Source organism: Phocoena sinus, chromosome 21 (assembly GCF_008692025.1).
Source record: "Phocoena sinus isolate mPhoSin1 chromosome 21, mPhoSin1.pri, whole genome shotgun sequence".
NCBI classification, from domain to species: Eukaryota; Metazoa; Chordata; class Mammalia; order Artiodactyla; family Phocoenidae; genus Phocoena; species Phocoena sinus.
Genome location: NC_045783.1, coordinates 13,184,628 through 13,297,887, shown reverse-complemented (window position 1 = coordinate 13,297,887; position 113,260 = coordinate 13,184,628). Strand labels below are relative to the sequence as shown.

Here is a 113,260-nt window from a genome sequence, read left to right as displayed (position 1 = left end):
TCCGGGTGGTGAGCTATGCTGCGCTCTTAACTTCTCAGAGGGGTTACATGGTGTGATGGTTAGCATTCTGGACTCTGACTTATGTTCTCATTTAATGCTCACAAAACCCCTGTGAGGCGGGTGACCCACCCAGACTTCTGCGTCTAACATCAGCTAAGTGCCAGACACAGTTCTGTGCTATGGGGACGCAGCCATGAGCACAGCAGACAAGATCCTTGCCCTGGGGCAGCTGACTCTCTAGCCGAGAGAGATGGACAGTAAACAGGAAAGCAAATGAACAACTTCAGATTGCAATGGGTGCCTTGAAAACAACGCGTAGAGTCTTGGCGAGGGGCCACAAGGGCCTATTTTAAGTGTTGGGGTCAGAGAAGGTCTCTTTGAGGAGGTGACACTTGAGGTGATCACCTGAAGAATGAGGAGGAACCAGCCTTGCAAAGCTTTGGAGAAAGGTTTCAAATAGCAGAAGCAGTGAGTGCAAAGGCCCTGAGGCGAGAAAGAGCTCACGCTAGTCCAGGCCCTGAAAGGAAGCCAGCGTGGCTGCTGCGGCATCGCAAGCACAGGAAAGAGTGGAACCGAAAGCAGTTAGAGAAGGAGGGCCGGTTACCAGGCCTTGCAGCCCAGAATGGAACCTGGATTTTTCTCAGGAGGAAACCAGTGAAGGGTTTTGAGACAAGGAGTTCACTCCCTGAATGAACCCCTCCTGGTGGCTGCAGAGGGATCAGAGGAGAAGCACGGAAACCTAGTCAGGACAGGCTTAGTGTAAGGCAGCCTGAACCAGGTTGGTGGCAGTGGAGATAGAAGACAGTCGAAAGCAGCTGGAGGTGGGACCCGTCACGTGGGGAATCAGGAAAAGGGAGGGTTCGGGGGTGAGCACGGTTGGGTGGATGGTGGAGCCCTACCTACCGAGACGGGAAGACCCCGGGGCGTTGGTTTTGGGAAGGGAATCAAGAGGTTGGGTTTGGGCAATTTCCATCTGAGGTTCCTGCTGGACAACCACGTAAAGATAGATACGAGTCTGCACCTCGGAATAGGGGTCCCCAAGCCCCGGCACCAGTCCGCAGCCTGTTAGGGGCGGGGCCGCACAGCAGGAGGTGAGCGGCGGGTGGGGGGGAGGGCGGAGCTCCATCTGCCACGCCCCATCGCTCGCGTTACAGCCTGAACAATCCCCCTCCCCTCCCCCCGTCCATGGAAAAATCGGCTTCCAGGACACCGGTCCCTGGTGCCAAAAAGGTTGGGGGCCACTGCCTCAGAAGACGAGTCAGGAGACAACAGATTGCAAAGTCTGCAGCACAGGAAAGATATTTCAGGCTGAGGGGCTTTATCAGGCAACCTGGGGACCGGGAAACCTGGATAGGAAATCGAGGCGGCCCCACACGGAGCCCTGGGGACCTCCACAGTGGGGCGTTGATGAAAGAGCCAGCAACGGGGGTTGAGAGTCACCTGCCATGAGGAAGGTAGGAACCAAGCGCGTGGCATCCCTGAAGCCCAGAGGGCGAAGTGTTTCAGAAAGGGAGGGAGGGGCGGGCCAATTACGTGGTGTGCTGCTGTAGCAGGGAATGGCATCCACCTTGGCAATGAGTGTCCAGCAGAGTGGGGAAGCCAGCAGCCTGCTGGAGTGGGCTGAGGCCTGAACTCCTAGGGAGCCAGGAAGAAGGATGGACAGCTCTGTCCTGAAGTTTTGCCGTGAAGGAAGTCAGATGAGTGGATGGATGGTAACTGGAGAAGAAGGGGAGGTGGAGAGGTTGGCTCTTCTTTGCTGGTGGTGGTGGTTTTGAAGATGAGAGATACAGAGCGTTATGATGTGATGTGATGATGATGACCTATCATCCCAGAAAATGATGCAGAAACTAGGGGAGAACAAGGCTGTCCCGAGAGCGGGAGGGGTTACAGCCCACAGTCAAGTGCTGAGATCGGTGGGATATTTCAATAGGATGATTCTTGCATTGCAACAGGAAGGGGGCTAGGGAATGCGGGGGTAGATACAGGTAGATCCAAGGTGATTGACGCAGAACAATTAGGGAGCTCCTATCTGAATATTTCCTCTTCTTTTTTTTTTTTTCATTGAAGTATCACCTCCTTGTTATGCGTGAGAAAACTGAGGCTTGGAGAGATCCGCTGACTTGTCCTAGTAAGTGGCTGAACCGGATTTTCTGACTCCAGGGCCTCTCTGTGTCTAGGCCACCTCCCTCCTGACCCTCCCCCTGCATGGCGTGATGCCCACTGCCCTGAGCGTCTCAGGGGCCCAGTCGTCATGTTGGATGAGTTTTCTTAATTAGCGCCTCGGGTGCAGTTACAGTCTCCAGTGCACTTTGAGTCCGAATATGAGGAGGGGCAGGGTGAATGCCAGGGACTCTGGACCTTCCTTTTTGTGTTTCATCCATATTCCCAGTGATTGTTGCTTTTCACGGCAGCAGAAGAGAAGCTGCCCGTCTGTCCCCAACTGCTGGGCAGAGCAGGTGGACAGAGGGCAGAAGGCTCTGGCAGCACCGTGACAGGTGAGGGATGGATCTGTTAGCCAGTCAGGCCCCGAGCATCCCTCCCATCCTCCAGCCTCCACCCCCTCCGCGGTTATTTCGGATGGTGGCCACGGCTGTGTGTGTGACTGAAGGGGACTCTCCTGTGGCTCACAGCACTGAGGATGAGCTTCTGTGTCCTCTCTGAGCAGAGCGAGCCCACCTCCACCCACCCCCTTGCCCAGCCGCCTTTCACTCCTGTATCCCACAGTGGGTGCTCAGACCTGTGTTCATCTTGATCTCACCCCTTCACCCAGCAAGAGGAATTGGAAGACTGACCCACCTTCCTTATTATCCATACATTTGGCATAAAAAGAAATCTAGAATTTTCCTTTTGACTTTTAACTCCTTTGCTGTTGATTTGCTCGAATGGTCGCAGTCTTGCTGGGTGAATTCTGCTTCTTGGCACCATTCTTCAGGTACAGAGAGATTCTGCTCTTGCCTTGGAAGCAGGGTTTTTTTCCACAAATGTATTTTGCATGTAAGTTCTTAGCCACTTTCTTTTGCTGAGATTTTTAGGGAGGGGACTGTTTGGGCTGTCACATTTCTCTAACACAAATCGTCCTTGCTAAATACGAAGGCTGCTGGATTTTCCCCCAAGAACCCTGAGCAGGCTTCCTGCTTTGCACGGGGCTTGCTGAGCTGGAGGGTGAATCACGGGCGCGACAGCAGTGCTGCCCAGGGGCGCTGGAGTCCCTGCTCGGCTGTGACATTCCTGGCACGGGTGCGGAACCAGTTAGCTCACGTGCTGCGTCGGGCCACGTGCGCAGACACAGAGGGACTCTTGTTTTCGAGTCTATTGCTTCCCCGCACCCACGACACTGCTGCCCCTACCCCGTGGGCTCCTGCCGGCTGCCCGGCCCTGCCTGGGCGGAGCTGTCACCAGGCCCTGCGTTTGGGAGAAACTCCAGGGCAGCCCCAGGCAGCTCGGCCACTGCCCCTGCTGCTGCGTCCCCAGCTGTGCATCAGATCCACCCAGTTCCCTGCATCCCTTAGTCCTCCCACCCAAGCAGGGCGGCCGCCGTCTCCTGCCAGGACAACGGCGCCAGCCTCTTACTCCGCCTCCTTGCCTTCGATTTTGGCCTCCACTTTCCCTCCACTTCGCAGCAAGAATGATTTCTCTAAGTCATGTGTCTTAATCATGTGATTCACCTGCTTAATCATGTCGATGTTGCCATTGCTCTCAAGCCTGAACTGCTGAATGTACTTAGAGGAAGGCTTGGCAAATGTGATGGCGCATCAGATCCCCTGGGGGAGAGTAAATCTAGAATCGGGCCTGAACTTCTGCATTTCTAATAAGCTCCCGGCTGAAGCCAGCGCTGCTGGCCTGTGCATTGCACTTTGAGGGGCAAGGAACTGGAGGGCCCCTGCCTCATCTCTGGCCACCTCCTTGACTCGTTCAACCATATGGGGCTCATTCTAGCTCCCAGAATGCATGATGCTCTCACTCGCCCCTGGGCCTTTGCACATGTACCCTGCCTCGAGCACTCTCTTACTCCCCCCCGTGGCTGGCTCCTGTCCTTTATTTCAGTGAGATTATAGGTGTCACTTCCTCTAGGAAGCCTTCTCCGATTCTCCAAGCCCAAGAAACAAGTTGTCGAGCATGTTTGTGGCTGGCAGTGGTGTGAGGTGGAGGGGTAGGGTGATAACGATCTTTTTATGCCAGGGCACAAGGTCAACGGGGTGAGTGAGCTAGATCATGAGGTACAGGGTGGCAGCCAGAGGGCGGGGGGAGCCGTTTCCTCCTACAGAAGGCTCTAGGAAGAAGATTTTTGTGTCACCTGGGGTTAGAGGGAAGCCTGTCTGACCTGAGCTTGTCTGAAGTGTCCCTGGCTCTTCCACTGCCCCCTCCTCCCTGCTCGCTGAGCAGAAAGGATCCCTGAGGAAAGGACCCTGCTTGCCGGGAACGTTCTGAACAAGGTCAGCCTCACAACTGTGTGTGTCCTCAGGCCACCCGAAAGTCATGTCCGAGTGAGCAAGGTCATCACAAGGATGAAAACTTTTTCCAGAAAGTTCTTTTCTGACCAGAGGTTGAAAGTGAATCATGGAGACAAGTTTCTACTGTAGAAATTTTATGTCCCTTTTTTCCTTAAGAAAATCTTTTTCTTTGAGGTGTTCTTCCATTTTCTTTTCTCTTTCTCCGCTTATGTGCTCCTTTGATCCTTGTACAAGTTATAAACTTATTCCCTTCACAGATTGGAAGTCGGGTTTTTTTTAGCTAGTGAAATCCTGGATTTTGCTAGAATGTTTTTGCCAGGGTTCCTGCACCAGACCCCCTGAGTCCTGCAGGGAGCTGGGAACGGAATCTGAAACATGAGACACAGCATCGTCAGGATGTAGTGATCCGACCTACTTAGCCATGTGATCTCAACTTGGGTAGGAGAAGTGCCAATTAGGTCTGGAAAAAGTAGAACATTAGTTACAGAGCAAACAAGTTTACTAGCCGGGTATCAGAGCCAGGGCAGTGTTGGAAAGCACATGACCTGGGGAGGGAGCTAATGTCATTGCAGTTTGCTCCGATGGAAAAATCTTTCTGCCCTCCAACTTAAAAGACACCGAATAGTACTTCCTTTCTGAATTTTTATTTCCCCTTTTTCTTAAAAGGGGGCATCCAAGGGAAGGTCTCTTTCCTCCTGGCCCCCCCGGCTCGCCCTCCTGGGATGTTTCAAGTTTGTTTTGCAGTGTTGTAGTTGTAGATGTCAAGCCATTGGTCTGTTTGAAACAGATAACGACTTTAGTTTCTTCCCAATGAGAACTGCCAAGTTTAGTGGGTTATAACTGTGTACCCAGTAATTCGCAGGTGCTGTAAGAAGTTACAAAAGAAAGTCGGAAAATTGAAGAAATAAATGATTTTCTTTCCCACGATAGAAAATTACACTCTTTGCCTTAAGGGAAACTTACAGGAATGGATTTGATAAATTATGGAAGAAGATTCTGCACATGAAGGGGAAAATGAGTTGAGCAAAGGCAGTTAAGATGTCTAGTCCTATTAATCTTGAACCCACTTTGAACTGACGGTAAACATTATTGACAATGTCTGAACATGGGTAAGTAGCTCTGGTCTCTGGTTACGTTTTCCAATCTCCAGCCCATTCTTCCTCTGCCCCCTAGTGGACACAGCGCTGAACAGAACATGTAACAGAAAGAGCTCGCTAGAAAAAAAAGCAAAGAGGCACAGAAAGAAATGATAAGCCCTTCTATCTGTCTAGGAACCTCCAGATTCTTTATCTCTTTTTTTTTTTTTTTTTTTTTTTTGCGGTACGCGGGCCTCTCACTGTTGTGGCCTCTTCCGTTGCGGAGCACAGGCTCCAGATGCACAGGCCCAGTGGACATGGCTCACGGGCCCAGCCACTCCGCGGCATGTGGGATCTTCCCGGACCAGGGCACGAACCCGTGTCCCCTGCATCGGCAGGCGGACTCTCAACCACTGTGCCATCAGGGAAGCCCCAGATTCTTTATCTCTTATCTTCATGGTAATCCTATAAGATAAATAATAATATTCTCATTTATATTTTCATTAAACATCAAGCTAATAATTCCAAAATATAGAACTAATATATAGATCAACCTACTCCACAGGGAAGATATATTTCCGCAGGGAAGTGTCCATACCTAACCATTCAGTTTACCCCAAGGATCCAGGATGTCTTGTAGTTCTTTATTTTCTATATTTGTATTATAAAAGCAGTAGTTTTTTTTTTTTTTTTTCATTTCCCAAACATGAAACTTAACGACCCGCCTTGTAGGTCCTGCAGTCTCTCTGAGCTTCCCCGTGCCGCTCCGGGTTCCCCCGAGGCTCCAGACCCGCTGGCTCCACTCCTGTGTTTTCTGCCCCAATCCGCCCCGTCCTGAGCACTGTCCCTACTTCTTCACAACCCCAGTGGCACGTCCTATTAGTTCTAGCTCTCTGGGACCCTGACAAATACAGGTAGGCATGTCACGAAAGCTGGTCCAGTTAGAGTAAATCTCAGGCCTTTTCCTGGAGAAGGAGTGCTGGGACATAGCTGCTTTCTTTCTCTGAAGGGTGGAATTCCGATGGGAGACTTGGAAGAGCGCCAGGTGCAGGCTCTGGGCCAGAATCCTCAGATCTTGTGCAGCCACAGTCACTTACCTCCTGTGGGGCTGCTCCTTAGTTTCCCCATATGCACAGTGGGATTCTGGCGCCTACCACAGAGGGTTATTGAGAGGGTTAAATGGCTTCATTATACTAAACACTTGGAACGATGCCTGGATCATGGTAAATGCTCAGTAAGTCCAGGCAATGATGATGGGGATGGGGATGATGATGGCAGGACCCAGGCTGAGGAAAAAGCTGAGGTCCAAGAAGAGCAGGGAAATGGATTCAGAGCCCTGATGGCTTCTCCAGCCTCTAGATCCAATTGAGCTGGACAGCCATCCTACCGCTGGACTTTTCAAGGACACGAGCTCATAAATTCCTTTATCATTTAAACTACTTGGGCTGAGATTTTACTTCCATCCAGGGTGCTGAACCTCTTCTTGTCTTAACAGAAAGACAAGAAGTACAAGCACAAAAGGTTTGACTGTAACCCCTTTCCTGGGAAATGGAGCTATATTTCCACACTCTTACCGGTGACAACTTTCAGTGATTCCAGGAACCCTATTTCTATGCATCAGAGGGGAACTACCTTCAAATCCTCACAGGTGATTTACTCTTCCGTGGCAATTGCCCAAATGATTCCTGGATGGGGTGAACAGGTATTTCACTGAAGAGGAATCAGGAAGGACCTATAAACAAGGAAGAGATGATCAACTTAAGGGAAATGCAAATCAAAAACACAATAGGATACCATTTCAACTTGCTAGTCAGGGGAAAATATTTAAGTCTTGAAAATTCTAAGTATTGACAAGTGTGTGGAGCCAATAGGGCTTTTATACACTGCTGATGGGGCTGTAAATTGTACAGTCTGTAAAACGGTGCGTAGAACTTGGCATTCTCACATAAAGCTGAAAATGTCTTTATCCCATGAGGCAGGAACAGTACTACTGAGTCTATCCTTGTCTCTTAGATATGTGCCCTGCAAGACACTTACAGGAATGTTTAGCATGGCATTGCTGGTGACAAACAGCAAAATGACTGAAAACAACTGATGTTTCCATACACGGGAGAATGGATTAATAAAATGTGGTGTATTTACTTAATGCCTTCCAAAGACAGTGAAAATGAATAAATGACAGCTACACGCATCAATGTGGATAAAACCTAAAAATCATGAGGAAGAAACAGCACTTCCAAAATACATACCAAATATCATTTATATAAAGTTTGAAAACATACAGTAAGGCTTCCCTGGTGGTGCAGTGGTTGAGAGTCCGCCTGCCGATGCAGGGGACACAGGTTCGTGCCCCGGTGCGGGAAGATCCCACATGCCGCGGGGCTTGCGCATCCGGAGCCTGTGCTCTGCCACGGGAGAGGCCACAACAGTGAGAGGCCCATGTACCGCAAAAAAACAAAACAAAACATACAATAATTAATACATCATTTAGGGATATATCAAGGTAGAAAAACATGGGAATGAGAAACACAAAATCAGAAGAGTGGTTATCTGTGGAAGGAATGACCGTTATTACTTTCCTAACCCAGTGGTGAGCACATAGGTGCTCCTTTTTATCTTTACGTTATATATGTTATATTCTTTAGTACGCATGAAATATAATAATTTTTATTGTGGTAACTGTACATGACATAAAGTTCAGCATTTTAACCATTTTTAACTGTACAACTTAGTGTAGTTACTTATGTAATTCACACTGCTTTGCAACCATCCACCATTAACCACCTAGAACTTTTTCATCATCCCAAACTGTGCTTTTGGCTGTCACATCCAAGAAATCATTGCCAAGTCCAATGTCGTGAAGCTTTTGCCCTATGTTTTCTTCTAAGAGTTTTAGCTCTTACAATTAGGTCTTTGATCCATTTTAAGTTCATTTTTATTTATGGTGTGATAAAGGTCCAACATCATTCTTTTGCAGGATAGTACATTTTTAAACACAAAGAATCAGAGAATATTAAAAGGGGCCCTCCCCATTTACGAATGAAGAAACTGGGGTAGAAATAATAAGCCAAGCTCACACCACTGCTTCAGGGCAGCAGCAGGGTAAAAGTCAAAGCCTATTTCCAATGCATTACACTAGACAACTGCGCAGGCTCCTAAGCACCCAGCGCGCCCCGCCCTGGCTTTGGATCTACCCCTCGCGGGAGAGCGCCCTCCGACTTTCCGGCACTCGCTCCTCCCCTTCCTCGCCCCCTGGGGCGTTCTGGCGGCTCAGGAGCGCGGAAAACGTGCGCGGCGGACGTGGGGTGAGGGAAAACCCGGGAAACCTTTGGCGTCTCGTGGACCCGTCAGGAACTGCTTGTAAGGCGTAAACTCCAGCTCCGCTTTCGCGCTGTGCCAGGCCGAGTTTTCTCTCGCGCTCTAGGACGGGGAGGAGCCCTGGCCCTGTAGGAAGCAAGCTCGGGAGGGGGCGTGCCCGCCTGCTCTGCCCGGATTGGCCGCTGGAAGCAGCGCGGGGTTTGGCGGGAACTTCGGGAGCTGCGCCCGCGCAGTGAACGGTAGGCTGAGATGGCCGCGCCGCGGCAAGGGCGGCGCTCGGGGTAAGTGCTGTGGCGTCTCGGGGCGCCGGGCTGGGGGTTAGGCCTCTCGGAGCTGTTCGTGCTCCCTGGCTCTGCCACTGTGCAACTTGTCCTAGTGACTAACCTCTCAGGGCCTTGGTTTCCCCGTCGGTAAAATGGGAATAATAATATTCCCACCTTGGAAGGATTACGGTGAGGTTTAAAGGAGTCAGTTTAAAATCGTGGCCGGCGGGGAGGAGAGAACGTTGGCTAGTGTCAGCATTACTTTGTGTGGGTGAGTGTAGCCTAAAGTAGACTCCAAATATTTTGAAACTAACAAATAATGAGTGTTTACTACTTGCCAGACATTACGTTCTAGTGACGCTTACACTCTGGCTGGTAGTCAGTATTCTTATTTTCAAGACCCTGCTTGTTTTTGTAACACAAACCACAGACTGTAAAGCTGAACTAAATCTCCCGCCGCGGGGGCCCCAGCTGCCGCTTGTTTTTCTTAAAGAGGGCGTCCAGCCGGGATGAGTCAAGCTTTTTTTTTTTTTTTTAATCAAAAAGGGCTTGCATTTTAAAATAGGTTACAAAACTGCTCTCTAAAATGTTATTCTTTATGGACTCATGGGCACGTGTCTCGCTGGCGGCGTCTGGTGTGCATCCAAGGCCCTGTGTTGTCCTGGTTGGAGAGGCCTCGGCGTGCTTCGCGCTCCGGCTGGTACTCAAGGCCTTAGGAGTTCCACCTGGGCCGTGGGAAGGCGGTCTGGAGAAGGTGCATTTGTAGATGCGGGTGAGGGTGTAGGCAGCCAAACAGCGTAGGGGCCAGGCTGGAGCAGGACAGTTAAGTAAACGAGACTAGGCTCCCGTGGCCAGTGGGGAGGAGGGTTGGGAAAGAATAAGGGGCCTGAAACTCAGCAGACGAGTGAAACTTTATCTGATAGGCCAGTGGGGTTTTTTCTCTTTCTCTCTCCCTCCCTCCCTCCCTCCTCCCCCCACACACGTATACACGTACATATTAACATTTTTGCCTTTGAGACTCCTAAAATCTGTTTATCCCTCCCCCTGAAACGCACTAATGCGCATACACCAAAATATTTTACGTGTGTTATCACCGAGGTTTCCATCTTTTGGGAGCCTCATCTTGCTCCTAGCCTAAGGTGAGGAGGGAACTTGACCGCTTTTTTGAGCACAGACAAGGCAAGAAAGGGTGGAAAGAATGGGTTAAGAAGTTGTATGATCTGGTTTCTCGTCCTATCACTTGGCTGTGTGACCACTGATGTCACTTAACTTTTCTGAACCCCAGAATCGTAAAGACCGTAAAACTAGTATCTGCTCTACCTTGTTTTTTGGGTCTGAGAATCAAATAGAGCCGTGGTTTTCAAATGTGGTTCCACTGGGAACTTGTTGGACATGCCGACTCCCAGTGGCCACCCCAGGTTTCCTGAATCAGCAGCTCTGGAGGTGGGGCCAAGTAGTCTTGTTTTTACCAGCCCTCCAGGTGATTCTATACCTGAGGATTGAGAACCACTGCTCTAACAGTTTTCCAACTTTTTTTTTTTTTTTTACTGTAATTCACAGTAATGATGTTTTACATCACAATGGGTACACAGACGTGCATGTACGCACACACATAATAAAACCAAAGGTTTAAGAAATTGTATGTTTTATATTGTATTTATTTTTTTTAAATGCTGGGGAAAACCTTAAAGGACATGATGGGGCAGTTGATGAAACTTGGATATGGACTGTAGATTAGATAATGATGTCAGTGTTAAATTTCCTGATTCGGAAGTTGTACTGTGACTACACAAGGTAACACCCTCTTAGGAAAGACACACTGCAGTGTCCCCAGTTTACCATACACAGACACACAGGAAGCAGGTGAGACAAAATGTAAACAGTTGGTGAAGCAGGTAAAGGGTATACAGAAGTTTCTTAGAGTAGTCTCAGTTTTTCTCTAAGTTTGGAATTATATCAAATAAATACTTGTTCCACAAAGAAATACTCGTTCAGACACTAAACGGACTTTGCTCTCCGCTAACGGGTGTCTGCAGAGCACTTTTGAAAGTCAGGGCCTGTGCGTGGTGGTGTAGGGCATCCCCCCAGCCCTGGCACCATGCCTGGACCACAGAGGATACTCAAAGCATAGTTCCTGGCGGGATTATTTCCTGCCTTTCATATTTCCACTTTTTCTTCTGGTCACTATTGTCATATCTTGTTTACTTTAAGCTCCGTTGAAGGTACGCAACTTTATCCTTTTATCCCAATGCCCACTGGAGGGAGCCTGAAGGGCGGAAAGAGGGCAGCTCTGGGTTTGAACTGATGCAGATGCTAACGCAGGCTTCCCTCCTTCCTGGCGGCGTGTGGCTTTGGGCAAATACACATCTGGAACGTGGGATTCACTTCTACCTTGAGGACTGTTTCAGAGCTAAATGAGAAAATGTGTGTAAGAGAGCCAGGCACGGATGGAACGGGGGTCCGGTGCCTGAGAGAGAGCTCTCTTGCTCGTTGCTGCAGAACACCAGCCATTGTTGTTGACTGCGACTTGAGGGACAAGGATGACGACAGCGTTAGTTTTCTGTGTCCCTGAGGGCAGAGCTATGCTATTTATACGTAGGTGTTATGAGTCGCCCTATAAAAAGTTTAACTCAGTGTGAGACACGGGTTCTACTTTCTAAAAGGATTTTGTTGCCATTACCTGAATTTCATCATGCGCACGTCGTTAGTGCAGCTAACGAGGAATGTGATTTGGAAAGAAAATGCTTGGATGAGGTGTAATTCTGGTGTTTCCCCAAGTTATTTTTAAGTATTTCCTAACTCTTGTGTGTGTGTTTGCTGTTTCCTAGTACGAGATATTCAAAGAACACTGTAGGAAGAACACATTCCACGAAAGATGTAAGTTATCTTTTTTATATTTTAATATAATTTTTCTCGTAATTGACAATACAAAATAACGTTTTATAGGAGACTCAGAGTTTCGTAGACTTGGTAAGCTCAGTGTTTTCTTGTGAAAAAGCATATTCCTTTTCCTCCTACTCTTTCCAGTATAATGGAGAAAATGGCCATTGCTAACATTTTGAATCTTTTTCTGGGCCTAGGCTGGTTTCATTTTCATTTGGATAATGGACATCGTTGAACAATTGTACAATGTTCTGTGTTTTGCTTTTGTCACTTGTAGCCATTTCTCCATGTTGTTACAGTTTTCCACAGTTTGATTTCATAATATTCCATTTAGTTTCACATTCGCATGGTATTTTTACTTCAGGGTGGAGTCTAAGAGTAAATGTCTGTGGAAGGCAGGTGCATTTGTTTAACCCTCTGGCTAGCTCACTTCAGAGTATTTTCCAGTGGCTTGTCCAACTGGCCTTGGAAATTCACATGAACGACCTCTGATAGTGCCTGCTTGGGGCTGCCCGGGCGTCGGGAGCTCTCCCTGCTCTGTGCACTTCCCCTGGTTTTCTCTTTTGCACGGTCTCTCCCCTCTGCTCCCCTAACTCCCTCCCCGTTTGGAGGGGGCCCTTTTCCTCTCTGGAAGGGTTTCTTCAGCTTTCCGGTCCTCTTCCCTCCTCGGGAAGGCAGCTGCCTTACACGGGCCCATCTGCTTGGGGAGGATGGAGGGTGTCACCTCCTCTTTGGCCTTCGTTCTACCCACACACACTCCGGGAAACATTTTTCCCTGAGGGTCTGTGAGTGGTAGTGTCTGTTTTATTCCATCTCCTGTATATCTTCCAGGATTTCTGTGAGTATTTCCCTGTCTGTTAATCGCAGCCCTCCACATTTTCCAGAGCTACTGTGGATGTTTCTCCATTTTCTGTATGTTGTCTTTCATTGGGATTTGAGGGGCAGTCTTTCTGGGGCTTATTAGTATATTGCCCTGTAAGCCCTCGTCTCTCTCCTGCAATCAGGAGTTTTTAACCTCTGTGTTTAGGAACTTTCATGGGCATGTGTCTGGGGCGAGGCCCACACGGGCTCAGGAGTTGGCAGGCTGTGGCCTGTGGGCCGGATCTAGCCTGCCTGCTGGTTTTGTAAAGCCCTGCGAGCTAAGGGTGGTTTTTATATTTTTTAAATGACTGAAGCAAAGTCAAGAGTGTCTCATGCCATGTGAAAATATGAAAGTCAAATTTCAGTATCCACACACAAAGCTGGATTGCAGCCCAGCCGTGCTGCTGCTTTCTGTGTTGCCACTGTCTGCTTTCACAGTGCGACGGCTGCGCTGTGTAGTGGCACCAGTCCCCACGGCCCGTAAAGTCTAATATACAGGTGACCCTTGAACTGGGAGGGTCCACTTCTACCCGGATTATTTTCAGTAGTAGGTGCTATACCATCTGCAGTTGAAACGGCAGGTGTGGAACCCGTATCGGGAGGGCTGACTGCAAAGTCACACGGGGGTTTTCGGCTGCGCGGAGGGTGGGCGCCGCTGCGCCCTGCGTTGTTCGGTGGTCAGCTGTGCTTACCCCCTGGTCCTTCATAGAAAAGCTTCCCAACCCCTGCCTCAGATGATCAGAAGAGCCTCTGCCCCGCAAGAGCGTGAAGGCTCACTTCTTAGGCAGCGGTGATAGCGGGAGGATCCTTGCCACGTAAATCAGCTTTGTAGTGTTCATTTTGGGAGGGCCAATTCAATGACTTTGAACTTTATTCATTTTTAGGAAGCTGGCCAAAAGCACAAGCCTACCGATGTATTTGATTTTCCTGATAATTCTGGGATCTCAAGCATCGGCAGGCTGGGAGAAAATGAGAAAGATGAAGAACCCTATGAAACCTTTGGTTAGTATTTTAAATCTTTATCCTAAAATCTTTAAAGTGGTTCAAGCAACAGCGTTTAGGCTAGTTACTAATAAAAGTATACAAATGCCTTCAAATACAAAAGCGAGGTTGTCTGCACATGAATACAATGTTCTGGGGAGTATTTGGTAATTTGAATTAATTTTTCTCACTTCTAGGTACATTGGAACTAAGAACTCTGTTAAGTGTTGTCAAAGTGGAGCTCTCCTAGTAGCATTTGTCAACAAGTCAGCCACATTAGGACACCTGTTGTAGACCTTTATAACAAGAGGAATATAAAATATATTTCTCACTTCATAGCTCCAGCAGTCATTCGGTAAGGGGCTTTAATTTAGGAAGGAGCAGAGGGTGCTTCAGGAGAGCTTCACCTGTGTTCCTTGGAGTGTTAGGAAGACAGGACTGGTACCTGCTGACCAGGGGTGTGTGAGTTGTCCAGACAGGACAGCTTCTGTCAGTGTGTCACTGGCCACTCTAGAGGCCAGAAATGATACAGGATGTGCCATGTGCGCCCACATCTAAAACAGCAGTAATCAGACATTTTTTGCCAGAATAAGTTTTAAGGGAATTTTCAAAACATACAACTTCTCACGTATTTTTAATTTGGCATCTAATATTTCTAGTCTAATTTTTGTTAATAAAAGAAAATATTGTACATTTTGTAGGGTGAAAAGTAATCATTACCAGAATACCCCTTTTATTATGACTTGATAAAAATGTTTTAACTACTCATCTAAAAGAAATCATAATTTAAAAAATTGAGATGTAATTCACTTGCCATAAAATTCACCCTTTTAAAGTGTACAATTCAATTCACTTTTAGTATAGTCACAAAATTGTACAACCATCACCATTTTCTATTCCAGAACGTTTTAATCACCCCAGAAAGAAACTCCATGCCCAGGAGTAATCACTCCCTATTCTTCTTCTCAGACCTTGGCAACCGTAAATCTACTTCCTGTCTGTATGGATCTGCCTATCCTGGACATTTCATTTAAATAGAATCATACACTACGTATGTGGTCATATGTGACTTGCTTCTTTCATTTAGTGTAGTATTTGCAAGGTTCATCTATGTGGTAGTATCAGTACTTCATTCCTAAACGTTTTTATAGTTCAATAATCCATTGTGTGGATAGACCTCATCTTTTTATCCATTCATCAGTTGATGTACATTTGCACTGTTTTCACTTTGTGGCCATTATGAATTATCCTGCTGTGAACATTCATGTACCAGTTTTTTGTATGGACATGTGTTTCTATTTCTCTTGAGAATGTAGTCATCCCTCAGTATCCGTGTGAGATTGGTTCCAGGACCCCCCATGGATACCATAGTCCAAGGATGCTAAAGTTCCTTATATAAAATGGCATAGTGGGGACTTGCCTGGTGGTCCAGTGGTTAAGACTCCACACTGCCGATGCAGGAGGTGCGGGTTTAATCCCTCTTCAGGGAACTAAGATCCCACATGGTGCGTGGTGTGCCCAGGAAAAAAAACAAAAAACAAACGGAAGATGGCATAGTGTTTGCATATAACCTATGCACATCCTCCTGTTCACTATCAGTCATCTCTGGGTTACTTATAATACCTAATACGATAGAAATGCTATGTAAGTAGTTGCCTGTGTGCAGCAAATTCAAGTTTTGCCTTTTGGAGCTCTCTGGAATTTTTTTTCCCCAAATATTTTCAATCCCTGCTTGGTTGAATCTGTGGATGCAGAGCCCATGGATATGGAGGGCCAACTGTACACCTCAGTCATGTGATCCTGCTTCCGCGTTTTGAGGAAATGTTTACACGGCAGCTGTACCACTTTGCATTCCCCCCAGCTATGTATGAGGGTTCCAGTTTCTCCACAACCTCATCAACTCTTGTTATTATCTGACTTTTTGATTCTAGCCATCCTAATAATGGGTATGAAATGGTATCTCATTGTGTTTGTGTGGTAAAATATACATAACAAAATTAACCATTTTAATCATTTTGGTGTCTGGCTCTGTGGCGTTAAGTGTGTACGTCGTCGTGCAGCCATCACCCCATCCGTCCTCAGGACTTTGTCCTTTCCTTCCCCTGAAGGAAACTCTCTGCCCAATAGCCGACGGCACCGCGCTCCCCTCCCCCTCTTCTAGCTTTCTGTTTCTATGAATTTGACCACTCGTGAGAGGAATCATACAATATTTGTACTTTTGTATCCTTTTTCTCATGTAGCATTATGTCTTTAAAGTTCATCCATGTTGTAGCATGTGTCAGAAGTTCCTTTTTTTTTTTTTTTTTTTTTTTTTTTTGCGGTACACGGGCCTCTCAGTGCTGTGGCCTCTCCCGTTGCGGAGCACAGGCTCTGGACGCGCAGGCTCAGCGGCCATGGCTCACGGGCCCAGCCGCTCCGCGGCATGTGGGATTTTCCCAGACTGGGTCACGAACCCGTGTCCCCTGCATCGGCAGGCGGACTCTCAACCACTGCGCCACCAGGGAAGCCCTCTCTGTTTTTTTCAATAATACCTATTCACATGGATGTGCAGTAGTATCTCAATGTGGTCTTGAGTTGGATTCCCCTAATGACTAATGTTGAGCATCTTTTCAGTGCGCTTATTGGCCATTTGTATGCAGGCACACCTTGGGAGATACTGCGGGTTCGGTTCCAGACCACTGCAATAAAGCAAATATTGCAATAAAGTGAGTCACGAATTCTTTGGTTTCCAGTGTGTATAAAACTTATGTTTACACTACACTGTAATCTGTTAGGTGTGCAATAGCATTATGTGTAAAAAAACAATACACATTCCTTAATTAAAAAGTACTTTATTGCTAATCATCATCTGAATGCAGGGTTGCCACAAGCCTTCAATTTGTAAAAAACACAGTGTCTGCAAAGTGCAGTAAAACGAGGTACGCCTGTATCTTCTTCGAAGAAGTGTCTGTTCACATCCTTTACTTGGGTTGAAATCAGGTTATTTATCTTTTTATTGTTGAGTAGTAAAAGTACAGCTTGTGTGACTGGTTACATATGGAGATTAAAAATTGGTCTGGTTTTCTTTTTTTCCCTTGTTATTCCCAGTAGTAAAGTAAATAAAGCCCTTTGCCTAGTTGAGGCCAATACAAAGTATATTACTAACTTTAAAATTGTGCAGTTGCTGTGTTCATTATATAAGCAGCTGAAACGTTTAAATCTGAGAACGTTTAAATGTGTGCAGCCAGCAAGATCCTTTCTGACCCACCTCCTAGAGTAATGGAAATAAAAACAAAAATAAACAAATGGGACCTAATGAAACTTCAAAGCTTTTGCACAGCAAAGGAAACCATAACCAAGACCAAAAGACAACCCTCAGAATGGGAGAAAACATTTGCAAATGAAGCAACTGACAAAGGATTAATCTCCAAAATTTACAAGCAGCTCATGCAGCTCAATAACAAAAAAACAAACAACCCCATCCAAAAATGGGCAGAAGACCTAAATAGACATTTCTTCAAAGAAGATATACAGAATGCCAACAAACACATGAAAGAATGCTCAACATCATTAATCATTAGAGAAATGCAAATCAAAACTACAATGAGATATCATCTCACACCAGTCAGAATGGCCATCATCAAAAAATCTAGAAACAATAAATGCTGGAGAGGGTGTGGAGAAAAGGGGACACTCTTGCACTGCTGGTGGGAATGTGAATTGGTTCAGCCACTGTGGAGAACAGTATGGAGGTTCCTTAAAAAACTACAAATAGAATTACCATATGACCCAGCAATCCCACTACTTGGCATATACCCTGAGAAAACCAAAATTCAAAAAGAGTCATGTACCAAAATGTTCATTGCAGCTCTATTTACAATAGCCAGGACATGGAAACAACCTAAGCGCCCATCATCGGATGAATGGATAAAGAAGATGTGGCACATATACACAATGGAATATTACTCAGCCTTAAAAAGAAATGAAATTGAGCTATTTGTAATGAGATGGATAGACCTAGAGTCTGTCATACAGAGTGAAGTAAGTCAGAAAGAAAAAGACAAATACCGTATGCTAACACATATATATGGAATTTAAGGGAAAAAAAATGTCATGAAGAACCTAGGGGTAAGATAGGAATAAAGACGCAGACCTACTGGAGAACGGACTTGAGGGTATGGGGAGGGGGAGGGGTGAGTTTTGACAGGGCGAGAGAGAGTCATGGACATATACACACTAACAAACGTAGTAAGGTAGATAGCTGGGGGGAAGCAGCCGCAGGGCACAGGGATATTAGCTCGGTGCTTTGTGACAGCCTGGAAGGGTGGGATGGGGAGAGTGGGAGGGAGGGAGACGCAAGAGGGAAGACATATGGGAACATATGTATATGTATAGCTGATTCACTTTGTTATAAAGCAGAAACTAACACACCATTGTAAAGCAATTATACCCCAATAAAGATGTTTAAAAAAAAATAAAAAATAAAAAAAAAAAATAAATGTGTGCAGCACGCTAAAGCCGGAGCGTGAAGAGATGGGTGCTTGGCCGTTACCAGGCGCCCCTGCAGCCATTCACTTCACGCTGGTGGCCTCCTCCTTCCCCCGCCACAAGCCCAGGCCAGGGTGCCGAGGCCTCTCCTGTGACCCCCCTCTTCCTCAGCAGGTAGGAGCATCCTCCCACCAAGGCCATGTGGTCTCCTCTCCTTTATCTCCGTTTCTCCATTATCTTCATTATCTCATTATCTCCTTTATCTTCATTCCAGTTAACTTTTTTTTTTTTTAGTTTTGGCTGCGTTGGGTCTTCGTTGCTGCACAGACTTTCTCTAGTTGGGGCTACGCTTTGTTGCGGTGCGCGGGCTTCTCACTGCGGTGGCTTCTCGTTGCGGAGCACGGGCTCTAGGTGCACGGGCTTCAGTAGTTGTGGCTTGCGGGCTCTAGAGTGCAGGCTCAGTGGTTGTGGCACACGGGCTTAGTTGCTCCACGGCATGTGAGATCTTCCAGGACCAAGGCTCGAACCCGTGTCCCCTGCATCAGCAGGCGGATTCTTAACCACTGTGCCACCAGGCAAGTCCCCATTCCAGTTAACTTTTTACGCTTAGCTCAAGGCTCTAGAGTAAAGGAGAGAGGAGGGGAAGTGCGGACGGACTGGGGTCCCTCCCCAAAGGGCTAGTCGTCCACAGATGTCGAGTGCCCACCCTGTGCCAGGCACTCGGTGGGGTAATGGAGTTGCAGGAGTGGGGCAAGCACGCCAGACCTGAGTTTATTGTTCATGCTGTGTCTCCCAGGTAGATGTGTGATGCTCCATCAGGTGAGGAAAGAATGTCAGACCTCCTGTTTATCTTTTAGCTCATTTAAAAGTTTCCATATAATATATAAGGACAGTAAGGTTATAGCTTAACTATCCATGTGTTTATTGGTGAAGTGGTTTACATTTTTTCTTGTTGAGGTGTGAGATCATAAGTAGCATATGTAATTGGTTTTGATTTTGTTAGCCATTTAAACACAGCTTGCTTTATACTCCAGTGTAAAGGAACAAACTTGAATACTGCTCAGACAGCCAGACTTCTGAATGCCCTTTTTAAAAAAATCTTTTGTAGACCCTCCTTTACACAGCACTGCTATATATGCTGATGAGGAAGAATTCTCCAAGCACTGCGGGTCATCTCTCCCCTCAACTCCTCAAGGAAAAGAAGCAAAAAGAAGGTACGGGTGGATCTCAAGCAACTGTTTACTCATGGTTAATGGGATTTCTGAGACGGTTCTTTAAGACAGAAGCTTATAAAACCAAAACTGTTTAAAGATCTTTTGAGCCAACTTACGTTTTCCCTCAAGAAGACTGGGACATGAAAGGGCAGTTTTTCAGTAATTGACATTACTTATAATAACTGTAACTGACACCTGATTATCCTAGAAAACATACCAGTGAAGGTGGTTTAGCTTTGAGGTAAAACAAAGAAGGAGGGGAAAGGTTTCAGGAGCATAGAATTTTAGATGATTTTGAGAGGTCCCTTTAATTTACAAATATGCTTAATTGTCACAAAAGATATGTTTTCTAGTTCAGGGTGGGAATAGGGAAGAGAAGCTGATAATCCCAAAGGACACGCAGTCTGTTGTAAATTTCAGCTGCGTGGTCCCTAAGCTGCATTGATTTGAGTTTTCAGATTTATGTGGAGGCCTGAGTCAGGAAAATCTGTAAAAATGACACCACAGAGGCAATTCGAGAGCACATACAATGAAGAAGTCTTCAGTAGCTGCAGTACTAACTAAAAATTATTAGCTAGAGCAAATCCTTGACTTAAGGACCTCTGTTAGGTAATAGGTCAGTTCTAGTTACTATATTTTGAAAGTAACAAAACTGTATTTTTAAGACAAATATCCCACTTGGGCAGAAATCTAGATGAGGACATCTTTCTGAGGTTCTCTGCACGGGGGAAACCTTATGGTACTTGGTTATTCGGGAGACTCCAGTTTTTCTATGAGCTGTTATTGGAAATTGGTAACAAAAGCCAAATATTTGGAAAACCGCACAGTTCATTTTAAATGGTGGTGAATGTAATTTTTCAAGAAGAATTTTTGAATAGGTGACACATTCACATGGTTTAAAAATATTAAAAGGTTAATAATAGTCTTTACGTCCTCTCCACCATCACCCAGCTCCTGCATCCACTTCTTCCTTCTCCGCCACTATTAATTTCTTATATGTCTTTTCACAGTTTCTTTGTGCACATCAAAGTAAGAATACAGAGTTTTAACCTTTTTCGAAAAGGCAAGATACCTTGCTACCTGGCTTTTTCCGCTCTCTGTATCTTGGAGATCTTTCCGTATCAGTGCATATGGAGCTTCCTCATTCTTCTGCTCACAGTCGCAGGTTTTCCACAGCCTGGATCTTGCATAGTTTGTTTCCCCAGTCCTGGATCGACAGGCAGTTGGGTTGTTTCCAGTCTTCTGCTGTCACCAGCAGTGCTGTAGTCAGTAACCTGGCACATATGCCGTTTCACACACGTGCCTGTATTTTTCACATATGTGCCTATATTTCTGTGGGATGTGTTCATAAGGGAAATCCTCAGTCAAATGAAATATGTTAGCAGTTTTCATAGTTACTGCCACGTTCCCACCAGCGTGGTATCAGACTTGGAGTTTTGCCAGTGTGATATGCTGTCTCAGTCTAGTTCTAGTTTGTGTTTTTCTCATGACTGAGTTAAATAGCATCTCTTACATGTTTCACAGGTCCTTGAATTTCTGCACGCTCTTTTTATCCTTTTTCCATTTTCCTAGTGTTGGTCATTTTCTTCTTGACTTCTGTGACTTCATCTGAACACGGGTGAAATTAGTCCTATTTGTCATGGACAACAACTGGCTTCCTGTCGTGTAAGTGGATTGAGATTGTGCCATCGAGTAGGATAGGGCTACCTAGGAGCTTGAGTACTCCTGTCATCGTGAGGCGGTCATGAACTTGGTGTGGAGATGTTAGAGACACTGCTGTGTACTTGGGTCTGGTGTTCCCAGGAGGGGCTGAGCTGGAGTTCAGACTGAAGTGGTTTGGTACAGGAGGTGTAGGCACGGGTGAGCGCTCCCAGGGAGAGACGGTGGGCCGAGAGGAGGCGGGGACCTGGGACCACCCTGCAAGAAAGCCTGGCATCTGTCCACGTGGAGAAGGAGCTTGCAAAGCAGAGAGAGGACCAGTGGCCAGAGGGGGAAGGAGGAAGCCAGGAGAGGGTTTGTGCTCGGGAGAGGCAGGGCGGGTGGTGAGTAAGTGTGTGTCCTCAGGAGGACCAAACGCCAGTCGGGGAAAGGCTGAACACATGGGTCGGTTTAACTGTGGATGTCCTTGGTAATCTTGGTTTTGGTGGTGTGATACGTCCAGACAAAAAAACTTTATTTGGGTAGGTTAGACCAGGCTTATATATGGATACAGAAGGAAGTCTGGGCAGAAGGGGTACACGGGGAGGGGCGCGGGTGGGGAGAGAGGGAGCGCACGTCAGCGTTCCCCAGGACTCACGCGGCATCAGCAGCCAGGCCCCCGGGCCTGTCCAGGGCCGTCGGGTTCTTTGTTCCCAGATCTCCTCTCCTCTTTCTGTGTCCGCGAGTCTGCTCTCACCCTCTCCTCTCCACCCTCCCCCATATTCCTCTCGTGGCTTTAACGACCCATAAGCCGCTGACCCCAGGTCTCCCTCTTGCCCAGCCTCTCCCGAGGCCCCAGCTGTCCTGCACCGTGGCCACGTTTCCCTAGATGCCTATAGGCACCTCGGGCTCAACAAAGCCGAAACCAAGCTCCATTGTTCCTCCCTCATCTGGTGTCGACAAGCTCCTTTGGCGTCCTCTAGCCTGATGGTCCTGCTGCCACCCAGTCACCCCACAAAGCTGTCTGGGAACCGTTCCTGGTACCTTCTGTTCTCTGACCGGCCTCCTTTGTTCTGGCCTGTGACTCCCTGAGAATCTGTTTTTCTTCTCTCTGTACACCCTCCGCCTCCCTGTGGCCACGGCTCAGGCACCTGCAGCTGGTCCCTTCGTCTGTGCGACCACCACCACCCCCGCCCCCGCTTCCAGTGCGTGTGTCTAGCATGGAGGCCTTAGCTCCCTCACCCCCAACCTGTAGGCGTGGTACGGGGGCCCCCTGTGTCTGTCTGGCTCCTCGGGTAAGTAGACCCTGAGGCAGAGTGAGAATTGAAGAGATTTATTAGCAACATCAGGGAAAGTTACAGGTGGAAGAATCCGGATTGAGCAGAGATGGCCCCAGACTGCAGCACAGCTCTCACAGCTCTGGCCGACCCCAGGTGGTGGGCAGCTCTGAAGGGAAGGCCGGGCAGCAGTGGCCGCCACGCGAGGGTCGCCCTGGCGCGGCAGCCGAGCACAGGCAAGTCTGAGCAGGACGCCTCTGGCCACCTCGGAGCCTCCCCGGCCCTGGCCTTGGGCTTCTTCCATAGTGTTAGCTTCTCTTTAGCAAGACACTCGCTCTGTACTCTGCTTCCCATACGTCGAACGGGCCAGGCTGTTTTACACCCCTGTGCTTTTATGTTTACTTTTCCTTCTTCCTTAAATCCCCTTCCCTTTGTTTCTTGGCCTGGAAAAGTGTTCTCAAAAGTCATCTCAAGTCTCATAACCGTGATGGGTTTCCTGATTCCCCAGCCATTTCTCCACATCTCCTCTGCACTCACTGCCTTTGGCCTTCCTACTGGTCAGTGAACCCATTAAAGGAAGGCTTCTCACTTTTCAAGTAATTTTATTCCTTGTACTTGCATTTTGAGGTTGGTGTTAAATAAATGTTTGTTGAATTGAATGAAAAAAATGAACTCTCACCAGAAGTTGAGGGTTATTTTTTCCTTTTCAAAGGATGAAAGAAGGTATTCCCTTTTCTATCCCCTGAGCACGGGCCTAGTGTCTGTGGATTAGTACAGATGGTGGCCCGTGCACCTGGGAGTGGTGACGGGGAGAAAAGAGCGGTTCTCAGACAGGACCATGAGGTACTGCAGTTACGGGACACTTACTTGCCTGCCAGCACTAAACTGATGTGGCCTGGGTGTGGGAAGGTGTGGGAGATGACCAGTAAATCTGGGAAGGTGGCAGGCCCACCCGTGACAGGTGGGAAATCTTATAAATTGAGCTTGTTTTTGTGTTGGAGGAGCAGCTTTTAGAAGACATAGGTCAATAAAAATGAAATGTGTGCAAGATATTGATGGTTTGTTCTTTGGTACAGTTCGGACACGTCTGACGTTGAAGCAAGTGAAAATGAGTCTGTAAAAATTAGTGCAAAAAAGGTATGTAGGCGTGTTCTCCTATCTTAAATTGTAAGATATTTCATATCCAGTTAAGTTGGATGCAAATAGAGAAAATGTTCTGTAGCAACATTTTTCATAAAGAGTATATAATGTTTTAGAAGATTTTTTAATAAAAATGAAATATTTTTATATCTGAAGTGTTTTTCATTACAGAGATCTCAAATCTCTGTGTACCTTGTCAGTTTTCATAGTGTTCGTGTAATGTGTTTAGATGGTGGTTTACAAAGGCAGAGTGATTTGTTGGGAGCGTCTGCTTGGAGCCCTTTAGTCAAGGTTTCTCGTCCTATCCGCTCATCGTGTTGCCATCTTCCTGTTGCATTCAGTCTTGAAGTTTAGAGATAAGAAATGTGGACTTTATGGTTATCTAATACAATAGGAATGATAAGCATCTGTACTTTCAAAACAGTAATGCTGTTTTCTTGACATAGCCAAGAAGAAAACTCAAGCCCATTAGTGATGAATCTGAAAGCACTGAAGAAAGTGATGTAAGAAGAAGAGTTAAACCAGCAGAGAACTTAAGTACACAACGTGAAGCTGTTTCAGCTACAGCATCTTCAGAACCTTCAGAGAAACCAGCTGAATCGGTCACGCTTAAAAAGGTGGGACCCCTTGGTGCCAAGCCCTCTGTTGAAAAAGAGACCCTGGAAACCAAAAGTCAACTGGTAGGAGAGTGTCTGCTATCCCCTTGGAAAGAAAAAAAGTTGATAGAAAATGTCTAGGAGGAAAACAAAGCATTTTCTCTTTTTCCTTCACTTCTTTTAAAAGATAAGTTTTACACTTTTCTTATTATAAAAATAAGTTTATTTTAGAAAATTTGGAAGGTATGGACAGGCAGATAAAATCACCTATAATTCCATCACCCCAAAAATAAAATAACCACCACATTTTTTGGTCTATACTCTTCAATTCTTTATTGAGCTTTTCTCACCCTAAGTGGAACCATATCCTTGTCATTAAGTATTCTACATACCATTTTAATAAATGCATGACATTTCATTCATGAACGTGCCATAGTTTAATCTCTTACTAATGAGCAATTGTAATTTTTAAAATGTAAGTGCTTTGATGATTTTCTTTTCTAGCTAAATCTTCGTGTACATCCTTGATCATTTCCTTAGAAGAAATAGCTATGATAAGATTTCTGGGTCATATGTATTCTACTTTAAGATTCTTTTTTTTTCCTTTTTTAAAAAATTTTATTTATTTATTTACTGGCTGCATTGGGTCTTCGTTGCTGCGCGCGGGCTTTCTCCAGTTGTGGTGAGCGGGGGCTACTCTTCATTGCAGTACTCGGGCTTCTCACTGTGGTGGCCTCTCCCGTTGCAGAGCACGGGCTCCAGGCACGCGGGCCTCAATAGTTATGGAGCGCAGGCACAGCAGTTGTGGCTCGTGGGCTCCAGAGCGCAGGCCCAGCAGTCGTGGTGCACGGGCTCAGCTGCTCCGCGGCACGTGGGACCCTCCCAGACCAGGGCTCGAATCTGTGTCCCCTGCACTGGCAGGCGGACCCTCAACCGCTGCGCCACCAGGGAAGCCCCTATTTTAAGATTCTTGACATATCAATATATAATATCTTTTAATCAAGCTTTTAATATGTCATAATATGCCGGCACCTTCATTTTGGCCCATTGAAATGGATTTCAGGCTTCTGAACTCCAGAACTGTGGGAAAAGAAATTTCTGTTGTTTTAAGCCACAAAGCTGTGGTCGTTTATTATAGCAGCCACAGGAAATAAAACATCACCCAGTGACTTTCCCTTTTCAGTAGCATGCTTTTGGGTTCTAGAATTTCCAGAATTTCCTTTTTTTTTTCCCCATAGTTTCTACTTCTTGGCTGAGATTCCCTATCTGCATAATCATTAAGACCATTATTTCCTTCTTTGGACATGTTTATAACAGCTGCTTTAAGGTCTTTGTTTTCTAAGTCAGGTAGAGTCAGTCCTCTGTATCTGCAGGTTCCACATCCATAGATTCAACCAACCGCTGATTGGAAATATTTGACAAAAAACTCCATCAAGTTCCAGAAAAGCAAAAGTTGGATTTGCCAGGCACCAGCAACTCTTTTCATAGTATTTCCATCATGTTAGGTATTATAAGTAATCTAGAGATGCTGTAAAGTTTATAGGAGGATGTATATAGGTTACATGCAAATACTACACCATTTTAGAAAAGGGACTTTGAACATCGGCGGATCCCCATGGGGGATCCGGGAACCATCTTCCTTGGATATTGAGGGATGACTGTATCTGGGCTGTCTCAGGGTCAGCTTCTTTTGAGTACTTTTCCTATCTTGACTATAGGTTACATCTTTTGTGTCATTTTTAATCTGACACTTTTTGTGTATTGCACATTGTTGGTAGGTTGTTGAGGTTTTGAGTTGTGTCTTCTGAATGCTGACTTTCATTCTAATAGGTATCTTAATTATTGGCTGATCATCTTGAACTGCTGTAGTGTGGTTTATCCTTCATTAGGGCCAATCTGTGGAAAGCCTAAGGTGTCTTCCAAGCCTCTCTAACTCAGTGGGACTCAACCTCTGTAATAGTTCTCAGTAGCTGCATAACAAAATACCACAAATTTTGTGACTTCAGACAACATACATTTATACCTCACAGTTTCTATAGGTCAGAAGTCCAGGCTCACCTTAGCTGGATTCCCTGCTCGGGGTCTCAGAGGCTGGAGTCAAGGTGCCAGCCAGGACTGAAATCTCATCTGAGGCCCAGGGTCCCCATCTAAGATCATGCAAGCTATTGGTAGAATTCTGATCCTTGCCGTTGTAGGCCTGAGGTTCTTGTTTTCTCTCTGATTAAAGCAGGGTCACTCTCTGCCCTTAGGTCCTGGTCACGTGGCCCTCTCACAACATGGCAGCTGACATCTTCAGAGCTAGCCAGAGAATCTTTCCAGTCTGCTGCAGTGGCCTTTTATGAAACAGAACCTAATCGAGGGAGTGACCATCCCATCATATTCACAGGAGCCACCCACACTCAAGGGGAGGGACTTGTCCAAGTCATTGGGGATCTTACTTACCACACCTCCCATCTGTCTCCCTGGTGAACCTGGCCAGAGACTGGTTTTAGGCTTTGTTAGGGTGAGTCTAGGGTAGGCCTTACTCTAGAGCAGTGCTTCTCAACCCTCTTCCATTGTCCTCCCTAAGAAGCCTTTTTAGACATTTTTCCTAACCATCCCCCGCAGTTAAATTTTAATATCATAAATATACTGTGTATCTGTGTATATACTAGGTACTGCGGAGGGTCACAAACCATTGTACTATCTGAGAGTTTCTGGCCTGCCCCCTTGGGAACAGTTTCACCGTTCGATATTGCATGATCTAGGGTACCGTTCTTACCCCTAAGTTGTGGTCTCTCCCCAAGCTCAGCTGGATAGACAGCTGTTAACTTGTTGTTAACTAGTTGTTAATGAGGTCTCTGCATTTTCTCCATCTGATCTCCCCCAGAATTTCTTGTCTGTTACTACCTGTTATGTTCTTAATCCCACGATAGCCACGTCCCAGTATACTCTCTGTAGCCTCACGCGCATGTGGAGTAGGCGGTCAGGGGCTGTCGGGGACCCGCACCCAGACCTGTGCCCTTCTCCCTGAGCAGCTTACTGCAGGTCTCTGCCTCCCGCGGACAAGGGTTACCACTCTCTGCTGGGACTGGGCCTGCTGTGCTGCTGTCTCAGCTGTCCCCAGGCGTGCGGGAAGGCCGGCAGCCAGAGTCCACCTTCTGAGTCTCTCAGGCTTGTTTTGCCTGTTGTCCAATGCCTGAATGAAGGTGCCACCCCTCTCCCCACTTTATGGCTGTTTATGGCAAGAGGGCTAGTTCAGAAGCTGTTACTTCCTCTTAGCTTGGAGTAGAAACTGAGCTGATTCTACACATTATTATCTTAAATAATAAAAGTTCAGTTTCCTCCAAGGCACCCACTGTTACAAGCCAACTGAAAGTTTTAATTACTTTTTATCTTGAGGTGGTTTAATTTTTTTCAGCATTTCCTTATATTAATTTAGATAATTTATATAATTAACTATTAACTTAGAACAAAATGAGAATTGTAGCTAAAATATTGACAATGTCTGGTAATACTGTCTTAATTCTGGTTTTAAGAGAAACTCCTCTTAAAATAAAAATCTTTGCTGTGGTTTTTTTTGTTTTTTTAAGAAAACTCAGAAAAAGAAGATGTTTCGTGGCAAAAGGAAGAAACCAAGAAGTGAAGCCACAGACTTGGGTATACAATAGTGTTTTATACATAGTCAATCATTCAAGAATTTTTTAAAAATATATTTCTTAATTTGATAAAGTAGTAAATTTAAGTATATAAAATTGTTATTTTAAAAAGTTAAAAATATGTGACTTTGGAATAACTGATTTTCCCAACATCATGAAAATTTTCAACATACAACAAAGGACAAAGAATTTTACAATATATATTCATAAACCCACTACCTAGATTTTACTGTCAAAATTTATTATACTTGCTTTAGCACCTATTCATTAATCTATTTTAATTTTTCATAGCATAGTATATACTCTTTTCATATAACATAGTATGTACTCTTTTATAGAAAGCTTCTTTCACTCAGCATAACTTTGAGATTCATCCATGTTATTTTACATCATTTTTTATTGACACAGTTTATTGAAAAATGGGAGGAAAATAAAGCATTTTCTCTTTTCAATTCTTTTAAAAGATAAGTTTTATATTTTTATTATAAAAATGCTTCTTTTAGAAAATTTCAAAGGTATGGAAAGGAAGATAAAATCGCCTACAATTCCATCACCACAAAGTAACTACCATGTGTTTTGGTCTTTACTCTTCAATTCTTTTACTGAGCTTTTCTCACACTAAGTGGGCTCAAGTCCTTGTCATTAAATATTCTACAATACCATTTTAATGAATGTATAATATTTTGTTCACAAATGTACCATAGTTTAGTTAATCTCTTATTATATTCCTACAGCTATCTGAATCAATAGACTCAGTAACCTTTATGTGTCCTAGAAGTGGCCTATCGGGTAGATTAAAACTATGAAAATACAGTTAGCAAAGATCTCAATCACGAGTAGTGTTAGATAAGAGCAGACTGTTAAGTAAAGACGCAGCAAGGTAATGAAAAGGCAGCAGTGCTTTAGGCTGCTTCAGCAGAAATGGAAGAACCGAGCAGATGGCAGTTAGAGGGTGAGGTACAGACAGGGGTTTGTGAGACTGACTGGGAGAGGAAGAAGTGAGCATGTCTCCTCCCATGTGCTGCTTCAAAAGTTCTCGCTATTTTTAGCAATTTGGTGGAACTACTTTTGTTGTAGGCTTTTAGAACCCTGGACCTAGAGCTAAACTGTTGATAATTAGTATATTAACTTGACTTATCCTAATGTTGTAGATACTTCCGACTGTGTACCTATTTGGTGTTTAAAAGAAAAGAAAACCAGTGACATCATGGAGTTAGATGTCGTTTTGTCTGCATTTGAGAACATCCTCCTAGAGTATAAGTAAGTCTTTTGATATTGTGATATATGTACCTAATAAATTTCCCTGGAAATAGCACTTCTACTCACTCCACAGCTTCTGGTATGTAGAATTTTCATTATCACTGTTTTGCATATTTTTAAACTTCCATTATGATTTTTTTCTTTAAGCCTGTGAGTTATTAAGTAGTATGTTTTTGTATGTCCAAATATGTGACTTTTTAATTTATATTTTTGTATTAACCTTCCATCTTAAATAGTTACAGTCAAATTTCATGGGCTGGTGATACCTATTTTTGAAATATTGAGGCTTCCTTTATGGCCTGGCACATAATCTGTGGGAAAGCTCTAATTAGTGGTTCTGTGTAGAATCTCTAATTATTGTATCTATGTAGAATCAGTATAACTCAGTTTTTCCTGGTACTTCTATCAATTTATGCTATTTATATAGAGAGATTATTTTATTAAGACATCATGTTTAAAATTGCTCTTTTATTTATTATTTTATTTTTGGCTGTATTGGGTCTTTGTTGCTGCGTGTGGGCTTCCTCTGGTTGCGGCGAGTGGGGGCTACTCTTCGTTGCGGTGCGTGGGCTCTAGGCACGCAGGCTTCAGTAGTTGTGGCACATGGGCTCAGTAGTTGTGGCTCGCGGGCTATAGAGCGCAGGCTCAGTAGTTGTGGTGCACGGGCTTAGTTGCTCCGTGGCATGTGGGATCTTCCTGGACCAGGGCTCAAACCCGTGTCCCCTGCATTGGCAGGCGGATTCTTAACCACTGCGCCACCAGGGAAGCCCTAAAATTGCTCTTTTAGATTGAACATTTTATCCTTATGTAGTGACCCCTTCCATTCCTAAAAATGCTTTTTGTCTTAAAATCTATTTTATCTGATACTGATATGTCACTAGATTTCTTTTGCTAATATTTGCCAGATTTTATATTCTTTTAACTTTTATTTCCAACCTTTGTCTCACCTTAAACTATTATTTCTTATAAAATCTTTTTTAAATCCAGTGTCCACCTTTGAATTCCACCTGTTGGCTTTAGTCCATTTACATTTATTTTAATTATCCATATATTTAGAAGAATGTACTGATCCACTGTTTTTAAAAAAATTTTTTTTTACTTTTTGATGTTTTTAAATCCTGTATAACATTTTTTTAAAAAAAATAGAATTTACAACTCCCCACCAATAAGGTTAGAATTTTGGCAAGCTCTCATGTCTTAGTCTTCTCACCCTTACCCCACCCCAAAACCCATCATGTTTATAATACTTAGAGACTTTAATTCTGGGAGAAGGGCTATCACAGTTGATGTGAAATGGCTTCTCTTACCTGTTTCAACATGGGTTCTTGACTTTGAACTTGCCAGGGTACTGCAACTTCTCAACTGGTTTCTGGAGTTCTCACAAAGGCTTTTCGGGCCGTAGGTTTGGTTTCCCTGTGGGGTTTCCTATTCCACCGTCTTCTGATATCACTAGAAATACTCCATTTTTTTTAATGAAAACTTCTTCAAAAATCTGTATTCAGATGTGTAGGCCTTCTCTAATGTTATGCTTAGCTTCTGAAGAATTAGGCCATGGGTTTAGCCCCCTTATGCTGCGTGACTTTTCCTCATGGATTTGCCCCAAGAAAAAAATAACTGTAAGATAAACTGTCACACAAGAGATTTATTTTCGATTAAAAGCACAGTTCATAGTGGCGCACTGTGCCGAGGCAGAGTAGGGCTGGCTGCCGCCCTGGCAGTGTGTGCACTGCTCCTGCACAGTCACTGTGGGTCTGTGTCCAGCCAGAGTGAGCCAGATGGGAGACTGGGCTCTTTTGTCCCTGATGACAGGGACCTGAGCCAGTTTTGGGTCAGCTTTATAGTTTTTGCAGAACTGAATGGCTGGCTTCTGGCTACTTACTCATTGGTTAGTCCAGATGTGTTATACAATTATTTCTCCAGTTATAGCAGGGAGGGAGGAAGGAAGGGGCTAAAGTCTGCTGGTCACTGGATCAGGCAGCAGAAAAAGACAGGGATTGGCTGAAAACATTGCTTTCTACATGGCTTAGTGTCACCTGCGGATGTGGCCAGTGTCAGGGAGTGCTGACTACATACATGAGGGTTTGGGGGAAATATTTCCTGTTCTTTTTCTTCTGTTTGTTGAGATGTTTCCAGTATTTTTTTAAATCTGAGAAAGGGCTGCAAGCTGACCATGCCATCTTAGATATTCAAAAGGGCACATACCAAACTGTGTGTGTGTCTATGGGTGTGCTAAACAAATGCAACACACCTTTCAAAATCCTTTATGTAATACCTAAGTTTAACTTTCTTTATTCTGCTATAGACAAAAAACAGACTCTAGAATTTGTAAGGAAGCCATCAACAAATTTCATTCTAATTTGAAAGAAGAACTCATCAAAATGGTAAGTTCACTGACATAAATCTGTTGGTCTAGATATTTTTTACTAATCCTGAGCAGCATACTGTTATCTTAGAAAAGCTTGCATTTGCTGGCAACGTGGTAAAGAACTCATTGGAACTATACGCATTTCACATGCTGTTTTTAAACTAGATGTGGTTGTATCGTAAACTGATAAACAGTTAACTGTGGAAAATGCAGGCGAGTATTTATTTTTTGTTTTGTGTAGCTTAAAGAAGTCCAGATGTTGAAAACTCTGAAAAGGAAGAACACTAAGGTAACTCACTTATGTGATTAGAAACACAGTCCTGTAGAACGTGCACATATGTAGAGTTAAGACAAGACCTGACTCTGGGTTTTACGACCTTGAGGGTTTGTATAAGATCTTTTATCTTTTTAGTCAGGCTCTTCTTTGGTTGATCTGGTGACTGATCAGATGAGTATCCTGCAAGCTGAGGGACTGGGGATCCTCATTAGCCTAAAAATGGCTCTCAAGCCCAAAATGGCCACTTACGTGGATAAGTAGTACATAATGTACATTTATGGCCACTTACGTGGATAAGTAGTACATAATGTACATTTATCACTGCTGTGTATGTCAAAAACCGTTTAGACTAAAGAACTGTCTTACGTCTCAGGTAAAAGGGCAGCCTGGTTTCTTGTCCTGGTTCTGCCCCTTCAATGCACTGTGTGCCACTAGGTTTGCAAGGAAACACGAGGCCCTCCTTGCCCGTCTGTTTATAGTTGGACCACTTGACATCCCATGTTCTAGCTCCAAACTTGCATGAACCTACGTGTAGAAGCACAGCTCCCCCTCTACACTTACAACAGAAATGGATTTGAAATGTATACATTTTCCTTCTGGTGATTATAAGCCTTTGTTGTTTTTCAGTTTTAGTCTCCTGTTGGTCAATTCTGCATTTCTTATAAGCAAGCAGGAGTAGTCTGAATGTCCAGCAGTGGAATATGAGGTAGTCACTAAAAGTGATAGTTGAGATAATACAGCGTATTATATTGAAATGTCCTTTTTAAAATACAAACTGTCATGACACTCCCCTGCTTCAATATTTTTCTAGTGTCCTAGATAAAATGGAGACTCCTTCCTTTATAGCTCACAGGGTGGTAAAGATCTGACCCCAGTTCCTCTTTAAAGTTGTCCTCAAGTGGATACCCCTGTTCTTTCCGTTCATAGTATGTATCACAAGTTGTAATTACATCCTGTTTGTATGTAATATCTAGCTTCCCTATTAGACCAAAGTTCCATGATGGTAAGAATGGGGTTTGTCTTGTTTCCCACTATATTTCCAATACAGTGTACAAGGCAGTGCTCAATATTTACAAAATTAATTTAACTGTTGTGTTACTTAGATGATCTCAGATATCGAAAAGAAAAGGCAACGTTTGATTGAAGTCCAGGATGAACTGCTTCGGTAAGATAATATCAAAATCCTCTTTGAGAACCTACAAGAAGGATTGAATCACGATATGCCATGCGAGGCTTTGTTGTAAAACTTGCTGCTGTGCTGCGTTTAAACCCCAGGCTTCTCTGAGCTTGGAAGCTCAGTGAAGGCAGGCTTTGCTGCCAAGTGGAGAAGCTGTGAGCGGAGGGGAATTCAGCAGAGGCCCGTCCCCCCATGAGAGCTCTCAGTTCTGGCCCGAGAGGCAGCCAAATTAGAGAGTTAGTGCATGCACAGACTCTCTCTAGAACCAGACTGCCTGGCTTTGAATGTAGGCTCTGCCACTTACTGGCTGTGCAACCTTGGGCAGGTTACTTAACCTCTCAATGCCTCAGTTCCCTCATTCGTAGATGAGCACAATGATAACTATACCTCACAGGGTGTTGTGAGGTTTAAATGAATAAATATACAGAAAGTGCCTCACGGAGACTGGGATACAGTAAGTTTTGTATTAAGTGTTAACAGTTTTTGTCAATCTTGTTGAAAGGTATAGCTTGGCATGGCACTCATGTGAGTCCATTCCCAAGTGATGGGCCAGGACAGTTTCCACCAGGGCTGTCTCCATGGTCTGGTTAGGAAGACTGGAGCACAATCCATCAGCTGGTCAACCAACTAGTATTTTTTGGTGGTCTTCCATACAGACAGGGCTGCTGTGTGAGCTGGAGGGTTGGTAGTAAAGCAGTAGAAGAATAAGCATATCAGATATGCTCTCTGCTCTTAAGGAGTTTAAAATAGCTTGAAAAAGTGGTCTTATCAGAAAAGACAACCTATAATTAAGTACTAAGTTTTAAAGATGAGATGGCCACAGATGTTTAGAAGTGGGAAAAATTGGTTGTCTAGGCCTTTGGTTTCCAAATCTAGTGTATGGACAGGTGCTGCTGGCCCATGCTAAAGCTTTCATTGGCCCAGGCCAAAATAAGAAAGATAACGAGAGGAAGCTTTTTAAGGTGTTAGCTGTGTGTGTTGGGCACTGTCCTTCAAATGCTTTACATACTAACTCATCGCTGTAACCCTGTGTGGTAGGTTATTTGGCCATATAAGACAACTACAGAAGACTCATCTGTCTTTGAGATCTACTGTTCCTTTTCTAGATAGAATTTTAAAAGTTGAGAAGTATAGTATTTTGAGAAGGCGCAGAAAGAGAAAAATGTATGTCATTATTGTAACTTTACATGTGAAAGACCTAAGGCACAAGGCAGTAACTGACCCTCAGCCACCCGCCTAGGAAGTGAGGGAGCCACAGTCTGGTGTCTGCCGACTGGCTCCAAATCGAGCACTCCTGCCCACGACCCAGATGGCACAGTGAGTTTTCCAGAATGCAGCACCTGTTCAGTGTACAGAACTGTTATGAAGACTTTTCTTTTGTAAAATGATATCAGAGCATATTTTTTTTTATATCTTCATTTGTGAGAATAAAAGATGGTAGCCTCTCCCCATCCTTTTATAAATTGGTCCACAAAATCCAAATTATACCTTTTTATTTTATAGTTTAAGAAACTAATAATCTACTGAGAGAGAGAAAGCGGGTTGCCCAAGGTCACACATTTCATCCAGGCACTGAGAGTTTTTCCACTGGTTTTATTAGACCTTGGAAATGGACAAAATTTCAGCAAGAGGAAGGGGCAGAGGGAAGGCTTTTTGTCCATACTTTTACTGTTAAACTGCAGTGCCTGTCTACTTCCGCCTGGGGCACTAAAATCTTTACCCAAGTATATGTTTTAATTCAGTAGTTCCCAAGACTTTAAAAATGACTCGATGAATTTTAGGACATAACAGGCATACTCGTCTGTGGGCTTCAGTGCTGAGCACTCGTTGTGCATCATGTCTCAAGAGTCTTTTTTGTGTGTTGAGTCCAGAGTCGTTCACGTTTGTAATTTCAGAGCCAAAGATACCTTGGACCACCTAGGCCACCTTCTTCCCTGCTTAAAAAGCTTCACTCAGCACCCTGACATACTCCATCTCATCTACCTATTAGGCTGTTGTTGCACTTTATGTCATTTATTTTCAGGAAAAATTTTTTTTGTTTTAGGTTGGAACCAGAGCTGAACCAACTACAAATAAAGTATGATGAACTTAAGGAGAGAAAAGCTTCCCTTAGGAGTGCAGCGTATTTCTTGTCTAATTTAAAACAGCTTCATCAAGCTTATTCAGATATTCAAGAGGAAGAACCAAATGTAAAGGAAACGGTAACTTCAGTTTTCACTTTTCACTATGCTTCAGAAGATACAGGGCATTTGCATGCTACAGTACAAGAGCTATGAAGAGGCAGCGTTGGTGTTGGTGTCTACCCAAAAAGCATCACTATAAACTGGTGAAAATTTGTTATCACCACCTTCTTTAGCTAATTAATCAAGGCCAGAGGAGTAAAGAAAAATCCAGAAACGTTGATTTTACTAAGATGTTATACTTAAGCTTCAGAGAACTGAATTTCTTTAAGGGAAGTGTATCCTCTGTGTACAAATCTCAAGTGAACAGCTATGCTTTATTACTGTAATTGTCATCAACGTAAGACCACTCATACATGTTATAAAGACCAACCTCTTGTTCTTTGTTCACCCCATACTTTAGTATCTTTTGTATCTGAAAAACTAGGCATTATCCCATTATAAACAGTAGGTGTAATTTTACAAGTTGAGAAATATTAAAAAGGCATGTAGTAGGGAAAAATGTAAATTTTTTTATTGAAGTATAGTTGATTTACAGTGATTCAGGTGTACAGCAAAGTGATTCAGTTATATACATATATGTATATAAGAATCTTTTTCATATTCTTTTCTGTTATTACAAAATATTGAATATAGTTCCCTGTGCTATATAGTAGGTCCTTGTTGTTTATTTTATATATAGTAGTATGTGTATGTTAATCCCAAACTCCTAATTTATCCCTTCCCACCGCATCTTTCCCCTTTCGTAACCGTAAGTTTGTTTTTGAAGTCTGTGAGTCTGTTTTGTTAATAAGTTCATTTGTATAACTTTTCTAGATTCCACATGTAAGTGATATATTTATATGACATTTGTCTTTCTCTGTCTGACTTACTTCGCTTAGTATGATAATCTCTGGGTCCATCCACGTTGCTGCAAATGGCATTATTTCATTCTTTTTTATGGCTGAGTAATATTCCTTTGTATATATATACCACATCTTTATCCATTCCTCTGTGGATGGACATTTAGGTTGCTTCCATGTCTTGGCTATTGTAAATAGTGCTGCAGTGAACACTGGGGTACCTTTTCAAATTATGGTGTTTTTTAAAAATTAATTAATTTTTGGCTGCACTGGGTCTTCACTGCTGCACGCGGGCTTTCTCTAGTTGCGGTGAGCCGGCTTCTCACTGCTGTGGCTTCTCTTGCTGCGGAGCACTGGCTCTAGGCGTGCGGGCTTCAGTAGTTGTGGCGCACCGGCTTAGTTGCTCTGCAGCATGTGGGATCCCAGGGCTTGAACCTGTATCCCCTGCATTGGCAGGCGATTCTTAACCACTGTGCGACCAGGGAAGCCCTATGGTTTTCTTCAGATACATGCCCAGGAGTGAAATTGCTGGATAACTTGGTAGTTCTATTTTTAGTTTTTGAAGGAACCTCCGTACTGTTCTCCATAGTGGCTGTACCAATTTACATTCCCACCAACCATGTAGGAAGGTTCCCTTTTGTCCACACTCTCTCCAGCATTTGTTGTTTGTAGACTATTTGATGATGCATTCTGACCGGTGTGAGGGGACACCTCATTGTAGTTTTAATTTGCATTTCTGTAATTAGCAATGTTGAGTATCTTTGCATGTGCTTTTTGACCATATCTGTATGTCTTCTTTGGAGAAATGTCTATTTAGATCTTCGGCCCATTTTTTGATTGGGTTGTTTTTTTGATATTGAGCTGCATGAGCTGTTTGTATATTTTGGAAATTAATACCTTGTTGGTTGCTTTGTTTGCAAATATTTTCTCCCATTCTGTGGGTTGTCTTTTCGTTTTGTTCAGGATTTCCTTTGTTGTGTAAAACCTTTTCAGTTTAATTACATCCCATTTGTTTATTTTTTAAGTTTTCATTATTCTAGGAGGTGGATTCAAAAAGATGTCACTGCAATTTATGTCGAAGAGTGTTCTGCCTACGTTTTCCTCTATAAATACTACACTAATAAAGAGTTTTATAGTATGCGGTATAGAACCGGGTATATCTTTCCATCTGTGTCCTCTTCAGTTTCTTTTATCAGCATCTTAGTTTTCAGAGTTTTCAGAGTACAGGTCTTTTGTCTCCTTAGGTAAGTTTATTCCTAGGTATTTTATTCCTGATGTGATGATAAATGGGATTTTTTCCTTAATTTCTCTTTATATTTCATAGTGTATAGAAATACAACAGATCTCTGTATATTAATTTTGTATCCTGCAACTTTACCAAATTCATTGATGAGCTCTAGTAGTTTCCTGGTAGCATCTTTAGGATTTTCTATGTATAGTGTGTCATTTGCAAACAGTGACCGTTTTACTTCTGTTCCAGTTTGGATTCCTTTTCTTTTTTCTTTGATTGCTGTAACTAGGACTTCTAAATAGAAGTGGCAAGAGTGGGCATCCTTGTCTTGTTCTTGATCTTAGAGAGAATGCTTTCAGCTTTTCACCATTGAGTATGGCGTTAGATTTGGGTTTGTCATATATGGCCTCTATTATGTTGAGGCAAGTTCCCTCTGTGTCCACTTTCTGGAGAGTTTTTATCATAAATGGATGTTGAATTTTATCAAAAGCTCTTCTGCATCTACTGAGATGATATTTTTATTCTTCAGTTTGTTAGTGAGGTATATCACATTAATTTGTAGATATTGAAAAATCCTTATATCCCTGAAATGAGCCCCACTTGATCTTGGTGTGTGATTTTTTGAATAATGTATTGTTGGATTTGGTTTGCTAGATTTTATTGAGGATTTTTGCATCTGTGTCCATCAGTGATACTGGCATGTACTTTTTTGAGATATCTCTGGTTTTGGTATCAGGGTGATGGTGGCCTCACAGAATGAGTTCGGAAGTATTCCTTCCTCTGCAAATAGTTTCAAGAAGGATAGGTATTAACTCATCTCTAAATGTTTGGTAAAATTCACCTGTGAAGCCATCTGGTCCTGGACTTTTGGTTGTTGGGGCATTTTAAATTACTGATTCAATTTCGGTAACTAGTAATTGGTCTGTTCGTATTTCCTGTTTCTTGCTTGGTTCAGTTTTAGTAAACTTTGTAATTGGTTCTGATTTTTGCTGCAGACTTTGCTACTGTTATGATAACCAACTCAGATTAATAGAAATATTTAAATTATAGGAAAAATTTGTATATTTTATATAAAATTATGATATACAAATATAATGTATACATACATCTTATTTTTCACTTCCAAATTCAACTTCAAAGTTTTGATACTGATCTAAAAGTTAGGCTCAGGAGAATAAAGATTTGTTTATATTCAGGATATTAGAGATCTGGAAATAGAATGTTTTTAATTTTTTTTGACAGTACCAACTGGTTGGTCTAAAGCTTATTTGGAGTTGGGGATTTTGGTTAGTAGAAGAAATTAACAATGACATTGGTTGAATTTGAACATTATAACTTTGATGAGAACTGAGACTTAGTGACTGCCTTGTTTGGAATACATCTTACTAACATCTTGTTCTATGCAAGCCTTCAGGCGTTCTGGACTTCCGTTGTAGCAGCTGCTGTGCGTTATGCTTTCAGAGTGTAGATACTGGGGTATATGTCTTACCTCTTCTCCTAAACTAAGAATCTAGCACCAAATGTTAGTTCTTCCCCTTGCCCACCCTCCCTGAGAGGAGGTGCCCCATGGTAGCTTGAACACATTAGGCTCTCAAATACTTGTTAAACTGAATTGCCTAGTAATATGGTAAGTGATATTCTAGAAAAAACTCCATTATTATTGGGTGGTAGTCTAGTCTGACAGCTTTTCTGCTTAATTTCACTTCCAAGAAAATCACCTTGAAAACATAAGCAACAAACTATCGTAAGTATGATACAGCTGTCGGGTGATGTTAGTCACTCACCCTTAGGTACAAGTTGCACCGTGATATTTGGCTTTGTTAATTATTTCAAAATCATGAGTTGAGCTTTGTTTTCTATTTTACATTGGGTTTGTATTTAATTTTGTCTTTAATCATTAAGGACAGTTTGGATTGGCAACTTTTAAGACACTTTACTGATCTTCCCAGTAAGTAATTTTTCCAGATGATGAATTTTAGGGACCTGCTGTTCCATCAGTTCTTATAGTTCTTATAGTAAAAGTAAATCTTCCATATGGTCTCCTGTGTTTAAAATAGCATGAGATCAAGCCGACCCCACAGAGCTCTAGCTGACTTGCCCAAACCAGGTCATACCCTGTCCCAGGGATGACTTCGTTTTAAATAATTCAGATGCCACAGTTCTTTGAGCCAATTTCTCTCCCGGGATGATTAGCTCAAGCTTTGCAGAGCAGTTCCCTTGCAACCTTACTTATCAATTGTCCTAAGGCAATGAATTAAAACCAATTTTATCCAAAAAATGAGAGGAAAAGTGATTCAGAGAAACCTCTATTAATATTGGCATTTGGTCATAACATTGAGTTACGTAAAACGGATAGGGTTCTAAAAGTTTTTGATATTTGTTATTCTGAATATTTTCCCTCAACAGTATGACTCATCCAGCCTTCCAGCTCTGCTATTCAAAGCAAGACCCCTTTTGGGAGCTGAAAACCATCTGCAAAATATCAACTATCAATTAGAGAAGCTCCTCGACCAGAAATGAGACCAGTCTACTAAAGTGTGCACATGTAAAAGATAAGTCTCATGCTACTGCCTGTTACCTCCTGAAACTGTATGTATTTTTCCACAAAGGAGATGGGGGAAAAAACCCAAACTTTATTACTATTAATTTGAATTGAATATTTCTATTGTTATGTTATAGCAACATTCCCAGGTACATTTTAAAAAAGTAAACTTGTCTATTTGTTCAGGCTGGTTGTATGGTCTTGTCACCAGAATTTAATATTACTTTGTCATTAAAATTAAATGGTTAGGTATAGAGTTTTAGAGGCCATAGTTAATTTTTCTGGTTAATGTCAAGTAATAAGTTTCAAAATGTTTTAAAATGTTGACACCTAATCAGCCCTAGACATAAAAAAGTTTTACTGTAAAAATAAACATGCAAAATTAAGCTGATACGAACAAAGACTAATAACTGGTTAATCAAATAAGGAGACTCATACTGAATTGAAGCACACTGGAGCTAATTTTCAATAAAACTGGTTTACTTCAATAAATAAGATTTGGAAGCAAAGTAATAAAACTTAGCTGATACAACAGGCTTTGTAAGTTACTAGTTTGTTACTAAATGTTTTCAAGCAGATTACCGCCTAGTTATTTAAGTGTCCATAATTAGCTACTCTTATAATACTTCTATAATTAGTTCATCAGGAATTTCATCGATTCCATTATAACCAAGAAGACTGTTCTCTGCAGCTTCTGCCAATTCAGCATCTTCTGTAGCCTCCAAAATATAAGCATCATCAATGCCATTATCCCAGTCAGCATCAGAAAATGTACCTTTTGACGATGCACTAGAGGATGGTTCATGAGGATTCTTGGTTTCATTGTCCCTTGTTTCATCTGTTGTAAACTCCTCTTCCTTTAGTTCCAAAGTGGAGGGAGAATAGAGTAGGAAGAAAATACTGCTTATTCAGACAGAATGTATGATTTCACCATATAGTCGGTCTCTACTGAATTAAAGTATTCAGTTCAACAGATATTAAATTGAAAACACTAGGGCTTCCCTGGTGGCGCAGTGGTTGAGAGTCCGCCTGCCGATGCAGGGGACACGGGTTCGTGCCCCGGTCCGGGAAGATCCCACATGCCGCGGAGCGGCTGGGCCCGCGAGCCATGGCCGCTGAGCCTGCGCGTCCGGAGCCTGTGCTCCGCAACGGGAGAGGCCACAACAGTGAGAGGCCCACATACCGCAAAAAAAAAAAAAAAAAAAAAAAAAAAAAAAAAAAAAAATTGAAAACACTGGATGATATTGTCTCCAATACAGTCACCATGGGGATGGGCTCACTGTTGCTGCCTTTGTGGCACACTCTTGAAACTCCAAATTTAGAAATGCCTGCAGTTCCTGTGGTACATTCTTTTCAGTGTACACAGATGGGGCTACAGCAAAGGTAAGACTGATTTTTTTAAAAAGTGGATAGTCTAGCTGAAGGCAAACTGGTTTTTAAAATGTATCTGCTATCTTAACATATTTCTCTATCTTTAAAGTATTTTAAAAATTAACATGGATTGAAAAAAGTTATGAAGAACAGTTTTGAGACAACTGTCGAAGTACGAGTGTGGATTTGTATATTAAATAATGTATCAACATGAAATTTCCTGAATTTAATAATTTCACTATAGGTATGTAAGAATGTTCTTTATCTCTTAAGTATGTAGCTGGAGAATAAGAAGGATTTTGATGTCTGCAACTTATTCTGAAGAGATTTGTTATGAACTGAATGTTTATGTACCCCCATCCCCAAATTCATGAGGTTAAAATCCTAACCCTCAATGTGATGGTATTAGGAGGTACAATATGATGGTATTAGGAGGTGAGGTCTTTGGCAGGTAATTAGATCATGAGGGCAGAACCCTCATGAATGGGATTAGTGCCCCCTTATAAAAGACCACAGAGTGCTCTGTGATCCCTTCTACCAGGGAAGGACACAGTGAGAAGACAGCTCTCAATGACCCAGGAAGCTGACTTGAGTCTGCCAGCACCTTGATTTGTTTTTAAGTCACTCAGTCTCAGGTACTCTGTTATCGCAGCCTGAAATGCGTGTGGCCAAATGCTTAACAAGTCTAGAGGAAGGGCATACAGGAGGGTTCCTTGTTCTGCTGCAACATTTTTGTAGGTTGGAACTTCTTTTAAAACCAGATGAAGCAAGAAATGACAAGCAGAAATGACAAAGTATTAACTGTTAAAACTAAGTGACAGGTTTCTTATTTTAAATAAAGAGATAAATCCAAGCAGTGGTAATACTGTACACCAAAAATACTTTCAACTTGGCATTTCTGAGGTATTACTGGATAGGCAGGAAAAAAAATCAGAAACCACAAACATGCATCAAAATAACACTCAAAATGAACAAGGATAAAAGATTCTTCTTAGAGGCACAATTTAAAAAATCTTTTTGGTTATCTCTTTAGTTCACCAGAGAATCTGGCTATCAGCTATTTTATATCCAGCTCCTACAGATCAAGAATGAGATTTCTACCATTTCAGTATGAATTTCAGGAGACTTTTTAAAATCAAATTTAATAGGTACCAGTCAATTATCTAGACTGTAAACTCAAGCACTAATTCAGCTTGTAGCAGGTAACTTTCATTCTAACCATAACACTATAAACAAAAAGGCTGATTGATGTGGGGAAAAAAACACTAAAAAAGTCTAGAAAATAACATGACAAAAGAATACTTAATGAAAAGTTCTTGTAAAATATTAATAAGACCCCATATAAAAGTAGAGGGCAGTTACAGGCAGTCCATAATAGAAACACATAGTAAATCTGATGAAAGTTAAACTGCATTAGTAAGTGTAAATTAAAACACCTGAAATACCACTTTATGCCTACCAGGTTGGTAAAGATCAAAAGGCAAAAACAAGCAATGTTGGCAAGTGTAGGGTAATAGGTACTCCCATAAACTGAAATCTAATTTCCTGTCGTTTTTGGAGAGCAATTGGTAATATGTATGGAAAATATCTGTGATAGTTTAAGTAGGAAAAAAAGCCTACAATATAGTACGTATACTATATAGTATGTATACTATGACTAAAAAAACATGAGGGTACACAGATAACAAATTCTGGAAGATACAGACCACAACATTTACATCAGTTATCTGCATGGTCAAATTATAAATGACGATACTTTTTTCCTTTTGTGCTTTATGTATTTTCTAATGTTTGTGTATAATGAATGTGAATTACTTGGGTAAATAAAAGTTTTAAAAAGAAATATTGGTTTGGCAATCTATATCCTTTGACACAGTTCTACTTCTAGAAATTCTTCTTAGAGTTTAAAGAAACTATATTTTGTTATACTTTGTAAAGCAAAAAATGAGAAATTTATTAAATGTCTGAAACTGTTTAAATAGCTAGCTAGCTACATTAATTTCTTATGTAGCAGTAGGAAAAAATGAGGTTCGTGCTGAGATGAGACAATCACTACAACATATTCCTAAGTGAAAACAAGGTACAGAACAGGGTGTTTAAACAGTATCTGGACACACCTGGACACCATTAGCTCATTTACCATTATACCAAGAACTAGTTAGTAATGAGAAGGAAACTAAAAACTGCACTTACCTCTTTGAGAAGAAACAGGAGACGCACTTCAGCAGGTAATGGGAAACCTGAATCAGAAAAACAGTAGAACTATTATATAAATATCTAATTTTTACTTTGTGGTAAATGTAAAAATTAGTAACTCACAGTCAGATTTGAAGTTTTCTGCTTTACATATAGGGTCATGACATTTTTGATACCAAACTTCATTTTTCAGGTCAACCAAAATCCTTTACATTAAAAAAAGAAGAAAAAATTATTTACTATCTAGACTTGATAGAAAACAAAATTCAGCTACATGCCATTTACAAGAGATATGCCTAAGACTTAGAGATGGAGAAAAGTTAAAAAGTAAAAGGATGAAAATAGACATTAACTTGGCAAACCATGGTTGCCAAAAGTATCACACAAAATGAACTTCAGGGCAAAAATTACATACTGACAAAAGTTCCTCCGAGGAATATACCATTCCCAACTTCTATCCACCAAATAAGAGAGTCTCGAAATATGTGAGCAAAACTGACCATTTCAAGGGTAAACAAATCTTCAACCATAAATAAAGATTTTTTAAAAACTATTCTTTTGGTAATTGATACCAAACAACTCCCCAAAACTCAGGATATCAAAAATTTGAGAATTTAAAACAATTATAAAAATTGACTATGCTAGGTACAACATGAATCATCAAATTTAAAAGTATTCATTCACACAACACATTCTCTGACCACAAAGCAAATTATTTAGAAATAAGCAACAAAAAGATAGCTAACTAAAACTCAGAAATTTAAAGTTTTTTTTTTTTTCAGTATGCAGGCCTCTCACTGTTGTGGCCTCTCCTGTTGCGGAGCACAGACGGGACGCACAGGCTCAGCAGCCATGGCTCACGGGCCCAGCCGCTCCGCAGCATGTGGGATCCTCCAGGACTGGGTCACGAACCCTTGTCCCCTGCATCGGCAGGCACACTCTCAACCACTGCGCCACCAGGGAAGCCCTAAAACATTTTTCTTAATAACCAAATGACTCAAGGAAAAACCATGATGGAAATTAGAATATGCTTAGAACTGAATGGAACTGAAATTACATATTAAAATATGTGAGGGGAATTCCCTGGCAGTCCAGTGGTTAGGATTCCAGGCTGTCACTGCCGAGGGCCCAGGTTCAATCCCTGGTCAGGGAACTACGATCCCACAAGATGCGTGGTGGGCAACCCCCCCCAAAATAAATAAAAAATAAAATATGTGAAACAGAGCCAAAGTGATCTTTAGAAAGAAATTTAGAATTCTAAAAGCTTATTTACAAAAAAATGGCTAAACACAACTTACAGAAGTAACAAAATAAACCTTAATAAAGTAAAAGGCAGGAAGTAATAAAGAGCAAAAATTTAGAAAAATCAACAAGGACAAAATGTGAAGACTAATAAAATTCTTTCAAGATTAAACAAAAAGAGGTAAAGACATAAATGTTATTAGAAACTGAGATATAACTACAAATGCAAAATATACTAAAAATGTACTATTGTGAACTTTTTCCAGTAATGCTGAAAATTTTGGTAGAAGAGACAAAGTACTAGATAAGAATAAACCAAACCAAGCAAACTTAAAGTTACAGAAAACCTAAACAATCCTATAACCACTAAAAATTTTTTTTAATTTAACTAGTAAGGAAACAGAATTGTTAACAGTCTATGTGGTGTTGGGACATTTACCAAGGAGAGAAAAATGCTGGCAACCCAGTCTAATGGCCCCATAAACATTCCAATAGACTTCCTAATAAACAGACTAATGCTACAGTTCCCAAACTACACCAAAGTGCCCCAGAGTGACGTAGGATATTTATCTTTCTAGGGAAACGGTGATACTACATCTGTCAAGCACCCCGCAAACTACTTGCTTGTAATTCATAGCTTCAATATATCACCTTTCTTCATTCCTTTCAGTGATGTCCTATCTTTGTAGAGCTGGGTTTTTTGGTGGTGGCTGTGACGAAAAGTACCATAAATGTGGAATGAGATGTGACAGTGCGGGTGGCAGTATCCAGCCTAATTCCAAGGTTTAAGAGTTCATGCAATGCTCAAAAGGACACACATCCCATTAATAATTACATTTAAGGAGGTTCAGAAGGTCCAACTTCCAGGTATAAATCAGTCAGTCATTGGGATATAATGTACACATGGTGACTATAGTTAATACTACTGTATTACATATTTGGAAACTGTTAAGAGTAAATCTTAAGTTCTCATCACAAAAAAAACAAAATTGTAACTGCATCTATCCATGGTGATGGATGTTAACTATTTAACTAGACTTACTGTGGAGATCATTTTGCAATCATGTTGTACACCTGAAGCTAATGTCAATTATACCTCAATTTTAAAAAATGAAATACAAATATTTTCTTTCAATTGATAAACATTATTTTTCAAAGAGCTACTAAATTATTAGGACAAATACTAAGTTCCTTGAAACTGATTAATAAACAAACTGTTAGGTATTTCTTTTGTCCTTGGAGCAATGTGAAAAAATTATTACAATACTAAGGGCAACATAACTGAGAAAGTCTGGGGACCAATGGCAATTTGCTAAGTTGAGAGTCCTTATCTACGTAGAATGTTCTTCGCAGGATGTTTCTGCATATGGTAAACAAACCTAGAGTCTGGATTTATGAGGCATGGCTCCCTGGACATGTCACACATGCTATGTAACTATGAATATAAAACACAGATGTTTCATAACCTCAAAGCTGCCTGCTGTGTACAGTGACTGCTCACTTCTGCCTCAGCTTTCAACCTGAGTTAGAGAAAAGCATCCAGTGCAGGAAGGAGCCGGGTCACCGTTCCAGATGTCCCAGGCCTCACTCTGCTTCACCTGTGCCTTTGCTTCCTTATATCTTTAAAGCTACTAGTAAAGCTTATCATTGGGTAAGATCTCTGATTCGTATGAGTGAGGTTTGACAATCCAATCCTCAAATTTATTAGTAATCAGGGAAATTCAGATGAAAACCACAATACCATTTTAAACTCACCAGATTAGCAAAACAAATTTTTTAAATCTAACAATAATAAAGTTTTGGTAAGAATATGGATCAGTACAAAATCTGAAAACACTGCTGGTGTGAGTGTAAAGTAGCGTGACCATTTGGAAAAATAATTTATTATCTAATAAAATTAAATATGTGCATATTCTATGACACAGCAGTTCTAGTTTTAGAAATATTTTGAAAAACTTGCATATGTGCACTAAGTGATATATACAAGACTATTTGTAGCTTCACTGTTTATAGCAGCAAGCCAAATGTCCATAGTAGGACAATAGATGACCTGGTATATTTATATAATGACATCATATACAATGATGAAAACAAGAATAAGCAACAGCTACATGCTGCAGTACAGTATGAATGAACCTCACAAATACAATGTTGACCAAAAAAGCAAGTCAAAGGATGCAATTTACCTAAGATTCAAAAAAATGTAAAATGAAATAATACACTGTTTGGAGATACAAATATATATGGAAAAACCATAAAGAGAAGCAAGGGAAAGATTAACACAAAATCCAGGATAATAGCTATAATCTCTAAACAAACTGGGGCTGGGCCCACAAGGTACTTCTGAGGTTTGGATAAATTTTGTTTCTTATGGTGAGTGACAGATATGGCAAGTTATCATTTTAGTATTAGTTCTTAAAATGTACATATATCAATACATTATATACACACTTTTACATACATGATGTATCTCACAGTTAAGAGAAAGAATATTCTGTGGATACATAATACAACGTGGTAATTCTTCAGAAAGAAACATATAGCAACCTGAGTATCTCAAGAAGTTAAAAGATGATCATTGTATGATAATGATTTTCTGGCAAACTTTCATGCATAGAAAAAAGACTAGAAAGATACACCAAAATCTTAACCATAGATATTACTGGTTCTGGGACTATGGGTGGTCTTTTCTTTTGTGTTTTTCTGTTATAGCTTTCTGCACTGAGCATATAGTTTTTAAAGTTTTTTTTCTTTACTGAATTAATCTACATATATAGTATAGCACTGAATAATAATATCTAAGATGTTTTCCGGCTTTGTAACAAAAGCTTCATGATCATTTTCTCACATCTAGCCCATGTGCTATAAAAGCTTGATATATCAAAGTCTGAGCTTTGACATTATGTATTAAAACAACAAAATTTCTCACATCATAAATGATAACTACTGGGTTTCTATTTTATCCCTATTCTAAATATTTCCTTATATGATTTAAAATTCTTATGGTTTTACTTCTTCCTTTACTTCCTCTCCTTTTGCCAGGGGCATTTAAAAGAAAACTCTTAAAAACAGGGCCTGGCATATACAGCAAGCACCCAATAAATACCAGTTCCCTTCTATACCATTCTTTGTCTTGAACATGTTAACATAACCTTAAATCCAATTCTTAAACACTGACGGAGTAGTTTCCTTCTGGTCCAAATTTGCTCACTTTTGATTTAGACTCCATAGGTGTCAAGGGCCAATGGCTACTACCTCTCATTTCTTTCTAGCCACACTTAATTCTACTTTAGTTTCCTCAAAATTTTACTATTTAAGGGATTATTTTACCAAATAAAGTACAAATAAAGATATGTGCTAGAGGCAAGGTAATAAGAAACTCAAATATTAAAAAACACAAACCAGGGCTTCCCTGGTGGCGCAGTGGTTGGGAATCTGCCTGCTAATGCAGGGGACACGGGTTCGAGCCATGGTCTGGGAGGATCCCATATGCTGCAGAGCAACTAGGCCATGAGCCACAACTACTGAGCCTGCACATCTGGAGCCTGTGCTCTGCAACGAGAGGCTGCGATAGTGAGAGGCCTGCACACCGCGATGAAGAGTGGCCCCCGCTTGCCACAACTAGAGAAAGCCGTCACACAGAGACGAAGACCCAACACAGCAAAAATAAATAAACTCCTAAAAAAAAATAAACACAAACCAAATATACATTGAATTACAACTAAATCTATTATAACAAAATCACTTTTATATTCTCATCTTTAAAAATTATAAACATTTAAAATATAATACTGGTTAAACACACAGAACTCAAACAATATTACTTACATGATATTATTACTCTTGTGGGCTCTTCCAATGTTTTCACACCAGCGGTATTTACAAATATCATAAACCAATAATTCTTCTGGGAAAAAGTAGTTCCAGCGCCGAATTCCTGAACCACAAATAATGTTTCTAAAGATATTATTATTGTATCTTATAACAGTTAATTAAGAATAAGACTGTTTACCTCCTTTAATGCCATTTTTATTCACCAACAAGAGAACAAATTGATCAATTTCAGGGTAAGGTGAACACTGAAAACCTTCAATGGTTTCTACTGCAACAAAAAGAAAAATTAATTATAAATCATAACGGCTAAAACATGAGGAGTTAAATTTTAAGTTGTTTAGTACAACCAGGGGTTTTGCAACCTGCCCCTGCCAGTTCGTTTTGGGTTTTTTTGGCCTTCTCTGCAATTTGTCTTTTAGTCAGTCATGGATTCTTACAAGGAAGCAGGTAAAATTCAGACCTCTCAATTAAATTTTAGCTAATCTGCATAAAAAGCATTTAGTATCACTTCAGTTGCTTGCTTCATTCTGATAAAGAGAAAAGCAGTCCCTTGCATCCAGGAGCTGTCCTAGTATTATCATTGAGGCCTTGGTGTTGCTACAAGCTGGCTGGGGACTCACAGCTCAGCCCTGGTGTTCTCCTATTAATCATAAACTATTTCACAGAACTTCAACATCAGATAAGGTCACTCTGTGGCCATGATGATTCAAGACATAAATGAACACCACTCTGTAATCATGTGTGAACACAGACAAAACATGAACATTTTCCAAACCACAAAAATGACCAAGCGCCCACCTATCTTGTCTAATGTAAGTAGCTGCTCCTCCTTTGCCAATTGTAGCTTTAGTCTCTCTGTAGTCGGCCTTCCTTCTAGATAAGATTTATCAAGATATTTAATCATAAAATTGTCACCGACAGCACCCAATTCAAAACAAACACACTTCCTTGGAGACTTCAAAAGCATCTAACTCAAGCCTGAATCCTATAAGTCCTTTCTAACACCCTTTTACTGAGATGCCCTCAGTTTCCTATGGTGTGCATTCTCCACCGTGGTGACCAGTAATAAACTCAGCTTACCACAGGTGTGTTCTCCAGTGCTCTTTAGCTGTAGAGCACTGACATTCATTATATTTTCTAAGACTCTAATGGAATAATTAAAAATAATTTACTTAAAATCTTACTTAAATTTAAAGACAGAATACTCTTCTTAAAATAAAGCCCAATTTCACTTACAAAAATAGTACACATAATTTAAGAAATTTTAGAAAATATATTACAGCAGAAATGAGAGGAATGTCTAGAAATAACTGTTAAACAACCAGAGGAAAATAAACATAAGAAAATGTTATCCATATTTTTAAAATAAACCTGTGATCATACCTCACATATAATTTTGAGTCTTAACGTCATAAATGGGCATTTTTCATATTATATAGGCTTTATAAATTTAAATCAAATGACTACAGAGTATTTTACAGTATGTAACCAATCCCATTTTGTTGTACATTTAAATTTTCAGTTTCACTACTATAAATAATGATAGACCAAAATATGTGTATAAAAATATTTACTGGAGAGTTTATATATATCTTAGAAAAAGATCTATATTTTCTTCAGTACAGGAATGAAGAACACATAGATTTTGTGAAAAATTATATGGCCATTAAAAGAATGCAGGGCTTCCCTGGTGGCGCAGTGGTTGAGAGTCCACCTGCCGATGCAGGGGACACGAGTTCATGCCCTGGTCCGGGAAGATCCCACATGCCACGGAGCGGCTGGGCCCGTGAGCCATGGCTGCTGAGCCTGCGAGTCCGGAGCCTGTGCTCCACAACGGGAGAGGCCACAACAGTGAGAGGCCCGCATACCGCAGAAAAAAAAAAAAAAGAATGCAGAAGCTCTCCATATACAGGAAATATAGGAAAAGCTCTGCTGGGTTAAATAGGCAGTTATTAACAGTGGTTACCCATCTCTGATTGTGGACAGAGGGGTGAAGATAACTTTGTTTTTTCATTTTAACATGTGCTTTTTATATAAACAATCTACATTTTCATATTTTTCCCCAAAATACCATAAAATGAAAATTAGTAAAGAAGCTTTAAAATACATCAATTTTTATACTTTTTCCATTTTGGATAGAAACCCAGTTGTTCTGAAGGATCAGTACATATGAATACTTAAGATTTAAGATTTATAAGCAAAATAAATTTTGCATCCTTAAATTTTCATAGGAAATTGTTTTCTTAAAATTACCTGAAGTACTGGTATGGTTAAAATTCTCAACTCGTTGTTTATTTTGAGATATATCACATGTCAGAATTCGTAAAGTATCTGAGAATCTGAAGAAGAAAATATGTACAACAAAAAGTAACAATATATATTAGAATTAAAGAGACGTGACTACCAAAAGGACACAATTTCAAATAGTTTCATAATAAAATCCTTTGTTCAAGAGATAACTGTTCTAGGATATTTATGCCACATTTGCCTACAAAAGCACCAATCCAACCCATACAAAAAAATAGTTTGGCGATCATTTGAAACTGATGCTTTCCTCTACTACAGAGTAAATCAGAAGACACTAGGACTGCTGAAGCTGCAGAATGAACTATTCCCCAAACATACAGAGCCTTTGAAATTTATGTTAACAAAGTCTGGATAATAAGAAGAAAAAGAGAGGGATGAAATCAAAGGGAAAATAGATTAAAATTAACTGAAAGCAAAAATACATTCATAAAGAATTTAGCCTTTATTTCAGGAAGAAAAATACCTGATATTTAGTTGGATACACAAATGACAATTAAGATAACTCTACTCAGTAGAAGAACTCTCCACTTCTGTAAACTTAACATTGAAACTACAAAAGAAATGAGATTTGGTAATCAGGAGATTACCTGTACTTCAGGCTGTTATTAGAGACTAACTGTGTTGCTTTTCCCATACATGACAGAATATGACCTTATTCTGGTGCCAGCAACAGTGGGGAGCAAGAATCATGTAATTTTTAGGACCATGCTACCTCTAGAATCTCAGATATGACGAATAATTAACATTTATTGAGCAGAGACCATGTGCCAGGCACTGTTGTAAGCACATACATACAGCTCTTATTTAATCCTCACGACTCCATGAAATAGATGTTAATATTATTTCCATTTTAAAGGTAAGGAAACTAAGACTTTGATGTTACTTCTAAGATTTGTTATGAAAACTCAAATAGTCCATAAATATATAGAGAAAAACAACACATCTTCCCACCCTCCTAACTGCTATCAAATCAACATTTGGACACAACTTGCCCTATGGCAGTGTATTTTAAGTATTTTTATTAAAATTTGTCTCTATGGAATTTCTCTTTAAACTTATATGTAAGAAAGGCAAAAAGGAGAAGAATCAGAACAAGTTAATTCAGCGAGGCAATTCAGCCTGACCTTTAACCACATGTCCTACACTAACAAAAATTGCCAGCCCAGAGTGAAGGGGAATAAAGGCATATACTTCTGTTGAAAGATGTCTTTCACACTTTTTAAAAATGACCAAAACATGGGAATTTAAATGTTCAGTAACAGAACTGACAATAGAGTATATCAGTATAATGGAAAATTATACAGACATCAACAATTTTATTTACAATTTACTGTTGGTAATTATTAACTTGACAAATATTCATGACATAATGTTGAGTGGATAAAACAGGTGACATAACAATATAAATAATGATCTCAAGAAATATGTTTTAAATGAAGGAGCTATGTAAATTTTATTTCTGTATGTGCATATATAAAAAGAAAATTAAATGTTAACAGTAATTACATTTCCAAATGCAATACAAGTCATTTTTCATTTTTATAGAATCATTTTTAAAAACTGGAAAATATATCAAATATAATCATAAAAGGATATAAAGAGAAAAATGGTTAAAAAGAACTTTTACTATTATTATTTACTGGACAAAAAAGAACAGTTAACGTAGAATTTTAAGAAATGACTTTCTTTTACTCAAGATATAAAAAATTTATACAATTCACATTTTAGTAATATACAGTACCGTTCACTGCTTAATAAATATTCATGAACACACAATGATTTAATTCTGGTCCTGTATACCTGACATTGCTGACCAAAGAAGAGAGGAAATATTGATTTTCTTTGGAAATATTCTCCGATTGTACAGGATAAAATTTGTTATCTTCAGCAACCTCCAAAGGCACATACTTTCCTATTTTTGATGATTTATACAGTCGAAAGTTTCTATTTCTTGTATAAACTCCTATATCAAAAATTAATAAAACAATATGAATGCATGTTTTCAGTGATTTGTTTTTATAGTCAGCAAATATTAAGTTAATTCTGTATAGTATTATTAGAAAAAACACCTGGTTATTGTTCAAGATAGTGACGTAGGAAGATCCTGAACTCACCTTCTCCCAGGGACACACTGAATCTACAGCTATACATGGAACAATTTCCTGTGGAAAAAAATCTGAAAACCGAATGGCCCCTTCACATCAGACAAACGAGAGAGAACTCACACGGAAGCAGACAGGAAAGGCTGAGAGGCACTCTCACCATAAACCCCACCCCAGGCACGGCAGCACAGTCAGAAGGGAACGCAAACCCGGAACTTCTCCCCAAGGCGTACAGGTTCATACCCCACATCAGGCACCCCAACTTTTAAGACCAGCACCTGAGAGATGAGCCCTTCAAATACCTGGATTTGAAGACCAACTTGGCTCACACCCATGAGACCCACAGGACCATGAAAACTGAAAACGGCTCTTAAAGGGCTCACATGCAGACTCACCTGCCCCAGGGTCAAGTGCAGAAGCAGCCCATTGAAAAGCACCCATTCGTTATGTGAAAGAGACTCATTTACTAATTTTAAAGCACTGGTCTGAGGGGCAAGGTCCTGTTGGGATATTCTCTAAGGATGGAGGCTGGTGGGTGCCTCCTTCCTGCTCTCCTTCTGCCTTGCTAAAGCTGGAGGGAGCCATCTTTCTTTTTTACTTTATCAGCAGGTACCGTCTTCATACCACCCCTCTGCCTTGCTCCAGCAGTGGGTGCCATCTTTGTGCTCTCCCTCTGCCATGATCCAGAGTGCCAGTAGCTCCCAGAGGGGAGCTTCTACACACATCTGCTGCCCTGGTTTTCACAGCTGGTGACACACTTTCTGTGGCTACCATCCAGATACCCCCTGATCTCCTGGCTCTAGAGGTTAGGGAAGCTTGTGATCCTGGGTCCCATGGAGCTGTAACAATCAAGAGACAGCTCTTTGTAGACTACCACTCCCAGAGTACTGCACAGACAGCAGACTTAAACACACCTCCAGTCTTTCTAACAAAGAGGCCTATTTGCTTGTCCTGGAGCTTAGGGGCTCTTAGGGAATGGAGGCCAGTGGACACCATCTTGGCACTCTCCCTCCACCTCACTACAGCTCACCAGTATCTCAGAAAGGAGCTTATACACTCATTTGGAGCCCCAAATTTTGTGACTCCTGCCCAGCCAGACTGCCTGGCTCTGGTGACCAGCAGGGCTTAGGTTTGTGGTCCCACAGGAGTGTACATATTTGCATTTTTTAAAAGCTGCTGCCTGAAGGTCTGGTTTCCAATCAGCTTGAATCTAGGTGCTGACTGAGATCCTCCCCTTGGGGCACTGACTGCTCTTGGCACACACTCAGTTACCAGGAACTATTAAAAATATAATAGGGGGCTTCCCTGGTGGCGCAGTGGTTGGGAGTCCGCCTGCCGATGCAGGGGACACGGGTTCGTGCCCCGGTCCGGGAAGATCCCACATGCCGCGGAGCAGCTAGGCCCATGAGCCATGGCCGCTGGGCCTGTGCGTCCAGAGCCTGTGCTTCACAACGGGAGAGGCCACAACAGTGAGAGGTCCGCATACCGCAAAAAAAAAAAAAAAAGTGTATATATATATGTATATGTATATATACATATATATATATATATATAAAAAATAGGCTGCTTGGACAAGCACAGAGGTTTGTGACAACATGAGCTGAGACACGACTGAATGATAAAGTTCATCTTCTACACAAGGCCAACCCTTCAAGACTGGGAGAAGTGGCTGTTGCATCTAATGGGTAGAAACCAACACGGAGAGTCAAGCAAAATGAAGAAACAGAGGAATATATTCCAAATGAAAGAACAAGATAAAACCTCAGGGGAAAAAATCTTAATGAAACAGAGAAAAGTAACTCACCTGATAAAGAGTTCAAAATAATGGTCATAAAGATGCTTGCTGAACTCAGGAAAGAATGGAGGAACACGATGAGAACTTCAACAAAGAGAAAATATAAGAAAGTACCAAACATAAATCAAAGAACTGAAGAATACCGTAAGTGAACTGAAAAATACACTAAAGGGGTTCTACGGCAGACTAGATGAAGGAAAAGAGAGGATCAGTGAACTCGAACACAGGGCAGAGGAACTCACCCAATCAGAGCAGCAAAAAAAGAAAAGAATGGAAAAAAAAGTGAAGACTGCTTAAGGGATTTATGGGACAACATCAAGCAGACTAACATTCACATTAAAGGAGTCCTAGAGGAAAAAAAAGAGACAGAGACAGAAAGGAAAAGAAGACTTATTTGAAGAAATAATGGCTGAAAACACCCCTAACCTGGGGAAGGAAACGGACATACAGATACAGGAAGCCCAGAGAGTTCCAAACAAGATCAATCCAAAGAGACCCATACCAAGACACATTATAATTAAAATGCCAAAAGTTAAAGGGAGAGAATCTTAAAGTAGCAAGAGAAAAAACTTGTTACATACAAGGGAACCCCCATAAGACTATTACCCCAGAAGGGAGTGGTATGATATATTCAATCTGGCCAACATAAAAAAAAATTTCCAACCAAGAATACTCTACCTGAAGTTATCATTTATAATTGAAGGAGAGAGAAAGTTTCCCAGATAAAGGCTAAAGGAGTTCACCACCACACCACTAAACCAGCCTTGTAAAAATATTAAAGGGACTTCCTTAAACTGAAAAAATAAAAGGGGTGTTAATTAGTAACAAGAAAACATATGGGGACTTCCCTGGTAGTCCAGTGGTAAAGAATTCACCTTCCAATGCTGGGGATGCAGGTTCTCTGGTCAGGGAACTAAGACCCACATGCTGCAGGGCAACTAAGCCCACGTGTGCTGCAACTTCTGAGCTCACGCACCCAAACAGAGAGCCTGCGTACTGCAAACTATAGAGCCTACACACTCTGGAACCTGAGCACCAGAACTACAGAGCCCACGTGCCCTGGAGCCTGCACGCCACAACTAGAGAGAGAAAACCCACATGCCACAACTAGAGAGAAGCCCGCACACCACAATCAAAGATCCCACATGCCTCAACAAAGATCCTGCATGCCATAACTAAGACCTGACACGCCAAAAATAAATAAATAAATCTTTTTTTTTTAAAAATGAAAGTATAAATCTCACTGGTAAAGATAAATATATAGTAAAGGTGGTGGATTAAGACTTATAAAACTAGGGACTTCCCTGGTGGCACAGTGGTTAAGAATCCCCCTGCCAATGCAGGGACATGGGTTCAAGCCCTGGTCTGGGAAGATCCCACATGCCACAGAGCAACTAAGCCCATGCACCACAACTACTGAGCCTGCACTCTAGAGCCTATCAGCCACAACTACTGAGCCCACATGCCACAGCTACTGAAGCCCACACGCCTAGAGTCCATGCTCCACAACAAGAGAAGCCACCGCAATGAGAAGCCCACGCACCACAACAAAGAGTAGCCCCCACTCACCGCAACTAGAGGAAGCCCGCGCACAGCAACGAAGACCCAACGCAGCCAAAAAAATTAAATAATTGTTATCAACTTAAAATAGACTGTTATAAGTTATATGCAAGCCTCATGGTAACCACAAAGTAAAAACCTATAGTAGATAATACACAAAATGACAAAAGGAAACTAAGTATACCACTAGAAAAGTCATCAAACCACAAAGGGAGAGAGCAAGAGAAGTAGAAGGGAACAGAGGAACTACAAAACAGCAGAAAACTATTAACAATATGGCAATAAGTACATACCTATCAATAATTAAGTGTAAATGGACTAAATTCTCCAATCAAAAGATACAGAGTGGCTAAATGAATAAAAAAACAAGACCGGGCTTCCCTGGTGGCACAGTGGTTGAGAATCTGCCTGCCAATGCAGGCAACACGGGTTCGAGCCCTGGTCTGGGAAGATCCCACATGCCGCGGAGCAACCAAGCCCATGAGCCACAACTACTGAGCCTGCGCGTCTGGAGCCTGTGCTCCGCAACGAGAGGCCGTGATAGTGAGAGGCCCCTGCACCGCGATGAAGAGTGGCCCCCGCCTGCCGCAACTAGAGAAAGCGCTCGCACAGAAACGAAGACCCAACACAACCAAAAATAAAAATAAATTAAAAAAAAAAAGATTCCACATCTTCGCCCAACGTTGGCTTTCCTTTAAAAAACAAACAAAAAAGCAAAACAAGACCTATCTATATGCTGCCTACAAGAGATGCACTTCAGACACAAGGATACACACAGGCTGAAAGTGAAGGGGTAAAAAAAGATATTCCGAACAAAGAGAAGCAAAAAGAAAGCTGGAATAGCTATACTTGTATCAGACAAAACAGACTTAAAACAAAGACTGTAATGAGACAAAGAAGAGCATTACATAATGATAACTGATAAAGGGGTCAATACAAGAAAAGGACATTTTTTTTTTTTTTTAAGAAAAGGACATTTGTAAATACTTATATACACCCAACATAGGACCATCTAAATATATAAAGCAAATATTAACAAACCTAAAGGGAGAAATAGACAGCAATACAATAATAGTAGAAAAATTTAATACCCCACTTACATCAGTGGATAGAGCATCCAGAAAGAAAATCAGTAACGAAATATTAGCCTTAAAGGACACATTAGATCAGATGGACTTTACAGAACATTCCATTCAAAAGCAACAGAATACACATTCTTCTGAAATGCACATGGAACCGTCTCCAGGACAGATCATATGTTAGGCCACAGCAAGTCTTAACAAATTTAAGAAGACTGAAATCACATCAAGCATCTTTTCTGACCACAGCGGTGTGAAACTAAAAATTAATTACAAGAAGAAAACTGGAAAATTCACTTGTATGTGGAGATTAAATAACATGCTAATGAGTAAACAATGGGTCAACAAAAAGGAGAAATAAAAAAATACCTTGAGATAAAAGAAAATGGAAACACAACATACCAAAATGTACAGGATGCAACAAAAGCAGTTCTAAGAGGGAAGTTAACAGTGATATAGGCCTACCTCAAGAAACAAGAAAAATCTCAAATAAACAATCTAAAATTATACATCAAGGAACTAGAAAAATAAAACCAAATGAAGCCCAAAGTTAGTAGACAGAAAGAAATAAAAGATCAGAGCAGAAACAAATAGAGACTAAAAAAAAAAAAAAAAAAAAAAAAAATCAATGAAACCAAGAGCTGGTTCTTTGAAGAGATAAACAAAATTGATAAACCTTAGGTAGATTCACCAAGAAAAAGAGAGGACTCATATAAATAAAATCAGAAATGAAAGAGGAGACGTTACAACTGACACAAAGGATCATAAGAGACTACCATGAATAATTATATGACAACAAATAGGACAACCTAGAGTAAATGAATAAATTCCTAGAAGCATACAACCTGCCAAGACTGAATCATGAAGAAATCGAAAATCTGAATGGACCAAGTACTAGTAAGGACACTGAATCAGTAAACAAAAACCTCCCAACAAAGCAAAGTCTAGGATCAGATGGCTTCAAATGTGAATTCTATCAAAGATTCAAAGAATACTAATCCTTCTCAAACTCTTACAAAAAATAGAAGAGGGAACATGTCCAAACTTACTTTACAAGACCAAAATTCCCCGAGAGCAAAACTAGACAAGGATACCATAAGAAAACTACAGGCCAATATCACTGATGAACATAGATCAAAAAATCCTCAACAAAATATTAGCAAACCAACTTGAACACTACATTAAAAGGATCACATACCATGATCAAGTGGGATTTATTCCAGGGATGCAAGGACAGTCCAACAACCACAAGTCAATCAATGTGATGTAACAACACATTAACAAATGAAGGATAAAAATCATATGATCATCTCAACAGATGCAGAAAAAGCATTTGACAAAATTCGACATCCGCTTACAATAAAAACTTTCAATAAAGCGGATACAGAGGAAACATACCTCAACATAAAGGCCACATATGACAAGTCCACAATTAGAAATACTCAGCAGTGAAAAACTGAAAGCTTTTCCTCTAAAATCAGGAAAAAGACAAGGACGCACACTCTCGCCATTTTTATTCAATGTAGTATTGGAAGTCCTAGCCACAGCACTTGGGCAGGAAAAGAAAGAAAAAAGGCATCCAAATTGTAAAGGAAGAAGCAAAACGATCATTGTTTGCAGATATATTGTATACTTGATATTATACAGGTCTGCCTCAACTAACAACTGGTTACATCCCAACAAATAAGCTGAAAACGCATTTAATACACCTAACCTACTGAATATCATAGCTTAGCCTAGCCTATATTAAATGTGCTCAGAACACTTACATTAGTTGGGCAAAATCATCTAACACAAAGCCTATTCTGTAATAAAGCACTGAATACCTCATGTAATTTATTGAATAGTATATTGAAAGTAAAAAGAACAGAATGGCTGTCTGGATACAAAATGATTGTGACTGATCTTATCACCTGACTGCATGGCTGACCGTGAGCTGCAGCTCACTGTCACTGCCCAGCATCACAAGAGGGTATTATACCACATATCACTAGACCAGGAAGACATCAAAACTGAAAATTCAAAGTATGGTTTCCACTGAATACATTACTTTTACACCACTGTAAAGTCAAAAAATTTTAAGTGGGGAAGAAAAAGTGGTAGGTCAAACCATCATTAAGTCAGGGATCATCTATATGTAGAAAACCCTAAAGACTCTACCAAAAAAATGTTTGAATAAATGAATTCAGTAAAGCTGCAGGATACAAAATCAATATACAGAAATCTGTGGTGTTTCTATACACTAATAACAAACTATCGAAAGAGAAAATAAGAAAACAATCCCACTTACAATTGCATCAAAAAGAATAAAGTATCTAGGAATAAATTTAACCGAAGAGGTGAAAGACCTGCACACAAAGCTACAGGCATACTTCAGAGCTACTGTGGGTTCAGTTCCAGAACACCACAATAAAAGCAAATATCAGAATAAAGTCACATGAATCTTTTCGCTTCCCAGTGCTTATAAAAGTTATGTTTATATTACATTATAGTCTATTAAGGGTATAACAGCAGTCTTTAAAAATATACATACCTTAAGAAATACTTTGTAACTAAAAAAGTGCTAACCACCATCTGAGGCTTCGGCGAGTCATCGTAGTAACATCAAAGATCACTTATCATAGATCATCAAAACAAATAATGATGAAAAAGTATAAAACATTGCAAGAATTACCAAATGTGAAACAGAGACACAAAGTGAGCAAATGCTGTTGGAAAAACTGCGGTATCAGTGGTTGACTCAGGGCTGTCACAAACCTTTAATTTGTAAAAAACACAATATCTGTGAAGTGTCATAAAACAAGGAATGCCTGTTTTATTTCCAAATTCTTATACTTGGTTGTCAGGGGTGCTAGAAAGATATGCAATACAGCAGGAACACTTCCTATTCTCAGCCTGATTGGCCTGGTAATCTTGCTTATAGCTTAAACCTACTTTTCTTCAACTTGTAGACACTGAAGCTCTCTGAGTTGCTCTAACCATCAATGGCAAAAATGCTGCTCTTATGGCTTTTCAAATCACAAGCTAGAACTCAACATAAAAATGAGGTTTAGTTCACCAAATTGGATCTCAGCTGAATTAGGGGTCCTGACTGGCCTGTGTGTTACCTAAACAGGCTGAGATCCTGTGCCAGTACTTCATATATCCTCAGATTCAGAGACCAGAAGCAAGCAGGGCAGAAGAGAGCACAGCTGAAGAAGCCACCAGTTTTATCATAGGAGGAAGTTGATGAAATAACCCTGCAAAGCTCTTCAGTGCAGAAAACACCAGGCTTACTTTGCCACCTAATAGCTCCATTTTTACTTTGTACCTATTTTTACAATTTATTTCATCTAATTAAACCTGTCAGCAGCACTGGAGACTGCTATCCAACTGTCCCCTGTCATGAATCCTGTGAACATTTCAGAGCAGGAGCCAGCCACAACCATTCCCTTCTGGAGCTCAGGCCAGCCTGCTGCTTAGGTCCCACAGCACCCCTTTAAGATCTCCTAACAGAAACCTACTAGATTTCCTGCACCTGAGCTCACTGATCACATTCTGCTAGTGACCCCAGTTGTTGTGGAGCAGTGGTGGTAGTAAGAATCCTAAGCAAAGTGACAGGTGGGCACTGACTGGTCTCTCACAGAAGTACACAAGGACAGTCCAACAGATAGCTGTCAATTCTACTTACCTAGATCTACAAAAAGATGCTTTTCTCCTACGTTATTCATCACAATTAAAAATGAAAGATCAGGACTGCTTTGCTTAGCTGACCCCAGCCTCTCCAGTTTCTTTGAATTCGTTGTCCAGCTCTCTTCCATATCCTTATCTGTGGACTTTTTGCTAAAGGAAATTCCTTGTTTAACTGGTGTTTCAGAAAAATGGGAAAATTCATGGCCCATTGTCTCTGGAGTCATATCATCATCTTCACTAGCAATTAAGTGAAAAGCAGGCTCTAACATTTTTCTCACAAAATTACCTAAAGGAAAAATAAAAAGGTTAATCTAATTCTTTTCTGCAAACTATAACAAGATCTAGACACAAATCTACACAGGACAATTTTACACAGTAAGGCTTCTACTTTCGATTTCTGGTTTTAAAACTGAGTTGTTGGTCTTCCCTGGTGGCGCAGTGGTTGAGAGTCTGCCTGACGATGCAGGGGACACGGGTTCATGCCCCGGTCTGGGAAGATCCCACGTGCCGCGGAGCAGCTGGGCCCGTGAGCCATGGCCCCTGAGCCTGCACGTCCGGAGCCTGTGCTCTGCAACAGGAGAGGCCACAACAGTGAGAGGCCCGCATACCACAAAAAAACCAAAAAAACCAAAAAAAACAACTGAGTTTTTATTATAAACTGCAACACACCTCTCCTATACTTCCTCTTGTGTAATCTTTTACTTTTTAAATTCCTTTTGACAGGGGAGTTTGGTGTAACTTGTAAACAAATCATCTTAGAAGGGAAGGTTAATGTGAGACGATTTGTCAATGTTGCTAGTATGGGCCTGGGCCGAATGCTCTGTCACCAAAAAAGCACCATTTTAATGAATACAAATTGAGTAGAATTTACATTCACAATCAATGATTAAAGAATGCAAGGTTTACACAAGTAAACAGTGCTGCCACACTCTCCCTATGTCAGGACGTCAGCAAATTTCTCAGGACTTATCTTTTCTCCTTCACTCGAATGACACGCCCCAAGAACCTGGACATTCACAGCCATCAGTTTAAGGTTCTTGCTCCTCCTGCCTCTCCCGATAACTGGTCATGAGCGGGGTTGTGGCCCAATAACTAAAGTCCAGAACTAAAGCAATTAAATACATCTATTGTATTTCAACATTTATTCTAAGAGCTCTAAATATGAGTGGCGCTATCTTTACACAGAAAAGATGGTATGACAATCCAGAGCTTCTTTCAACTCTCATAATTTGTATCATAAAATCAAATAATCTGGTTAAGTTGCTTCACACATAACAATACTGGAGAAATGCACTACTATAAGAAAAACTTAATTTTAGTCTTTAAAAATTGGTATAGTCTGGGTTTGTCACTTTATTTACCAGACAGCTTGAACCCTTAAATCATAAGATACACATGCTCTAAGTTCAAAATTCTCTTTCTCCAAATTAGACTTAATTACTTTCCTCCTCAAAGAAACAAATCCACTATCTTCTAAAACTAAAAATCAAAATGAAAGCAAAAGAATTTGATCCTTGCAATCGTATATAGACATGATTATCTCTGGAATGAGGAAAATAAGGTAAATAGTAAAAAGAAATCATGATATATCAAAGGACAATAAAGCAGTCCAAACATAAATTGATAAAGTAAATTTTCCTGGAAATGTAAAACTACACCTACTTGACACCAGGAAGGCGTGGCTGCAGAACCAGTTGCCAAGACTGTGCTTAGGAGGCCGGGCTAGGACGATGGACGGTGTAACCACCTTAATACTAACACCGGCTCCAGCAAACTACTCTGCTTTCTGCTGCCCTTCCCAATAGTATCACCCTCACCTCATCATTAATACAGGGACAATTTTATTGGCTGGGAATAACTCAAAAGAACATATCGATCATAGAAATTTCAGGTTCTATGGCAAGCTGGTAGGAAAGTATTTCAAGGAGATCAAATTTGTACATCTTGCTAACATTCTATGATCTTACACTTCCTAATTCCTCTTTCTGAAAGGTTGACAAAAGGAAGTGGAAATGTCACCAAGAGATACATTGAGGGAGGGGAGCCAAAGTGGTGAATGTGGACTATTTCAAAATCTCTGCATCTCTGGTTCTGACAGTTCATAATTCTGGAGGACCGAAGCCGCAGATGGTATCCCGTTTACCAGGTCTGACTGTGTCTCCCACTCCAGCCACACTAGCTGCTCCCCAAATTAGTCACGAACTCCTACCTCTATACTTTGCTTGTGCTGTTCTGACAGTAAAGCCTTTCTTATCTTTGCCTGATGGAATCTGATTTAAAGCCCAGCTTCAACGTCAGTAGGAGACACTGCTCATTACCGGTCAAATCTCCACTCTCCTCTTCCGCCTAGCAGCAAATCTCCGTGCTTAGCCTCGTGGCTAGGAGCCAGAGCAGACCACGAGGAGTAAATAGGAATCAAAGAAATACCTGCTTAGGACTCTACCCCCTGCACCAGACAGCAGAGCCACCTAACATTCAGTCATTCATTCAGCAAATATTAAATGACTTCTTGTATTTATGGTAGCTGCTGCTGCTGCTGCTACTGTTATATTATTATTACTGATAAAGACATTACTATCTGATAAGCTCTGGAAATACAACAGTGAATAAGAAACAATCCATGCCCTAAAGAAACATTAAGTAGAATAGAGAAGACAAGACAAGAAATTACCCGAGGAAGTGGTGAACCCTTTGGCATGATAGGCACTGGGCACGCTCTGCAGCCCAGAGGGAACACGAACCTAAGTCTTAGGGTTTTGGGATGTGACAGAAAAGGCTTCTCAGATGACAATACCTACACCGAGTCTTAACAGACCAGGTGAACTGGTCAGACAGCAGCGTCAAAAAGTGCAGAGGCCTAAGGACTAGAGAAAATGTGGCCCCCGTGGGAGCTAAGTGAAGGACAGAGTTAGAAGTGCCAAGTGGTGAGAGATGAGGCCAGTACACAACGGGCCTCATCATGCAAACTAAGACACCTGGACTTTTCCCTGAAGGCAAGGAATAATCCTGGAAGGGTTTGAGGCACACAGTAGTATGATCAGACCACTCTAGCTAGCTGACTAAAGAAGTAAGCAAGACACAGCATTTCCACTTGGGTAACTGGGTGAATGGTCATACCACTCGGATATACACCTCACAGGAGAAGGAGCAAGTTTGGGAGAAAAGATGAGGAGACTGGTCTAGGACACACTGAAGCTCTGAGCTTCAAGTGTCTGTATGAGGATGTTTAATGGGAGAACTGTCTTGGCTGCAGATAAAGACTTGAGTCATCAACACACAGATGGGAACTGAAGCCATGACAGTGAATGATCATTAAGGTTACAGACGGAGTGAACAAAGGGACAAGGACAGATTCAACAATTACTAATATCCAAGGGATGAAAGAAAGAGACAGAGAAGAAATGTCCAACTAAGCTAACAGAAAATGGGGAGATAATAAGGAGTCCTAGGTATACAGCACACTAGGCCACTGTGACCTAGTGTTACCCTAATCTAGCAATTAGACGTTGACTTTTATGCCAGTCTTTTAGTGACTATGTTCATGTCTTTTGCCTTTGGTACTCTGGAAACTGTCAGACACTTTTCTGAAATGGATTACCTGTTACCTGAACTTCAGTCAATCATCTGCTTGCTCTACCCCTGCTCTGATATACACTCAGGATTTTTGCTTTTATTCAGACCTGGTTTTCAGTGTTCCCTTTCTGCCTATCTGTTCCCCTTTGGACTGACTTCATTTTATACCTGGGCCTATATCTCTAAATGTCCAGTCCTGGAATTAATCCTCTGGTTACACCTTCAGGCTTACACATCTACACTTCTCTCCAACCCTAAGGTTTGGCCTGGAACAATAAATAAGGCTTCGTGAGTGTGGCCTGGAACCCAAGCTCAGTTCTCATGTACTAAAAGCTGAGGCAAGGCTAAAGCGAAGGTCAGAAATCCAGATCTGAGGCATCACAGATAAGACTTGAATTAGGCCTCTCCTGCATTACCCAGAAAACTTCTGAAAGGACTCCTGTTGGAACAGAAACCAGGACCAGGGCATGCATGGCCATCCCAGTATCTACAGCAAGAGGCACTAATGCCAAGGATATCCTGAGTACATTAATGTGTCTAAAATGTATCTAGAATAGGAAGATAGATCTAGAACTAAAGGCCAATCCTGAAAACATGAAAAATCATGATTCATTTTTATAGGGCAGGTTAATGACCATAAAACCTGACAAATACAAAACTTTAAGAGGAAAGGAAAGCATAAGTTTTTAATATAATTGTGACTTTTTTAAAAAAAATAGTACTTACCAACATGAATATTATCTTTAAATACCACATCATGGAGTTGAAATATTAAATGGCGGCTAAATTTTTCATTGGTGCTAGAATCCAAGTTGAGAACATCTTCAGCTGAACAACGAACCCTGTAAAACTGTTGAAGTGCCTTACAAACATGCTGAAAACACAAGTAAAACATCAATAATTAGTGTTTTTTGTTTTAAAATTTTTCCATGAGCAAAATTCAAATATCTTGGTACAAGTCTAATCTGTTTCTTATTTTGATATCAGATTATTACATAACAATTTTACTGAATTACTTATGTACTGAAATATACATATTTAAATTATTATATATGTTTATGTTAAAAATGCATAGGCTCTCAGGGTTAAAGGCCTCTCAGAATTCAATTTATCTTATACATTAATCTCTAAAATCAAAATCAAAATATTTCTTTTTAAGCACCTCTTTTTATAAATTTTATTTATGTATTTATTTGTTTTTTGGTTGCACCAGGTCTTAGTTGTGGCAGGTGGGCTCCTTAGCCGCGGCATGCATGTGGCATCTAGTTCCCTGACCAGGGATCGAATCCAGGCCCCCTGCATTGGGAGCAACAGAGTCTTTATCCACTGTGCCACCAGGGAAGTCCTAAGCTTCTCTTTAAATATTATCTATGAGTTAAAAAGTCACAATTCCATTGTTTCTAGTTTCAGTTTTCAGAAAGTTGCTCATGCACACTGAGCCCAAATCTACGTCCAAGAATGTGGCCTCCAGGGCTAGGTGATGCTAGTAATGAAAGCAGTTACGCATCATAGGAAGGTAGCGAGCGCAGGGTTAGGAGCACACAATTAGGAGTCAGAAAGGTTTGAGTTCTGGCTTTGCCACTTACCAGCTCTGTCGCTTTAGTCAAGTCCAAACCTAACATTCCTCAACTGCAAATGGGACAATAATAGAACCTAACATTTCAGGTTGTTGTAGGGAGCAAAGAGAAAATGGGAGTAAAGAGTTGGCCCAATGCTGGCACACGTAACTGCTTAAAAGCATCAGCTGTGCAGCCACAGAACAAGTCACTTCTGAAGCCTTAGTCTTCTCTTTTGCAAAATGAAGGTACTTTTAAGAAACACCACACAGGTATGGTACTGCCACAAAAACAGAAATATAGATCAATGGAACAGGACAGAAAGCCCAGAGATAAACCCACACACATATGGTCACCTTATCTTTGATAAAGGAGGCAAGAATATACAGTGGAGAAAAGACAGCCTCTTCAGTAAGTGGTGCTGGGAAAACTGCACAGGTACATGTAAAAGAATGAAACTAGAACACTCCCTAACACCATACACAAAAATAAACTCAAAATGGATTCAAGACCTAAATGTAAGGCCAGCCACTATCGAACTCTTAGAAGAAAACATAGGCAGAACACTCTATGACATAAATCACAGCAAGATCCCTTTTGACCCACCTCCTAGAGAAATGGAAATAAAAACAAAAATAAACAAATGGGACCTAATGAAACTTAAAAGCTCTTGCACAGCAAAGGAAACCATAAACAAGACGAAAAGACAACCCTCAGAATGGGAGAAAATATTTGCAAATGAAGCAACTGACAAAGGATTCATCTCCAAAATTTACAAGCAGCTCATGCAGCTCAATATCAAAAAAACAAACAACCCAATCCAAAAGTGGGCAGAAGACCTAAATAGACATTTCTCCAAAGAAGATATACAGATGGCCAACAAACATGAAAGGATGCTCAACATCACTAATCATTAGAGAAATGCAAATCAAAACTACAATGAGATATCATCTCACACGAGTCAGAATGGCCATCATCAAAAAATCTACAAACAATAAATGCTGGAGAGGGTGTGGAGAAAAGGGAACCCTCTTACACTGTTGGTGGGAATGTAAATTGATACAGCCACTATGGAGAACAGTATGGAGGTTCCTTAAAAAACTACAAATAGAACTACCATACGACCCAGCAATCCCACTACTGGGCATATACCCTGAGAAAACCATAATTCAAAAAGAGTCATGTACCAAAATGTTCACTGCAGCTCTATTTACAATAGCCAGAACATGGAAGCAACCTAAGTGTCCATCAACAGATGAATGGATAAAGAAGATGTGGCACATACATACAACGGAATATTACTCAGCCATAAAAAGAAACGAAATTGAGTTATTTGCAGTGAGGTGGGTGGACCTAGAGTCTGTCATACAGAGTGAAGTAAGTCAGAAAGAGAAAAACAAATACAGTATGCTAACACATTTATATGGAATATTAAAAAAAAAAAAGGTCATGAAGAACCTAGGGGCAAGACGGGAATAAAGATGCAGACCTACTAGAGAATGGACTTGAGGATACAGGGAGGGGGATAGGTAAGCTGGGACGAAGTGAGAGAGTGGCATGGACATATATACACTACCAAATGTAAAACAGATAACTAGTGGGAAGCAGCCACATAGCACAGGGAGATCAGCTCGGTGCTTTGTGACCACCTACAGGGGTGGGATACGGAGGATGGGAGGGAGACGCAAGAGTGCCGGGATATGGGGATATATTTATACATAGACGGAAGAGGGAAGAGATATGGGAACATATGTATATGTGTAACTGATTCACTCTGTTATAAAGCAGAAACTAACACACCATTGTAAAGCTATTATACTCCAATAAAGATTTAAAAAAAAAAAAAAAAGAAACACCACACAGGGTTATCTTGGAATTAGCAAAAATGTCTGTACACTGCCAAACACTTAGATACCGAAGAGTCATGCAGTAAATTGTGTTTATTAATGTTATTTTGGTATTATAGCATACCACCTCCCATCATGCTCTCTGATCCTACTCTTCTTCAGTAAATTCTTTCTCGGAGAAGTCTTCCTCAATTTCCTTATCTACATCAAATTGCCCCATATATATTCTACCTCTATTTGTAGTACTTACACAGCTGCAATTTTTGTGATTATTTTGATAGGTTTCCTCTATATCATAGAGAATATCCCTCAGGATCTGTTCTCTCCTGCTTCTGTAAATAGAACCCTGATTATTAGCTAGATATGAGGTTATCGAGAATAAAGACCATGTTCCCCAGACTCCCTTGCAGTAAGGTGTGGCCATGTGATTAAGTTCTGGCCAAACAGGATATGAGCAGAAGGAAAATATTCCACTTCTACATTATAATCTTAAAGGAAAGGGGCATGCTCACCCCTTCCCCATTTTCTACTGTCTAAAATGTAGACACAGCAATGCTGAGCCATCTTGGACAATGTAAATAATGGCATCTTAGGAAGAGCAAAGCAACAGGCCCAGACCCCTAATACAATGGAGTCACATCCAGGTGTTACATGAGAGAGAAATAACTTTCTATCTTGTTTATGCCCCTTTAATTTTAGGTCTTTATTATGGCAGCTAAATCTATCCTAACTTATTATCCTCCATTACATGATAAATTCTGTGAAGGCAGAAATCATGTCTTTTTGGGCTAGCCATTGTATTGTTAATGCCTGGGCACACTGACACTAAGAGGCTGAAAAAATTTTGATAAATGAATAAAGTCTAGTTATGTACTTTGGAGCTATACAGAATAAATGTAATAACTGTAGATAATAAAAGTAATCATAGTCCCATTAAGTTCTTTTTCCCAAGTTAAATTTTAAATAAAATTTTAAGTTACAGGGAATATAGCCAATATTTTATAATAACTATAAATGGAGTATAGTCTGTAAAAATTTTGAATCACTATTGTACACCTGAAACTAATATATTATTGTAAATCAATTATACCTCAACTTTAAAAGTTTTTAATTTATTTAAATATTTAAGTTGTAAAATCCAGAAGTTAAAAATATATGATTATTTGAGCAATGTTACCTGTCAACATAGTTTTATAAAATGCTTTAGCACCAGAAGTCATTCCATCTGGCAGAAGTGGCTTACTGAAATTGTCAGTTAAAAAGTGTCAGTATCAAAGGGCATTACATATTATCACTAGTTATTATTAGCCAGTTATTTATTAACCATCTGTTATGATAACAGCTAACCTATGCCTCCTCACACAGAGACACTAAAGGAAAAGTACTTATTGTATTATACACTTGTTACATACACAGTAACCAGTAAATGAAATTAATTTCAATATAATCATTTGTAAAGGTTATATTAAGTAAAATAATCCTAATAACTTTTCTACCAACATGAGTGTGTTAAATTAAAATGCTGTATAATTTTAAACTCAGATTTCCACAACTTTTTCCAACTTTTGTTGATGTTAAAGATGAGTTGTTCAAGACTAATTTGGATAAGATTGTATAAAGAATTAGGAGGAAAAAAATTTAAACACCTACATGATCTTTGCCATACCAGTGTTTATTCTTGTTACAAATGGGATTTGCACTAGTGTTGATTCCATTAGGGATAAGTTTCTAGTTTCTAATACAATGAAGTACTAATACTTCTTTTTTAACAGTATCACCATACTAAAGTGCCAGTGAAAATCTCTGAACCTTAATTCCTTGGTGGCCACACAGAGCCCACATAACAAATCCTACCTTAGACTGTAGATCATACACTAGAAAAGAGTCAATATCTATGGATTATTAAAAATGTAATTAAGGTTAAAAATTAAATACAACTTACCAACTATAATGAAATAAAACATTTAAATTTATTTTTAAGGGTCCAATGGCTATCTTAAGAAAAACATAACTTTTCTGCTGTTTTTTGGGAGGGCTGGGGGGAACTTATGTATATTTCTTTTGCTTCAAAGTCAGGAGAAAGCTGACATGATTTTTTTAAAAACCAGTATTTGCATACATTTTTCAAATTTAAAATAAAACATGTAGAGATCCGACAAAATCAGCAGATATTTTTAATCAAAAACATTCTAATTTGGATGTATTTTTAACATTACAAAATGAGTCATCTACAGCTAACATCTAAAACAAAAAATAGTTAATGTTAATACCTACTTTGAGTCCAAATAATAGTCAATATAATTTTAGTACACCTTAATACAATCTTAAAAGATTTTATAAACGAACCTAATAGAGCTTAGTTGCACAAGCCCATATTCCTTTTATTACTAAATAATAAAAGGAATATGGGTTGACACTGCTAAATCAAAAATATATACTAGAACTACGCTTTTTCTCTTTGTGAAAAACAAAGAGAAATGATAATTGTAGTTCTAGACCAGGATTTGCCAGTAACTAGTTGTTGGACCTGGAGTTGGAATTAAGTCTCTCTAGGCTTTAGCTTCCTCATTTATGATAATGTAAGACAGAAGAGTTTCCAAAATTTCTGCCAGCTCGAAACTTCTGATACTATTTTTATCAAAATTTTCTTGAAGATTATCTTAGTACTCAATTTTTCAGTAAAAATTACTTCACCTAACCTTCACCAGAGTCAACTATTTGTAATGCAAAAGAATATATAATTAAGAAACAGAAAATTCCCAAACTGCCACCTTTCTCAGTTTTTTTGGGTTTTTTTAATGTATTTATTTTTGGCTGCATTGGGTCTACGTTGCTGTGTGCGGGCTTTCTCTAGTTGTGGCGAGCAGGGCTACTCTTTGTTGCGGTGCATGGGCTTCTCATTGCAGTGGCTTCTCTTGTTGTGGAGCACGGGCTCTAGGCACACGGGCTTCAGTATTTGCAGCGCATGGGCTCTAGAGCGCAGGCTCAGTAGCTGTGGCGCACAGGCTTAGTTGCTCCGCGGCATGTGGGATCTTCCCGGACCAGGGATTGAACCTGTGTCCCCTGCATTAGCAGGCGGATTCTTAACCACTTCGCCACCAGGAAGTCCTCTCAGTTTTTTTTGATACAGCAATATTACAAAATATATGGACATAAACTGAACCTTCCTCCTTTCCAGAAGTTTACTCAGAGAAGTGGCATTAAGAAATGAAGTCAAAAGGAAGAGTAACAAGAAAAAGGAGGAGAAACACAGAACCTATATATTACATAGGTTGGATTCATTTAATGACTGAATGAGTGAATGAAAAGACATACAGGTAGATATAAGGAGAAAAACCTGAGTCTGTAATTTACCTCAATGAGTAATGCAACCATCTTTTTCCCATCAGCTCCTGGATTGGCAAGTCTGTTAAATTCCAAATCAAAATAAAGCTTGCACACAGCATTTTCAGGAATGACTTCATAGCAGTGTAAGAGATTTCTTCTGAATTGAATAATTCAAGATTGTTAGGTTTTTATCTCATACCTTTTAAATCACAGAAGTTGCTCTTGTATCTCAAGATAGTATATTAACTGTGACGTAATGACAGATAACTATGACATAATGAAGACAAGATAAAGTGAACAACTGCTTACCACAGGTTTACAGAACACAGTCTCAAGAGTTTCCATCAAGCAAGATCTAACAATCATTTTCTGTAACATTATTTAACTGGAAAATATAGCCAACTTCATACTGCTATTTATTCACAGATAATTTTGATATCAGGTAACACTTCTAAATTTGTTTTTGGTATCACCATGAAGCAAATTTTGTTTAAGAACTTTCTCAAACTGTGATCCCACAATCACATATTCTTGGGATTCCATGAATTTTTTAATGAGAATTTTTAAGTTCCATATTTTCATTAGGAATATTTTAAAAACTGGTTACATACACTCTGAATCACCTGACTTCAATGAGCTTTCAGTGCTCACACGTGCAGTTTCATTCTCACTGGTATCAAGAGGTATGACTTTAAGATGGGTTATTAAGAAGAAATGCTGACTTGATTAGTAAATGATAAACTGCTTAGTGCCATCATATACAAATAAAAGGTTTACAGTAATTTGAACAAAGAAAAGTGATGGTGGGAATTGTGTCATCACGTGGTACAGAAATTCAAAACACACACAATTTCTCTCTCCTAGCACCTGGTGAGATAATTCAGTGTTGCTATCACAAGGAAACTCCAGAATTCAATTCTAATAGTAAAGTAGTAACTAACTGCGTGACTGAGAACTATGAAAGCCAAGGCAGCCTGATTTAATTTCACAAGCATTTCCAGATGAAGGAAATGTAAGTTAATGTGTTGTGCTTTAAAAGCTACTTACCGGGATTTATAGTAAAACCAAAGTTGAGTATACGTTGTTACGAGGTAAATACGTTGTCCATCGCCCACTTTGTATTCCAAAGCAAATACATGAACGTCCTTTACAAAACCAAAAATAATATTCAAAAAATTAGTAAAATGCAAATTTAAAATCAACTGTAGCTATTAAATGTTCATAAAGATTTTATCATTCAAATTTTCAAAAACTGGAACATTTGTATTATTGAAAACAAGAAAATTAATCACCAAATCTATGCCAATCAAAATCTAGTTATTTGTATTTATTTATATTTAGTCACTCAGGTAATAAATGTTCAAGGCAGAAACAATTAGAACATCCAGACTAAAACAAAGAAAGAAAAATCATTTTTCAGTCAGTCGTTTTACTTCCTATTATAGTTTTATCTGCCAGTTTATGAAAAAGAACTTATTTTTTTAAAACTACCTGAACATTATTGTAAATAATTTGGACTAAAGTTAATAAATTTCCTAGAGTATATAAAAATACATGAGAACCATTTTAAAAAATATATTTGTATGTAAATCTTAAAAGCTTAAGGAAAGTTTTAAAATGCAGAACAAGTAACTATAAATTATTGTTTCATAGAAAAGGAATACACAAGTTCTTTTGTTTCCACTTAGCTAGAGGTAGCTGTTGAGCCTATAAAGGAACTAAACTTCCATTTTCATGAGAGAAATCATAAAAAGACTAAGTTATCCGATCCTATTAAAAATCTTCTCGAGATAAATTTTATAAACTGATGACTGGTAAATCCAGCAATCATACAGCTATATTTTTTTTAAAGTCAAGATTAAGCGAATCTGTATTTTAATTTCTGATACCTGAATTAGGGTTACACAAAATGCACACAAAAGGCTTTTCTTCTATTTCCTAAACTATTCTGATGAGATATGAGTGAGCTTCTGTTTACCAGGGAAAGAAGGTCCTCCTCCTTAAAAACTTATAGCATTTTGAGTTTCTATACATATCAATTTTCAGAATCACAATGTATTTATGCTGGATTTATGTTGGATAGATGCATCTTTTCGTTATATTTCTTTATATTCCCCACAGTGCCCAACAAAAAAAGATGTGCAATACACACCTGCTTGTTTATTTTTGAGAACCATTCCCTTTGTGAGGCTAGCATATAGCAAGCACTTCTTCCTCCCACTTTCCTAATGTGTTGGAAATTATGATAAATCCACTCTACTACTCCAAAGCACAAAAGGGACAGTAGAAAGATAAAAACATGTGTGCGTTGGTACTATGATTTAAGTTTTAGGGCTCATTAACTCAAATGACATTTGAGACATTTTCATTTGCGATTGTTTAAATTCAAATTTCCAATCCCTAATTTCATCCTTAAAATCTCACACTCCGGGCTTCCCTGGTGGCGCAGTGGTTAGGAATCTGCCTGCCAATGCAGGGGACACTGGTTCAAGCCCTGGTCCAGGAAGATCCCACATGCCGCGGAGCAACTAAGCCCGTGCACCACAACTACTGAGCCTGTGCTCTAGGACCCGAAAGCCACAACTACTGAAGCCCGCACGCCTAGAGCCTGTGCTCCGCAATGAAGAGGAGCCCCCGCTCACCACAACTAGAGAAAGCCCGCGCGCAGCAACAAAGACCCAACGCAGACCAAAAAAAAAAAAAAATCTCACTCTACTTACTCATTTCCTGATATTTCTGTGGGTATTATTTTAGTTTAACTCTTACACTCATTCTATTATTTTTCAGTCCATGAATACAGTCACTTCTCCTCTAAGCATAGCTTCATTTCTATGTCATTACAAATTTTTTAAACTATTTGGCACTAGATATGTCATTTTTTTCATTATTAATATAAAGTAAATGATTAATGATTCATGGATATCTTTCCTAAATAGTACAAAAAGATCGCAATTAAATTCTTCTGGTAAAATACGTGGACTGAAATGAAGACAAACAACAGATTTTTTTTGGAAATCTTAAGGTATAGTAGCCCTAAAAAAAAGATGAGAAAAATTACCTCTTTACAACTTTTAACAAAATTAAAAGCTTGAGTTTGCCGATGAAATAGTTTCCAAATGGATGGTGGTTCTTCTGGCTTAGACAATCTTGGTCTGTATACCAAGGACAATGGTTCCCTCTCATAATGGGATGCTCGTTCTTCAATTTGCTTCAGCCTTGCTTCCCATTTTCTCTTCATTGGTAGAAGTATGGGGAGACTAAATCCTATCCCAGGTAGGATCTCTGTGAATTACTACTAAAACAAACAAACATGAATGCCAGTTTCTTTGTTTAAAATATATTTTGTTTGGTAAAACTTCAAAGCTCATTTCTGCTTATTTCTTTGCTTTATGGTTTATGTTTTGCATGAAGTTTTGTTGTTAAACAAGGACAGGGCTGGTTATCAGAAATCTTTAGATCCCGGCTCCTCCATCTAATAGTGCTACAGTTTTGAACAGGTTAATGAAGCTCCCTAAATTGTAATCAGCTGCAAAGTGGGAATCAACATTTTTATGTAGTTATCTTGAGGATACATGTCATAAGACATGAAAATGTTTTGCAAATTCCAATGCCTCATGTAAATATGAGTTTTTTGCATCACTATGGTTTTTATTATAATCATTTTGTTGCATCAAGTGCCATGTACCTCACCCAGATGGTGGGCATCATTCCAGTGCTATTATTTCTTAGTGTAGAATTCATTTCTAGGCACCACTGTCCAGTTGTTAGCTCCCTTTTCCTCTTTTTCCTTCCCATTGCTCTTCTTTTCTATTCAAACAACTATTAGTTGGGAGGATAACCAGTGTAGGAGTGGGAATTACAATACTGGCTAGTTTTGGTTTGGGATGTGTGGTAATCATAAGCATGACTTAAAAAAAAAGAATAAACGTTAATCTGTTAACTTAATGACTACTTTTGTGATTAGTCAATTGAAATGTTTACATTTTAACCCCTGTTTCCTAATGATACATGCAAACAATGCTTCCATGTTAGCCATGCCAAAGTAAGGGGACCAGGCAATACCTTTCCAATTTGGGATTACGGTTTACTTACAAAGGAAAAAGGATAGGTTTTTAGAAGAGGGGGGAGAAGCTTCCAGTATAGAGAAAAAAAGGGGACAAATTCTCTGGCATTCCTGCCATCAAGAGATGCCATCTAAAAAAAAAAAAAGGGGGGGGGCTTCCCTGGTGGCACAGTGGTTGAGAGTCCGCCTGCCGATGCAGGGGACGCGGGTTCGTGCCCCGGTCCGAGAAGATCCCACATGCCGAGGAGTGGCTGGGCCCGTGAGCCATGGCCGCTGAGTCTGCGCGTCTGGAGCCTGTGCTCCGCAACGGGAGAGGCCACAACAGTGAGAGGCCCACATACTGAAAAAAAAAAAAAAAAAAAAAAAGATGCCATCTAAGCCCACTCCCATACAGACTCTTGGCCATGTGACTTGCCAATGTCACATCGACAAATGTGAAGCAAGCAGAGGTTTAATCAGTGCTTTTGCATTAGATTTGGCTATCATGGAGTCCTGCTCTGAGATCATCATGCTATAACTCTAGCCTCACAGAGGATAAAAGGTCATCTGGAGAACCAAGGTACCCCAGCTGATAGCAAGCACCAATTACCAGATACATGAGTTAAGCCACTTTGGATCATCCAGCCATCATCTGAATTCAATGCTTGAGTAAGCCTGAGTGAGTTCAGGTGAGAGATCCAGCAAACTACCCAGGCAACCCACAGAACTCTAAGAAAAAATTAATTTGTTGTTTTTAAAGCAGCAAGTTTTGGCCTGGGTTTTACACAGAAATAATAGTTTCCTTCTTCACTAAAATCATCTATGTTGTAATTTATGTGTGTAGAAAACAGATATATTAGGTTTTAAGTGACATAATATCATACACTAAAGCATTTGAAGGTAAAATCCCTATTTACCTTTGTCAATGCCTATCTAGTACTTGCATTGATAAATATGCTCTTGAATTTTAGCAGAAAACTTTGCAACATAAACTCACTGGCAAATGAAATATTCCCTGGAAAGAAAAACAGAATCACCCAAAAAGATTAAGAGAGAGTAGGAATATCCTAATGCATTGTTAGAAAAAAAGGCATATTATCCACAGATTTCAAATCTGACTTCAACCATAACAGACTTAAGATTATACTCTCAGAATTACACTTAATCCACATGGATATTATAAATTATAAGCCAAGAAACAGAAATAAAATTCTAAAGCTATCAACATAAATTTCATAACAGATTTGCCTAGGAAAGGAATACAATTTCTTTGGATTGAAGAGATGGGGCAATTTTTAATACAACTGTGTTAATTTTTCAATATATGTGACAGGGCTCCTTATTGCTAAATAGATTCTGAGTATTAGTTTATTTAATCTGCTTCACACACAGATAAAAATCCCCTCCATTTAGACAACCTAACTGAGAAACTTTCTTCTAAGAAACTGACCTTTAATAAAGCCCACCAATTACTTAACGAAGAAAATAAACACATAATGCGATCAGAGGTGAATTATGACTCTAGTATCTAGCAAATAACTGACTAGAAGTAACCATGTGGATGTTCACACTTAGTTACAATGACATCGGGAAAATTTTTTCTGGTTTTGTAAAAATATTGGTATGATCATAGGAGTATATCATATATGAAAGTCAGAGTCACAATGGAAAACCAGTTTAACACTTACTGGACTGAGGAAACCACGCATGTCAACAGAAAAAAAGAGAAGCTCAAAATATGTTATGCCCCCTTGTTATTTACACAGTTTTAAAATTTTAACAGCTGGGCTGAAAGACAACTGGGGCTTAGACTCTTCAAGCAGCAGGGTTGAATATTAAAAGCAAAGGAAATGGAGAACAGGAAGGCATCTGGCATTCTCGTTTTGGACTATCATATTCCTCATGCCTACCAACCAGGGAGAACATATCACCATTTCAGAAATGCTGGTGGGGAAACAGTGCTGTCTTTTTTTATATACATATAATTACACATGAAAACCCCTTTTCACACAGGGACCATAACTACTTTTGTAACAGTTTCCAAGGCCTAAAGAAAAATATTTATTGTATTTTAAAATAGCAGGCTTAAGAGCTCTATTATTTATTTCTTAGCATCGCACGGGAATGATTGTTTAACCATTTTTGATACCAGTTTCAAAACTAAAGGTGGTCAGGCTAGAAAAAAGGTTGGCTTAGTCTTTTCAGAGTAACTATAGTGGGAGAAGGGAGAGTGAGGGTGAAGAGATGACTCAGCCGACCTAAGCAGTCCTGGTTTCCAGAGGTTTATGCCTACACTTGTTCATCGGTGACACTTGACGGCCTGGTCCCCAGGAGCAGCTGGACCATGCGGCCCATGGTTCACGAGTACTGGTTTCTAGGGACAGATGAAGCCTGCCTCGCATGGCTCTCTCTAGCCCAGTTCTCCTAGTTTCTTTTCTTGTCTAATCACAAGTCAATTCCTATTCCCCAACTCGAACTTCTCCCTCTGCCCTGAGAATAGATTCAACAGTATCTTGTGTTTTCTGCATATATGTTCCAGTTCTAATATTTAGTAATGTTCTGGTATTTGGCAATGTTTTCTTAATATAATTCCCTTTATGGCCTCTTGTAATACATTTATACTATTTCTCCCACTGCTAAAGTATTCATAATAAAGTATGTGATTAAACTTCATTTACAGTAATAATAGTTTACTTCCCAGATGAATAACACCTTACAAAATTATTAAATATACTAATTGACTTTTTCTTCTTTTCCTACTTCAGTCACCTTGCCTGTCTATGCTTGAACAGAGTAACTCATATTTAAATTTCCCAAAAGTCTCCTATAAGGAAGAAAACATCCAGTGGAACACTGTTTTTTCCAGTTCCACCTTTCTACCATCCCCACAGGATCTCCCATCCAAAGAGCCTAATTCTGCCAGACTAATCACCCTTAAGACCATTTTCAACAGCCAAGACATGGAAGCAACCTAAATGTCCATCGACAGAGGAACGGATGAAGACATGTGGTACACATATACAATGGAATATTACTCAGCCGTAAAAAAAGAACAAAATGCCATTTGCAGCAACATGGATGGACCTAGAGATTATCATACTACGTGAAGTCAGACAGAGAAAGACATATCATATGATATCATTCATATGTGGAATCTAATTTTTTTAAAAAATGATACAAATGAACTTGTTTACAAAACAAAAACAGACTTCCAGATATTGAAAACAAACTGATGGTTACCAAAGAGGAAACAGGGGCGGGGGGGGGGTTGTAAATCAAGAGCTTGGGATGAACACACACACACTACTATCTACGAGACGGATAACCAACAAGGGCCTACTGTACAGCACAGGGACCTCTACTCAATACTCTGTGATAACCTATATGAGAATCTGAAAAAGAATGAATATATGCGTAACTGAATCACTCTGCTCTACACCTGAAACGAACTCATTAGCACTGTAAATCAACTATACGCCAATAAATTTTTAAAAAGACCATTTTCATAGCTTTTCCTAGGGACACTCATTAATGATTCAGAGCATCACTTAATGCACGCTAAAGTTTACCTCGAGAAGTCCAAACTCTCCAGAATCTGGCCCTCAACCACTTACCCATTCGACTTCTTGTTCAGCCTTCTCACCAAATGAATGATGATGACCACTGCCTGCACCTGGCCCACTCCAGGAGCCCTCCTGCAAGTTTCCCTCCCCTGGAATGCCCCACTCACCCTTCCTGAAGTCTTCCCCTCCCAGGCCCAGATCAGGTTCTGCCACCTGAGACACCTCTGTAGAAAGAAACTTCCGACATTGCTTCTAGCCAGCTATTTTACTATAATTAAAGTTTCTCCAAACTAATAAGTGTCATTTACACAAAAAAAAACAGAAAACCGCTGCTGCTGCCACTGCTTTAACTAGAGCATAATTTTGGTAAGAAAGTTTAGCACAGGAAGGGGTTTGTGCATCACTACGGGGTAACAGGACTGGTTAAAAAAAACTAGTACACTAGTGCCTGCCTTACAAATAACTGCATGCCAACCACCGTGCAGGCTGGGAGTGGGTCCTATTCTTCAGTTTTACTGCAGCAGAAAAAGGACTGCCAAACACTGGTCCTCTCTCAACTTGGCAGGGATAAAGGCCTAGGTTTTATTCCTAGGATCTGAGTTTAACTCCTGTAACCCTTAACAAGAGCAAACTACTTAGCCTTTTTAATTAAGCCCAGGTGGAAACAGGAATTCCTACCTGCAGGGGCTGCTGAAAGAAAAAAAAATGCATTGCCACAATGTGAGAACACAGATAAGCACTCAAGGAACGGTAGCCATACTCAGAACGATGTATATCTGTGAACAAAACGGCGCCCTCATTTATATCCAAGTAAACAAAAGTGCTGGAAGTGGGCGAGTTCTTCACCTGGGGACCCTGACTTGTCAGAATGTCCTGAACCTCTTGAAATTTGATGGAGAATTTCGTGCTCAATTGGGTTGGTACATTCTTCTGCGAAAACGCCTCAGAGTCTGAAAAGAGTTCGTGACCCAAGACAGGCGGAGGCCCAGCTGGGCGGTTAAAGCTTTTGGTTTCGGGACAGGGAATTCGAGGTGACCTAAGGGAAGGCCTCCGGTCGCCCGAGGGGAAGCGGGGACTACCGGCAGGCCGCGACCCGCTCTCCTTCCTCCCGCAGGGCCTGCCCGTGACTCCCTTCTCCCTGCCCCCGGGGCCCGGCGAGGCCTTCGGGTTTCCCTCCATTTACCTCCAGAGACGCTCGTCGTGGGCGGGAAGCCGTGGGTCCTCTGCGGCTGGCAGGACACACAAGCCGCCCACTGTGGCGGGACCGAGTCTTCAAACCTGGCGCGGAGGCGGGGCCGGGGCGGGAAGTGGGGAGAGCGCGGGCCAGTGAGACGACAGCGTTCTGGGGCAGGACGGGGACTGAAAGGGAGCGGAGACCAGGAAGGGCCTAGAATGGCCCGGAAGCGTGCCTGGAAGCCAGGAGCTCCCGGGACCCGTGAGTGGGCGGTGCTCTCGGGCTGAGCGGCGTTCTCAGGCGCGGCGGGACCCGTGAAGGGGTGGTGTTCTCGGGCGGAGCGGTGTTCTCGGGCGGGGCGGGGCCTGTGAGGGGGCGGTGTTCTCGGGCAGAGGGAGCCGGGGCCTGACTGACGTGTCGGCGCGGCGCGGAGGTCGCAGAGCTGAGGGGAGGGGCCGGAGTGGGGCCAGAGTGGGCGGGGCCTGTTCGGGCGCCTACCTCTGAGCGCGGCTGCGGCGGAAGCAGAGCAGGAACCGATCCCAGCAGAGCGAGTCGGTGGCAGCGGCGTGGGGACTGAGAGGTGAGATATGCCCTCGACGCTTCTCGCTTTGGCGCCATAGGTCCTGGGCTGGTTCCCTCCACTCTCCCAAGCTCAGCGCCTGACCCGGGGGCCTGCATCGGCCTGCAGCTGCCCCGGGGAGACGGAGGAGACTGACCTGGTCCGGGCGGCGGATCCTTTGTTTTGGCGCGACAACGGGGGCGGGGACGAGCCCTGAAGCCCGGAGATCGAGAGACCTGGCCTGGGGACGGGAGGCCGGGCCGCGGAGCAGAGATCCGGCTGGAGACGCCGAGCCTGGGGGACGGGAGGCCGGACCGAGGATCGAGAGGCTGGGCCGGGGGTGGTGGGAGACCCGCGTGGGATGTGGAGGGCGGACAGCGGGAGGCTGGGGAGCGGAGACCCAGCCGGAGACGCCGAGCCCGGGGGACAGGTGGCCGGGCCGAGAATGGGGGTTGTCGGGAGACCCGGGTCGGGTCGCTGAAGCCTGGTAGCAGGAGGCTTGACACGGGTCGCTGAGCCGGGGTAGAAGAGGCGCGGGAGGCCCAGGCGGAGGCGCTGAGGCCGGGGGGTAGGAGGTCGGACCCGGGAGCGGGAGGCAGCGGGGATCGAAGGCTGAAATTTTAATCGGGAAGGTGGTGAGGAGGCTGGGCGCGGAGAAAAGATGACCTGAGGGCAGGAGGCGGGCTGGTGCTTTCCTAAGGGCTCTGGCCCTCAGGGCTTATCCTCCCATTGCTGGTGAGGATTTGGTCTCTGCTGCCTTCTTTGTCTAGATATTATGAGGTTGACGGGTGACTCCGCTTTCCAAAGAGGTAGTTTCAAGTATTAAACTCCTATTCACTTTCAGACCTGAAGGCCTCCATACATCCTTCTAGCTCCTGCGGGTGACTATGTATCCATGGCCCAAATCCCTTAGGCTTTGAAATCCCCTCAGCCCAGGTTGAATAAGAGTGCCTTAGTCACTCCTGTTTTCAGTGGGTGTGCTCTCAAGCCTTACTTCCCAAGGCAGCTGTCTCTTTCCCAGTTCTCAATAAGTGGCTCCCAAGCCAAGAAACTGGGAACCAACCTTATCAGCTTCCTCTCCTGGCTCCTCCAGTTAGCAGCCAAGCCTCCTGGCCCTCCTAAATATCCACTGGATCTGGCCCCCTTCTCTCCATCTCAGATTTAAGCCACCCTAAGCTCTCACCTGGCTACAGGAGACCCCTCTGGCCCCTCTCCAGTCCATTCTTTATAGCACAGGCTGAGGGATCTTTACAGAATAAAAATCCAGAAAGCTGTTCCTGTGGTCATAGGATAACCCAGTCCCTTAACACGGTTAACAAAGCCAAGCATAGGCTGGCTCCTTGGTCCCCTTCCCCTGCCTAATCTTTCATTATGGCACCGTTTCACTTTCTGCAGAGCCATGCTGAGCTTAACACTAACTGTTCTCTGCCTGGAACACTCTTGCGTTCCCTCTCTCTTCCCAACACCGCACACTTGCTTGAGGAACTCCTATTTATGTTTCTGTTCTCATTAAACATTTCAAGGTTAAGTCTAGCTATTATGTGTTCCTTTGGCATCCGTCTCATCCTAAGAGGAAAGTGTCATATCCTTTGCAGTTGCTTATTTTTACACTCTCCCCTATTAGCTCCTAAGCAAATTCCACAAGGAACTGTGTTTTTCTCGTTATCTTGTTCCGTATTGTCTTTCCCCATATTTGGGGCCTGGCACAAATGAATGCCAATACTACAGTATTATGCTTTTTAATAATTACGCCCTATGTAGAAAAAAATCCTATTTTAAGGTTGCTTAGCAAATTATAATTAAATGATGCGGACTAGAAAGGAATGGTAGAGTTGAAATGCAGAGTTGCTGCAACAATGTGTTTATGCAGGATCTTATTAGGAGGTGCTAAGCAAGCTGCATAGACCAGCCTGTGGCAAAATGGGCTCAGCCACTTTGAATGTATTGTGGGTACGTGATGCCTAAGAATGAAATACAAAGCTTAAATCATCCCTATCCCAACCTGATGGTTTTGCTTTGCTCTTTTGCAGTGAAGGCTTTTGAAAGTTAGAATGTGGTTTTTTTTTTTTTTTTTTTGCGGTACGCGGGCCTCCCACTGCCGCGGCCCCTCCCACCGCGGAGCACAGGCTCCAGACGCGCAGGCCCAGCGGCCATGGCCCACGGGCCCAGCCGCTCCGCGGCATGCGGGACCCTCCCGGACCGGGGCACGAACCCATGTCCCCTGCACCGGCAGGCGGACTCCCAACCACTGCGCCACCAGGGAAGCCCAGAATGTGTTTTAATGAATGAAGGAATGAACAGTTTATTGGAGTGTAGCAATAAAACCTGTTCCCAGTAAGAAAGAAGTGAAACATTGTATCCAATTACATCAGATTTGATTTGCTATCCTGAAAAAGAAGTCTTACCTCCTGCGATTTTTTTAAATTATTATTTCTTTTATTTTTTATTTTTTTTGCGGTACGCGGGCCTCTCACTGTTGTGGCCTCTCCCGTTGCGGAGCACAGGCTCCAGACGCGCAGGCTAAGCGGCCATGGCTCACGGGCCCAGCCGCTCCGCGGCATGTGGGATCTTCCCGGACCGGGGCAGGAACCCGTGTCCCCTGCATCGGCAGGCGGACTCCCAACCACTGCGCCACTGGGGAAGCCCCCTCCTGCGATTTTAAGAGACTGACATCTGAGAGAGGCAATTATAATGCTTCTTTTCTGTTTTGCTTTCAAATCCAATTTAACACAATCTCCTATTGGTTCATCCCCTTTCTGATGCTGGAAAGCAGTCTTTAGTTTCATGAATGGCATTAGGTCAGTTCTGGTGCCCAGTATCAGATAGTTCTTTAGGCTCTGCCTCAAAGATGGGAAGCACTGGTGTTGGATCTAAAAAAAGATGTGGAATTCTTAGACTGTTAGATACTGGTGTACACATTTAACAAATACAAATGTAATGGAGGGGGATAGGTACTCTGCTGTCATAGGACCCGAGGCCACATCCCAAGGGCAACACTTCCTATTTCATCCATAAATTAGGCAGGAGTAATATACATACCTCGCAGGGTTATTATAGGGATAAAATGAGATAATGTCTGTGACAGTGCCTTGTAAATCTCTTAAGTAATGTTGTTAATTCTCTGCCTATTTTGATCTTCAAGTTGCTTACAGAGTTTCTGCATTAGGGTAGAGTAAAATAAAGTTATCTCTTTTGTACTGAACACTGGCCATCTGTCTTGTTGAGCCACTTTTGAATACAGTGAGCTCTGGTGCGAGTCACACATTGGGGTAGGATCTTGGTCTCCACTACTTCAAACACTCAGGGTTTACGACTCTGCACACAGTCGGTGTTCAGTCAATTGTTATGGTACAAATAACAAATAAATACCACTGACCCTGGCTTTTCGCAGTTTCAGACCTTCTCTGGCAGGTGGTTGTAAAACTGAATCACTTCTAGAGGAGTGATTCTCAGTGGGAGGGAGGAGGCCTTACAGGTTATCTGTAATTTTTATAAAAGGCCTCCAAGATCCTTCATTCTACATTTATTTCATAACACAATATTTAAGTCTGCAAGGACTTTCGCATTTCTCCTTCTGCCCCTCCAGAGATACCATCTTAGGACAAGACTTCAGGTAGGTGAGGGAAACAGGCCCCTTGCACTTAGTAAGCATTGTGTCCTTTCTGGCTTGTGGCTTTTGAGTAGTGGGGAAGCCCTCCTGTCTGTGTCTTCCTGGTGGTGTGGTCCTTGCCAGAGAAAAAGAAAGAATGGTTTTGTTTGTGTGGCACAACTGAACTTACTTAAGTTTCTTCTGTATTTAATTTTACTTGCCATGTGTGAGATTCCTCCTTTATTACAAAATAAATATTAAAAGTCTGACTTTTACCAGGCCCAATGACAATATCCAGTTTGGTGACTCTTCCCAAAGCAATTGCAGGGACCAGATGGGAAATTATTTCAATAAAACCTCTAGTACGTCACAGCAGAAATCTCCTCTTATCCAAACTGTTGTGAAAAAAGTATTTTCTTCTTTCTGTTTCACTTACCAAATCTGGAAACATGACTGCTTTTGAGACTTCGTCCTCTCTAATTGGTAATAAATATAATCCTGATGTTTATCAAGTTCTTTGGCCAAAGTATGGGCCACCCTCCTTGTCTGTAGGTTCTTAACCAGATATGGAGGGCCGATTCTCCTACACCGTTGTACATAAAGGACTTGAGCATCTGCAGATTTTGGTATCCCTGGAAGGAGGAGGAAGGCGGGTGTCCTAGAACCAATCTTCCATAGATACTGAGGGAGGGCTGAATAATCTCCCCACAAGTCGTAGTGAAAAGTCTTCACCTCTCCTTTAGAGGCAAATAGGGACATAGGAAAAAAGTGTCTGAATGACATCCTAAATGCTTAATATGAAAATTATTCATATTTTGTGAGTAATTTTACTTTTAGAAGTAAATTACCCAGTGGCACCCAAAACACCATAAACATCATTCCTGGTTTCTTCATGAGTTGGAATGAGTGCACTTTATACTATTTCACTGTCCTTGCAGTCAGTTTCTATCATGTTTATGTATGCTTCCTCTCTCATCTTAGTGTTTCTAGGTTGTGGATTTTTGTTTCCTTTCTTGAAATTATTGATAGCATTACCCCTCCTATGTAGAACTAAGCCATGTAGAGGTGTGGGAAGCTGACAGATCTGAGTTTGAATCCAGGCTCTGCCATTTAAAAGTTACTTAACTGGGGCTTCCCTGGTGGCGCAGTGGTTGAGAGTCCGCCTGCCGATGCAAGGGACACGGGTTCGTGCCCCGGTCCGGGAACATCCCACATGCCGCGAAGCGGCTGGGCCCGTGAGCCATGGCCGCTGAGCCTGCGCGTCCGGAGCCTGTGCTCCGCAACGGGAGAGGCCGCAACAGTGAGAGGCCCGCGAACCAGGAAAAAAAAAAAAGTTACTTAACTGCTTTCAGCCTCAGTCAACTGAACTATAAAATGGAAATCTCATTATGCCTCGAAACATCGTTGGAAGAACTAACTAGAAACACGTAAATAATGAATACATGCATAGATAAATGGACCTTTTAGCTCAGAGTCTAGCCCCTATTAGCCAACAGTAAGAGGACCTCTTATTACACAACGCTCAAATCACATATCGTGTTATGATTTTGGGGCTTTTCTTTGGCTACCTGTTTTGGTAAATTTTTACTTATAATTTTTTTGAAGATACTCGTATTTGTGGAGATGATTCAGAAGTGAGTGATGTTGGTTCCTATGTCTCATTTTGAGATTTAAAACCCGTTTGGTAGGGCAAAGACCAGGTTTTAGACCTTACCTCAGTTTCCTTATAGGACAGGCACCAAGGACAACCCACTGATGGGTGACAGGTTAACTAAGTAGGAATAACTTAAACTGGTTATCCTAATTTAATATCTCATTTTGAAATTTCTACCATAGGCACAACTTTCAAGCCATTTTTTAAAAAAAATAAATTTATGTATTATTTGTGGCTGCGTTGGGTCTTTGTTGCTGCGCGCAGGCTTTCCCTAGTTGCGGCGAGTGGGGCTACTCTTTGTTGTGGTGCGCGGGCTTCTCATTGCAGTGGCTTCTCTTGTTGCAGAGCACAGGCTCTAGGTGCGCGGGCTTCAGTAGTTGTGGCTCGTGGGCTTAGTTGCTCCTCGGCATGTGGGATCTTCCCAGACCAGGGCTCGAACCTCTCTCTGTCCCCTGCACTGGCAGGCAGATTCTTAACCACCGCACCACCAGGGAAGTCCTCAAGCCATTTTTTTTTTTTAACATCTTTATTGGAGTATAATTGCTTTACAATGGTGTGTTAAGTTTCTGCTTTATAACAAAGTGAATCAGCTATACGTACACATATGTTCCCATATCTCTTCCCTCTTGCGTCTCCCTCCGTCCCTCAAGCCATTTTTAATAACAGGTTGTTGTTGGTTATTTTTCCTAAAATGTTGATACTTTGTAACTTCATATAGAAATTTCAATTTTAAAAATTAATTTTTATTCCTCTCTTTGAACTCTGTAGATAATTTATTCTGCTTAACTTCATTGTCGCATTATGCAACGGTCCCTTTAGTTGGCTAACCACAATAAAAAATTGGGAAATCATTGCAACTTTTCACTTTAGGAAAACACAGCCTGAAATGCTTATGTATTTTAGAGTGACAGTAAATTTCTACTGACAACATTTTTTAACTTTTGAAAAATCTGACTGTTGTAGCTTCAGTGGCGAGTATTAAAGGGATCTAGGAACTCAGAGACCTGATTCTAAGACCCAGGTTCCAGGTTGCCATCTAATGTCAATTGATCTACTTAGAACTTATCTGGGACCCAATATATGTCTAGAAATTTATTATCATCAGCATCCTGAATTGATGGAAAGAATTACATACTCAGTACAGTAAGAAACAATTAGCGTTAAGTCCATTGCGGTGCTACAATATATTTGTTATTTTTATTATTTTTCTTTTTACTTTTTAAATAGCTTTATTAAGACATAGTTTACATACTATACAGTTTATCAATTTAAACTATAGAATTCAGTGGTTTTTAGTGTATTCACAGAGTAATGTATCCATCACCACAATCAATTTTAGAACATTTTTATCACCCCAAGAAACCTCATAACCATCAGCAATCATCCCCAATTTCTATCCAAACCCCTAAACTTAGGCAACCACTAATTTACTTTCTGTTTCTATGGATTTATTCAAAATTTCATTCTTTTTTCTGGCTGAGTAGTAATTCATCATATACACACACACACACACACACACACACACACACACAATATATATTTTTTAAGCCCTATTGTATATTTTCCTATTTGTGGCTTGTCAAATGAAAGTGTTCTAAGAACTTAAACTCTCGTCATCATATAGGGCATTTTTTTCCCTTGGGGGACAATTTTTTTTATCCTTCTGAGATGAGATCACCATGTCCAGAATAACTTATATTCAGCCAGGCATTAGCTCATGGAGGTGAGGTAATGCTGAGTGTCACTCTTAAGTAAGTTCTGCAGGAACCAAAGCTCTGCTCCCAAGCGTGTGGATTTGGTGCTTTCACGTGGGAAAAGCAGATGGTGACAAGCAGAAAGCAAATGTGAGCAAGTCTGATGCAGTGAGGATTTTATCATTATATAAATTTTCCGTAGTAAATGAAGGTCAACTGACAGGACTGGGTGAAACAGAGACTCCGCTCTTGAAGGGCACACACAAAGTAGTGTGCGCATCGGGACCCAGGGGAAGGAGCAGTGACCCCATAGGAGACTGAGCCAGACCTACCTGCTAGTGGTGGAGGGTCTCCTGCAGGGGCGGGGTGTGGCTGTGTCTCACCGTGAGGACAGGGACACTGGCAGCAGACAACCTTTTCTTTCAACTAAAGTCAAATGTGTTTGGCTTTCAAACCATTGTCTCAGTTTGGAATTTAAATCTCTCTTGAAACCCAAAACTGAGCAATGACTTTTTTGTTCTAGTCATTATCTGCCTTCTCGCTGATTTCCAGTGTTTCTAGTTTATAAATTACACACAGTAGGCTCAGAAAAACTCATAATTACTTCTTTTTCTGTTTGTTTTAATATTTTTGTTGAGTTTGGTGTCTCTTTCATGGTGTCAGTTTTGCTTGAACAGTTAATGATTTCTTGGTTATTCCCTTTTTCTGTCTGCCTGTGTTGCTTGTGATGGGGCACTGGGATGGCTGGACTTACCTTCGGAGTTTAGGTGCCAAATCGGTTGGGTTTGGCAAACAAGTTGGATGCCAAACTCCAGTTTGTGTTATTTGCTAATGTGGGTACTCTGTTTACCAGGTTTCAAGTACACTTTTATTCCTTAAAACCTGCGGGGAAATACTCTGACTACTCACTATTCAGCCAACCATAAGAAAAGAAAGGGACAATCCCTCAACTGCTCCAAATGCAGCTCACCAAGAGATGACCCTAAAATTCTCCTTCCTTCCACTTCTACCCACTTCTATTCCACTTCTAATGTTCTCTCAGCTCAATTTCCCAAAATCATTCCCGTCACCTCAGGAATCTTTCCCTGATATTTCCTACTTTCTGTCTCAGCAATTCCTCAAGATTTCTGCTCCAGGATCCTTGTTGATTGCATATCAGCAGAGTAAAGAAAGTGAAATAGGATGAGGGAAGACATCTGGGAGAGGTGACCTTTCAATAGAGACCCGAGTGAAATAAATCATATTATCTTATATAATATTATATAACATAATATATCGGTGAGACTAGTATTCCAGGTAGTGGGAATAGCAAGTGTGAAGACCCTGAGAGAAAATTATTTTTAAACCGTTCAAAAAATCCAGTGGGACCAGAATATAGCATGCTACTTGCTTACTGGTGGAATTGAGAGACGAAAAACCATCACTATGTCATGGTGTTATGAGAGTAACAAATACACATAAAAAGCAATCCAGGACTTCCCTGGTGGCACAGTAGTTAAGAATCCGTCTGCCAGTGCAAGGGACACGGGTTCGAGCCCTGGTCCGGGAAGATCCCACATGTCACGGAGCAGCTAGGCCCGTGCACCACAACTACTGAAGTCCAAGGGCCTAGAGCCCGTGCTCCGCAAGAAGAGAAGCCACCGCAATGAGAAGCCCGCGCACTGCAATGAAGAGTAGCCCCTGCTCACTGCAACTAGAGAAAGCCCGTGCACAGCAACGAAGACCCAGTGCAGCCAAAAATAAATAAATTAATTAATTAAAAAAAAAATCCAAAACAGGATAAAATGAAAATACAAGAAGGGTTCTAATTACATGCTAAGTAAATATATAGGTGGAAGAGATTAATTCTGGCATGGTGGATCAGGTGCAATTCTGTGAAAGACTTTAAAGGAAGGGGTTTATTTCTTGTTTATGTAAAAGTGTGAGTTTGTTTGTTGACCCTGCCACATGACTTCATAAAGTCGTCATCATTGGTTAAAAAAATATAAAAAAAAGGGAACAAAATACGTCATAGTATTTGTTCCTGAGAAATCCTTATCAGATAGAAACTGTTTTAAATACTAGTCTTAAAAAATTCAGATTTTTTTTTTCTTTCAGCCATCAAGTACCTTACTGAAACAAAACTGTCTATTTGATGTCTAATATTGGAAATTATTAATTACAATTACTTGTATTAAGGCTAATCAAGCTGAATCGTTTTTAACTTTTAAGAATGATTTGCTTAGGGCCTCCCTGGTGGCGCAGTGGTTGAGAGTCCGCCTGCCGATGCAGGGGACACGGGTTCGTGCCCCGGTCTGGGAAGATCCCACATGCCGCGGAGCGGCTGGGCCCGTGAGCCATGGCCGCTTAGCCTGCGCGTCCGGAGCCTGTGTTCCACAACACGAGAGGCCACACCAGTGAGAGGCCCATGTACCGCAAAAAAAAAAAAAAAAAAAAAAAATAATGATTTGGTTAAAGAACGTTGATTAAATGTATGAAAAGGAAATGACTACTTGAAAGTCACCTTAGGGGCTTCCCTGGTGGCGCAGTGGTTGAGAATCTGCCTACCAATGTAGGGGACATGGGTTCAAGCCCTGGTCTGGGAGGATCCCACATGCCGCGGAGCAACTGGACCCGTGAGCCACAGCTACTGAGCCTGCGCGTCTGGAGCTTGTGTTCTGCAACACGAGAGGCCACGACAATGAGAGGCCCACGCACCGCGATGAAGAGTGGCCCCCACTCGCCGCAACTAGAGAAAGCCCTCACACAGAAATGAAGACCCAACACAGCCTAAATAAATAAATAAATTTAAAAAAAAAAAAAAAAAAAAAAGAAAGTCACCTTATATTTAGGTTACATCTTTTTTTTTTTTTTTTTTTTTTTGGCTGTGTTGGGTCTTTGTTGCTGCGCACGGGCTTTCTCTAGTTGTGGCGAGCGGGGGCTTCTCATTGCGGTGGCTTCTCTTCTTGCAGAGCACGGGCTCTAGGTACGCAGGCTTCAGTAGTTGTGGCTCGCGGGCTCTAGAGCGCCGGCTCAGTAGTTGTGGCACACGGGCTTCGTTGCTCGGCGGCATGTGGGATCTTCCCGGACCAGGGCGCGAACCCGTGTCCCCTGCCTTGGCAGGCGGATTCTTAACCACTGTGCCACCAGGGAAGCCCTAGGTTACATCTTAACCTTGGTATGAACCAAGAAGCCAAATGCAGTTGACTCTTGAGCAAGGAGGGGTTAGGGGACCCTCCCTATAGTCGAAAATCCGAGTGTATAATTTTTAGTTGGCACTCCATAGCCATGGTTCTGTATCCATGGATTCAGCTAACCTCAGATGGTGTAGTGATATAGTATTTGCTACTTTTAAAAATCCACGTTTAAAAAAAAAAAAATCCATGTGTAAGTGGACCTGTACAGTTCAAACCTGAGTTGTTCAAGAGTGAACTGTATTTTAAAATTCTGGAAAGCTTGCCACTATGTAAATCTAAACTTTCTATTACCGGTCATAAGGATAGAATCGCTTTGTCCCACAGCTTTATTGTTGGCAAGAAATAAAAGATTGTTAGAAGTTAATATTTCAGTCCAAGAATCACTGCGCTGTTGCAGAAGTGTTTGGTAAGACGTCTTATGCCCTTGATCATTGGTGGGAACATAGCAGCCTTTCGGGGTTCCTGAACAGCTACCGTGCACCCTGCATTTGGCAGACTCATTCAAAGCGCCAATTTGAGGCAAAACTCTGGGACCAGAAAGACACTGGCAGGAGCTCTGGGTTCACCTTCAGAAATTTTATTGTCTTTTTTCCCATCCCACTGTGTTTTCACTCCAGATTTTCCACAGGCTGGCCAGAAAGTCTTGAAACATAAATAACACTATTTTCTCATGGATTATAATATAATGCCAATAAACCATTTATTATGTATCTGCCTGCATTTCCAGAATTGTTAGCCAACCTATATTGTTCTCTCAATTAGTCAAATTAACAACTTTGTTTTTCAACCATGGATGGATAATTATTTTGACTTGTGTTGGGGCAAGTTGGCCTCCGTATTTATGGTTGAAGGAAGTTTGAGATTTCTATGTGCCTATTATGTGTTTATTATACATACAAAAGAAGAAGAGAAAGAGAGAGAGACTGGGACGTGGTACACAGCAGTCAAGGAAGGGTTGCTGCTTTCATAGTAGTAAAGTACCACTATTTTTATCGCTCTTGAAACAGGGCTGAGAGTTGAAACTGGCTAACACAATACTGGTTGGTATAGTCTACCATTGTTGGAGGATATTATTTTATAAAATAATGTTTACTACAGTTTCCTAACTTAAAAAAAGTAGACATTATAGAAAAATAGAAAATATGAAAAATATTAAGGAGTAATTAAGTTGCCAGTGGTCCCATCACGCAGAGATAGCCACTGTTAATAAACAGTTAGTTAAAAGGTAAAGATACTGTAGAACCAGTGTATTGGATACACCATGACTTCACTATTTCTCTGCACAGATTTTCAATATTTTGATGAGTAATACATATCCTTCCCCTTCCCTCCTCTCCCTTATCCCTAGAGTTATTTCCTTAGGCTGCATTCTTAGAAGTGTAAGTTTCCTAGAGCAGATGTCAAGCCTTTTATTGAGGAGTGTGGGAGGGACATGTTTCGGGAGGTGATACCAATTTATGTCCCTTCTATTCATGTCTGGGAATGCCTGTCTCACACAGCTTTGCTAGACGTATGCATGATGAGTTTTTGTATTACTTGGTAAAATGCACGCATAAGTACTCATGAAGGTATAGTTAAGACATTTGGGGATTTTTGTCTCAAAGTTGTCTCTTCTAAACAGAGAGAAAATGGGTGCCATCACGTGAGAAGTGCCTCATCCTCCTTGCATCCAGTTCACCAGTCTTCATACGTTGTGCCCAAATAATTTGTCTTCCTTGCGTTATTATAGTGGATGAGCCCTCACTTGTTCTTATCTGAGGCTAATACTTCCCCATATGTGAGCTAGATTCACAGACCCCCCTCATCCCTCCAAGAACTTCACTCTTTTTCTCCTCTTGCCTTATTAATTTCTCACTTTCTATGGATCATTCTCATCTGCATAAAATCATGCTTTAAAAGGCTCAAAACCAAGCCAAACAAGAAATGTCCTCTACCCCTGGTCCCCTTTCAGCTACCATCCCCTCTCCTTGCCCCTTCACGGTAAAACTATGTTGACTCACTTTTGTTGTCTTTACTCATTTTTCTTTTCCCATTTTCTCCTCAACCCATTGCAGCAACATTGATCCTTTTAAAGTATACTTTTCAAAAAGTATGAAACTTGACAGTTGTGTAAATATAAAATATGTCAAACATTTTATTCAATTAATTGATAATAGAACCAGTCCGTTGTTAAGACCAGTTCAAAGGAGACTTTGAACAATAAACATAGATGTAAATGGTTGGGTATAATGAAATGAATTTGCTAATAGAAGCAAAACTAGTTAATACCCTATAAGGCAATAAAGTGTAATTTGGGAGGGTCATCTTTTCTACAAGTTGCAAATCCATTACATCATTACAAGACAAAACTTGTTTTCATTGCTATCAATAAGAATCATCTGCATGGCTTCCTTTTTTTGTGGCTTAACTTCCTACAAAGTTGTAAAATAGTCTAGTCAGGAGAAGGTCAGTGAAAAGAGGACACCCTATACAAATGAACTTATCTACAAATCAGAAATAGAGTCACAGGTATAGAAAACAAACTTATGGTTATGGGTTAGGGGAGGGATAAATAGGAGATTGGGATTGACATATATATACTACTATATAGAGACAACTAGTAAGGACCTACTGTATAGCACAGGGAACTCTATTCAATACTCTGTAATGGCCTATATGGGAAAAGAATCTAAAAAAGAATGGATATATGTATATGTATAACTGATTCACTTTGCTGTACACTTGAAACTAACATAATATTGTAAATCAACTATACTCTAAAAAAAATTTTTTTTTAAATAATAAAGTCTTAAAATGGAAAAAAAAGACACCCTGTAAAATCGGATAATCCCCAAGCTTTCTCTAGCCAATGCCTAGTACCACCCTGAAATAACATCCAGTAATTTCTTCACCCATTTCCAAGTCTGGGACAGTTTTTCCTGACAATCCCCACTATGCCCATTACTTCCTTGCCAAAGCTAATGGTCTCTGTCCTCATCTGAAATGACCTCTTAGCAAGATCTGAAATGATCAAACACTCTTTGGAAGGCTTCTGCATATTTTGGTACACCCCAGCTACCTGATTTCCCGTTTCACTCACTTCTTTTTAGTCTCCTGCTGGCTCCACTTCCTCCAGTAACCCTCTAATCATCAGAGTGCCCCAGTATATCTCCAGCCCTGCTCTCTCCCCAAGTTGCAGACTCTTAATTACCTATATCCACTATTTAACTATAGTCCAAACTTTATCATCTCTTTCCGGGACTATTCCAGAGGGCTTCTCACTGGCCTCTGTGCTTCCGCAGTGGATTCTCCACTCAGCAGACAGAGTGATTTTTTTTTTTTTTTTTCCGGTATGCGGGCCTCTCACTGTTGCGGCTTCTCCCGTCGCGGAGCACAGGCTCCGGACGCGCAGGCTCAGCGGCCATGGCTCACGGGCCCAGCCGCTCCGCGGCATGTGGGATCCGGCAGGCAGACTCTCAACCACTGCGCCACCAGGGAAGCCCCAGAGTGATCTTTTTAAAGCATGCTGTCCCTCCTCTGCTTCAAGCACTCCAATGGTTTCTCCTTCTTGCAACAAGGATAGAATCAAAGCTCCTCTTGGCTCCTGAGGCCCTATATGATCTTGCCTTTCCCACTTCAATTCCCTTCACTCCTTCCCTTCCTTTTCCATGCACTAATCGAACTGGTTTTCTTTTCTGCACCTTGAATACACGAAACTCTTTCAGGGCCTTTGTACTTGCTGGACGTTTCCCCAGCAAGGCAGCCTCTCTAGGTGGCCTCTATGTCATTTAGCTCTTTCTGTCAATGTCACCTCAGAGATGGCTTTCCCAGCCTCCTCAAAGTAGCTCACACTACCAGTCTCTCTATTACTCTACCCTATTTTGTTTTCTTCATAGCCCCTATCAGTATCTGAAATCTTATTATCTGTAATTATTCTTCCTCTCTAGAATGAAAGTTTCTTGAAGGTAGGAATTTTGTTTTGTCTTCCACTCTGTCCTAGAGCCTAGAATGGCACCTGGCACAAAGAACGTGCTCACGAAGTATTTGCTTATTGACTGCAAGATGGTTCATCCCAGTTGTACACAGCATCCTGCCTTAGTTTTCTAGAAAAACTGCAGGAAGTAAGATGATAGAAAAGCAAAGAGCTTTTGTAGAAATGCACAGCAAAGACTGACTTTGAGAGAAGGTGAAACGCTACCCCCTTCGGTGGTTCCAAAATGGTGACACTTCCTCTCCATATTTTTTTCTCCATCTTCCCCCACGATAGGTGCACACCGTACTTAGGGACAGAGGAGGAAGGAACTGAGCTTTGGAGAAGAGAAGAGATGTCTCCTTAATTTTCAAGAGACCTTAAAAGGGGGGACTTTGGTAATGGGGAGGTGTGGGAAGATAAAAAAGTTCTGGAAATGGATGGTGGTGATGTTTATACAACACTGTGACTGTCCTTAATGTCACTGAACTGTACACTTAAAAATGGTTAAAATGATAGATTTTATGTATATTTTATCACAGTTTTAAAAATTTAAATTTAAAAAGGGGGAGGGAGCCTAGGACTTTCTGTAAACGCTTTTGTGGTTGAGTGAGTCCTGTTGACGGGGTGTGTATTCTTTTAAGATTTCTGATTTTAGCGTGGGAGTTAGGTTAAAAGTTCTATTTTGATTGGAATTTTTGAGATAGGCAGGACTTCTAGAGGCTGGAGAAAAATTTTTTGTCCTTGTTTTTCTGTATTCTTTATTTAGGGAGGCAGATTGCCATAGAAGTACCTTTGCTTTGGGGAAGCTAGAGAAGACATGGTAGAACTCCAGACAGGTAGTAAGGAACTGGCTTCTTCAGAGGCAGTAGGGAAGAGTGGGAAGAAGGGGGCCTCCATCACTAAGCTTTGCGTCTGTGGACAAAGCTACCTAATCACTAGGAGTTGGGTTTCCTGACTTTTCAGATTGTTGGGAAAATAAAAGATAAGATGCCTAGCACAGTACTTGCTGTATAATAAATGCGCCATAAGTGAGAGCTGCCTTGATTAGGACTCACTCACTGTGGGAGGTAAACAGAATTGTCTGACAGAAGAATAAAGCAGGAACTTTAGTTTTTACTTCCAGGTTTCCTAAAGCCAGTCCACCACCTTAAATGAGAAAGTGGGATTTTCATGTCTAGTTTAAGAGTAAAGATTATGTGGAGGTTTGGAACTTCCTGGTGCTGAATCTCTTGGGAATCTAAGCATCGTAGAATAGTGTTATGTGAGGTATACCGTTTTTGGTTTTTGTTTTAACTGCATTGAGTTGGAAGGCAGAGTTCTTACCAATGACCAGATCTGTTGTAATAGAAACAAGTTGCCGTGTGTATCTTGATCTGGTGGGGTATCCAAATGTAAAAATGTATCAGGCTGCACACTTCCTATCTGTGCACTATGTGTACTTCATAGCTCAATTAAAAACGAGAGAGAGAAATGGGCGACCTTATACATACCTTTACAAAGGATTGTTCTCAGGTTTGACTCACAGAAGCCTTGAACAGTAGAGGTGAAGCTGGAAGAGTGATGGTACTGCTAATATGAAAATATTCGTATAGTGTTTATTTAGAGACATAATCATTGGAATAATTAATGCAGTGATCTTATAATGACTGATTTTGATTAACATCATTTTCTTTATATTCTAGTTAATAAAAGTATCCATGGAGAACAATGAAAATTCAGTGGATTCAAAATCCATTAAAACTTCAGAGACGTGAGTATTTAAATGGAATCTCATACAAGCAGAGAAAGATGGGTGTATGTAGTACAGCAAAGTTTGAGGAAGCAGAAAGAATATGGGCTTTCAAGCCAGAGAGGCCCAGATGACTTCCTACCTCCTGTGACAGCTGCATGGCTATACACATGTTAACTTATCCTCTCTGAATCTCCTCCTTAAAATAAAACTTTCACGGAACTGTGGGGAGGTGGGAGGGTGCCTGACGTGTTGTCAGAAACCCTGCCTTAGTAGCAGAAGGATGACCCAGGAGAGGCAGAGGCACCCTCCGAATCTCTGTGCAGGATGCGAGGTTCGTGTTTGGGGGAGTTTTTTGGCCTCCTGTTTATTTGTGAGTTTTAAGGCTAAAATAAAATGCCAGTTCTCAGTCTGGGGAAGAATTGCCTGGTTATAGATGATCTTTTACCCTTTGTCTCCATCTTCCTTTTTGGAATATTCTGCTCATTAATGCTTCCAATAACCAGCAGATGGAGAAAGGGAAAAGATAGAACTCAAACACTCTTAATTCATGTCTGTTATTATCCATTTGGGATCTCTTGTGGTATATTTAATTCTAAAAGTTTATTTCTGGGGTCCAGTATTATTATTCTGGACCACCCAGGGAATTATAAACTAATTTTAGTACTAAACAATACTGTTACAGCAGAGCTATTAACAGGTTACCAATAAAGATTTTTGCAATATTTGTTTAGCAAAGGAATTTGCCTAGAAATTAACCTTTTGAAAGGCAGTCTCATTTTAGAGGTTTCTTGCCTTTTTTTAAACCCTTTTAAACTGATTTACACATTTTCCTACCTTTTCCTATCATACAGAACATAATTTACTATTTTAAAAGGTAGTAATTTACTATCCTTTTCCAACAGTATTTTTAGAATTGCATATAATGTGAAATACTCCCAGGTTGAGTGTGTGGGTACATGGACGTTAGGTATCAGTTTTTTGCTGTTGTTTCCTGATTCCTGGTCCAGGTCAAGGATCAGGTTTGCAGACTGTTTCGGTCAAGTTTTATTGAAGCATAGCCACACCCATTCGTTTACATATTGTCCTGGACGACTTCCACCAGCTGGATGGAGTGGGCTGCAACAGAGTCTGTACAGGCAGCCAGCCAGCCTAAAATACTTAATATTTGGCACTTTGAGAAAAAGTTTATTGACCCTGGTCTAGATAACAGAGGTTTTTGGATAAGTGACCTTTAGACAAGTATTTTCAATTATTTACAACAGTGATTCTATGTAGCAATAAATTATTAGTTTGTTCAGTGCACAGGGTTTAAGGAACAATTTAGGAATTGTGATAAATATTGTGTTTTGAGTCATAGTTGCCTTTTGTTGGTTTCCCTATCATTTCAGGGTAATTTTTATGATTTCACTCTTACCTTGAAGGATAAAATATTTTAGAAAGTTTAAAAAAATTTAAGTATAAAATGAATTTGATGAAATTTTAATAAAATTTAGAGGAAAGCAAAATACAGAGATTAAAAGTCTGAACTCTGAAGTTCAACAGATGCTTTCAGCCTTGGGTCTGACACTGTATCTGCATAACCATCAGCCTCATAGTGGTCACTTCCTCATCTGTGAAATGGGTTTTTGTGAAATTTTAGTGAGGGAAAGCCTGTTGCACACAACCTGGCATATTATATTCAACAAATGTTAACTGTTCCTATGTGTTAGAGAAGTTGTGTCAATGTGAACAGCAGCATTGGTCATTTCTCTCTTTGTAAACTGTTGTTTGATTTCCAAACAGAAAGATCTTACATGGAAGCAAATCAATGGACTCTGGAATATCCTTGGACTATAGTTACAAAATGGATTATCCTGAAAGGGGTTTATGTATAATAATTAATAATAAGAACTTTCATGAAAGTACTGGTATGTATCATAAGATAGTTTTTAATCCTTTACAAGTATTTGTACCATTTATATTTGGTGTAGTATAAAAAACAGAATTGATGTTATTATTTAGTAAACTAATGACACAGAATAGCCATGAAGTAGAGATAGAGCAGGACCCTATGGGTCCTACAATTCAACATGAACTCTTAATCTTCTACCCATCATCAATATCTCTCCCTCTTCTATCTGTATGTTTATCTCTTCTGCCCTGACTTCTGTGTAACCCTTGCTTCTTTATCTTCCTGCTCCCTCTTTCATGTTAATGGAAGGATCTCAACAAATAGTAAGTAGAAGTATTTTTCCATTCCAGGAACTGTGCAAGGCACTCACAGAAATTGTCTTGTTTAATTCTTAGAGCACCCCTGAAAACTAACCACCATTAGATGCCGAAAGGTTAAAAATCCTTGCACAGAGTCCCACAGATGATTTAGTAGCAGAACTGGGACTCAGCGTTGGTGCTCTGAATCCACTTTCTGTGCCACTTCACCTGTGCCTTCATTCATTCTGTTGACTTTCTCTTCTTCCCCTGAAAAGAAAACAGACTCCCCAACCTTAAAGAGACCTTTCTTTTACCCTGCTGCCTCTTAAGCTTTGATCTGATTTTTGTCTCCTTCCCTAAATCTTAAAAACACGTACTTTAAACTTGCCATCTTCACTTCTTTCCATTCCTTTGATTCTGTTTTCTCTGTTTCTACCTCAACAGCTCTGTAGAAGTTGCTGTTAGGTTCACCATAGCCTGATCACCAGATCCCGTTCTCAGTCTCTATACTATGTATGGCTTGAATCTAATAATACTTTCAGAGGTTGTTTTTAAGAGAATGTAAAAAATAAAATCCCTCACGATCCTAAAAAGCTATTTAACATCTTACTGTATTACTTGATATTTTTTCCTTGACAGTTTCTTTCAAAGCTTAATTTTATCCATAATAGTAAGCAATATTGTATTTTGCTTGTTCCATTTAATGTAATATAAGCGTTTTTTGTGTTGCTGTATAATTTTCATATCTGTTATTTTAATGATTATATAATATCCCATTCCCTAAATATAATGTTCACTTGACTTGCATAATTTACCATATGAATGAACACTTTGGCTGTTTCTTCATTTTTCATTTTTAAATTGGTGCTCTGATAATTCTTTGAATTTGCATATTAATTGTATTAGAATTAATTTTAGTTAAAGAAACTAGAATCTGCTGATTCAGTTTAGGAGGCTATCTACCAGAGTGCTGGTGAAAAGGGAAAGAAGCCAGATTACACTGGAAAGATAAGCTGGATTTGATGTTAGATTCATTATAAGGAGTGAGGAAAAAGTAGTTGAAAATGAGTGTCTAAACCTGAATGGCACCATTTATATTACTTTCGGCTCTAAGTTGAGATACAACCTTCAACCGTTGGGTATTCTGCCTCACGTTGCTAGTTATAATGCCCTTGTCCCATAGAATTTTACATTGTTGAACTTATTGGAGTTTTTTTTCTGTCCAGTTTTATTGAGATATAATTTACACACAGCACTGATAAGTTTAAGGTGTACAGCATAATGATTCGATTTCCATAGATCATGAAATGATTATCACAATAAGTTTAGTGAACGTCCATCAACTCCAATAGATACAACATTAAAGAACTAGAAAAAAGCTTTTTTCCTTGTGATGAGAACTCTTAGGATTTCCTCTCTTAACAACTTTCATATATAACATACAACAGTGTTAATTATGTTTATCACATTGTATGTTGTATCTCTAGTACATCCCGAGTACTTACTTATCTTTAAAGGGGGAGGGGGAAAATTGTTCTACTCTCCCCCCAAAAATACTTAGGCCTGTAGTCTGGCTTTAGCCTTAGAGTGAGCCCCTTTTCTGCTTTGAAATTTGAAGATCAGGTTCTCACAGCCACCTCTGACAGCCTGGTATTTTTTGTTCAACTACTAAGTGGCTCACAAACCAGGACCAGAGTTCAGTCACCTTGTCACACAGCTGCATGGTGTCCTCAGCCTTTCCAATGTCAAAACCTTGATGAGCTTACTTTAATTTTATAAAAATAATATATGGCCATAATATACATTTCAGAAATTACAGATTAGCAAAAGAAAAATTGAAATCACACCTAATCACACTACTCAGATAATCAACAATAATTTGGAGCTAGAAACATCTAGTCTTTTTTCTATGCATATGTGTTAAGTTTACTCAATGTGTGCCCTCCCCCTGCAGCACTTTAGGATTTTTAAATCTGAATTCACTGTTCAGTCAATCCGTACGTGTATGTGGAAGGTGCTGTAAAGGCATGAGGAAAGCCCAGGACTCCTGGGTACAGTCCGCTCACCAGCTTCAGTACTTTGTTCAAGTTCCTGGACTCCTCTGTGCTCCCACATCTGTGCAAATGAAGCCAGTCATGATAACGGTCTCATGGTGGTTAGAAGGCTTAATGGAGACCACGCAGAGCAGAATAGCTGATGAACAGTGCTAAAGTGGCTAGTGGTTTGTGGGGTTTTTCCTGAAAAGGTGTTATGAAAAGTACTAATGTATCTTAGAATTGTTGGGAACTTGAAATCAAAGAAATAGTTCCTCTGAGTTTGTGAGGTGTGTATTGATACATATGTGTGTGTGGTGGTATATGTGTGTTTGTGTATGTACAATATGTATGTGTGTGTGTGTGTATATACTTATAATTTTTTCTTTAAAGTAGGATCCTATGCTTTTTTTTTTAAGTGACCATTTTCCCATGGCAAAATTTTGTCTACAAAATTTCAGTGGCAGTATAGTATCCCATTATATAAATGACTTTTAATTTATTTAACCAAACCTCTCTTGTTAGGCATTTAAGTTTGTTTTTCACTATCTAAGCAGCTGTGAAAGACGTCTTTGTGACTGTAACACTATAACAGTTTATGTTATGAAGTGTCTTATATGCTAAGAAATGAAAGAGACTTTGTGTCACCACGATCAGAATATTGAATTTTCTTAGCATTTGCAAGGAAGAGTTTACTGTAGATTGTGTGAATCACTGAATAGTTCATTTCAAAGCAATTTATGGGTCTTTTTAAAATTTATTTTTATATATTTTTTATTTTTGGCTGCACTGGGTCTTCATTGCTGCACACGAGCTTACTCTAGTTGTGGTGCACGGGCTTCTCATTGCTGTGGCTTCTCATGTTGAGGAGCACGGGCTCTAGGCACGCGGGCTTCAGTAGTTGCAGCATGTGGGCTCAGTAGTTGCGGCTCGCGGGCTCTAGAGTGCAGGCTCAGTAGTTGTGGTGCACAGACTTAGTTGCTCCGTGACATGTGGGATCTTCCCAGACCAGGGCTCAAACCCGTATCCCCTGCATTAGCAGGCGGATTCTTAACCACTGCGCCACCAGGTTAAGTCAAATTTTTTTTTTAATGCAACTAAAAGTAACTTTTTCTGTTCAAGGGATGGCATGTCGGTCTGGTACAGACGTAGATGCAGCAAACCTCTGGGAAACCTTCACGAACTTGAAATATGAAGTTAGGAATAAAAATGATCTTACATGTGAAGAAATTTTGGAATTAATGTACAGTGGTAAGAAATAATGAAAAGAATGATCTTCGTTGTCCAATTTATGTTACAATGTAGCTGTAATTATACACATATAAAAGTAAAGCATGAGAACTGTGGAACTAAACTGTACACAATCCTACTCTCTCTCTCTCTCTCTCTCTCTCTCTCTCTCTCTCTCTCTATATATATATATATATATATATATATATATATATTTTTTTTTTTTTTACTCTATATATTTTATGTCAGTAAAACAAGTTATTCATACCAACTCACTAGAGTGGTTTGAGGTGTGTTGCTCTGCCCTAAGTTGGGTTTACATGATCTCTTAGTTCTGTTCTCAGGTTTCTTCATCTTATTCCCATACAGTGCATATGAAATGGTTGAATAAAATTGCATTGGTTTTCTGATGGTTTTCCTTGTTTGTGAATGTTTTCCCAGTTTCTAAAGAAGATCATAGCAAAAGGAGCAGTTTTATTTGCGTGCTTCTAAGCCATGGCGAGGAAGGAAAAATTTTTGGAACAAATGGACCTGTCGATCTGAAAAAATTAACAGGTTTCTTCAGAGGGGACTGTTGTATAAGCCTAACTGGCAAACCTAAACTTTTTGTTATTCAGGTAATATATAACTGAGCAACCTGGTTATTGAGGATTCATTAGGGATTAATTTACTCAATTGCGGATTATCAAAAAAATTTATTTTTTTCCCTGAAGCTACTGAACTATTGTTAGTTTTTTGTTTATTTAAACTACCACTTAGGAGATAGAGGATAAATTTTAATTTTAGACTTCTAGCAAAAGGATTCTGCATAATTAACATCAATTTTTACAGAGCCTTTGCATTTCTTAGAAATAACAGTTGTACATGTACACACATATTTTTTTAAATAAATGTTTAGTTTCTTTTCTTTTTTTTAACTCTTTAAATAAATGTTTATTTTCTAACCTCTAGGCTTGCCGAGGCACAGAACTGGACTGTGGTATTGAGACAGACAGTGGTGCTGAGGATGACATGGCCTGTCAGAAAATACCAGTTGAGGCGGACTTCTTGTATGCATATTCTACAGCACCTGGTAAGAAACGTACTAATACTGAATGTTATATGTAGATTTTAAACAATGAAGAGTGTGTTCCAAAGGCTGTCATGATTTTGATATTCATAAAAAGCCAACTTGGGGCTCCCCTGGTGGTGCAGTGGTTGGGAGTCCGCCTGCCAATGCAGGGGACACGGGTTCGAGCCCTGGTCCGGGAAGATCCCACATGCCGCAGAGCAGCTAGGCCCGTGCGCAACAACTGCTGAGCCTGTGCTCTAGAGCCCGTGAGCCATAACTACTGAGCCCACGTGCCACAACTATTGAAGCCTGCACGCCTAGAGCCCGTGCTCCGCGGCAGGAGAGGCCACCGCAGTGAGAAGCCTGCGCACCACGGCAAAGAGTAGCCCCCGCTCGCTGCAACTAGAGAAAGCCTGCACGTAGCAACGAAGACCCAACTCAGCCAAAATAAGTAAATAAATAAATTTTTTTTTAAAAAGCCAACTTGTCTGTATTTTAGGGTACCTTAACCACAGACAAGTCTCAAAAAGTTGTCTTTAGCAAAGTTGGGCTAGAAAATATGCATCTATAGGAAAGCATACTTACATAGTGTCATTCATGAACTTGATACCACATGGAAACTGTATTAAAACATAGGACAAGTCAGAGCTTTGCCCACTTCCTGGAATAGGGGAGAACTGTGTTTTCCAGGAATTCTTTGGAAGATAGGAAATTGAAAGGATAAGCCTGAATAGCATATCCGCAGGTAGAAATGGAATGAGGGAAAATAGAGTTAAAAATGATTTATGAATAGGTTATCAACCTCCACTTTTTTGTGGTTGTATTATACGTGTCATCATATAAATAAATATTTATTGATCATACAACTGTTTACTTATACAACTAAGGGTGTCACAAAGTTTGGAAATATAGGGCAAATGTATTTTTAAACAGTATTACCTTTTTAAATATAGTCAATGTGACTTCTTTTAACCCCCAGGCATCTTTCCAGATAAAGTACTTTCAAATTAAAAGCAATGGATCCAGGGAATTCCCCAGCAGTCCAGTGGTTAGGACTCAGTGCTTTCACTGCCACAGGCCTGGGTTCGATCCCTGGTCGGGGAACTAAGGTCTCACAAGCCGTGCGGCACAGCTGAAAAAAAGGAATGGATCCAATAGCTGATCTGGGAAAAGAACAACAAATACACTATTTCCCCTTTTTGGACTTTTGAATATACTATAATGTGTTTATTATACTCTATTCAGATGCCCTGTAGACAAATTTAGGCCACTCAGATGTGTGTGCGTACGTAAGCAGGTTATTTCTTGGATAAGCCAATAATCTGATTGCAACACGATGCTACTTATAATGATCCTTTTCATTTCTTTGCTTTTGCATCTTCTGCACGTTACCCTTTTCTTCCCTATTGGAAGGGAAGCCCAGGAAGTAAAATTCTCAGTAACTCAGTGGTGAAGTTAGTCCACAACTCTTTTCCTTGTCGAAGCAGAGGTATACATAAAGCACCCATTTGGTTTTTGTTTTGTTTTCCCCCGGAATCAAAGGTGTCATTTATTTATTTATTTGTTTGTTTATTTTTATGGCTAATAATACCTATGGATGCTTATGCTTGTTTTTACCTTCATGATTATGTCGTAATTTATTAAAGCAGCTAACATTGGCTATCCATGATACTTTGGTTACATTTTGCCTTGTAGGTTACTATTCCTGGCGAAATTCAAAGGACGGATCCTGGTTCATCCAGTCACTTTGTGCAATGCTGAAACAGTACGCTCACAAGCTTGAGCTTATGCATATTCTCACTCGGGTTAACCGAAAGGTAGCAATAGAATTCGAGTCCTTTTCCAATGATTCTACTTTTCATGCAAAGAAACAGATTCCTTGTATTGTGTCTATGCTCACAAAAGAACTGTATTTTTAATCACTGAAGAAACGGATGATTTTTTTTTTTAATCTGTATGCCAAGTGAGGAAACGGTGTGACTGAAAAACTATATTTTCCTCTCTCATTTAAATCTAATCTAATCCCCCAGGTGATACATGGAAACATGTCACTTTCATAGCAATAAAACTACTATGAAGCTACCTCAAACACAATCAGGTAGTTGAAATTGAATTTAATTAAGAATAAATAAAAATGGATAATGGTACAGTCATTATGAGAGGAAATGATTGTAAATTAACAGCTCTCATAATTAGCAAGTTTTAGTGATTATGCTATGCTACAGATTTTCAAGGAATTATGGAAGAATTTAAACATTGCTGTAATGTGTTTCAGTGATATTGACAATGCTCTTGTTTCAGAGAACATGTTCTGGTTTTTGTCAAACTATAGACATGATGATGTGGAATAATGTATCCTCGAACTTGGTGGTCCATGTGCATGGTCAAATGCTTGAAGACCTTGATCTTAGAATTAGTATTTGGAGACAAGACAATAGTATTTTTACATCACCCATCTGAGCACATGGTGTTGTGATGTCTGTCCCGAGTATGTCCTTGTTGTTTAAAAAAAAAGAAAAAATCATGTTTAGTATTGAAAAAGGAACTAAATGTTTTACTTGAGAATATGCAAGAAAACTAAGTTGACTCTCTCAGGTTAAATGCAACATTAATAGAGGGAGACAGAGTTAGGACTATAAGGTGCTGAAATGCAACTCTTCCCACCAGCTGCTGGGCCTCGCATTCCCACAGAGTATCTGAAGGGCTCTTATGCAAAACCTCAAACTTTGATCACACTGATAGCAGCATGAATTGAAGAAATTCTATAGGAACATACTAAAATACAACTTACAGAATACACAGTGAGGTGTGAGGAAGAAACAGTAAATCAATCAGCCGGGCACTTGTAATTAGAAGATGGCTTGAGCCTGAACAGGGACACAGCGCATCCTATGTCATGAAGGCAGAGCCATAGACTACGGCTTCAGGAAAAGGAATGCTGGCTAGTTTCTTCATGTACATGGAGGTGTACATGGAGGATGCTCCCAAGGCAAGAAGCTCCAAGAAAGTGAACCAAATCAAACTTCTGAAATGGAAATTTTCAAAAGATGGTGAGAGTCATAATAAAAGTTGTAGCACTTTTTTTTTTTCAATTTTTTCAATGACAGCTTTTAATTGGATATTAAATTCTTATCTGCCTTTCTGCAGATAGCACATTATATAAAATACAGCTAGCACCATTACCACTGTACTGGATACACTGAATAACAATTCACTTCTCACTTTACACCGAGGGGGAGAAGGGCTGCAGTTGTCAGCCTGTCAGAAATTAAGTATGTAAATTAATGCTTAAGTGTATGAATATGAATATGATTTATAAGACGCTCGGAGTGTTGTTGGGGGAAAATCCTGAGGTCTCTCATTCCCCTTCAACGATAACAAGTGCTTAGTGACCTTGACAGACGGCACGCAGACATGGGTGTGGCCACGTGTGCACTTGGCCACCAAGCTTTGGGAGCTGAAGTACTCCCGAAGAGCAAATCCTGGACTCCTTCTGGAATGTCCCTTTCTGCCATCCATGAATGTCAGCCCATAAAAGCAATTTCATTAGCATTTCCTCATTTTCCAAAATAAGCAGTGAGTGTGGCCCAATAATCTGGGCCCTCAACCATCCTTTGCCAAGGATGGGAAAAATCATAGCACTCTTTGTAGTAAAATTTTTGAGCATGTTAAGTTGTATTTTGTTGACATTTATAATCAAAGGAGAATGATACTGTTGTGATCATATACGGTTCTCTGAAATGAAAGGACCATGGCATGCAGGACGTTAGCAGTCATTCAGTCTTCCCTCCTTTGGTGCCCAGGGAAACTGAAGGCCAGAGAGGAGAAGCAGCACAGCCCTGAGCCGTGGACAGCAGGCTAGGAGCCTCCTAGCTCAGGAGATGTTGAGCTGTCCCTGCATCGCTGTATCCTGCTGCTTTTCAGTCTGACATTTCCTGTGAGCCTTCTTTTGCTGAAAGAAAGGAACTCACGTTTATAAATGAAAGCTTTTTGTTTTGGCTATGTCTGTAATTTTTTCGAAGTCAATGAAGTATCTTAAAGTGTGTTCCTGTGTGACAATTTTTTTTTTTGCGGTACGCGGGCCTCTCAGTGTTGTGGCCTCTTCCGTTGTGGGGCACAGGCTCCGGACACGCAGGCTCAGCGGCCATGGCTTACAGGCCCAGCCGCTCCACGGCATGTGGGATCCTCCCGGACCAGGGCACGAACCTGCGTCCCCTGCATCGGCAGGCGGACTCTCAACCACTGTGCCACCAGGGAAACCCCTATGTGACAATTTTATTAAAAATTTGTTATTATGAATTTTTATTTCCAAATATAAATTTTAACTTAAAATTACCATCACATTCAAGTGTTTGTTGTTATTTCTGATGTGCTACTCACTGAAATTAAAATATTTTTAACCAAGTGCTTGATTTGGAAGGGCCAGAGAAGATGCAACAGGACCCTTTAATCAAATACTTTGAGATGGTGGCAAATTACCGAATAGGATAAGCAGCCTTCCTTTTCTCCCAGGTCCCTCTCAGAAGACCATTTCTAAAGTTACCATGATGCCAGGAAGGATACGAAGTTTGCAGAGATCACAGCCCCTAAATATGACCATATTTTTGTTTGTTTCCTTGCTCGGAGGAATGGGGAGTAGCAGAGTATAAAGGGTATTGCTGAAATGAATCATTTCAACCCATAAATTTTTAGTAGGGCGAATAGAGGGTGGGGGGAAGAACTGGGGGTGGGGGAGGGTTGGAAAAACACCTGTGATGTCCCCAGATGGTCAGCTCTGGGAGAGGAGCTGTGACAGGGGAAGAAGTCCCCTTTGTGTTTTATGTACTTAGAAAAGAAATATGAGAAAGTGCAAACATGAGTGGTTTACATTTCTTCCAGTATTTCTATAGTGAATGTACATTACTTTTAAGTCAGAAAACTAATAAAATTCTCTAATTGGGACTAGGGGATTGCTGTTTCCAAGGAGTAGAGGGTGACATGAATAACTCCCTTAAGACTTTTAAAGCTATAGTTCTGTAGTACGTTGATAGTAGAGCCCATTCTAATCTCTGCTAAATAAAGAAGTCTTCAATATTAAAAAGAAAAATACCAAGGCCAAGAACCCAATAGAAAAGTGGACTAAGAGCCATGAACAGACAGTTCATAGAAAAACACCAAATGTCCCTTACACCTCAGATGAAAATCTTAATCATCACAAGAGAAATTCAGATTAAACTAAGGTATCATCTGTCATCTAGCAGACGGACAAAAGACCTCATTTGACAACATTCTGTTGGCTGAGCTGTGGGGAAATGAATCCCCCGTTGGTGGGACCGCACAACCACGTGTGGAGGAGAATCCGGCAATACCTATCCAATTATTTACTCTTGAAGTAGCAATCTCAGGTCTTGGAGCTCAAACTGCCCATACACCCGTACATGTACAAAAGTATATACGCAATGATTCACCTCAGCATTGTTTTAATACAGCAACCCAGCTGTAAAAACGATAGGTTAGATACACTGATACATCCACACAGTGGAACACGACTTGCTGTAAAACAGAACGAGGAGGACCCTCTTGAACTGATAAAGGTCTCCAGCATGTATGATCAGGTGGGAAAGGACGAAACACAGAACGCCATAGACAGTATGCTGTAATTTGTGTAAAAAAGGTCTAGGGGGCGGGGAGAGCATAAGAATATGCATAAAGCAACACCAGGAGGATAAAGGGCACTAATATAAATGTAAATGGTGGATGGGAACAGGGATGGAAGTGAAATTTCTTTTGTGTTGACTTTTCTATATCGTTTTGACTTTTTGGAACCGTGTCAATGTATTATTAATTACCTGGCTTCAAAAACGGAATCAAATCAAGGGGGGATGGGGATGGCACAAAACTTTCAGGAATGAGAACGTGGTTCCATACGGGGGTAGGGCTGGGAGGGATGCCATGGCTGTCCATAGCCATGTTGCAGGATTTTGTTTAGCTTGTTTATTTTCTTCTTTGCTTCAACCTCTGTAGGTATTAGCTGAGAAATCGTAACACTCTTGATATTAGAACTTGAGCCTAAAGTAATACTCAGCATCAGCTTTTTATAGCTCAAGGAGCAAACGACTATTCACATTCGTTTCTTAGTTCACTCTCTAGTTGTTCCATCCTTATCCTTTGCAATATGATTGTAATAAATTATCACATGATGAGGCAGACCAAGAAATATCCATCAAAGAATTTTTGTGCACAGAATCTCTACCGTCTGCTACGTTGATAATTGAAAGAACTGAGGAACTGACATGCTTAGGGATGTTCAGAAAAAGCAAGCATCTCCCTTTCAAGAAAATGTTTTTCCAGATTTAAAGTTGGTGCAAAAGCTATTAAGTAGCATGTTTGAGCTAAGAGGCCAATGTCTGATCTACACCTTACGCTTTGGTTTTAGGTGACTTAAATGTCAGCTCAGGGACCTAACAGCCTCATATACAGTTTCCCAAGAGGGAAGCATGTTTGGCCAATGTATTGAAAGCTAATTCACTGATTTTACTGAAATATTTCCAAAGGCTCATTTCTTCCTGGCAGGTTTAAGGAGCATTGAGGAGGCCACTGTGGGTGGAGGGGAGTCAGCTTGGGACCTTGCACTGCGAACAAATCAGATTTGTCTGGCTTGTGTGTATCAGCTCTGGTCTGATTTATCATCACACCCTTGACCCAACCCAGGCTGATACAAAATTAAATGATCTAAATATTAAAAGTCTGTCCATTAAGGACAGATTCCATTTGCCTATTTTCGTTTCAGTTAATCCCTGTTGAAGGTAACCTTGGTACCTTCTAAACAAATTTTTTTCAAAAAACCTTTAATGTGAGAAATTTAATATGAACTTTTTGGGTATATCTCTCTGATATTCAAAGCAATCAAATATCCTTTATATTTCATTTGAATTTCTCATGTAAGTACAAAATGGGACAAAATTAGAACCTGATTTACCCGCTGGGTTCTCTCATCTCCTCACATGCCCTCAAGCATAGAGCAGAATTAATAGGTTGAAATAGTTGAACCAAAACAGTGGTTTGGTTTATCCAAGGAAAACATAAAAAAGATAAGCTAGACTCAGAGCCACTATAATACATTCACATCCTTAAAGTTAACCACTAAAAGTGTTAGGGATTCTCTTTACAGTTTTCTTCTTGAAAGTCATCAAGTCACTGATGGAAGCTTATTGGGAAAGTCTATCTATGAGCCTTAAGGGCATCTACTCTGTGTTCAAGCCCTGATGTAAAAGTCCCTTCAAACCACTGCACTGATATCAACTTGCTTAGTTGGACAGGAGCATAATTTTAAATCACATCAATTCTGGGAAATTCCTAGTTGACACCTGCACTGTCTGAAGGTCTTAAGTTTGTGGGGCAACTCATTTTTTTCAGCATGTGAAGCTTACAGGTAAACTATGACTAAGAAATGTTTTTCACTAAATACAGTCACAGTTCATTTCAGTTCAGAATTCCCCCCCCGCCCTGCTTCACCTCCCACGTGCCCACTTCCTCCACTGGGTTGGTTTCGTGTAGTTTGGGTAGTACCAGCTCTGGAATCCGCTCGCTAGCTGCCTCTTCCCCAGTCTGAACTCCTGTTTCTCTTTCTCTAAAATGGGGGCAATAATATCTTCCTTCTAGTAGTAGTGACATGAGAATTTTTAAAAAGATAACGATGGAAAAGTTGTCTTGACAGATTAAAGCTCTAGAGAACCATGGCAGGTTATTCTACGTATCCATCAGTTTGCTGTTGTTGGAAATGCCAGTAGAACTAGGGAAACTACTTTCTTGACTTAGCTGTACTTAGAGCTCTCAACTTTGCGCCCCTTCTATTCTAAGTGAGGCTTACATACCATCCTTCTTGAGCCAAGAAGAAGGGGTAGGGGTCTGGGCTTCAAAGGGCAGGAAGACAAATCACAGGAAGAGGAGAAGAAAAAAATGTCTGGTAAACAAATGTTTGCCTTGCCTTGCAGATAAGTCTTTCTGATTTAAAAGTTCTCTCTAGTAATAGCTCTTTTCCTGCAACAAGCCCTTTATCTAAATTCCTTTAGGCAGTTAAGGGAGAGGCAAAAAGCTTTTCCAGAGACTGCTGGGTCTTCATTGCCTTCAGGCCAAAACATCCACGTCAAAGTGGCTACTTTGGGGTGGCATATTCTGCTTCCCCTCACAACTTTCTCATTTAATGACAAAACGAAAACGAGTTAGTAATGAGTTTGAAGTCCCTTATTCAAGGATTTGGGGAGCACAGCGTCTCACAAGCAGTGGAACCCACTTCCGGAGGGATTTTGGCCAAGAAGGAGTTTACAGAGAGAAGAGGCCACGTGGAAACAGCACGACTGGGTAGGAGGGTGGGGATTTCCTTACAAAACTGGCAGGTCCTGTTTTCTAGGGTAAGGTAAACTAGCTAAAGCTGAGTTGGAGGATTGTGAGTTGTGTATGTCAGGTTTCCTTGGCAGGAGTTTCTGGTAAAAGCAGGCTGATTTAGGCTTAGATCTGTGACATGGGTGGGGTCACTGGATACGCGAACTGTCTTTATCACTCTGTTAATATGTCAAGTTACTTGAACCTCAGTTCTGCTTGGTAGTGGAGAACTCATCGGTTTAGAGCAAACCCAATCCACTCAGAGTTAAACCATCCAACTTGGGGCTCACTCCCTGCCTGCGAGTTTGTGAAGCATCATGACACGCAGGGAGGAGGAGGTTGGAGGTATCTGGTCTTCCAGTGTCACAGGTGCCCCGTGGGTCCTGCTGAGATGAATGTCGTTCTGTGTGGCTGTCCTCCTCCCCTCCCCCCACCCCCGGCATCCATCAGGACACCAGCGTTCCCGTGGGGTTTCTGCTCTCACAATGTACTCTGCGGCCACTCTGCGTCCTCTCATCCCCAGTCACGAGGCCCTTGTTGGGGAGGAAAAATAATTTTCCCTCTACCCTTCTGAGTTCTTGGCTGAGGTCCCTGTAATAAAAGACAGATTCACAAGACAATAAAAGAACAGAAGTTTGTGAACCTGTGTGTACATGGGAGACACCCAGCAAAACTGAGTAACTCCCCAACATGACCTAAACCACTGGCTTGAATAACCTCTTCACTAAAGACAAAAGAAAGAAAAGAGAGGGGAGCTCAGTTATGGGGACGGTTGCCAGGAAGAGCAAGGTAAACAAGGGCAAGGTTTGTCACACAGATTTCAGTCTTACCTCCTCCGTTGTTAGGTCCCTTGTGATTAAGGGTTTTCCTTCCCTTCCTGGTACGGAGAGGGAGATAACCCTACAAGTGGAAATTTCCTTTGTAAATGTACATTTCTCTTGCAAAAGAGTAACTTCTCCTTTGTTTCCAGAGCTTCTCCTGTGTCTGTAGTTTCTCAAACGAATCCTATGCCGAAGAGGCATTTCCAGGCCGGCATATTCTCCTGCTGCCCTTCACCCATCAAAGTCAGCTGCATCTCAGAGCACAGAGGAAGGTTATTGAGCTGTTTCCTGAGCCCTGGTGGGACAAGCAGGGTGTCTGGGAGGCTGCCCCCAGCCCACCTACTTAAGCCCTTTCTACCGCTTATGCCTTATTCTACAGCTACCATGATGCAGCGGGCGCGGCGGGAGCTTCTCCTTCAGGGATCCAAGAAGGAAATGGGGTGCCAGTCTGTTCTAAGTTGCAGAACCCCAAATCTAAGGGGCTGCACAGCAGGGCTCCTTCTGTGAGGCCCTCAGCATGGACTCACCCCGGCTCTCTCCTAACCAGGTCTCCTCCCTTCCCCAGCTTGGAGGATTTTCACCTGGTGGCGGGGAGGACGGAGAGGGAAGAGGCAGATCAGCCTTCTCTGTCCGTCACACCTGGCCTTCAGCTGGTAAACATCAAAACACAAGAACTTAATGCAACAAGTCTCCTTGGGGCCATGAAGGCCTTGCGTCTCACAGCCAAATCGACAGTGCGGGAACAGGAAGTTGTGACAGGGTGAAAGGAAGTGAGGATGCAGATTTTGCCACATGTGCTTATGATAGTAGCTACCCTTATGCAATTTCTCTATGCCAAGCTCTTCACAAACAGTATCTCCCTTAATTCTCACAAGAATCTTAGGAAGTAGCATTATCATCTCAATTTGCTAACTGAAGTTGAAAATTTGTAATTGAAAGCTCAGAGGTTAAACAACTGGCCTAAGGTCACACAGCCTGTGGTTGGTAGTGCCTGAACATGAATCCAGGCATTTCTGCTTCCCAAGTCGTTGTTCTTTCTACAATCCCCCGATTACTCACTTCTTTAAAGGACACTGAATGAAAACACAAGCCAAAGCATGCACCTGGAATCTAGAAGGGAGCGTGTGTCTGTAAAACAGATTGGGAAAACACCTTACACCTGATCCTCAGAGCTTTGTCCTCGTGAGATACTGCATCAGCATGTGTATGGAGAGTTGGTCAAAGTGACAGACGATCAGAAAGGATCTTTTCTTGGTGGGGGTGAGGGGGAGTAGCTGGAGGAGAGAGCAGAAGAACACAAG

At 41.0% G+C, this 113,260-nt stretch overlaps 3 protein-coding genes across 17 annotated transcripts; 2 read left to right on the top strand and 1 right to left on the bottom strand.

The window, feature by feature from the left end:
* The first annotated feature begins 7,998 nt into the window (after positions 1-7,998).
* Positions 7,999-39,691, top strand: CENPU (centromere protein U). Of its 3 annotated transcripts, none has more exons than XM_032618203.1 (13): positions 7,999-9,126; positions 11,937-11,985; positions 13,737-13,854; positions 19,409-19,514; positions 23,506-23,566; positions 24,016-24,249; positions 27,738-27,804; positions 28,955-29,063; positions 31,366-31,444; positions 31,670-31,717; positions 32,809-32,870; positions 34,927-35,083; positions 39,542-39,691. In XM_032618203.1, the coding sequence occupies exons 1-13, from the start codon at positions 9,095-9,097 to the stop codon at positions 39,653-39,655; spliced, it is 1,236 nt and encodes a 411-aa protein (XP_032474094.1). In that variant the 5' UTR covers positions 7,999-9,094; the 3' UTR covers positions 39,656-39,691. The 3 variants fall into 3 exon arrangements, with proteins under 3 accessions (XP_032474094.1, XP_032474093.1, XP_032474091.1); XM_032618200.1 differs by having other exon boundaries at positions 8,001-9,126; positions 24,016-24,186; XM_032618202.1 differs by lacking the exon at positions 31,670-31,717 and having other exon boundaries at positions 24,016-24,186.
* A 146-nt stretch (positions 39,692-39,837) lies between these two features.
* On the bottom strand, positions 39,838-80,221 carry PRIMPOL (primase and DNA directed polymerase). 12 transcript variants are annotated; one of them, XM_032618188.1, is made up of 15 exons: positions 79,927-80,065; positions 74,197-74,433; positions 72,186-72,283; positions 71,166-71,295; positions 65,135-65,282; positions 61,224-61,403; positions 60,834-61,121; positions 52,428-52,590; positions 50,574-50,659; positions 49,119-49,193; positions 48,499-48,588; positions 48,315-48,423; positions 43,368-43,450; positions 43,242-43,288; positions 39,838-40,534 (listed from the first exon to the last, which is right to left on the bottom strand). In XM_032618188.1, exons 2-15 carry the CDS (start codon positions 74,374-74,376, stop codon positions 40,295-40,297), a joined length of 1,917 nt encoding a protein of 638 aa, XP_032474079.1. In that variant the 5' UTR covers positions 74,377-74,433; positions 79,927-80,065; the 3' UTR covers positions 39,838-40,294. The 12 variants fall into 12 exon arrangements, with proteins under 12 accessions (XP_032474079.1, XP_032474078.1, XP_032474081.1 ...); XM_032618187.1 differs by having other exon boundaries at positions 74,197-74,430; positions 79,927-80,059; XM_032618190.1 differs by having other exon boundaries at positions 48,499-48,585; positions 74,197-74,430; positions 79,927-80,059.
* On the top strand, positions 80,088-106,822 carry CASP3 (caspase 3). Of its 2 annotated transcripts, none has more exons than XM_032618204.1 (7): positions 80,088-80,497; positions 96,224-96,291; positions 98,056-98,180; positions 101,619-101,747; positions 102,168-102,343; positions 102,678-102,798; positions 104,473-106,822. In XM_032618204.1, the coding sequence occupies exons 2-7, from the start codon at positions 96,239-96,241 to the stop codon at positions 104,694-104,696; spliced, it is 828 nt and encodes a 275-aa protein (XP_032474095.1). In that variant the 5' UTR covers positions 80,088-80,497; positions 96,224-96,238; the 3' UTR covers positions 104,697-106,822. The 2 variants fall into 2 exon arrangements, with proteins under 2 accessions (XP_032474095.1, XP_032474096.1); XM_032618205.1 differs by lacking the exon at positions 80,088-80,497 and adding an exon at positions 94,013-94,936.
* Positions 106,823-113,260: the final 6,438 nt, after the last annotated feature.

Bases quoted from the DNA above. Each gene is read 5' to 3' on its own strand.
- CENPU (XM_032618203.1), top strand. From the start codon at position 9,095: ATGGCCGCGCCGCGGCAAGGGCGGCGCTCGGG. The intron at 13,855-19,408 runs GTTAGTATTTTA...AATCTTTTGTAG, and splicing joins AGAACCCTATGAAACCTTTG to ACCCTCCTTTACACAGCACT. The intron at 27,805-28,954 runs GTATACAATAGT...CTAATGTTGTAG, and splicing joins AAGTGAAGCCACAGACTTGG to ATACTTCCGACTGTGTACCT.
- PRIMPOL (XM_032618188.1), bottom strand. From the start codon at position 74,376: ATGAAGAGAAAATGGGAAGCAAGGCTGAAGCAAATTGAAGAACGAGCA. The intron at 72,284-74,196 runs GTAATTTTTCTC...GGTTTTGTAAAG, and splicing joins TTGTTAAAAGTTGTAAAGAG to GACGTTCATGTATTTGCTTT. The intron at 61,404-65,134 runs GTAAGTACTATT...CTCCTGTTGCAG, and splicing joins TAAAGATAATATTCATGTTG to AGCACAGGCTCCGGACGTGC.
- CASP3 (XM_032618204.1), top strand. From the start codon at position 96,239: ATGGAGAACAATGAAAATTCAGTGGATTCAAAATCCATTAAAACTTCA. The intron at 96,292-98,055 runs GTGAGTATTTAA...ATTTCCAAACAG, and splicing joins TCCATTAAAACTTCAGAGAC to AAAGATCTTACATGGAAGCA. The intron at 102,799-104,472 runs GTAAGAAACGTA...TTTGCCTTGTAG, and splicing joins TGCATATTCTACAGCACCTG to GTTACTATTCCTGGCGAAAT.